The 144,179-nt window shown below is 45.1% G+C and overlaps 2 protein-coding genes across 11 annotated transcripts; both read right to left on the bottom strand.

Moving 5' to 3' along the window:
• Positions 1 to 24,268: 24,268 nt before the first annotated feature.
• LOC123993349 (proto-oncogene DBL-like) lies at positions 24,269 to 46,800 on the bottom strand. Of its 6 annotated transcripts, none has more exons than XM_046295411.1 (29): positions 46,688 to 46,800; positions 40,716 to 40,784; positions 40,448 to 40,562; positions 39,901 to 39,991; positions 38,019 to 38,138; positions 37,775 to 37,891; positions 37,333 to 37,482; positions 36,858 to 36,973; positions 36,467 to 36,581; positions 36,178 to 36,297; positions 35,422 to 35,613; positions 35,090 to 35,281; positions 34,628 to 34,799; positions 33,360 to 33,439; positions 32,938 to 33,023; positions 32,771 to 32,837; positions 32,572 to 32,687; positions 30,322 to 30,391; positions 29,207 to 29,299; positions 28,935 to 29,027; positions 28,258 to 28,386; positions 27,940 to 28,161; positions 27,528 to 27,620; positions 27,167 to 27,245; positions 26,821 to 26,884; positions 25,457 to 25,555; positions 24,975 to 25,087; positions 24,703 to 24,815; positions 24,269 to 24,351 (listed from the first exon to the last, which is right to left on the bottom strand). In XM_046295411.1, the coding sequence occupies exons 1-28, from the start codon at positions 46,743 to 46,745 to the stop codon at positions 24,799 to 24,801; spliced, it is 3,048 nt and encodes a 1,015-aa protein (XP_046151367.1). In that variant the 5' UTR covers positions 46,746 to 46,800; the 3' UTR covers positions 24,269 to 24,351; positions 24,703 to 24,798. The 6 variants fall into 6 exon arrangements, with proteins under 6 accessions (XP_046151367.1, XP_046151368.1, XP_046151372.1 ...); XM_046295412.1 differs by having other exon boundaries at positions 40,716 to 40,781; positions 46,688 to 46,796; XM_046295414.1 differs by lacking the exons at positions 24,269 to 24,351; positions 24,703 to 24,815 and adding an exon at positions 26,359 to 26,549 and having other exon boundaries at positions 25,048 to 25,087.
• Positions 46,801 to 52,260: 5,460 nt separating this feature from the next.
• LOC123993351 (phospholipid-transporting ATPase 11C-like) lies at positions 52,261 to 120,969 on the bottom strand. Of its 5 annotated transcripts, XM_046295417.1 has the most exons (30): positions 120,431 to 120,969; positions 88,533 to 88,652; positions 87,373 to 87,462; positions 81,453 to 81,533; positions 78,880 to 78,987; positions 78,383 to 78,511; positions 77,035 to 77,123; positions 76,217 to 76,267; positions 75,693 to 75,757; positions 75,526 to 75,607; positions 71,733 to 71,883; positions 71,259 to 71,456; positions 69,793 to 69,963; positions 69,177 to 69,376; positions 68,970 to 69,041; positions 68,792 to 68,865; positions 68,586 to 68,689; positions 68,137 to 68,318; positions 63,285 to 63,551; positions 62,869 to 63,040; positions 62,518 to 62,620; positions 62,250 to 62,395; positions 60,954 to 61,013; positions 58,805 to 58,932; positions 58,442 to 58,643; positions 58,254 to 58,357; positions 57,943 to 58,099; positions 55,687 to 55,789; positions 53,000 to 53,031; positions 52,261 to 52,635 (listed from the first exon to the last, which is right to left on the bottom strand). In XM_046295417.1, exons 1-28 carry the CDS (start codon positions 120,455 to 120,457, stop codon positions 55,691 to 55,693), a joined length of 3,432 nt encoding a protein of 1,143 aa, XP_046151373.1. In that variant the 5' UTR covers positions 120,458 to 120,969; the 3' UTR covers positions 52,261 to 52,635; positions 53,000 to 53,031; positions 55,687 to 55,690. The 5 variants fall into 5 exon arrangements, with proteins under 5 accessions (XP_046151373.1, XP_046151377.1, XP_046151374.1 ...); XM_046295421.1 differs by lacking the exon at positions 55,687 to 55,789; XM_046295418.1 differs by lacking the exon at positions 53,000 to 53,031.
• Positions 120,970 to 144,179: the final 23,210 nt, after the last annotated feature.

The following is a 144,179-nucleotide window of genomic DNA, read 5'->3' on the forward strand; positions in this document are numbered from 1 at the left end:
ATAAGACAGTAGTTTTGGAATTGTTAGTTAGATTACTTGTTGGTTATCACTGCATTGTCGGAACTAGAAGCACAAGCATTTCGCTACACTCGCATTAACATCTGCTAACCATGTGTATGTGACAAATAAAATTTGATTTGATTTGCAAGACGAACTCATTGCGAATTCTGTGTTGAAAGGTTGTGTTTAGGCAGGAGTGTATGAGTGTATGTGGGTGAACAGCCTGGTCACATAGACTAGATGGAACATAGTAAAAGTAAATCCGGAACACTCCAATTAGTATGATATTTTATGTTTGGTATGGTTACATAAGATTGGGTTGACTTAAGTAACAATCTACGGTTGCGAGTTTAGCAGCTAATTAGCAACTTTTCAACTACTTACTACTTTTTAGCTACTTAGCAAACTACTTAGCCTTCGCCTAATCGTAACCTTAACCCTTTTAGCTAACCCCTGACCTAACCCTAACCCTTTAACCTAACTCCTAAACTTAACCCCTAACCTCAACCCCTAGCTAACTTTAGCAACCTAGCTAGAATTCGTAACATTTACATTTAGCATATTTGTAACATATAATACGAATTATAATTTGTAGCATAATCAAACAAAATTAGTGATGGACATCAACAAATTAATGTATACCATACGAAACGTAACATACTAAATAGATTGTCTTGGATTTACATACAGAATAATATGAAATGCTCTGAGAGCAGGTTAAGGTGAAAAGGCCCATGCCTCTGTCCAGCAACATGTGCATGATATAGTCATTCTGCAGCTATCAGGCTCTACTAAAGAAAGACCCAAAGAGAGTCTATGTGCTTGCGAGTCATCCGAACGTGTTAACCCTCGCAAGGCTGCCGGCTCAGACGGTATCCCTAGTCGTGTCCTCAGAACACGTGCAGACCAGCTAGCTGTTGTGCTTTCTAACATTTTCAATCTCTCTCTAGCTCGGGCCATTATCCCCACCTGCTTCAAGATGTCCCCTATCATCCCCGTGCCCAAAATAGAGAAAGTAACCACCGACACCTAGCACACACTTCCATTATCATGAAGTGCTTCAAGAAGCTAGTCAAATACCACATCACCTCCTCCCTCGACACACTCGACTCTCTCCAATTCACCTACCGCCCTGACAGATCCTGTTCATTGACTAAACGTCTGCCTTCAATAACATAGTGCCCTCTAAGCTCACCACAAAGCTCACGGCCCTGGGACTGAACCCCCCCCTCCCCCCATGCAACTGGTCCCTGGACCTCCAGGTGGTGAAGGAAGGCAACATTACCTCCTCCACACTGATCCTCAACATCGGGGCTCCACAAGGGTGTGTCCTCAGTCCCCTCCTGTACTTCAAGTATTCCCATGACTGGGTGGTCTCACACAGTTCCAACTCCATCATCAAGTTTACTTATGACACAACAGTATTAGGCCTGATTACCAACAACGATGAGACGGCCTACAGAGAGGGGGTATGCACTCTGATGGTGTGGCGCCTGGTAAACAGCTGCTCCCTCAACATCCGCAAAACAAAAGTGCAGATTTTGGACTTCAGAAGGAATTAGGCTGAGCACGCCCCCATCCTCATCAAAAAGTTCAGAAAATCCCGCTCATCGCTCACACAAGCTCACAGAGGCTCCACTTCCTTTCCAACCGCTCTGCTAAAAACCTCTCCTAAAAAAACTCTCCTCACTCACAAAAATAAAAAACTGACACTCAAAATTTGCTTAATTCACAATTTAACTAAGACCAATCTATTTTTGTGACTACTTGGACCTATTAAAGTATTGAAACCAAACCATATAATTTGAATCAAAAGTATTTTAATAAACAACATGAAAAGGTTACTGTAAGAAATGCTTATTTCAAATAGGCTACATATTTCTAAGCCTATTATTTCAAGGCTATAGCCTACAAATAAATACATTGGGAAGAATTTGCGAGTTTGACACTAGGCTGGCAAGGACATTAAGCAATCAAAATGTAAATAGCATTTTGTTGTATTAAATCATTACAGTATATTCTATAAATTGTACATCTAGGTTGTGACTCACTTAGAATTCAATAACAATTCAATGAAAAATACCTTATTAGCTTAGTCTACAGTGCCTTTGAATTCACTTTTAAACATTTGGCCAGAGTCTATGGCTTCAGGCTCATGTGATGGGGAGCAGGTCAGCAGTGGAGAACATCCTCTCCACACTTACAGAGCCACTGGGGATGCTAAATACCCTTTGGGCCACTCTTGCCAGGCTGGGCAGGGATGTGAGGTTGATTTTTATTTTTCAATAGGTAGGGTTATTTTTCCTAAAAGCCTTTAGGCCTATCAAAACAGCAAGCTCCATGAAAGAGATCAAATGTCAGGCCTGTTGGGCCAAAATCAATGATAGCTTATTGTATAGACAATAGTACAAAAATGAATGAAACCTTTAAGAGATCAGATTGTTAGTTTATAAAGACTTCACTAAAATGACACAGCTAGCTACCCATCTCATTCCTTTTTTGTTTGCATGTGCACGTGCTAAGAACACCATCATGCTTTCGGAATTTGTGTCTTTTCATATTCCACAATGATTCTTTAGTTGTGGACACATTGTAAGGCACATTGATTTATTCGTTTCTTGATGAAGATATTTAGCATCCTCCATGACAGTAGCTAAAGCAAGGGGCTATAGCAGCATACAAGTAGCCCACAAATGCATTCTGGGCCGGGCATGCCCTGAGCTCGTGAAGTGAGCGCTCCTGGAGGGCAACTGGAGCGGGTGAGAAAGCCGAAGCACCAGCCTTTTTGAAACTGGCTCCTTGCTCCAGTCAAATTGGGCGAGCTCTGCTCCTCGCTCCTTCCAGCTCTACTCACATACTCTGGTGTGCACATCTCAGAGTAGGTGAAATGGTCAAAACACACAGACACCATGGTGAAGAAGGCACAACAGCAACTCTTCAACCTCAGAATGCTGAAGAAATTTGGCCAGTTCCTGAGGGCCCTCACAGTGTTCTACAGGAGCACCATCGAGAGCATACCTTTGGGCTGCATCACGGGCTAGCTTGGCAACTCCACCGCCGCTGACCGCAAGGCTCTTACAGTGTGTGGTACGCTCAGCCGAATGCACCCTTGGGTGCACACTGCCTGCCATCCAGGACACCTACAACCCCAGGTGTCCCAAGAAGGCCAAGAAGACCAACAAGGACCTCAAACACCGAGCCATGGCCTGTTCTCCCAGCTTTCATCACTCTGACACAGGCAGTATAGGAGCATCATGGTAAAAACTGTCCGACTGGCCAAAGGTTTCTACCCCCAGACCATCAGGCTGCTGAATAGGCACCACTAAGCAGCTACTTGCTCACACTGTCCCCCTCCAGCCCCCCCCCCCTAATGGACATGAATCATTGTTACAGTTGTACATATGTGTGTGTGTGTATGTATGTATGTGTGTATGTATGTATGTATGTATGTATGTATGTATGTATGTATGTATGTATGTATGTATGTATGTATGTATGTATGTATGTATGTATGTATGTATGTATGTATGTATGTATGTATGTATGTATGTATGTATGTATGTATGTATGTATGTATGTATGTATGTATGTATGTATGTATGTATGTATGTATGTATGTATGTATGTATGTATGTATGTATGTATGTATGTATGTATGTATGTATGTATGTATGTATGTATGTATGTATGTATGTATGTATGTATGCATGTATGTATGTATGTATGTATGTATGTATGTATGTATGTATGTATGTATGTATGTATGTATGTATGTATGTATGTATGTATGTATGTATGTATGTATGTATGTATGTATGTATGTATGTGTGTATGTATGTATGTATGTATTATATATAGAGAGAGATAGATATATAAACTCAGCAAAAAAAGAAACATCCCTTTTTCAGGACCCTGTCTTTCAAAGATAATTCGTAAAAATCCAAATAACTTCACATATCTTCATTGTAAAGGGTTTAAACACTGTTTCCCATGCTTGTTCAATGAACCATGAACAATTAATGAACATGCACCTGTGGAACGGTCGTTAAGACACTAACAGCTTACAGACGGTAGGCAATTAAGGTCACAGTTATGAAAACTTAGGACACTAAAGAGGCCTTTCTACTGACTCTGAAAAACACCAAAAGAAAGATGCCCAGGGTCCCTGCATGAACGTGCCTTAGGCATGCTGCAAGGAGGCATGAGGACTGCAGGGAAATAAATAACAATGTCCATACTGTGAGACACCTAAGACAGCGCTACAGGGAGACAGGACAGACAGCTGATTGAGCTGATCTTCCTCGCAGTGGCAGACCACATGTAACAACACCTGCACAGGATCGGTACATCTGAACATCACATCTGCGGGACAGGATGGCAACAACAACTGCCCGAGTTACACCAGGAATGCACAATCCCTCCATCAGTGCTCAGACTGTCCGCAATAGGCTGGACTGAGGGCTTATAGGCCTCTTGTAAGGCAGATCCTCACTAGACATCGCCGGCAACAACGTCGCCAATGGGCACAAACCCACCGTCGCTCTACCAGACAGGACTGGCGAAAAGTGCTCTTCACTGATGAGTCACAGTTGTGTCTCACCAGGGGTGATGGTCGGATTCACGTTTATCGTTGAAGGAATGAGCGTTACACCGAGGCCTGTACTCAGGAGCAGGATCGATTTGGAGGTGGAAGGTCCGTGTCTGGGGCAGTGTGTCACAGCATCATCAGACTGAGCTTGTTGTCATTACAGGCAATCTCAACGCTGTGCATTACAGGGAAGGCATCCATCCCCCTCTTCTTTTTTTCCTACTGTAATATTGACTGTATATTTATGTTTATGTATGTGTGTGTTTATGTATTGTTGTGTGTGTTTATGTATTGTTGTGTGTGTTTATGTATTGTTGTGTGTGTTTATGTATTGTTGTGTATGTTTATGTATTGTTGTGTATGTTTACGTATTGTTGTGTATGTTTATGTATTGTTGTGTATGTTTATGTATTGTTGTGTGTGTCGAACTGCTATGCTTCATCTTGGCCAGGTCGCAGTTGCAAATGAGAACTTGTTCTCAACTAGCCTACCTGGTTAAATGAAGGTGAAATAAAAATAAATCAATAAATATAATGTGGTACCCTTCCTGCAGGCTTATCCTCACATGACCCTCCAGCATGACAATGACACCAGCCATACTGCTCGTTCTGTGCGCGATTTCTTTCAAGACAGGAATGTCAGTGTTCTACCATGGCCAGCGATGAGCCTGGATCTCAATCCAATTGAGCATGTCTGGGACCTGTTGGATCGGAGGGTGAGGGCTAAGGCCATTCCCCCCAGAAATGTTTGGGAACTTGTAGGTGCCTTGGTGGAAGAGTGGGATAACATCTCACAGCAAGAACTGGCAAATCTGCTGCAGTCCATGAGGAGAATTACTGCTGCACTTAAATGTTGCTGGTGGCCACACCAGATACTGACTGTTACTTTTGATTTTGACCCCCCTTTCTTCAGGGACACAGTATTCCACTTCTGATAGTCACATGTCTGTGGAACTTGTTAAATTTATGTCTCAGTTCTTGAATCTTGTTATTTTCATACAAATATTTACACACAAGTTTGCTGAAAATAAACGCAGTTGACAGTGAGAGGGCGTTTCTTATGTATACATATATATACAGTGGGGCAAAAAAGTATTTAGTCAGCCACCAATTGTGCAAGTTCTCCCACTTAAAAAGATGAGAGAGGCCTGTAATTTTTCTCATAGGTACACTTCAACTATGACAGACAAAATGAGAAAAAAAATCCAGAAAATCACATTGTAGGATTTTTTATGAATTTATTTGCAAATTATGGAGAAAAATAAGTATTTGGTCACCTACAAACAAGCAAGATTTCTGGCTCTCACAGACCTGTAACTTATTTTACGAGGCTCCTCTGTCCTCCACTCGTTTCCTGTATTAATTGCATCTGTTTGAACTTGTTATCAGTATAAAAGACACCTGTCCACAACCTCAAACAGTCACACTCCAAACTCCACTATGGCTAAGACCAAAGAGCTGTCAAAGGACACCAGAAACTAAATTGTAGACCTGCACCAGGCTGGGAAGACTGAATCTGCAATAGGTAAGCAGCTTGGTTTGAAGAAATCAACTGTGGGAGCAATTATTAGGCAATGGAAGACATACAAGACCACTGATAATCTCCCTCGATCTGGGGCTCCACGCAAGATCTCACCCCGTGGGGTCAAAATGATCACAAGAACGGTGAGCAAAAATCCCAGAACCACACGGGGGGACCTAGTGAATGACCTGCAGAGAGCTGGGACCAAAGTAACAAAGCCTACCATCAGTAACACACTACGCCGCCAGGGACTCAAATCCTGCAGTGGAAGACGTATTAGCTTAAGCAGGGGGACACATGTCCAGGCCCGTCTGAAGTTTGCTAGAGAGCATTTGGATGATCCAGAAGAAGATTGGGAGAATGTCATATGATCAGATGAAACCAAAATATAACTTTTTGGTAAAAACTCAACTCGTCATCTTTGGAGGACAAAGAATGCTGAGTTGCATCCAAAGAACACCATACCTACTGTGGAGCATGGGGGTGGAAACATCATTCTTTGGTGCTGTTTTTCTGCAAAGGGACCAGGACGACTGATCCGTGTAAAGGAAAGAATGAATGGGGCCATGTATCGTGAGATTTTGAGTGAAACCTCTTTCCATCAGCAAGGGCATTGAAGATGAAACGTGGCTGGGTCTTTCAGCATGGCAATAATCCCAAACACACCGCCTGGGCAACGAAGGAGTGGCTTCGTAAGAAGCATTTCAAGGTCCTGGAGGGGCCTAGTCAGTCTCCAGATCTCAGTCCGTTTTGCCCAGCAACAGCCCCAAAACATCACTGCTCTAGAGGAGATCTGCATGGAGGAATGGGCCAAAATACCAGCAACAGTTTGTGAAAACCTTGTGAAGACTTACAGAAAACGTTTTACCTCTGTTATTGCCAACAAAGGGTATATAACAAAGTATTGAGATAAATAAGTATTTGGTCAATAACAAAAGTTTTCCACCATAATTTGCAAATAAATTCATTAAAAATCCTACAATGGGATTTTCTGGATTTTGTTTCTCATTTTGTCTGTCATAGTTGAAGTGTATCTATGATGAAAATTACAGGCCTCTCTCATTTTTTAAGTGGGAGAACTTCCACAATTGGTGGCTGACTAAATACTTTTTTTGCCCCACTGTGTATATATATATACAGTGGGGAGAACAAGTATTTGATACACTGCCGATTTTGCAGGTTTTCCTTCTTACAAAGCATAGAGAGGTCTGTAATTTTTATCATAGGTACACTTCAACTGTGAGAGACAGAATCTAAAACAAAAATCCAGAAAATCACATTGAATGATTTTTAAGTAATTAATTAGCATTTTATTGCATGACATAAGTATTTGATCACCTACCAACCAGTAAGAATTCCAGCTCTCACAGACCTGTTAGTTCTTTAAGAAGCCCTCCTGTTCTCCGCTCAACCCTGTATTAACTACACCTGTTTGAACTCATTACCTGTATAAAAGACACCTGTCCACACACTCCAACCTCTCCACAATGGCCAAGACCAAAGAGCTGTGTACGGGCATCAGGGATAAAATTGTATACCTGCACAAGGCTGGGATGGGCTACAGGACAATAGGCAAGCAGCTTGGTGAGAAGGCAACAACCGTTGGCGCAATTATTTGAAAATGGAAGAAGTTCAAGATGACGGTCAATCACCCTCGGTCTGTGGCTCCATGCAAGATCTTACCTCGTGGGGCATCAATGTTCATGAGGAAGGTGAGGGATCAGCCCAGAACTACATGGCTGGACCTGGTCAATGACCTGAAGAGAGCTGGGACCACAGTCTCAAAGAAAACCATTAGAAAACCATTAATCCTCTAGCGCACGCAAGGTCCCCCTGCTTAAGCCAGTGCATGTCCAGGCCCATCTGAAGTTTGCCAATGACCATCTGGATGATCCAGAGGAGGAATTGGAGAAGGTCACGTGGTCTGATGAGACAAAAATATAGCTTCTTGGTCTAAACTCCACTCGCCGTGTTTGGAGGAAGAAGAAGGATGAGTACAACCCCAAGAATACCATCCCAACCGTGAAGCATGATGGAGGTGGAAACATCATTCTTTGGGGATGCTCTTCTGCAAAGGGGACAGGACGACTGCACCGTATTGAGGGGAGGATGGATGGGGCCATGTATCGTGAGATCTTGGCCAACAACCACCTTCCCTCAGCAAGAGCATTGAAGATGGGTCGTGGTTGAGTTTTCCAGCATGACAACGACCCGAAAGACACAGCCAGGGAAACTAAGGAGTGGCTCCGTAAGAAGCATCTCAAGGTCCTGGAGTGGTCTAGCTAGTCTCCAGACCTGAACCAAATAGAAAATCTTTGGAGGGAGCTGAAAGTCCGTATTGCCCAGCAACAGCCCCGAATCCTGAAGGATCTGGAGAAGGTCTGTATGGAGGAGTGGGCCAAAATCCCTGCTGCAGTGTGTGCAAACCTGGTCAAGAACTACAGGAAACGCATGATCTCTGTAATTGCAAACAAAGGTTTCTGTACCAAATATTAAAGTTCTGCTTTTCTGATGTATCAAATACTTGTCACGCAATAAAATGCAAATGAATTACTTAAAAAAAAATTGTTTTAGATTCCATCTCTCACAGTTGAAGTGTACATATATATTATTATTATTACCTATGATAAAAAATTACAGACCTCTACATGCTTTGTAAGTATTTGTACTATTTTCTACGTTGTAGAATGACATCAAAACTAAGAAATAACACATATGAAATCATGTAGTAACCAAAAGAAAAGTGTTAAACAAATCAAAATATATTTTTTAAGTAGCCACCCTTTACCTTGATGACAGCTTTGGACACTCTTGGCATTGATTAGATCAGAAAAATCTGATCTAATCACTAAGAAGCACAGCACAGCAGAGTACTCTCCCCACTCAGACATGTGCTATAATGCACACTGACAGACATAACCTTGTCATCTTGACTGTCCTCCTGTGCTGATTATGTAAGGCCTGTCTGTCTTGCTGAGGAAGATGGAGGATCAGCAGTGGAAACTAACCTAAATAGGCTGTATGCTTGTGAATTACTATATTTTAAGAGCCCCAGGCAGAGCAATGTCAGGTATTATGAATCAGAGATGTCCTTAATGTTAAGTCCTGGTCATTTCCCTCCAGGGATTATCTGTCCTATTCAATTCAACCAGAAAGCCATCAAATGCCACCCTTGTCCAATGTCAACACGTTCAACTCTTTGAAATAAAAATGTTTCCTCTTGCCCTCAAGTCCATTACTTTGACACCAACACAAAGCTCTGATTCCTCCTACACCAGTCAGATGAGGACAGATAAGTCATGTTTAGAAATCATACATAATTCTATGGTATGAATGAGATTGTAAGATGGAAGCAGTACCTCAGATACAGAGCCTGCTCAGATTTATACTTGAACACAAAGAGAGATGTGGGCGCTTTGAGGACTCGGGGAGAGGATTTACAGAGAGGAGAAGTTACTCCCAGACAGACAAAGTGACAGGTTTGGCAGAGCTTTGCTGCTAAGACCTTTACACTGAACAGAGAGTCTGGAGAGGAGCCTTGAGAAGCGTAATTCAGTTTCAGAAGTCTATACTCTAATCGACACAGAGCAAACAGGGCAAACATATTGGATTGTACAGGACAGCCGAGGCACCGACACTTTACATTGAAATTTGAATCATTTAGCAGTTGCTTGGGGTGCGAGTGGGGGTGCTGTGGGATTATTTAAGATACTCTTTGAAGAGGTAGGGTTGGGGTGTAGGGTTTGAGCATAGTCTGAAGGTAGGGAGGGGCAGTTCCTCTTGCTGCTTCGCGGGCAAGTACCAATGGTCTCCAACCCATGACTCCTGGCTTCCCCAAGTCGGTTCCCCTCTCCTGGGTGATTGGGCTCGATAGAAGGGTAGACACTGCTAGGGAAGATCTCAATTGCACTCTTCTCTCTCCTCCTCGCCTTCTCAAAGCCCATAGGATGAGGACGCCAGAGGTCCCTCACCTGATGGGTTTTGAGAAGGAGGCGAGGAAAGAGTATGCGAGGAGTATGCGAGGAGTATGCAATTGAGATCACCCCCTTGACAGACTGCCGCCTCTGACAGGAACGGTCTTTAGTTCTCCCCCCTGGTGGTGGTACTCAGTTACTGATCAGATACTGATAATTGAACTAAGGAAATGCAATTAAACACAATTATTACTCATTGATGTTACTTGTAATTTAGTCCCTTGGCTTTGGTCACTATTTTAGATCTAAGAACAAGATGGCATGGATGATGGTCGCCCTGTTGCTTGCTCCCGGCCAACATTGCAGTCTTTTTTGTTTATTATTGTGTTATTTTCTACTTTATTTGCTCAGAAAGTGTCTAGTATTATTTCCTATGACCGACAAGCACTTCTGGACATCAGAATGGAGATTAATAGCCACAAATTCAATTTTCAGGAGCTGGATCCTTGGACTACCTGAAGCAGTCTGGATTATACCTGAAGCAGTTTCATTCATCATTGGAGCCAATTTTCCCAAAAGAAGCCACTGAAGAACTTGAATGCGAGCTGGCATTCCAATCTAAACAAGGAAAATGGCAAACCACCCTCTGCTTCCTAGTATATTACTTGCTAATTTACAGTGTCTGGACAATAAACTTTGCTAGCTCAGAGAAGAGATTTCAAATAAAATTGTATTTATTTGTCACGTGCGCCGAATACAACAGTGAAATGCTTGCTTACAGGCTCTAACCAATAGTGTGAAAAAAGGTGTGTGTGTGTGTGTGTGTGTGTGTGTGTGTGTGTGTGTGTGTGTGTGTGTGTGTGTGTGTGTGTGTGTGTGTGTGTGTGTGTGTGTGTGTGTGTGTGTGTGTGTGTGTGTGTGTGTGTGTGTGTGTGTGTGTAGGTAAGTAAAGAAATAAAACAGTGAAAAGACATTTGAAAATAAGAGTAGCAAGGCAATATACAGACACCTGTTAGTCAGGCTTATTGAGGTAGTATGTACATGTAGGTATGGTTAAAGTGACTATGCATATATGATGAACAGAGAGTAGCAGTAGCGTAAAAAAGAGGGGTTGACGGGTGGTGGGACACAATGCAGATAGCCCGGTCAGCCAATGTGCGGGAGCACTGGTTGGTCGGGCCAATTGAGGTAGTATGCACATGAATGTATAGTTAAAGGGACTATGCATATATGATAAACAGAGAGTAGCAGCAGCGTAAAAGAGGGGTTGAGTTGGAGGCAAAAAAGTAACAGTACAGCCTAGGGGGGTTTCCATACATTGCACGTACAGGCAAAAATTACTTACAGGAAAAACAAAGGCGGAGGAGTATGTTTCATGAACAACAAATTATGGTGTGATTGTAGGACTGTATGCCCTCTTCCTTATGGCGTGTGATTGTTGTACTGTGTGCCCTCTTCACGACTGTCTTGGTGTGTTTGGACCATTCTAGTTCATTGTTGATGTGGACACCAAGGAACTTGATGCTCTCAACCTGCTCCACGATAGCCCAGTCGATGAGAATGGGAGCGTGCTCAGTGCTCCTTTTCCTGTAGTCCACAATCATCTCCTTAGTCTTGGTTATGTTGAGGGATAGGTTTTTATTCTGGCACCACCCAGCCAGGTCTCTGACCTCCTCCCTGTAGGCTGTCTCGTCGTTGTCAGTGATCAGGCCTACCACTTGTGGTGTCAGCAAACTTAATGGTGGTGTTGGAGTCGTGCCTGGCCATACAGTCGTGGGTGAACAGGATGTACAGGAGGGGACTGAGCACGCACCCCTGTGGAGCTCCAGTGTTGAGGATCAGCATGGCAGATGTGTTGCTACCTACCCTCACCACCTGGGGGAGGCCCGTCAGGAAGTCCAGGATCCAGTTGCAGAGGGAGGTGTTTAGTCCCCGGTTCCTAGCTTAGTGATGAGCTTTCAGGGCACTATGGTGTTGAACGCTGAGCTGTAGTCAATGAATAGCATTCTCACATAGGTGTTCCTTTTGTCCAGGTGGGAAAGGTCAGTGTGGAGTGCAATAGAGATTGCATCATCTGTGGATCTGTTGGGGCAGTATGCAAATTGGAGTGGGTCTAGGGTTTCTAGGATAATGGTGTTGATGTGAGCCATAACCAGCATTTCAAAGCACTTCATGGCTACGGACGTGAGTGCTACAAGTCTGTAGTCATTTAGGCAGGTTGCCTTTGTGTTCGTGGGCACAGGGACTATGGTGGTCTGCTTGAAACATGTTGGTATTACAGACTCAGTCAGGGACATGTTGAAAATGTCAGTGAAGACACCTGCCAGTTGGTCAGCACATGCCCGGAGCACACGTCCTGGTAATCCGTCTGGCCCCGCAGCCTTGTGTATGTTGACCTGTTTAAAGGTCTTACTCACGTCTGCTGTGGAGATCGTGATCACACAGTCGTCCGGAACAGCTGATGCTCTCATGCATGCCGCAGTGTTGCTTCCCTTTTAGTGAGCATAGAAGTGATTTAGCTCATCTGGAAGGCTTGTGTCACTGGGCAGCTCGCGGCTGTGCTTCCCTTTGTAATCTGTAATGGTTTGCAAGCCTGTTAGGAATATTATGAATAAATGACTACACAATATCCTCATTTTAAATAGAACTGTAACTAATTAAACTTATACTCTGTTTTATTATATCTGCTTAACAATATGAGTTCATAAGAATGGATTATGTGGCATGAACAAGGAATAATTCAATATAACGAACACCATTCCAAATTGTCTGGAGAGGAGTGGGTTAAGTAAGCAGATAGGTTCGTTAACCTATGGTTGAACAGACGAAACTGAGCTCTGGGGTATTTTAGATAAGGCAGTGAGTGCATTCCTAGGTTTTCTGTTAATTAGAACTGTCAGCTAAGTGGTAATCGATAATGGTGAGGGATCAAGAGTTAATTCAATTATGTTGTGTGACCTGTGAGTGTGTTAGTGAGTTGGAATGAACTTTTAAACTCACTTAATTCTAGGTCGAGAGGAGGGGATTCATTCTAGAAGCAATGAAATGAAGTCATGTTATTGTATATAAACTGTTGCTCGTGGTAACGTGGCAGTGCGCTCAGAGAATAAATTATGTTACCTATTATTGATAAGACTGGTCTCCGTCTATTTTATGCAAACAAGAATCTTACAAATTCTCATAAAATAGATTAAGGGAATTCAATTAATGAAAACATATTGGAATAATTCAAATACAGTAACAAAGCCCTGCCACATCGGACGAGCATCTTTGCCTGTTTGATGATTCGTCGCAGGGCATAGCGGGATTTCTTGTAAGCTTCCGGGTTAGAGTCCCGCACCTTGAAAGCGGCAGCTCTACCCTTTAGCTCAGTGCGAATGTTGCCTGTAATCCATGGCTTCTGGTTGGGGTATGTACGTACAGTCACTGTGGGGATGACATCCTCGATGAACTTATTGATAAAGCCAGTGACTGATGTGGTGTATTCCTCAATGTCATCGGAAGAATCCTGGAACATGTTCCAGTCTGTGATAGCAAAACAGTCCTGTCGTTTAGCATCTGCTTCATCTGACCACTTTTTATAGACCAAGTCACTGGTGCTTCCTGCTTTCATTTTTTCTTGTAAGCAGGAATCAGGAGGACAGAGTTGTGGTCGGATTTACCAAATGGAGGGCGAGGGAGAGCTCTGTACGCATCTCTGTGTGTGGAGTACAGGTGATCTAGATTTTTTTCCCCCCTGGTTGCACATTTAACATGTTGATAGAGATTTGGTAGAACTGATTTAAGTCTCCCTGCATTAAAGTCTTCGGCCACTAGGAGCGCCGGGTGAATGGTTTCCTGTTTGCTTATTTCCTTATACAGCTGACTGAGTGCAGTCTTAGTGCCAGTATCTGTTTGTGGTGGTAAATAAACAGCCACAAAAAGTATAGCTGAGAACTCTAGGCAAGTAGTGTGGCCTGCAGTTTATCACAATATACTCTACTTCAGGCGAGCAAAATCTAGAGACTTCCTTAGATTTCGTGCACCAACTGTCGTTTACAAATATGCACAGACCGCGCCCAGTTTACCAGCTTACCTGCTGTTCTATCCTGCCGGTGCAGCATATGTCCCGCTAGCTGAATATCCATGTCGTCATTCAGCCAAGATTCTGTGAATCATAGGATATTACAGTTTTTGATGTCCCGTTGGTAGGATATTTGTGATCGTACCTCATCTAATTTATTGTCCAATGATTGCACGTTGGCAAGTAATATTGACGTAACGGCAGCTTTCCTACTCGCCTTCTGCGAGGCATCTGGCTCTTAGTCCTCTGTACCTGCATCGCTTCCTCTTGCGAATAATTCGGATGTCGACAATGCCGGGTGTTTGGAGAATATCATGTGAGTCTTGCTTGTTGTTGAAACAATTTTCGTCTAACCGGAGGTGAGTGATCGCTGTCCTGATATCCAGAAGCTCTTTTCTGCCATAACATACGGTTGCAGAAACATTATGTACAAAATAAGTTACAAATAACGCAAAAGAAACACATAATAGCACAATTGTTTAAGCGCCCGTAAAACTGCTGCCATTTCTTCCAGCACCATTTTAGTTGAGATTTCCCACCAGAGAGATACGAAAGACTAAGGTAATCTGCCTTACAGAGACTCTGGCTGGTGAGGGGAGGTGCTTGACCAGGCTATACAACCTAGGGGGTTTTCCATACATTGCACGTACAGGCAAAAATAAAGGCGGAGGAGTATGTTTCATGAACAACAACTTATGGTGTGATTGTAGGACTGTATAAACCCTTAATAATTTATGTTCCTCTGACCTGGAATACCTCACGATCAAATGCCGACCCCATTGTCTCCCGATAGAATTCTCAGGTGTTTGTATGACGGCTGTGTACATCCCTCCACAAGACGACACCACGCTGGCACTCAAGGAATTAAACGGGACATTGATCAAATTGGGAACAGCAGAGAGGCCACATTCATTGGCATTATCAAAAGGAAATTTAAGGAAAATTCTCCCGAAATACCACCAACAAATCTTTTGCCACACTAGCGGGAAAAATGCGTTAGACCATTTTTAGTCTCCATTCCGATATGGATACAAAGCCCTACTTGGCCCCCCTTTGGCAAATCAGATCATGCCTCCATTCTGCTCCTACCCACCTACATGCAGAAATGAAAACAGGAAGCACCCGTGGTAAGGTCTGTTCATCGCTGGTCTGACCAATCGGAATGCATGCTACAGGACTGTTTTGAACACGCGGACTGGAATATGTTCGGGGCCGCCTTTGGACGTAACATCAATGAAGACACTGACTGTCTCTGGGTTCATCAGGATGTGCATAGAGGATGTTGTTCCTACAGTGACATTTAGAACATGCCAGCATTTTCTCAAAACTGAAAGCGCAAATCACCACAAGGGAAAAGTGACTGGAAACATGGATGAGTACAAACAGAACACCTATAACCTAAGCAAGATAATCGAAGCGGCAAAAAGACAACACAGGGACAAAGTGGTGTTGTAATTCAACAGCTCAGACACGAGACGCATGTGGCAGGGATTTCAGACAATCATGGATTATAAACGGAAAACCAGACACAGATGCCTACCTCCCCCGCTTCAAGGAAAACACAGAGCACTGCAGTGCACTGCACACTGCCTTTTCCCCCTGGATAAGAGGAATACCCAGGTGAGAATGCTGCTCATCGAATAAATCTCAGCTTTCAACACCATGGTGCCCTCCAAGCTCATCACTTAGCTCAGGGCCTTAGGTCTGAACTACTCCCTGTGCAACTGGGTCCTACATTTCCTGATGGGCCGACCCCAGTTGGTGAGGGAAGGCAACAACACCTCCTCCACGCTGATCCCCAACAAGTGGGCCCCCGAGGGTTGTGTGCTCAGCCCCCTCTTCTATTTTCTGTTCACCTATGACTACGTGGCCACGCACGACACCACCTCAAATCATCAAGTTTGTTGACGACATAACAGTGGTCGGGCTGATTTGCTGACAACAAGACTGTGGTAGGCCTGATTACCAACAATGATGAGGCAATGAAGTTAGAGCCCTGGCAGAGGGGTGGTAGGAAAATAACCTCTCTCTCAATGTCAACAAAACAAAGGAGCTGGTCATGGACTACAGGAGACAGAAGAGTGAGCACGCCCATATCATTGAAGGAGCTGCAGTGGAGAGGGTCAAAAGCTTAATGTTCCTCAGTGTGCACATCACTGAGGACCTGAAATCGTCCCCACATCAAGGTGAAGAAAGCACAACAGTGCCTCTACAGCGCCTCAGGTGGCTGAAGAAATTCATCATGGCTCTTAAGACCCTCACAAACCTCTGCAGATGCACCATTGAGAGCATTCTGTGGGGCTGCATCTCCGCCTGGCACGGCAACTGCACCTCCCTCAACCGCATTGCTCTCCAGAGGGAGGTGCAGTCAGTTCAACAGGGGCCAGCTGCCTGCCCTCCAGGACATTTACAGCACTCTGTGTCAAAGGCCAAGAAGATTATTAAGGACCTCAGTCATCCGAGCCGCTGACTGTTTACACCACTACCTTCTAGCAGACGGAGACAGTACAGGTGCATCAGAGCCGGAACCGAGAGACAGCTTGATCACCAGGCCATCAGATTGTTGAACAGCCATCACTAGCCGCCTACTAGGTGATGGACACTCACTACCTGTTAGTTACACATTCAGATTACTTTTACGGGGATATTTTGGTTGTTAATTGGATTAGTGCCGGCATTTCTTGATTTCCATTTTTTTTTATGTATTATATTTATTATTTGTGTACTCGTTTGACTTTTTGACTGCATTGCGTACCCGATCAATACACTTTGATTTGATCTATTGGACTAACAGAGCTGGAGGAGAGTGTAAACATTTAAACTCCAAGCTTTATCTGATCTTATGGTTTGTACATGGTTGAATTCCCTGGAAAGCATTCTGAGTGTATTGACAGTCACCAAGAGATGAAAGGGCTGTGCGTGTGTGAAATCTATAAACACAGGACCTCAAATGTGCCACACCATCCCTCCCTCCCTCCCTCCCAACCAACCAACCTTGCCTTCCCCAAAAGCTACTGTACAATCGATGACACTGTGCAGGCATCAGTTTGTATTATCTGCTAGGCCCGGCTCTGATCCCCAATTGTAGAGAACAATCTAATTGGAGCAGGCAACCACTTCCCAACTGTGCCCTGGACGAGGAGAGAGGCACGTCAAGAAAATCAATGTCCTGGCTTTATAAATCACACTACTTCTCTGTCCTCCCCTCCTCCATTCCTGCTCTCCCATCTAACACAGTGGTTCCCAACCTTTGTCACTGTACCACCAGCTGAATTTTGCTCTGGAATACCACTGAAGTACCCATTTGTGCATTTCACCAGTAAGCCTAAGGTCTCATGAGTTTTCTCAAGTCCCCCATGTGGATAGGCCAAGTCCCCCCAGGGGTCCTAGTACCCCTTTTTGGGAACTACGGCCTTGTTTGGATGTCTCCCCAGACCATTCATACTCACCTGAGTGTGACCAACTGGGCTGTGAATCAGACGGCTAGGACAGAGGGAGTATCCACTGTTGAGAATGTACATTATGCATTTGATTTAAATGCTGTCGTTGGCCCAGAAATGCCTGTTCTCTCACAGGTCTGAGGCGATTACATGGATAAATGCAGGAGCATTTGAATAACGTTGTGAAAAGAAAAATCAGCTGCAGCAAACAGCAGCAGCTGTGTTGAGTTGTGATGTCTCTCAAAACAAAGTCGTCATGTTTCAACTACACTAACCTCCCTCATAAAGTCCGAAACACTGTATTTTGATTTTATGACATGAGATGAATCGACTGTACATCAAAAAGACACAGTGTTAATTACTTAAGTATGAATTATTTAGCATTTTAACGACTCAATGAAATATAAATGGTCTGGGTCAATACAACACTCCATCAGAGCAGCCTGGGGACTCTCATGGAGAAGGAGATGGGGCCAGGGCTTGTATTTTCCAGACCACATAATGACACTGGGGCTCCACAGACACTGACCCTCAGCAATACGCTGCATCAGCATTAAAGGTTGTAAAATTCCAGGAACTTTCAATAAGGAATAAAGGAAGAAGCAGGAAAATCCGGAATCCTCCAACCAGGATTTATTGAAAACTAGGGAATGTATTGAACGCTCATGGAATTTTACAACCCTGATCCGCACTATCCTCACAGAACCCAGGAGAGCTGCATTACCCTGTTGTGAGTCTATGGTTAACCTTAGGACCAGGAGTGTGTACTGCCCATGTGAGCTGATCAGTGAAAACTCTGGGCCTTAGCCATTTCATCGCTGTGTGTGTGTGTGTGTGTGTGTGTGTGTGTGTGTGTGTGTGTGTGTGTGTGTGTGTGTGTGTGTGTGTGTGTGTGTGTGTGTGTGTGTGTGTGTGTGTGTGTGTGTGTGTGTGTGTGTGTGTGTGTGTGTGTGTGTGTGTGTGTGAGAGAGAATTTTGTGATGTTCGATCAAAGCATTAGTAGACACAGTTTTATATACGTGTGCGCCATCTAGTGGTATATTACCGAAAATGAATGTTGGGTTTTTTGTAGACGGTGGAGCTCTCTGCTAAAGTGCGTGTTTCTGATTCCATTCCAAACCTAGAGGAAGACAGCGATTCAAGAATAACGGCCCTCAAAAGAAAAAACAATCCGTTACAAAATTATTTACACACATGGGAACTTCCACCAGAGTACCTCAAAGCTTTGCCTTTAAACTAGCAAGTAGCATACCTACTCTGTATCTCTGTCGTTGAAGAGTAAACAGACTGCTGTACTTTGGAATGTGGGCGTGTCCATGATAGAAGTGCGTTCTTTTTTCTCTCCACTGGGATATAGTGATACCAGAGAATGAGACAGGGATGGCAACAGTTTACACATTTCTTCTATGGTGTGTGATGCTGCTGGACTGCCGGCTGTTCTAGGGAGGTAAGTCCTGCTCTCTCTGCTGGTGGTTTTAGTAGGTTTCTCACTAGTAATAAGTATACAACTCTCACAGTTATACACCAGCAGCAACTGTAGCAGCCTTACCATCTCTCTCTCAGTGAGTGTGTGTGGACATGTGTGTGTGTGTGTGTGTGTGTGTGTGTGTGTGTGTGTGTGTGTGTGTGTGTGTGTGTGTGTGTGTGTGTGTGTGTGTGTGTGTGTGTGTGTGTGTGTGTGTGTGTGTGTGTGTGTGTGTGTGTGTGTGTGTGTGTGTGTGTGTGTGTGTGTGTGTGTGTGGTGGGGGAGTCCTAGAATACGGTATTGTGTTATGATTGAGTTATGATATTTTAAAGATTCTGTAGGGATTTTTCAGGTTGAGTTTCGGGTCGGTTCTGATGGCAAGCCTTTGCTTAATGATGAACTGTCGTGGTGATACAGAGCTGTGTGTCTGTGGGTGGTGGGTGCCTTCACAGTAACAGCCAGGCAGTGTAAGGTGAAAAACGGAGAATGTGTTCTGTGGCGCCTATGGGGCACAATGTAGCTGTGCAGAGGGCTACAAGCTGCCGCAGAGTGGAGTCAACTTTAAACCTGAATGTAACCAAAATATTTCACACATCTGGTGACACATTTACCAGAATCTTACTTAAGTACTGTGTAGCAACATGTTATTACAGTAGTGTGACTACAATGTTACTACATTAGTGTATAGAGGAACTTGATGTCAAGTGTTAGAAAGGATGGTTGTTGCAAACTTTGGATTTGCATGTATACATACAGTACCAGTCATCAGTTTTGACACACCTAGTCATTCCAGGGTTTTTCTTTATTTCTACATTGTAGAATAATAGTGAATACATCACAACTATGAAATAACACACATGAAATCATGTATTAACCCTCCAAAAAAGTGTTAAACAAATCTGTTCTATTTGAGATTCTTTAAAGTAGCCACCCTTTGCCTTGTTGACAGCTTTGCACTCTTTGCAGTCTCTCAACCAGCTTCATAAGGTAGTCACCTGGAATGCATTTCAATTAACAGGTGTGCCTTGTTAAAAGTTCATTTGTGGGCTTTCTTTCCTTAATGAGTTTCCTTAAACCAAGAAGCTATGATGAAAGTGGCTCTCATGAGGAGCGCCACAGGAAAGGAAGACCAAGACTTACCTCTGCTGCAGAGTTTTTGATATTTTTTTTTTAGCTCAGCTAAGTTGTCACTACTTTTAGAAAATGTTCTTTGTGTAGGACTCTTAAATTCTAGGATGATACATTTTGATTGATTACAGATGGATTACTAGATCGTTTAATTGATTGTACCCCTCCAGTGGAGCATAACATCTATGCCAAAGAGGGCACAGAGCAGGACCACAAGGTTTTGAAGCAGTACAAACACCCTCTCTGCGACTCTCAGCGGAGTCTGTACAATCATGATATCGCCCTGCTGCGCCTCCACACCCCTATCCTCTTCTCCTCCCACGCCAGACCCATCTGCCTGGGGCCCGAGGTATTCACCGAAGACTTGGTGAAGGATGAGTCCTCGGCTGGAGTCAAACACATTACAGAAGACAGAGGTGCCATTTACAGAGAGGATGCAGTGTAAGGATAGCAGTAGTGCCCGTATCACCAAGTATGTATTTCACGGCCAGCTATGCTGACGTGACCAAAGACTTGCGCCGGGGGAGAGCGGGGGTCCTCATACCAACTGTTACCATGACATCTGGTTCCTGACTGGGATTGTGAACTAAGGGGAGGAGTGTGCCATGGAGGGGAAGTATGGGGTGTATACCAGTGTACACCAGACTAGCATTACTATAGATGGATACGTCACGTTGCGGCGGTGACCAAGGACATGCTGCATGATGACCTGGACGACTAACGCCTGACCTTTGACCCCCGGGGTCCTTAGGACCCCGTCTTGTTTCAGGTCTCGTTTTCAGGGTTCAATTCATAAGACGTCCATTTTGTATTCAAAGAGAAAGTGTCTCCTTGCATCGTCTTCCTCCAATCAGCTGGTGAGAGCACGTTTTACAAGGCAGATACCTGCATGTCCTACAGGTGCCTACTGTACATCATGGTTATTCATAGAACTATAATAATAATTTACTGACAGATGAAGGGACGAAGGCAAAAGGATGTCTGCAAATAACTAGCAATTGCTTTATGGTAATTTACTCTCGAGAAGCACAGATTAAAACAAGGTGCAGAACAAATGTATTATTTTAATAAATACTTTATTTGGTCTATATACTAAAATGCAGCCAAACAATAACATGACTAAAACAATAACCTGAAACCTGCCGTGTTCAGTCAATATTCAGTTTGCCATGCAATTTCTCTATTGAGAAACATTCAGCAACAAGCTTACAGCGCTCGTCAAAGACGCACAGCATTTTCAAGCATATACTGAACAAAAATACATTCAACACGTAACAATTTCAAGGTTTTACTGAGTTACAGTTCATATAAGGAAATCTGTCAATTCTAATATATTTATTAGGGCCTAATCTATGGATTTCACATGACTGGGAATACAGATATGCATCTGTTGGTCACAGATACATAAAAAACCAAATGGACCTTAGGATCTCATTGCGGTATTTCTGGACATTCAAATTGCCATCGATACAATGCAATTGTGTTTGTGGTCCGTAGGTTATGCTGCCCATACTATAACTCCACTGACACCATGTGGCACTCTGTTCATAACATTGACATCAGCAAACTGCTCTCCCACACGTCTCAAATCAAGTGATCTGTGGTTGAGAGGCCAGTTGGACGTACTGACAAATTCTCTAACGTTGGCGGCGGCTTATGGTAGAGAAAAAAAACATTAAATTCTCTGGCAACAGTTCTGGTGGACATTCCTGCAGTCAGCATGCCAATTGCCTGCTCCCTCAAAACTTGAGACATCTGTGGAATTGTGTTGTGTGACAAAACTGCACATTTTAGAGTGGCCTTTAATTGTCCCCAGCACAAGGTGCACCTGTGTAATGACCATGCTGTTTAATCACCTTAATATGCCACACCTGATTATCTTTTCAAAGGAGAAATGCTCAATAACAGGGATGTAAACAAATTTGTGCTTATGGAACATTTCTGGGATCTTTTATTTCAGCTCATGAAACCATCAATTTACATGTTGCGTTTATATTTTTGTTCAGTGTATATATATTTTTTTACATCACAGTTCAGTGCATTTTAGACCGAAGTAGCTCAAAAGAAAAAGTTACATTTTGCCATATTAAGATGAAAGAACCCACTTGACGCAACGCATGGTAGTCGAACAAGACTCTCAGTGTATATAGACATCATTTCACGGTGATGCATAGCTGCCTCACACAGCTACGGAACTTAAATAAACAACACAAGAAACGTGCTGCTTTCCAAGCTAATTTCCACATCAAAACGCAGCACATCAAAGGCAGGCCTCCGACTTCACGTGGTAAATTCATATAAGTCCGCAATCAATATTTAATTAAGCGTTCGACACAGTGGGTGTATTTCATGTTTGCCGTATGATCCTGTTTAATGGGAAACCTAAGACTAAGTGTGAGGCGATGGAGGAGGAGAGGAACTCTCTCAAAGAGGGCTGAGGGAGACCGAGAGCATGACATCCTGGGGAGAATTACAGCAGTCTCTGTTTGCTGGATCCATGCTGGTAGCAGCTCCTCCCCATACCTCCAAAGAGACATCTGAAGACCTGATTAATACACTTATATCACCGTGATCTCAACAGCTATCTCATCCCCACTGACAAACAATGAGTTCAGGAAATAAAATGGGAAATGAAGCAGGAAAATATGAAGCAGGTATTGCGTTCACCGATAGCTCGATTTCTATAGCGCCTTTGGAAATATATTAAAGCGTCCGGTTTTCTTTCAGCATGCATTCTCTCCTGTAGACCTTCCAGTTGTGTATAGGTCTGAGGTGAGGTAGAAGAAAGACTGTTTTGTTATTGCTTGAGCAAACATTTATTGAAGAGGAGACCGATTCCAAAATAGCAGGAATAAAAAGGCATTATGGCACGGGCACGTTCTGGCATTTCAACTCTTGGAGAGCGTAAGAGAAGGGTGCCTTAAGGAACAAGACAGCATGGTTTCCTAAACAACATGAGCATGTAGAATAAATGAACATGGAACCAAACAGGTCAACATTCAAGTATACACATCAAAAATGTTTTAAAAAAGAAGTATATTTTAAATAAATGTTTCAGGCGAAACCTGGATTGTAATGATCCATAAAAACACACACACACCAACTGCATTCTCACTGAATAGCAATAATGGTTAAGAATCCCTCAGTCGAGAGGTAGAGTCCATGGATGTATAACAGTCCCAATCCAGCTACAGCAACCCAACAGAAAAGGCCATTGGCTGGTTCGAAGAGAAAGTGAGGGAATTAACTTTAAGTGCCAAATCTTTTCACATGTCCCTTGTCCTTCCTTAAAACCTTGTGCATGTGTGCTGGTGGAGCCCTGTGCTGTCCAAAGTTAAGGTAACATTCATTAAGTTTGTCCACCACTGTCCATCACGGGTGGGAAAAAGCAGGTCTTCATGTTATTGGCCCAGAAAAATGTTAATCAATAATCCAAAATGTAAGCTCCTGCGTCCTTCATCAATTGGATAGTTGTCTCTCATCATGGCCAATCAGAGCACTTTGAGAAAGCAGATTTTAAGATATTTCATCAGTCATGACCTCACAGTGTCTAACGTATAACAGTCTGTCTGGTCAGACTGTGAATCTGTGCAAAGGTCCCACAAAAGCTGTTCTATTGCTGCCTTCAAATGCTCCTCTGAAGTGGGAAATACCCGACTGGGAAATTACCACTTGAATGACCCTCCCAAGTCGGAATTCCAAGTGGGAAAGTCAGAGATAGGGTTTGATACCAGAGTTTCCAAGTTGTGACTTTTCATCACTGACCTTTCACCTTTTCAACCAAAAGATGTTAAAGCGAATCCATTTTTGACATTGTCAAATGTATCAATGTGGATAATGTAGCTAGTTTTACAATATTGTCAACTTTAATCACGGTAAGCTAACTGGATCATCTAGCTTGCCATTGGTTGAAAAATTGTTCCAGAGTTACGACTTCATACTGTAAAGTTTCCCAGTTCCCACAAGCACTTGAAGGCAGCATTTGTCCTCTAAGGGGTGCTGAGCTTTCTGGCCTTCAGATTCCCTGGATCTGGATGAGAGAGGAGACAAATTATTCAAGCAAACCCATCAAATGAGCTACATGGCAGTGGAGGAGGATCAAGAGTACAAATGGCTTTAGAAACCTCTTCCCCTGTACTGCAACCATACCTCCTCGTCTGCTGTGTCCCAGAACCACGTGCAGGTTGGGGAGTGGGATGAGGCTCTTCTGCCTGCGACTCTTCTTCACCAGCCTGGAGATGTAGTGAGGGAGAGTATAAAAGAGGTTAAGGTGAAGGACGGGACACACTAATGAACGTTGGCCATTCACGGCGGCTTTGTGCGGTAGACACCTGCTGGGTGTTGATGAACATTGGCGATTCAACATGCAGAATTGTTAAGAAATTAAATGAAAATGACAGCTGATAGGATGGCCACCTGCTTCTTTTAACCATTTGCCTGCGCGGTCAGTTTTGTCCGTAAGTCTTTACACTGGCTATATTAGGTTCCCAAATCGGCACAGAGCCCATATAAAAGCCATGTCAAATAGGGTTCTGCCATTGGCAACCAACTTCACCACCAGGCATATGAGACGACACACTCACCAGTGGCCTTCGCTGTCCTCGTGCTGCAGCTGGATGACGTCACCGCTCTCGATGGCGAGGTCATCTGGGCCGTCGCGTGGACATTCAGCCGAGGCCTTATATCTGCCTGGAGCCTGGGAGGACAGAAACACGTCTGTTAGACTGGACGAAGGATGTGTAGCGGTGTATCCTACTAGAGGACGCCTTTTAAACATTTAGGAGCCTCGAGAGGTTCCTAACGATATTCTGATAAGCATATCTAGAAGGCTGTGGGTGTGGAGAACTCATCGCACCAGCTGAGCAGTGTCCTCCTCCTCGGTGTCTGACTGGTGAGAGGGGTCCTGACCTCCACCCCACTCCTCCAGACCCAGACAGATGTCCATTGTGTGAGGCGTGCCGGGCCCGCCTGGAGATGACAAAACACACGTTTGTTTTGAGTCACATTTTTTGGCTTGTTCTCTTATAGGTGCCAGAAATAACCAAGGTAAATACTTGGTAACTGTAGCGATAAATGCCCATTCAAATCCTGATGTGCGGCACTTCCGGACTCATTAAGAAGACGGTAGAGTCAAATGATAATATCAGTAGCTGTGCCTTTTCCCCCAGAGCTCCTCCATGTGAAAGGGATCACAATATATGCCTAAATAAATCCAATATCCAGTCAAGGGAGTTTCATGTATCACCTCTCATGACCCAATCACCATTATTACAAGTAGTTACCAGGTATCTACATGATTATGTTATGGGTACATGTCTGAGGGAGTGGTGTACTCACTGTGTCGGTTGCGCTGGTGATTTGGGGAGAGGGACTGTGGGTCTGGACTGCTCCTCCCTGACTGTGTCCTCTGAGCTGAATGACGCCCTCTGCTGTTTGCTGTGGGGAGCGACACAATGAACGAACTAACTCTGTGCTCTCTAACCTCATCAGACATGCTCCAAGTAGAGCATGCCCTTAGCCACAGATCAGCTTAACGTTCCCACATTCTAACCTTTAACCATTTAAAGGGGAACTGCAAAACTGACCTTAGATCTGTGGTTAAGGACAATTTCTACCTCAAACTCATCTCGCACCACAATGATGATCTTTCAGACGCCAGCCAAAAGGCCCCACGCCAAGCAACAATGTGACCAAGTGCAAACCAAGCTGACACAAAGACAGTGTGGGCTCTGGCCTGGTACACAGCAGACACATGCCGGCGCACGGAAAAATATGGTCTCGGTTCATCTAGTTCCTGGTTCATCAATGTATCACTTTGTCTAGATTTCACAAGCCAAATAACTTAAGATCATTTGAATTTAATAACCTCTCAAAAAGCGAGCCCCATCTAAGAAGCAGTTGTCGTGCTGAAAGCATGAGGAAATCAAGATAAATTTAAAAAATTAAGTTAAAAACATCCAAACCTTTGATTGTTTTTGGGGCATTCCATGCAAAATTGCAAATCCCATACAAAGATGGGTGTAGTCATTTTGGGTAGCATGTCTGAGATGGAAGGTCTGCTGGGACATCAAAAGACATGAGGAAACGTGCGTCTGGTGAATGTATGAGCCGAATGGAGACGCCTAGTAAAGGAGAGGCAGATGATGGTCAGTATGCAAACACAGCAGCCTGGTGGGTGGTTTAGGTCAGCTGAGCCATGCCAACCCGGGCCGGGGCATGCGGAGCTGGGCTGAGTTTACCACTGAGCGTCAGGATGGGTCAGTGGCGCTGGGGGCGGGGTCTGTTAGGGGGGCGTGGCCGGGGGCGTTGCCGGGGGCTTCGAGGGCGGGGATTCCGGGAACGCAGACACACAAAGACATCGGAGGACAGCGAGACAAAGTCCAGCCCCGAAAGACAGCCCGTATGAGCCCCTCCGGACGGCCGCACACCCCTGCAGGGGGGAGGGAGGGGAGGACAGCAACCAGACAGCTAAGGAGAAAGCGGGGCCTTCACACACACACACACACACACACTCTTCTTCTCTCACACACACCTCCTTCTCCTCCTCATTTCCCAGCTTTATACCTGCTTGTTGATATGCTCCCGCAACACCATATATCATAACCATCTGAACAGCTCACTGAACTGCCTGCCACACTCACACCAAGTGGGGAGCTGCTGTGACAACTGAGGGGTGTCCTACAACACCCAACAAGACTGACCTCTCAGACATGGGCGGAGAACGTCGGATGTGGTCTGGCATCTGGATGTCGACACAATGCTCATCTGAGAAAAGAAGCGGAAGAGGAAGACAAAGAGGCAAAAGGATCGTTAGAAACAAGAGAGGGAAAGGGAGATACCGAGTCAGTTGCCCAACTGAACATACTCAACTGAAACGTGTCTCCCCGCATTTAAGAGGAAGTTCAAGTTAGGTAGGTGCATTAGGTAGGTGCATTAGGTAGGTGCATTAGGTAAGGTGCAGGCTAAGTCTATTGATCTGAGATGAGGTGAGTTAAACCAGCTCTTTGCAGAGTGCGCTTTGGAGAGCGATGTGAGAGACGTCCAAACCTTTGAGGAGTTTCTGCTGGTTGGTGAGGATCCTCCGCAGCTCCCCGAGCCAAGCTGTCTTAACCTCCACTGTGGGAGCCTGGGAGATGGAGAAGATCAGGACAGATTAGAACGCAGTCAACGTATAGTAGGAAACACACTTTTCTTTGCATCTTACAGGCATGATTTCAAAATGGCCCTACAGTAGCTTAACACATACTGTACCGTAGCAATACATGACATGAAGTTGTCACAACAAATAACAGAACAACACACAGACAATGAACAAGCCAGTGGGTGGTAGAGTTATTGTCTTTGTTCGGAGAATATAATGCTGCATGAATAGCATCAACAGTCACTTCACAGCAGGGGTGAGCCTTACCTGAACGGCGTACACCTCCTCCCTGCCACTGTACCAGATCTCAAACTTCTTCACATCTCCCTTGACGTTCTCTGTAATCCCCACCGCACTCATCTGCCGGGACACACACGCACACACACAGTCTGCACCTGGGGCCTACAAGGACATGCCACGCGTCACGTCGGGCACACTTCAGCTACATGTTACATGGCCGGCCCGCCGACACACACTCCTCCGCCGTGTGAAGGTAAGAAGCTTTAGCGTACATCAAGAGGAGAGCAGCGGGTGGTGATGCCATCCGTCACGCCCCGTAAACATACACACACCCTGACACACACCCCCACTGACGCCTTGACACGCAAACCAAAACAAACATCCTTGCGACAGGGATCCGCCTACACACACACACAGAGTGTGCCGCCTACACACACACCTTCAGACAGTGCTTGAAGCTGTAGGAGGGGGTCTTGTCTGCTCCCTCTCCATGCTCCTCCCTGCACTTGCAGAAAAGCAGGGCTCTCTCATACAGGAACAGGTGTCTCTGCGTGGGCTTGAAGCGGGCCAGCTCCTTCATACGGGTGGGGCCTTTCTTATGGCTGATCCACACACTGAAGGAGCCCTGCATCAGCACCCGGCCCAGGTCACACAACTCTCCCTGGGGGGGGGGGGGCACGGGACAGAACACAGGGTCAGAGATACAGGACAGCACACTGTCACACACAACAAACCAAACACACACAGGACAAGTCACCTGGTAGCCTGTGATGGCTATCTGATGCATGGAGTCATTGACTGACTTGAGGAGGTGGAGCATGGCTGCTAGCGCCGCCTGTAGTTCGGAGGTCCCCTCACAGCCTCCTGCACTGTACTTCAGTAGCTCCTACAGCGCGCGCACACACACACACACACACACACACACACACACACACACACACACACACACACACACACACACACACACACACACACACACACACACACACACACACACACACACACACACACACACACACACACACACACACACACACACACACACACACACACTAATGTCTGGTAGAGATCAATATCTGGTAACAAAGAAATCCTGAAATTCTCCAGCTGTACCTTAAAATAATAGTCCTTGTGTTGCATGTAAGATGTTCCTTATTTTGTCAGATAACAGAGAATCACGGGACAGAAAATGGAATCCCCATTAACCAGACAGGATTTCTCTCTAGTTTAATGTGTAATCCTTCACGTCCTGCATTCAACTCATTGAAATAAATGTCTCTGTCTAAGGCCAGGTTATGTCACAGTGCTGCTAGCACCGACAGAGTGTTGGGGACGTTGAATTATGATAACGTTTCGGCTAAGATAAAGGCCGCAATATTGGCACGGTGTGCTGCGTAGAAGCGTGTATGTTGGCCGGTTTCACTAAGGTCTGACCTTCAGTAGTAGCTGGTACTTGGTGAGGCGTTGTACTGGTTTCAGCAGGTAAGAGTCCAGACCCAGTTTGTGCTCCAGCTTCTTCTGACACTCCTGTAGAATATGGCAGGGAGATATTGGGAATCATGTGTTACGGTTATAACAACAGGGAACCTAATATAAATAATCGATCATTTTGTGCTATTAAAATAACAAATATGTCTGGTATTGTGGTGTAGTAGTAGTATCGCTGAGTACAAACATTTGGCACGAATAGAAAAAATAAGCATGACCTGGAAAAAGGCACAGTCCGAGTACTGCCTCCATAGTGACTCTGAGCGAGGCTTATTCTGACAGTAGCACTCGTACACCTTGAAATTCTCCTTCTGGAAATACACACATACATTTCCAATGACACACCGTCCGTGCCAGACTGTGACACGCATGTGCTATGCGGATTACGTCGACTCGGTGTCAGAGCGATTTCCACGTGGAGGGCGACAACACCACACAATGAATTAACTCTGGACTCCCTAACCTCATCAGACATGTTCCAGGTAGAAGTTCTCCTTAGTCACAGATCTAGGATCAGCTTCACTTTCCCCAAATCCTTTAATGCGTACCTTGTACCTATGTTTGTCCTGTGTCTTCCTTGGGTGCTAAAATTCATAGTTTAAAAAAACATAGCATTTTACGCAACCTCTGCCAAGGTAAGCGGTGTTTGTTAACGGAGAAGGAGCAGCCCTGTCATATAGCACGGCAGAGCTTTTTGTTTTGGCAGGTGATGCATAGAATGCAATTTTCTATTTAAAAAAAAACAATCGATTCCAACTCCCCCTAGCAACTAACAATCAGGACAGGTAAAGTAAAAAAACTGATCATTATAAAAGTATAGCGTGGTAGTGCATGTTGGAAGTCGTTAACTTCATGCTCCTTTGGAAAATAGTGGAATAATTACCTAGGGTCGGATTACATAGGAGAACGTTTTCGTCAGAAACTACGGGTTGCAGCACACAAAGATAATAATGCCTTTACACAGCACAAACATAGGTAAAAGTTACACCTTAAATGGACATTTTTGCTGAAGTATCACCTGACACCGACTCGGCGGAGTCGGAGGTACACGCCGCCAAAACTCACCGCCACATAACTCTTGAGTATCGTGGAGTTGAGAATTCTCAGCTGATATAGGTAAAGACATTCTTCACAGACAAACTACCAGGGGTATTTATCTCATACCCTACTTGATCCGGGTCCTGCTGGTTCTGTTCTACCTGATAATTAATTGCACCCACCTGGTTTCCCAGGTCTAAAATCAGTACCTGATTAGAGGGGAACAATTAAAAAATGCAGTGGAACTGGCTTCCCGGTCCAGAGATGAGTTTGAGGGCATATAGACGTTCCTCACCCGCTCCAGAAAACAAGCCCCTACTCCCTCTGGGGTCTCTAGGCAGCCCTCCAGGTCATGGAGGAACACCCTGTAGAACCCAAGAAGTCATGAGTCAGAGGTCAAAGACAGATGAGGTCAGTAGGTCGCACCCTAACCACACAGAGCAGCAAACACCATCACCACACAGGCCCCTATCCAGCACTCCTCCATAGATAATGACTAGCCACCCACACATCCATGCCACTGAGCCCCCAGTGTTTGCCAGTTTCCTCTCTCGTTGGCATAATCAAACGCTTGTTAGAGCAACTGGCATTTAACACTAGTTAGAGAGGCTCTAATTGGCTTAGGGCCTCATGCAGTCATCCAGTTTAGCCTTTCAGCCCAGCAGGGGAGCAATCCCAGCAGGCAGGATATATAGGAAGCAGACAGAGCCACTCAAACAGTTGTACATAAACTAACTCACACAGCTGGCTAGAGGAAACTGGCTAGTAGCTACTGTACTGGAGAGATGGTTGTTTTTTTAGATGGAGCGGTAGTTCAAAGGTTATGATGATGCAATTACTGCTTTAAACTTACAGTTCTTTGAGACTCCAAATGCCTATAGAAAACATGACCGACTTCTCACAAGTCAATGACAGTGCTGATCTTTCCTCTTAACTACAGGAGATATTTAGATATAGATACACACAGTGCCTTCGGAAAGGAGTCAGACCCCTTGACTTTTTCCACATTTTGTTACGTTACAGGTCTATTCTAAATAAATATATGATTTTTTAATCCTCAATCTACATACAACACCCCATAATGACAAAGTGAAAACAGGTTTTTACAAATGTCAGCTAATGTATTAAAAATAAAAAACAGAATTACCTTATTTACATAAGTATTCACACCCTTTACTATGAGACTTGAAATTGAGTTGAAATTGAGCTCAGGTGCATCCTGTTTCCATTCTTGATGTTTCTACAATTTGATTGGAGTCCACCTGCATAATTGAAGGTCCCCAAGAACACAGTGGCCTCAATAACTCTTAAATGGAAGAAGTGTGAAACCACCAAGACTCTTCCTAGAGCTGGCCCCCCAGGCAAACTGAGCAATCGGGGGGGGGGATTGCCTTGGTCAGGGAGGTGACCAAAAACCCAATGGTCATTCTGACAGAGCTCCAGTGTTCCTCTGTGGAGATGGGAGAACCTTCTAGAAGGACAACCAGGCCTTTATGGTAGAGTGGCCATACGAAAGCCACTCCTCAGTAAAAGGCACATGACAGCCCACTTGGAGTTTGCCAAAAGGCACCTAAAAGACTCTCAGACCATGAGAAACAAGATTCTCTGGTCTGAAGAAACCAAGATTGAACTCTTTGGACTGAATGCCAGGCATCATGTCTGGAGGAAATCTGTCACCATCCTAACAGTGAAGCATGGTATTTTACCCCTATTTCGTCCCAATTTTGTGATATTCAATTGGTAGTTACAGTCTTGTCCCATTGCTGCAACTCCCGTGCAGACTCGGGAGAGGCGAAGGTCGAGAGCCACGCGTCCTACGAAACAGCACTGCTTTTTGACACACTGCTCGATTAACACCGAAGCCAGCCTCACCAATGTGTCGGAGGAAACACCATACAGCTGGCGACCAAAGTCAGCGTGCAGGCACCCGGCCCGCCACAAGGAGTCACTAGAGCGCAATGTGACAAGGATATCCTGGCCGGCCAAACCCTCCTCTAACCCGGATGACGTTGGGCCAACTGTGTGTCGCCTCATGGGTCTCCCGGTCACGGCCAGCTGCGACACAGCCTGGGATCAAACCTGGGTCTGTAGTGATGTGTCTAGTTTTGTGATGCAGTGCCTTAGACCGCTGCACCACTCGGGAGGCCCAGTTTTTTATTTTTAATGAATTAGAAGAAAAAAAATCTAAAAACCTGTTTTTGCATTGTCATTATGGAGTATTTTGTAACTTTATGAGGAAGAAAAACAATTGAATCAATTTTAGAATAAGGCCGTAACGTAAACAAAGTGTTAAGTCAAGGGGTCTGAATACTTGTGTATGTATGTATGTATGTATGTATGTATGTATGTATGTATGTATGTATGTATGTATGTATGTATGTATGTATGTATGTATGTATGTATGTATGTATGTATGTATGTATGTATGTATGTATGTATGTATGTATGTATGTATGTATGTATGTATGTATGTATGTATGTATGTATGTATGTATATGCGTGTGTGAGCATGCATGTTAGCCCTTCCCAACTGATGTTTCCTTGCCTGCTGTGGAAGTTGTAGATCTCAGGCATGTTGCCAAACAGGACGTTCCTCTTACTGTGCAGGATGGGGGGCAAGAGCCCCGCAAGGGCCGGGTTCTCCATCTCTCCCCTGTAACCCTACACAATACGCACATAATCAGAATACAAAACACACTGTTGTAATCCAGTAATAGCTGGGGAAAACGCTGCTGTGCTCTCACCAGCAGCACTGACAGCAGCTCCTCCACATAGACCCTCTCTGTCTCAATCAGCTCCCTCATCACGTGACTGTGGAGACACAGGGCCAGAGGGCCTCGTTAGTATTCTGTCTGAACATAAGGAATCAGGAAGAGCACAGCAGGAATATGTAGAGGATGAGAAGACGGACCGTTTGAGAAGGTCTGGGCTGTCCTCTCCTTCCAGGCTGGAGAGCAGGGAGCTCCTATTCTCCTGGTAGTCATGCATCACCTCGATCTGAGACGGCCAGGACATACAGACAACCATTTTAATGAACCTTTATTTAACTAGGCAAGTCAGTTAGGAACGGTGGGTTAACTGCCTTGTTTAGGGGCAGAATGACAGAGTTTTACCTTGCCAGCTCGGGGAATCGATCTAGCAACCTTTCTGTTAATGGCCCAATGCTCTAACCACTAGGCTACCTGCCGCCCCTACATGGAGGGAATCCACCTAATGCATTTTCAGTTGCCATAACATTCCCATCATACATGTCATTATCACAGCCACAGGTGACGTGTGTGAACTGTTCTATACTTGACTTTCATCTTTCACGTCCTTCTTCGACCATCTCACCTTTCTGGAGGCGGGGCTTTTCCGGGACGTCCTCTTCCCAGGGAGTGACAGATCGAAGGAGAACTTCAAACCGTCGACCCCTGCAACAAACGACCTCTCAGCTGAACTCGATAACACTGTAGGTTTCTATGCTTTTGATGAAACACCAGACCTGTCTGGACAACATGTTAACAATGCTAAGTACAGCATAATGTCTCCACGTATGCTTTGATGAAACCATGACGTGGTGTACGGCACAGTAGTTAGGACTAACATCACTCGATAGAGCCATCATTACAATGAGTAGATGCTTGCAGCGATTTGACAATGATAGTAGGTTTGAAAGGTCCTGTGGGACCAGGTTGTCCGGCCTTTGACCCCGGGGATGACTGTTGGTCCAGGGTTTACACTTGATACTTCTCTTCTGATGGACGGCTAGTTAATCATTGGTAATAAGCAGCTTGCAGTGGAACTCCAATACTACTATATCCTCTACGAACACATCACCCACAGTACTGTCTGGTGTAAATGGCTGACTGACTGTATCCGTTTGATCACGTGCTCCTCACATACCCTAAGACCAGCATGTGTGTGCGCGTGCACATTATCACACTAAATCAGAGCCAACACATTTATCTTCATCTCCCCTCTTATGAAAGGGGTTTCCTTCTGTGTGTGAGAAACACACCCACACGTCGCACCTCATTACTAATTGGGTGCGGTATGGCTAGCTTTGTTCAGCCCTGCCTGGAGGCGAGTGGGAGATGAAAGGGTCTTTGCCGTACGTGGTTCATATACATTATTACCATACATTACACAGCTCGCATCACGGCTAACCGAGTATCCCCCAAGGACTGATTATAGTGCTGGGCTCTAACAGCTAGCTTATTGGTAAAGGTGGACCGCTAACTGAGGTCGAGCACAAAAGACCCTGGGCTTCCTCATTACTGGAGCCTGTGGTCTGCTGTTTTGATTACTGCTTTGTGGCCTGGAGGATGGTGTGTGAAGCCCTAGGCTGAGGACACGGACGACACCCAGTACCCAGGGGAGAGGGACGGCTGTCAGGCCAGAGGCCAGGGGAGGGCTGCATACACAGGGCCTGGGAAACAGCAGAGCCCTGGGTGGAGGCCTAGCGGAGCTGGATAATTAAAGTGTGCTGTAAGCCTCTCTAACCCCAAACAGTCAACTGTAGTCTGACAAATGCTAATGTACTGTATCAAGTGTGATTGAATGTGTGTGATTGAGTGTGTGTGTGTGTGGTGTGTGTATATTCCACTGCCTCCTCTTACCATGTTTGGGGGAAAAGAGTGGGGACTTGGAGCGGGGCGGGCTCTCCGCCCTGGGGGCCACTAGTTGGATGGGAGGGACGTGTTTATCAGCCAGCTTCCTCAGACAGACCTGCCTGTTGTGGATCATCTCCTGCACCACCGTGTGCTTCTCAAATGTTTCCCCTATCTGGACCTGGGGAGGATGGAAGAGGAGCTTAGGACATTCATATCGACGCAAAACCTGTATTGAGTGTTAGTTAAACAGCCGTTTATAGCCTTTATGCAGTCTTGAAGGTTGCCTGAAGGTACCATGACCAGAAATGAATGCTTGTATAAGTCCTGTAATATTAGATATATTACGGGTTGATAGAAAACATTGAGAATGGATTATACACAGATGGGTCAGGGGAAACATTACAGACGGGGTTACTCTTTAAACCATAAGGCTGTTTGTCAATGAGAGACACTGGCTTGGTGTTGGACCTGTATCTCTGGGGTGAGGACAGACTCAAACTCCACGGCCAGGAGGTCGGGTCCTGAGCTGAGGAGAGACGGAGCCCGCTCCAGGAATCTATCCATGTCCTTCAATGCAGCCTGGGCCCCGTCCTTAGAATGGAACTTATCCACCAGCTGCTGAGCCAACAGGTAGGCCCCATCGTCACACCAACTCTGGGCCTATGGAGGGGATAAGACAACGATGTCACACCGACCAGTCATATTCGCACTTGGCCGAGTATCAGCGTGGTTGTTTGTGTATGATGTTAGATTTGTACTCATCTGTGTGCAATAGTGTAAACAGTGTGTGTGTCCTCTACCTGGCCGAGGCGTAGCAGCAGCCGGTGGGCCTGGGAGAGGTGTGTGCGTTTCACCCTCAGAGCATTATTGAGCATGTCACAGCGGTGACGCAGCTCGTTGCTGCGCTGCAAGATCAGGGCCATGGCATAGTGGTGACTGGCTGCCAGCTGGTGCCCATGGAGGATGATTATCTGGGCACTGACCATCTCCTCCTAGCAACACAACCAGGACACCACAGTCAGTTACATACAACAAGACATGGCATACAGGAGGCCTACATACACACAGCATCACAATGACAAATACACTTCAATCTGAGCTACACAACCAATTGTCACAGCCCCTCCTCTGCAGTGCAGGGGCGGCTCCTCCTGCAGGTAGAGGAGGGTCATTAGTGATTGGAGTCACCTGGGCTCAAAGTATCCTCCTCCCCCTCCTCCGTTTTGCATAGTTTTCACTCAGTCATTCACACACACAGATTCATGCATCCCTACACTTTACATACACCTTACATTATGATACTTTCACACCTCATTCCTTTTTCTTTGTTTAAAGTTAATAGTTTTGGTTTACAATAAAGAACCTTTTTGATTGGCCTATACCTGTTGTTCGCGTCCCCTCATTTTTGCCACAGGCTAATGAGCCGGTCTGTGACACAATGCTATTACCAAAAGCCAGAGTCCATGAGAAGACAATCTCTGCCAACCACAGTATACAGTATGTGTAACCCTGGTCCATTGATCTGATCAGGGAAGTGTCCCCTAGTAAACACTGACCTGTGCGTGAGCCTCCAGGATGTCCAGGTCTCTGAGTGTCTGCTCTGTCTGAGTCAACTTCTCCCCTGACGACGACATCTCTCTCTCCTGGGACGCCAGATGCTCCAGAGACAACTCCATCTGACAACGAGAGAGAGAAAGACATTAGTTCGAGACATATACCCCTCCCAACTTCAAAACGTCCCATCCGATCTCAAATTGAACTGTACACCACGTGTCCTCCCTGTTCTAAGAGTTGCCTCTCGACAATGAATCAACCATCATCAATTATGCAATTGATCAGTCTCACCTCCTGAAAGCGATGTTCGTATCTGAGCAGCTGTAAGTACTGTTGCAGTTTTAGATGATGCTTCTCAAAGAAGCCGTCAAAGGCTGACTCCATGCCCCTCAGCTGAGCTAGTAGCCTGAAGATCAGAGACAGAGGTTATAATCTAAAAATGACCTTTATTTAACTAGGCACGCCTCCCCTATCCCGGACGATGCTGTGCCAATTGTGCGCCGCCCTATGGGACTCCCAATCATAGCCAGTTGTGATACAGCCCGGGTTTGAACCAGGGTCCGTAGTGACACCTCTAGCACTGAGATGCAGTGCCTCAGACCAGTCTGCCACTCAGGAGCCCCATGGCCACTCTTTAGGCAGACCGTAGCATGATTATCTCTGAGGTCATATAAACACACACCTCTGCACAGTCTCCCAGTCCAGCCTGACATCCCAAAGTGAATCCTCCTCTCTCCCCGAGGCCTCCAGGCTAGCCAGCAGGTGACGACCCTCCTTTGATACTGACCGTATCGCTTCCTGTACAAGACAGACAATGATCAAGACAGACAAAATGGTTATAAAATATCAGGGTGACCATGTAGACTAGTCAGTTAGTCTGCCACTGATATAGAATTGTAACATATTATGATAGAGTCTAGTGTAAAACATAGTGACAGAGGACTCATCATAGATATAACCCATTTTAGCATGGACATTGCCATTGAGGGCTTCCTCCATTTTAAGGTAGTCAACTGGGTGGGGATTTCTATGAGCAAATCAGCCAATGAAGAAAGGGAAAATCTATTACTTCAATGGCACTGCCCACAGACGGTATAACGGCACAGATACAAAGATGAGTCCTCTACCTCTATGGTATAAAAAGGGTTGCAGTATACCTTGAGTTTCCTGTACTTGTCAGTGTGGGTTGAGAGGAGGCGCATGATGGCGGTGCCCTCAGCTGGCAGTTTGGTCTCAGCCAGCTCTGTGCCAAACGCCTGCAGCATCTGAGCTATGTCCTTAACTGTCACCGCAAAGCTCTCTATGGCCTGGAGGGGAGCCAGAGAGCACACACACACACACACACACACACACACACACACACACACACACACACACACACACACACACACACACACACACACACACACACACACACACACACACACACACACACACACACAGTGTTTCTAAATGTATACTCTGATGTCATCACTCAGAACTGTGCAAACATACAGGCCAAGTTTGAATGTGTCTCTCTGCATCAGATATGTTGTAACAGAAGTGTTGGGGGTTCAGAGTGGCTGCGTGGCGGATGCTATGTAAGTGTAAAGTATGTACTGTTCTTAGAACGATCCAGTCACTGTGGCAGTAGTCCAGGGTTCCACCAAACTCAGAGGTCAGTTGGTTCTCATCAACGTATCTCAGTAGGTCTGTCACAGAGCTCAGCATCACCACCTAATAAAGGAGAGCTACAATAAGCTGCACATGATCGACTGTGTGTAGTACTACGCACGCTTCTTCAAACATGAGATGCCGAATGCCGTGTGGTGAAGTGTTGGATTTGGCCTCTGATCTGCCTTACTGGCATCTTGAGCATGAAGTCCTCCTGGCTGAAGCGGAAGCCCAGGTCTGTGACGGTGCGCTGGAAGAAGCTGGTGGGTCTCAGCACCAGCACCAGGTGGAGGTTCCCAGGGAAGGAGGCCTGGAGACGGAGAGGGACACAATCACACCCCCGGGGTTGGACAGTGATCTCTGACCTTTGACAATTCCTGGACCATGTCTTTACCCAACACTACGCCAGAGTCCGTTCACACTTCTGGATGCATAGAGGGATAGGCATTTGGCAGCATATGCCACTGACAGGACATATTGACTGCACTAACAAGCAATCATCCGCAGTCAGACAAAGCAGACTCACCCACTGTCCATCAGATAAGGAAAGCCAGACATATCCTGCTAGCTAGTGCCTATCACAGGTGTATTACAGTTGCAGTCGATATCACATGGATTCACTAAACAAGAGCAGATAGTAGGTAGTCTGTATTTTTTTAGGGATGAGGCGATTTTCATAGTGATTTCCAGCGTCAGATCACAAGTAAAGCAGTAGGCTAAGGGTGACAATCTGATGAGCTCAATTTGAAAAATAATGCTCACAACCATTTCTCACGCGACTGCGGTGGTGAAGGTCTGCTAACTAACAAATGGGTTTGGTTCAATTGAAGTTGCCAGCTGTTAACGCGTGAACATGTGCAGCACAGAACATCGACATTAAACAGTGGGAAATGGATTATTCCCCCAAAAGACCGATGCATTCCTTTATAGAGCTCTTTGACATTCATTCGTCCTATCTAAATCTAGCTTCAGGCTACCGCAAACATAAACTCTGCCCTTCAAGCTCAACATGCTAAAATAAAATATCACTGCTCGGTTTGTATTTATATCAGCAAGTTATCTTTCTCGGTCTCACTGGATCAACCGTATGACTAAACTCAAATCAGGCTCTGCACCGCAGTGCTACGCTTAGCATGCTGATGTCAGTGACCGATGCCGCATTCACTCTGCCCACCCAAACTCAAGCACAACTATTTTAGCACGTAATCAAACTATGTAATAAGCGCGTTACCGGGCTCTTCCGTGTCCTGTGCAATCCTCGGCGCTGGCAACTCTCAGCCATCGTGTTAACAGCCATTTATGCGATAACGCTAAAACCTCGCCCGTTCCGTCGCTAACAAATTGGTGCCAAGTTACTTGGCCCCTCTACCCGGCTGCATCAACGTTGCTGCCATGAGGAGGGTGGCAGCGCTGTCTGCAAGCTCTCCCTTCCTCTAACCTTCTCGACTTCCCGCTCTCCCTCATTTTCCGCCGAAATATAGCGTCATCATGTAAATATCCAAGTAGCGGAGTGCTGGCTCTGCATTTTGATTCCCTCACGACGGGACTTTATTTTCATACAGTGAATACAGAACAATTGATTAAGAAAATGATGTATGCGCAATAATAAACGGTGACAAAACAACTGCAGTATTTTAATGAAAATCGCACAAGAGACCATCCCGAAACAGCAGGAACTGAGTGGGGGTTAATTCAGCACCATGGACAACTCCCCAATCTGACGTCGTCTGATTGTATTGATATTCGGAAGTTTTTGTTTTCCACAGCAGCAAATCATCCGTTCTTTAGTAGGATAGAGCCAGGCCTAAACTAGTATCGTTACCATACTTCCACAGTAGATTTGATTTGGTTTCCGACCATTCTTGATTTCTTTAAAAAAGTATTATTATTTAGTGTACTTGTTTGACGTGTTACTGCATTATTAAGAGCTAGTAACATAGGAATTTCGCAGCCCCCTAAAATAAGATCTGCTAAACTGTGTTTGCGACCAATAACGTTTGATTTCATTTCCACATGCACGAGAGTGCATGTATGCACGCGGAAAAAAAATGCCATGACTTTAACTTGCTCACCGCAATTCGGGCAAGTGCTGTTTTGATAGAGGTCCATGTATCCAGTCTTCTGTCTAAAATGATGATGAATTTTACACCTGGCTGTCTTGCTCTGCAAACACAAGAACCAAAAATATTTGAACACATGTACCTTTCACCGAACAAATGTATACTTTTACCGATAAAATGTACAGGTATAGGACCTAAAAACTCTGATAATATGCTAAATTAATTTGACAACAAATTATATTTTTTGGTACAGAAGGAAGGACCACAGAGTGAATACATTAGACAGGGACATTCATCGACTCTTGTGACCTGCACTCATCCAATGATATGATCCCTCCTCCCCAGGGTATACCTGCTCTGAGCTGGCACAGAGGACATCACTAGGGCATCGAAATAGATGAGGGATAGGGAGTATCTAGTGCCATCTGTGCAAAGAATTCTAACTCTGGACTAAAGCAGGCACACACTGCACTGCAGAGAAAGAGAGAGTTGTGAGAAGAGAGAGGGGGGGCTATAGAGATGAATATTAGGAGGGAGTGTAATATGGTGGTTCACCCACCGAGGTATGAGGGTGAGGTATGTTAAGACTTTGGCTAAAGATTCCTCTGGAATGTCGCTGAAAGCCGAGTATTCTGGGAGGGTCACGATCACGCTAGAGTCCTCACCACGCCCCCCTGTGAAGAAAAATGATTTTCATAGGAACAATCATACTCAACAATGTGTTAAACAAGGATATTACGTTCTTTGCGGACGCCTCACTCAAATAGTCGCCGGTCAGAGGTTATGAACCCTCAGTAGTGGGACAAGACTAAGTAAAGTGCCCCCACCTGACAGGTAGGCCACCTGCTTCTCAATGTAGCCGTCCACCTCCTTCATACTCATAGAGACTGACACTTCTGTGGGAAGAGGGGTGGGGGGAGGGAAGAGAGAGATTAGAATAACAGGTCCCAATGAGGCCTCTTTCAACCTGTCACACAGTGGTTATCATTCATAACTTGTCCCATAAGAATGATGAAATAGCAGAGAGAAATACTGCCACCCAGTGGTCATATGTAAAACAACATTACAGTAGTAAGAAAGGTATCAGACTCTCAGCTGTTTGGTTCAAGTCAGTCAATCGTTCTGAGGTGGGTCTGGACCCCTTCTATCCACTGTGTCATCCAGGCTAGAACAGCAGGAGGCAGTCACTATACCTCTCCATACCCTTCTCTCGTCACCAGGTGAGGCAGCAGGAGGTCATATACTGTTTACACTACAGGAGGCTGGTGGCACCTAAATTGGGGAGGATGGGCTCTTGGTATAGGCTGGTGTGAAATGGCATAGAATACGTCAAACACATGGTATGAGCTGTCCTCTCCTCACCAGCCTCCTGTGGTGTACACCAAGCTGTGGTGGCAGGCAGCACTGACTCGCTCCTCATTCCACAATGTTGAAAGGACTCTACACTGCATGTAACATGAATATACAATGATATAGTGGGATGATTGAAGCAACACTGAAGACTGAGTTTAAACTCCACTATCAGGCATTATATAACTCTAAAGTAAAAGTCGTATATAGTCATATATAATGCTCTGTGGTAAACTAGTTTATGCAACCGATCACTTGATTCACATACGCTCAGTCTCCTTGTGAATAATACACAGTATTAGTAAATATGAATAGGATTTCATACACACAGAGAGATGCAGTATAAGGAGAGAGAGAGAGGAGTTGTGTAGGGAGAGTGAGAAAGAGAGATATGCAGGGTAGAGAGAGAGAAAGAGGGGGGAGACCGTGTCGAGAGAGGGAGAGTGTGTCCTTTTCCACATCGATGTCGTCGGGGGTAACAGTGTCTGGCGGGGGAGTCAGCGGGTGGAGGGGTAATGAGCTCTGCAGATCTCTGGCTTGAGTGTATCAGAGAGCTTGGAAAGGCAACATGTGGTGCTCATAGGCCGTTTCTAAATAGTTCATGGGGGGTAGATAGTGGATGTACTCCTGGACACACTGCATCTCTTGTACAGCGGACGCCAACAATGTCTACTATGCAGCTTCACAACCAATGATTGTGTCATCCCTTAATGAGGCACAGCATATGACAGACGATGCCATTTGTGACTGTAATTTAGAGGCAATCTAATGAGAAAAGGTGAAATATCCTTTTCAGGCTACCATTCCATATCGCTCCGGCAAAACGCCAACGCCCACTCTTCTCCACGTTGGGTCTGGATTTGCCCCCCTCCCCAACGTCTTTTGGAACGCAAACACATTCTGAACGTTCTGATTGGTCCCTGAAAACGATAGGTTGGGCCAGAGCCAGCCTGCATGATGACGTTATCCACTTTGATTGGTTCGATTCGTTAGAGACGATCCAATCGCGGATTAATTTGTTTTGTACAATGCCCCTCATTTTGACGTCACACAAATGAGTTCCAGGATGGCAGATTTAGACAATGTATGTCGTAATCGATAGAGCAGCGGAATTAAATTCAGGATGAGTCCTCAGGCAAGTAATATCCGGAAACCAGATACAGTGAATTCGGAAAGTATTCAGACCCCATGACTTTTTCTACCTTTTGTTACGTTACAGCCTTATTCTAAAAATGATTAAAACATTATCATAATAATCCTCACACTACACACAATACCCCATAATGACAAAGCGAAAACAGGTTTTAGAAATGTTTGAAAATGTATTAAATATTTAAAAAACAGAAACACCTTATTTAGAGACCCTTTGATATGAGACTCATAATTACGCTCAGGTGCATCCTGTTTCCATGATCATCCTTGAGATGTTTCTACAACTTGATTGAACATGATTTGGAAAGATACACACACCTGTCTATACAGGTTCCTACAGTTGACAGTGCATGTCAGAGCAGAAACCAAGCCATGAGGTCGAAGGAATTGTCCGTCGAGCTCAGAGACAGGATTGTGTCGAGGCACAGATCTGGGGAAGAGTACCAAAACATTTCTACAGCATTGAAGATCCCCAAGAACACAGTGGCCTCCATCATTCCTAAATGGAACAAGTTTGGAACCACCAAGACTCGTTCTAGAGCTGCCCGTCCGGCCAAACTGAGTAATCGGGGGAGAAGGGTCTTAGTCAGGGAGGTTACCAAGAACCCGTTGGTCACTCTGACAGAGCTCTAGAGTTCCTCTGTGGAAATGGGAGAACCTTCCAGAAGGACAACCATCTCTGCAGCACTCCACCAATCAGGCCTTTATGGTAGAGTGGCCAGACGGGAAGCCACACCTCAGTAAAAGGCACATGACAGCCCACTTGGATTTGCCAAAAGCCACCTAAAGACCCTCAGACAATGAGAAACAAGATTCTCTGGTCTGATGAAACCAATATTGAACTCTATGGCCTGAATGCCAAGTGTCACATCTGGAGGAAACCTGGTACCATCCCTATGGGGAAGCATGGTGGTGGCAGCATCATGCTGTGGGGATGTTTTTCAGTGGCAGGGACTAGGAGACTAGGCAGGATTGGGGGAAAGATGAATGGAGCAAAGTACAGAGAGGTCCTTGATGAAAACCTGCTCCAGAGCACTCAGGACCTCAGACTGGGGTGAAGGTTTACCATCCAACAGGACAACGACCCTAAGCACACAGCCAACAACACGGGAGTGGCTTCAGGACAATGCTCTAAATGTGCTGGAGTGGCCCAGCCAGAGCCCGGACTTTAACCCAATCGAACATCTCTGGAGAGACCTGAAAATAGCTGTGGAGCAACACTCCCCATCCATCCTGACAGAGCTAGAGAATCTGCAGAGAAGAATGGGAGAAACTCCCCAAATACAGGTGTTCCAAGTTTGTAGCATCATTCACAAGAAGACTTGAGGTTGAAATCGTAAAGTAAAGGGTCTGAATACTTATGCAAATGTGATATTTCCGTTTTTTCTTTTTAACTGGTTTTGCTTTGTCATTATGGGGATTGTTTGCAGATTGATGAGGGAAAAAACAATTCCATCAATTTTAGAATAAGGCTGTAACCTAGCAAAATGTGGAAAATGTCTTGGGGTCGGAATACTTTCTGAATGCACTGTATGATAATAGGCAACCAAAACCATTCTGAGAGACTTAACAGCACACACACTGCAGCCGCCTTGCCTGCTCCTTACTGTAGGCATTATACTACACAGATGAACCGCGGGAGAAAGCTTGTGCTGCAGGCAGGCTGGCTGCAGTGTTTTTAATATGCGTGCTAGTCTGTGATCCCAGGATGAGACTCCGCCACGGCCCCTCTCCAATCAGCACTCTGCACCACTCATCACATGGTGTAAACCACTCGGTCTCTGCCTGGCATGCTAAACAAGATGTCTGCACAACACACCCAGCCTCCAAATTACGCCTTCTATTTTGCAGCTAGTAAATAAATATTCCCGCTGACTTGATTCATCAAAGCACCAAAGCCTAGTCAGGTGACTTCACTGAGTAGTGTTTGCTGCTTCAAAACGCAAATAACCTGTGTTTGTTCTGCACTGGCCCAGAAAATGATATTCCCCATTAAGCATAAGTGGGTCCTGAGACAGACTCCCAGACAGCTGGACAGATTAAAGGCTCAGGGTAAAGCAGGGCTGGCCAGGCTGTGGCCAGGCATCCTGTCCCTCCTGATGACATACTGTAGTGGTTGATCTGTGACAGTCCTGTGTCATTTGCTGAGAATTAGCCAACCTGCAGTAGCTGGCACAACTTTCTTGTAGTAGTCCAACAAGATTCTGGTTATTTTCCTCCCTCTATTCCCGTGCTCATTTACTCAAGAACCCCTCCCCAAATAGATGATCATCAACATAATTTAAATAGTTGTTCTCTGCAAAGAGATTGAGTCATTTAGACGTGAATGGGACACATTTTGCCTAGGTAAGACCCTGACAAGAAGGGTGCCACACAGCCACTCAATTTCAGTGCCATCACACGACTGGCACTGCCCGTGCCATGAGGCCAGTATGTGGGCACACTGGGCGGGCTGATGAGGGCAGAGACTTATTCCTTCAGCCAACAGTCACTGATGTCTCAGAGGCTACATTGTGTGGAGAGAGAGTAATATACTGCATACGCTGTCCACAGCCCTTGAGACATAGGGAGACAGGCACACACATGCAGTTATTCAGGTTTACACAAGCCGCACACACACACACACACATGCAGTCATTCAGGTTTACACAAGCCACACACACACACACACACACACACACACACACACATGCAGTCATTCAGGTTTACACAAGCCACACACACACACACATGCAGTCATTCAAGTTTACACAAGCCGCACACACACACACATGCAGTCATTCAGGTTTACACAAGCCGCACACACACACACATGCAGTCATTCAGGTTTACACAAGCCGCACACACACACACATTTTTTTACAAGGGCCATGACTGTTTTGAAGTCAGCAGATATTTCTTTAACCATCCAGGGCTTTCAGCGTTAAGGGGATTATAGTGGAGGGCTATTGAGGGAAAATGTTGTCGGAAATGACTCACACGACCATCTGGACTCATGTGAACGTGATGTGTCTGATTTATCATCTAGGTTTCAAGCTGCTCTTTTTTGCCCTAGTATCAATATGCAGCAAAGCTAATGTGGGTGGAAATGACAGACAGGTTCAAATACAACCAGGTGGAGGGAAGTGAAGATTTAAACTTACAGGTAACTGATCAGTTGTGTCTGTGTGTGAGAGTGAGACTGTGTCTGTCTGCAGGTTTTTCCTTCGTCAGATATAAACGTACTGCAGTGCCTCCAGCAAACTCCACCTGGTTAAAATAGAACCTACGGAGGATGGCCTTTCCCCCCCAATGTCCCCATTACCTTCACACACAGCCAACACTCCCACGAGGGACAACACCTTCACACAGGGACAGGGACACCTCCGACACTACACAGGGAAAGTACAGGGACAGGGACAGGGACAACCCCCCTTCCCAGGGGATGTACAGGGAAACCGGTCAGTAAACAAGCTAGCAGGGCTCCACAACAAAGCAGTGCCAAAGAGGGTTTACCAACACAATGCTACTAGTCCTCTACAGAGTAGAGAATCAGGTTTACTACAGCTACAAATCACCACCATCCAGGAGCAGTACCCAGACTGAGTCCAACAAACTGTCACTACATCTCCAAAGAAAATAGCCCTTTCCTCCTCATGTACTTGATTCCAATAGAAACTAAAGGATAGAGGAGAATGGTGTAAAAGACATGGGCACTGTTTATCACCTTGTCTGTCTTCTGTAGCGTCTGGGCCATGACAGGGATGCAGTGGCACTCGTTTTCATTATTTCATTGTCCAATCTGTCCATCTGGCTGCCCTTACAGGATTCATCCCCCAATAGAGGAATGTATCGTTTACGACTAGACTTCAAAAAGCTGCGAGCAACCATACAGAACTCTACCTTGATAGTTTCCCTAATCAACTCAGTCACACAATACATCTATTTTGTATTACATTTCACTGACGGAACGGTTTGTTTGGCATTTCTCCAAACACACCAAGATGTCTAGTGTACTTAAAAATATCTCCTCTACGTATGATCGCTATGGATGCAAACTATCCCCCCAGGGTTTAAAAATAGCACATTAATCCCTGCATGGATACATAGGGTCCCACTGCTGGATGCATCAGAAACCATCCAAACAATAACACACAATATACACCTTAAACTGCCACTATGCTTTAAATAGTTTCTATTGCGACACCGTTATGTTTCCATATACCACCCTTAACATTGCATTATATGTCTCCATATACCACGATATGTATGCCAGTGAGAAGGGGGAGGGTAAGGGCAATACAGGAGAGGTACTCACGCTGCAGTGTGTTCTCCAGCTGAGAGCCAGCCTGCAGAAGACTATGGTAGCAATCCATTTCGCTCTCTGGCTTCTGCTCCTGTTCAGTCTCCACCTGCAGTGAAACTGGGCCCATTCCCTTGCCCCCCCCCCCCCACAGGGCTGGACTGGCCTAGTAGGCCTGGTGGTGGATAACAGCTGCTGTCAAGGCCTCACATCCTCCCGACTATCCTACGGTCCTCTCCGCAGTCCAACTCCACTTCCAGATGGAGGTAGAGAGGAAGCTTCAGCCCACTTGTCTCTGGAGGTCTAGGGATCCAGTTTGGATGCTCCCTGGGGCTGGCTCGGGAATCCTGAGTCACCTTGAGCCGCATCGAGCGCATCCACACAGAGGAAGAAGTGGGGAAGTCCACACAGAAAAAATATATGGTAGGTTTTCTGGCTACTGTGTACAAGGCAGAGTCCTGCTGCAATGAAGCACTTCTCCCTTATATATATACACACACACACACACACACACACACACACACACACACACACACACACACACACACACACACACACACACACACACACACACACACACACACACACACACACACACACACACACACAGAGAGAGAGAGACAGAGAGAGAATACACACTCACATGCAGAGTCCAGAGGGGGAGTGCCTTGTTCTAAACTGCAGCCGCTAACCCGTAGTGAAATCCAGTCTGCCTCGTCAAAATAAACACTGCCCCATCCGTATGGCCACTGGGGTTTCTCGCCCGCTCTCTCTCTCTCTCTCTCTCTCTCTCTCCCCTCTCTCTCTCTCTCTGTGTGCCCTCCCCTTATCCCTCTCCGTCTGGGTTTTAGTGCGTCAGCTCTGCCGCTGCTGAGGCACAGTGGCTCCAGTCCTGACACACTGCCAACTCCCTCCCAACTTTCTCGCTCGCTTAAGACTCCTCCGTTTTCCTCATCTTAGTGGCCATTAGATTCCTGTAGCAGATTGTGGGCTGATGCCGCACAGCACTGAATAGCTGACCTAATGCATACAGTATCATGCTGGGCTATCGGACACTAGAGTCATTCCATGTCATTTCAGCAAGCCATGACACCCACCATCCCAGATTATTCTGAAATGGTCTTCTATGGTTAGAAACATTAGCATTTCTGCAACAGTACCTCCAGGCTCTGATCAGGCCCTACACCCAAACAAGGGCACTGCGTTCATCCACCTCTGGCCTGCTCGCCTCCCTACCACTGAGGAAGTACAGCTCCCGCTCAGCCCAGTCAAAACTGTTCGCTGCTCTGGCCCCCCAATGGTGGAACAAACTCCCTCACAACGCCAGGACAGCGGAGTCAATCACCACCTTCCGGAGACACCTGAAACCCCTCCTCTTTAAGGAATACCTAGGATAGGTTAAGTAATCCCTCTCACCCCCCCCCCTTAAAAGATTTAGATGCACTATTGTAAAGTGGCTGTTCCAATGGATGTCATAAGGTGAATGCACCAATTTGTAAGTCGCTCTGGATAAGAGCGTCTGCTAAATGACTTAAATGTAATGAAATGTTAAATGTAATCCCTCTCACCCCCCCCTTTAAGATTTAGATGCACTATTGTAAAGTGACTGTTCCACTGGATGTCATAAGGTGAATGTACCAATTTGTAAGTCGCTCTGGATAAGAGCGTCTGCTAAATGACTTAAATGTAAATGTAAACATTATTTTGTTCAAATATAATTTGATCTCTGAAACATCAAGGTAATTGATTGTAACCAAATTGGCCATTTTAAATGTAATGGACTAATTTATTTAATAAATATAGTACCTTAGAAAAAAGTTCAGTCCAAATCGGATCTAACAATGAGTAAGACATGAGGAATCCAAAACAAAATGGTTAAACACCACCCACGGAACCCGCACACCAAACCCAACAACGAGTATACAGTATCTGTTCTCTATGGCTGACCAGTAGTATGGAGCTGCGGTTCAGAGCAGTGTTTCTTCTTCCCATGTAATGTATTCTCCGTGACGTTTTTTTCTCCCCACTGTTCAGAGAAATTAGTCATTGCTTTTAGGTTAATGACCCATCCTACATCCTGATCATACCAGGTTGACCACTAGGTGGTGCTGTTCTTGCTATTAAGTGATACATTTTAAGAATCTCCCTCAATGTTACAGTGAGGGGGGAAAAGTATTTGATCCCCTGTTGATTTTGTACGTTTACCCAATGACAAAGAAATTATCCGTCTATAATTTTAATGGTAGAATAACAAACAAACAAAAAATACAGAAAAACGCATGTCAAAAATGTTATAAATTGATTTGCATTTTAATGAGGGAAATAAGTATTTGACCCCTCTACAAAACATGATTTAGTACTTTGTGATTGCCAACAAGTGTTCTGCACAGAGGTCAGACGTTTCTTGTAGTTGGCCAGCAAGTTTGCACACATTTTGCACGCGCATGTATAAATGCTTTCTTGAGCAGGGGGGACCTTGCGGGCATTGCAGGATTTCAGATGCAATAGATTAGCTTAATTTATCATAGATCAAATAATGCTGTATTTCAACAAAATAAATGTTGCAGGATGCTAATCTTATCATGCGCTACACGTTAACGCGTCAATCGAGGCATAGTAAACAGCTAACATGAACAGGGGTCATTGTGCACATAATGCCAGCACTTCACTCATCCCTACATCTCCCCTCAACCGACCAGGACTCAGGCACACATTGTACACAGATCCACAGAGGGAGTACAGTACACGCGATTATACAAAAAAAACTCAAGAGTAGGTTTCTCACAGAGGATGTGCTGTGGTGGCAGGTTGAGTGGCGGGGTGCAGTTGGCGGTGGTATGAACTCTACCTTGGGGCTCTAGCCTTCAGCCGCAGCACGGTTGTTCCAGTTAAGCCTCATCTACCTCATTACCACAGAGTATCTGCTTAGTCAGGTCTGTGAGGGGGGGGGCATGGTCAATTTTCGTATGCTTGCTGATACACAGGATGACTAACTTACCACAAATTCATTAATAAAAACAGAACAAGTTTTCAAAACAGTGTTTTATTGCAGAAAAACTGTTGAACATACATACTGGTCTTAAAGTGGTACATTCAGATCGGAGGTTCAGAGTGCCAAGGCTGGAGACTGAGGGGCCAGATGTGAAGTGCCCATTTTGTGCCCGTCTGAACCTAAGGCACCCCACCACAGCAGTCACTCGCGGACAGGGTACACATTCACCCAGCCTCTCGTGCTTTTTTTGGACGTTTTGATTATTCTTACAAAAAAAGTGGCTGGAAAAAGGTTGCATTTAAAATACAATCAATTTTTTAAACGTATTTTGTCAGGCAAAACATGAGTATCCAATACTTTTTAAAAAGTATTTTAAAATAGCATCTCTGATGTAATGTTAAAGGTTTGTTTTTGTTTTTTAAAACATACAGAAAGTCCTCCACCTACCCGTTGACCTAGGACACAGAGCCCAGGTAGGTGAAAGTTCAACGGAATCTTCACGTTAGTTTGAGCACAGTCCATACTCCTCATAGCTTTAGTGTTTCAAAAGGAAACGTTACAAAGAGTTCCCCGTATTACAACCCTCTGGAAACTCTAGACCCTTGAAGTCAAGGTAAATATATCATTTTCTCCTCCACAAGATGGCACAGTATGTGATGCAGGTAACCCACTGTTCCTAAGCTGTCATTGAAAATAAGAATTTGTTCTTAACCGACTTGCCTAGTTAAATAAAAGGTCAAAATAAAAAAAGATGAGGTTGATGGAAGTACGGTAAATCGCATTTGGCATGGGAGCCATGTCTTGAATTCTGCCACATGCTCAGTATGTTACAGGTCATGTACAGCCCTCATGTAGCTATTACAGTATCTCCAACCACTAAGGAGCTGGAATGGAGCCCATCTGGACTAAGGATACTCAGCTTAGGAACTACAACCATCAGTGATGCTAATCATCATATGAGGAGATATTGCAATAGCTACATGAGGGCTGTACATGACCTATTATGGCATTTTGTAAGAGACTAAAAAGGTGCCAACAGGGCACCTACTCCCAGGCATATCACTCTGTGGCAGACATAGAAGAAGCTCCATTCCTAGCCTGGCTATGACTGAACTGATCTAACCGGTGCTCTGTGATCTGACCTGCGACCAGACCGGTGGAGGGAGAGGATATAGTAGAGGTGTAAAGTAGGATATACCTGCAGGGTGTGTGTGTGTGTGTGTGTGAGAGAGACAGATGATATGGGTTAGCACTGGGCACACATCTGGTCTGAAATAACAAAGGCATACTGAAGAAGCACAAAGCTGATCATTCGCTATAACAACAAAAAAGATTCACGTAATAAAAATATACCATTTGTGAGTCAAAATTGCACGGAACAATAAATATTTCACATGTTCCAAAACATCTTCCCATATAGTGTCTAAAAGTGATAAATCATGGCATGTAGAAATGGAATGTCTGAAGCACTAACGCTAGAAGTCAGAACCATCTTTCTGTAAGAAACCCATCTAAGACATCATCAATGGAGATCCAGGAACATCTATGGTAGCAGGTGGGTAGAAAGCCTCAGTGGCATTACCTATGGTGACAAGAAAGAGGAAGTCTGAAGTTGGGATCTTTACCCACCAACATCAGCCCACCTTTGACAAACAACACTAACTGGTAATGGGACATTTATCAATAATTTTAGGCTTTTAGTGCATGTGTGTGTGTGTGTGTGTGTGTGCGCGCTCCACAGAACTCCTGAAGTCCTTTAGAGGACAGGTCATGACAACCACATGCTAAACGTACAAGGTAGATCCAGGTATTCTGGTTAAACGTCTCTCAATGTAACACACATAAGTTGCTTTGAGGCCATGATTCCCATCCAGTACAATTGTGCTGCTGGGCACACACGCACACAAAACAATCTCAGCAACATAATTTGCAATCATTTGGATGGCGCTGGGCATGACACTTGCATCTCCCCAGCTCAGACACATTTTTGGCATCAAGCTTTAGATATTCAAACAGGTTAAGCGATATACAGCACATATATTAATTTTCAATACATTTGGGGTTTTCTTAAACGATCACCGGCCTTAAGGTGGGAAGATTCAAGTCATGCTACAAACACCGAACCAGGTAGAAATGTTGGCAAGCACAACTCATTACCAGTCATTTCGATTCACCACACTCTTTGGGGAGATGGGAAAATAGAGACTTAACCCAGCAGGGGGTTGTGCTCTAAAACACAGTATTCAAGGACATTTTGAAGATCTCCAGTAACCTGTGTTCAGTGCAGTCTGCACTGAGTGAATATGCGCTCTTTGCGTTGGACATGGACTGGATTGGAATCATGCAACTTATAAACTATGATTTGGATCTGGAGCAGTGGAATTTTTGTTTCAGAAAGTGAGTGAGATTTGCTTAAAAAAATAAAATACAAACCTTGCAGAAAAATATAAATAACAAGTGGAATGTGGCATTCATGAGGCCTACTTAGTTTCATGCAGATGAATCATTCTGGGACAGTGGTGTGGCTGCATGTTAGAGCACAGCCGACCGTAGAAGTACTTCTGACAAGGCAGCCATGTACGCATTCCCCCCCGCCCACAATCGTAGTATTCATAGGAAAGAAAAATCAACTCCAGAAACTCAGTCCAGTTAAAACGTGGTAAAAATGGCCTGTGCTGCACGGGCCAGTGGTGCAGCAATCTGCACTGCAGCCATGCAGTGGGAAACAGGAAGAGGAAGCAGGGGAGCAGAGGTACTCAAAACACTGCTGGAGTCATCCCTGGGTCTTTTATCATTTCTATTATGTTGTTGAGTCGTTTTCCCATTTTCTTTTTAGATCAGGCAAACGTTCAGGCAGCCAGAGTGCCATGGCCTCCTGAAAGACGCTGGCCGCAGGGCAGTTGATCCTCCTTTGTGCCCTTTACTCCCGCTCCTTCAGGTGCTTGTAGGACAAGGGCGTGACGGCAGCGATCTGGAGAGGACATACAAAACACACACACAGAAGTCAGTCCACCTCTATAAACAGAAACCTGCTCCTGCCAATTGCCAACCACTGGATGGTGGCAAGACCCAGCCACACCATGACACCGACAGCATTAAAAGAAAAGGATAGGATGCCCCCCCCGGGTAGAATTGTTGACAACATACCCCCAGACAACATTGATTGGACACACCTCCCCTGAAAACAGATCAGCTGGAATCTATCATTAAATGTTGTTTGCTCCGATTGAACGTGATCATCAACCAGGATTCTGGTGAAGTGTGAGGGGAACCCAAGACACCCATGACCATAATAACCGAGGGGTTAGACATGCGAGATTAGCCCCTTGTTTTACCTGGATGTCTGTAGGAGTCCGTCCTCTGATGGCTGGGAAGAATAGATAAACAGGTTAAATGAAGATGAGGGATGGGAGCGTAAAGCCTGGTGTTAACACTTCACTGCCATTCCAATAAATGGAACCCAACCCCTCAGATGACGGTCAGTTCGTTGAGGTAGTAAGCTCAACATTTAATATATCTGGCAAAGCAATGGCATAAAACATGCAGTCAGCTAAGCTCGATAGTCGCCACTTAAAATGAAGTACTTGCAAATGAAAAAACACGAGGCGCCAGTGACACACAAGCATATTATTGCATGTAAAAAAATATACAATACAACCACCACATAAATGACAAGGCCATGAGGGGAGAAATAAAAATGGCAGATGACGATGTCTGCAATGTTTAATTACATATATGGAGCCGAAACAAAAAACAGACTTACTCACATTCACCCTTTTAACATGCACACAAACTGATGACAGACGAATCCCCATCCACGGGAGACGTAATACTTTATTTCAAAAAGGTAACATGAAATCATTAAAAAGAGCACATGCAAGGACACAATGAGCAGTTCATCTACTTGGAGGCTGAAAGGAGCATTCATCATTGTCCTGGCGACACCTTTAACATTCAGTCAGTCGAATGTTAATCTAAATCTTTTGAGTTAACTTTGTCCATAAGGACGTACAGCATGTACAGGTAACTGCAACAATTAAAAGGACACACCATAGTGTCTTCATAGGGCACTGGGCCACTACGAGCCATCAGAACAGCTTCAATGTGCCTTGACACAGATCAGGGATGGGCAACTTTCATGGGGCGGGACACAAACATATCAACTCATCATGAGGGGTCGCGGTTGCTCGTGAGTCTGTGACCCCAAATCCATACACCCCCACTGTGAGCAACACATTTTAGTGAGAAATGTTAGCAGTTTTTAATCTTATTTCATAGTGAGACTGACGAACAAAATCAACGGGGGCCCACCCCGCCAGGTAATTCGACCATGATAACAAGTTTAGTTAGCTGGCCACAAAACCCATTTAGCAATCCCCCCAAAAAAATTGCTGACATGGGCTAACTGACTGACTAATCAGGGACTTACTGCTGATGCACAACCAATTTTGAAATTTCACCTTGTGTATTCTAACTTGTTGAGACCCAGACACAGTTCCATCCCTGGCATAGAGTTCCAGACACTTTCAAATCTATTGGAGGAATGGGACACCACTCTTCATGAGAAATTCTATAATTTGAGGTTCTGTTGATGTTGGAAAACACTGGTCTCAGACGCCGTTCCTGAATCTTCCATAAGTGTTCAATTGGGTAGAGATATGGTGACAGACATGCTGAGAGATTATCTGAAATGTTGGTTCTTTTTTGGTTTTCAAACGAATTGACTAATGTCAGTTAAATGTTTTTCCTGTGAGCTTAATGTCAAGATTTTTTAGTTTCTCTAGAGATTAATCCGATCACGCCCAAACTGTGCGACGTAGTAGGGAGTTGTAGTTTCCAACAAGCCAATATTCTAAATAGTTTAGAGCAGAAAATGTGATGATTAACTACAATGACCACAATCCATTGTGCTTACGTGTCCGGTCTGTGTTTATTTTATGCCTGCTACATCAGGTTAGGGGCGGCAGGTAGCCTAGTGGTTAGAGCGTTGGACTAGTAACTAAAAGGTTGCAAGATCAAATCCACGAGTTGACAAGGTAAAAATATGTGGTTCTGCCCCTGAATAAGGCAGTTAACCTACTGTTCCTAGGCCGTCATTGAAAATAACAATTTGTTCTTAACTGACTTGCCTAGTTAAATAAAGGTAAAATAAAAAAATAGTGAGAGGCAGACATGGAGAGAAGAGAGAAGAATGCTAGATTGAGGGGGACAGAGAGCAGTTGCTTTGCGAGGCATCTCTACCTGAAAATATATGATCCAGGTGTGATAGTTGGTATTCAGCAGTCATAAAAGTTTGCCTTATTTACTTTGAAGACCTACTAAAACAGTGATTTTGTCAGACAGCATAGGCAGTAGCTCTTCAGAGATAAGATGACTTGGATAAAATATGTGTTGTAGTAGTTGTGGCAGTTACCTAAAGGCATGTGAATAAATGGTTGAAACTGTAAATGGCAGTCACTTTTTTAAAAAGGTAATCGCTCAGCACACACAGTGTCTGTGTAAACCCCCTACGCTCCTTTGAGACCCATCTTTACAAGTCACAGATCTTTTCTGGCCATGGTAGCAAAAATAATGGATAACTGAATTTTTATACATGACCCTAAGATTGATGGGATGTTAATTGCTTAATTAACTCAGGAACCACACCTGCGCGGAAGCGCCTGCTTTCATTATACTTTGTATCCCTCGTTTAGTGAAGTGATTCCTTTATTTTGGCAGTTACCTGTATGTACACATATCACAAGCAAAATATGAAGCAGACATTATGACAAACACACTTTTCAGCCAACCAATAAGAGTTCACCACACAGGAAGTATGGGTTATGGTAAGTGATAGAGGGCTGAACCGAGTTCTTAGAAAGGATCCTCCTTCTTGAAGGCACAGCAAGCAGGATTTGGAGTAGAATACTGGATTGTGGTTACTGTTAAGGGGTAATGGGCCCCGGCAGATATAGGCTGCTAAAGGGTTTGTTTTGGGGGTTATCTGATTGGTTTATCTAGGCCGCAGTGTTGGGGCTGGTACCTGTTCATAGGATAGTATTGGACTCGTCTGAAAAGGTTCGCATTAGCAGGGGCCTGGCTGAAGACTGGGTTTCCCCCTCGCCCGACTGAACCAACGGCATCTTCTGGAAGGGTCAGGCAAGAGACACCAATGACACCTCGGTGCTGACAGAGACTTACAAGACAGCAAGTGGACAATGTAATGTAGTTTAACACACACATACTCTCCCTGGCGAATACGCTCTCCTCAACCCAAGGTTTAAGGTTTGTCAGGAGGGACAAGTCAATGTTTAGGAAGATCTCGTTGTTTAAGTGTTGTTAATATTGATTCTATTAAGGCCAAACTAAGCTATTATTGGTACAGCCTTCCAAATATTTCTGACTCCAGACACGCATTTAGAGCAACACACACACATCTCTGTAGTGGATGTGGTTGTGGCGGGGGGGGGGTCCAGGGTATGGGGTTGTCTGGTATGGGGTTGTCTGGGGCACACTGGCATGCAGGTTAACCTCATGTGTTGGCGTGCCGCATTCACCTGGACAGGCATGCAGAGACAGCAGGCACAACACAGGCAGCTAAGACACAATGACCAATGCACCAGGACATACCGAAGTAGACATAGCACCAACATGCCATGGTTTCAGCACCAAACCAAACACAACACTGGGTAAGTGACAGAAGGCAGGGCATTGGGCAATGTCGTTAGAACCTTTAAAAAAGCAGCATCCCTTCAACATCACTATGTTCTAAAGTGGGAACCTCTAGAATGGGCAACAGTGTGAGGATCAGGCCTAACCTGTCAAGGGAGGGTGGATGCTGGATGTTATAGGACACCACCTGAGTCGTGTTAAAGGCAGGAAGAGGGATGGGGGAGAAATCTGGCAAGCAGGACAGGATAGATAGGAGGAGAGGAGAGAGGCAAAGAGCATAGAGAGAGAGACCTCAGTCACTCCAGGAGAAGCTGTGAGTGCTGGCGGTCTGCGACAGCATGAAGACAGTGGACGTTCCCGACGAAGGAAGTCGTTGCTTGATCTGCGGCAAAGCAGGCAGGATAGAAAGAGACAAACAGAAGAGGCGATAAAAAGGGAGTGAGACAGAGGGAGAAAAAGAGTAGAACAAAAGTATTAAAACAGCACATTGAAGATAAGTGGGGCAAGAGGTTTGGCCTTTGCTGCCGAGGCCCTGGAAGGTTCAACGATGTTCCTCATTGGTATCAGGTTAGACTCTTGCCTTTAGAAGTGTATTGGTATTGTGGGCTAAATGTAACTTTCATTGGTCTGAATTAAATTAAATGTTAACTTATTTTACTTGCTAGCAGAAACAACCTACAAATAAGTGACATTTTATTACATGACTTTGAACCAATAAAAGATCACAGAAATTTCTGTCTGTTAATAAAGCCCTTTTGTGGAGAAAAATGTATTCTGATTAACTGGGCCTGGCTCTCAAGTGGGTGGGCCTGGCTCTCAAGTGGGTGGGCCTGGCTCTCAAGTGGGTGGGCCTGGCTCTCAAGTGGGTGGGCCTGGCTTTCAAGTGGGTGGGCCTAAACCCTTCCATGCACACCCATGGCTGCACACCTGGCCAGTTATGGGATATCTATAGATTAGGGCATAATTAATTCATTTACATTTATTTCCTTATATGAACTGTAACTCAGCAAAAATCTTGAAATTGTCGCATGTAAAGTTGATTTTTGCTCAGTATCGTTCATTGGTAAATGTAAATGTCAAACATTTGCATATGAAATCGGCCATACAAAAAAAGGATTTGTATGGGGATATGTCGGTTAAAATCTATTGAGTGATAATATCACATAACTTGTGAAATGAATAACCAAATTATGAGTCATCACACCATTACTAATACTTTGAAGGAAAACTAATTTGCCTCTTGGTGAGTTAAGGGACACACTATACCAGGGGAGAAGGGGGAGAAATTAGATTATTCCTCTGATCTCCATCCATGACCACAACACAAATCAGACCGCTATGGAGGAGCTCTTTAATGTATGTTTAGAGCGATGGGCTCCGGTCAAGCATCCCCGAATCTTCAAGAAGACACAAATGGCTACTTGCAAGGACAAAATGTCAATTATGAGACTGTTCTAATGCATAAACAGAAATATCTAAGCATCTGACACAAATGACAAGTCATAGCCTGTAGAAATGATGAAGGATATGAACAGGAAAACTACTATGAAGTGTTTTGAAGAGTTGTTTTTCCCTTGAACATCAAAAACGATACACAGATCGAGAACTAGATGTGCGTGTACCGTACCTGTCGAGAGTGGGGCCAGCGCGGCTTGCGGAGGACCAGCAGCAGGATCTCAGGCAGCAGGCTGAGCAGGATGAGGAGGATGATGACCAGCCAGGCCGACACAGAGCGCAGCATATTAGCAAACACAAAGTAGAGACGCTGCTGCCGAAGGAAGGGCCTGACGGGAGGGAGAGCGTTAAACAACATTCAGACAGGTCAATCCAAATTGAGCGGTCACCATCCACGGTTCAGGAGCACTACACGGCGAGCAGGCTTTTGCTCCAGCCCACCACTAACACTGATTGACGTATGTCAGATGGTCCCGTCCTCACCATATGATCCCACCCCAGAAGAAGCTGAAGAACATGTAGAAGGCCAGCGAGCCCCAGATGACAAAGTGATTGATCCATGTCCAATGGCGCGTGTCCATAGCCAGCTAGAACCACAAACAGAAGAAAAGGTGGTATCACTGGTGTGAAAATGTATTTCAATAACACTATTAAGTTCAAGTGTGCTTTACCTTTAGCGTGACGGTGAAGACGAGGACAGTAAAAACAATTGTTCCGTACGACCAATTCCCAAACACCTGGCCATTGTCCTGCAGGGCGGGGTTACTAAAGAGAAAGCGGACCCCAAAGAAGAACAGGAGGCCCTGGTAGACCCCAAGTAGGGTCCAGTACAGGAAGGGGCTCCAACGCAACATGGCATTCTTTGCTACGTCCCTAAGGAGAGAGAGAGAGAAAAGAGGGTAAGAAGGGAGGACCACAAAGAACACAAAGACGGAGGGTTGAAACCACTTGCTTGTGTCGTCATTATCACACTAGCAGCATAGTTAGTGCATTTTCTATGTAGGTGCAGAATGAAGTGTAGTTCCCGGACCTACCTGTAGAGGGTAGCATTGCTCATCAGGACCTCCATACAGATGTGCTGCTCCAACAGGCTGTAGGCCAGGATAGGCATGGAGGTGAAACAGATGTTGTACATCGTCAGATAGGCTGCGTCGTAGAGGGGCTGGGGAGGACGGGGGAAGGACGGGGACGGGAGGGATTGGGAACCCAGGGGTTAATTACACGGAGAGGTGAGCACACACTCTCGCATACACGCGTTGACAAACACACAACCACCACCTAACACAGGAAGAGGGCTCTACAGCGTCGAGCCTGTTGCTGTGTGGCTACATGGCAAAGCCATCCTTTGATATATGTACACAGATGGTTCTGAGAGAGCAGGTCTAAGCTGGGGGGCATCTTTTAAACAGCGATACTTAGACCGAGTTTATATATCAGAAGTTAGCTGTGTATACTAAGAGATGTTTAGCTCTCGCAGGAGAGGGTGCACATGTGCCAAAGGAATGAATACATTGCATAAAATGGCAAAGACTTACTCGATGTAACCAAGGGATGTACTATGTAATGTACTAGTCATATTGTATACATAACGTGCATGTAATATGAACGCCATACACCTCATTCAAGGGTTTCATGTAGTAACCAAAAGTGTTAAAATTAAACAAATTTAAATATAATTTTAGATTCTTCAAAGTAGCCAGCCTTTTGCCTTCTCTCAACCAGCTTCACCTGGAATGCTTTTCCAACAGTCTTAAAAAGTGTTCCTACATAATTGTTGGCTGCTTTTCCTTCACTCTGCGGTCCAACTCATCCCAAACCATCTCAATTGGATTGAAATCGGGTGATTGTGGAGCCCAGGTCATCTGATGCAGCACTCCATCCCTCTTCTTCTTGGTCAAATAGCACTTACACAGCCAGGAGGTGTGTTGGAGCATTGTCATTTTGAAAAACAAATTATAGTCCTGCAACCCAGATGGGAATGGAGTATAGCTGCATAATGCTGTGGTAGCCATGCTGGTTAAGTGTGATTTGAATTCTAAATAAATCACAGAGAGTGTCACCAGCAAAGCACCATCACAACTCCTCCTCCATGCTTCACGGCAGAAACCACACATACAGAGATCATCCGTTCACCTACTCTGCATCTCACAAAGACACGGCGGTTTGAATCCAAAATCTCAAATTTGGACTCATCAGACCAAAGGACCGATTTCCACCGGTCTAATGTCCATTGCTCGTGTTTCTTGGCCCAAGCAAGTCTCTTCTTATTATTGGTGTCCTTCAGTAGTGGCTTCTTTGCAGCAATTCTACCATGAAGGCCTGATTCACGCAGTCGCCTCTAAACAGTTTATGTTGAGCTGTGTCTTGCATTTATTTGGGCTGCAATTTGAGGCTGGTAACTAATGAACTTATCCTCTGCAGCAGAGGTAACTCTGGGTCTTCCTTTCCTGTGGTGGTCCTCATGAGAGCCAGTTTCATCATAGCACTTGATGGTTTTTGTGACTGCACTCGAAGAAACTTTCAAAGTTCTTGAAATGTTCCATATTGACTGACCTTCATGTCTTAGAGTAATGATGGACTGTCGTTTCTCTTTGCTTATTTGAGCTGTTCTTGCCATAACATGGACTTGGTCTTTTACCAAATAGGGCTATCTTCTGTATACCACCCATACCTTGTCACAACACAACTGATTGGCTCAAACACATTAAAGAAAGAAATTCCACAACCTAACAAGGCACACCTGTTAATTGAAATGCAATCCATGTGACTACCTCATGAAGCTGGTTGAGAGAATGCCAAGATTGTTCAAAGCTGTCAAGGCAAAGGGTGGCTACATTGAAGAATATCATGTTTAAAACTTTGGTTACTACAGTATTCCATATGTGTTATTTAATAGTTTTGATGTCTTCACTATTATTCTACAATGTAGAAAATAGTACAAAATAAAGAAAAACCCTGGAGTAGGTATTTCCAAGCTTTTGACTGGTACCACACACACACACACACACACACACACACTGCAGCCATTCCAGGAGAGAGGGAATGTCAGGTCAACCAGAGGGAAAGAATATGGTTGTAGACTGGAGAAGGTGCTGGGATTCAATGGGATCCTCTGCTATTTCATGTTTAGAGCATCTTTGAATCTCAGAGAGGGGCCTCAGCAGGACGCGTTGCAGTACTCACTTGCTGGGAAGATCCACAGAAAAACTGGTACAAGAACTGAGGTAAGATGAAGCAGAGGTTCTGTAAGCAAGTGAGAGGGGGAAAGGAGCCTGAGGTTAGACATCAAAAAGTAACGGACGAGAAATTTGGTGTCTGCGTCTCATCTAAATCACATGGGCTTGAGCAGTGTCCATCAACATCAGAAAGATTTACTCTGTACATCTCTGGCTCAGTTGACATAACATTTTACAGTTGATAGACAACTTTAGCACAGTTACAAACTTACTCTTTATTTTTTTTGCAATAGCCTATATAAAGATCTAAACATGTCTGATGCTGGGCTCATTTCGTTGTCTTGCTATCAAATTACACCGGCTGTGTGATCTCTTTCTCGGTCGACTCATATCGACATCTCTGCACATTAGCGATGGGGTAGGATAAATAAATACAACAGAATAGACCTAATTAAAAAGAACCGTGGTGAAGGAAATGGAAGAAGCTGGGCAGAACATGCCCAGAGTTCGTGGTGGAGTAGTACCATGGTGAAAATCGAAACAAGAAAGAAGACTGACACGCCAACATTTTTTAAAATCCGCTCCACGCTCCAGTCAAATTACGCACACTCCACTCTGCTCCCTATTCAGCTGAATTCAAGATAACATTTTAGAAGCTCCCCATCATGGTGGTGTAAAAAAATATTAGCATGTTTACGCCAATGTCCTGCAATTCTACACAGTTCTCCATGGAGCCGAGAGAAAATGTTGCCGTTTTAAAGCTACTATCCTGCAATTCGCCATGGCTAATTCTCTGTTATTTTGCTCAGAGATAATAACAAAATTATTATAGCTAAATTCATTGTTTATGGAATTTTCAATTCACCCCAACTGTCGAGCTTTTATTTTGGTGATTTTTAGTTCTCAAAGATTATATTATTTAAAAAATATATATAGTTCCAATAGTTTTCTACATACTTTATATCTTTTAGTTGTTTCGCTTTGACACAAATCGTTTTTCCATCCAGAGAATGAACACACTTTATTTTACTCTTTGGATTTAGGCTTACCGAAAATAATTTTTTTTTTTTTTTTTTTAAGTGGCCCACCCAAGGATTTAAATGGCAGACAAAACCCTGCATATTTTACTCCCACAAAATCCTCATATCGAATGCTTTTTATTTTGGCAGCAACACAGAATTAGGTTTTATAGCTCCAAACAATGACCGAACCATGACCTCATCTGATGTGCCCGATACTCATGATCCTCAGTTAACATAAGCACAGTAAGTTACAGCGCCTACATTTCGGTGCTGCCCCCTACCTTGTAGAAGAAGTATTGCACCAAGTGGGCGATCCGAACGTAGTAGAGGTGCCCGTGTCCCAGTAACAGTTTCTTCAGGTGCTTGAGTTTAGGGATGGCATAGTCACTGTTCCTCACTGCCTGGCGACCCTCTTTACCTTTTATACCTGAGACACGGAAGACCAGGGAAATTACACACTTTTACATCACACTCAATTTCAATTTCAAACAAATTCAATATTAAAACAAATTCATCATTTGAATCTATAGCGATATGACAGCGTCTTACCGATGCCTATGTGTGCCTCCAGAATCATACTGACATCGTTGGCTCCATCTCCGATGGAGAGGGTGATGGGGCTGCCTTTGGAGTTCTTCACCATGTTCACGATCTATATAGGAACGAGAGTGTGGAAAGAGAGTGAGGGGGAATAAAAGTTCATTAAATCCCACTTGGTTCTGCATTCGAAACAAGATGCCTAGATGCAAAACGTATTCAGACATTTGTAATATCATTACCAGGTGTAATGTGGGTAAATACAGATTTTTTTTTGTCGTGAGGCCTGAACCTGGTTTACCTTTAACTACTGTAGCCATCTACAGTTAAATCTACCAGCAAGCGCCCATGACGTCGCCTCACCTGGGCCTTCTGTAGGGGAGCCATACGGCAGCACAGAACAGTGGTACAGTTCTGACAGATCTGGAGGAAGAGACTCTTGTAGTGGCTGGAGTCAGGAGAGGAGTTGAACACTAAGGACAGAGTGGCTCCGTCTATGATGAAGCCGTAGTCCTGCTTAGCTGAAGTGCAGCTCCTGTGAGAAAAAGAGAACGCAGAGCTATCTTGTGACAAATCGAAACGAGAGCAAAACTATTTAATAGTTCCAAGACATAAAATTATAACAATTGAGAGCAAATGATGACAAATTATCATCAATTTACTACCAATGATTATCAATTTACTACTACTCATTTTATTGAACAATAGTAGTAACATTGTACTGTAAGTAACTCCAATGACCCTCCTTCAAAACCTCCAACCCGAGACTTAGCACTGACCTGGTGACCCTAGACTTAACCGGTGGTGGTTCCTGCACTGCCCTCTTGTGGTAGTCTAACAGCACCTCATGCAGGCGCTCTTCTCTCCTCCTTCCGCCGTCCTCCAGGGTTCGCACCGTCAGTTCCAGCAGCTCTGTGCCCCTCTGGAATAGCCGACAGGCATAGCACGTGGACTTGGCAGTCTCCATCTTGTCCCCCGTAAGAACCCACACCTTCATGCCAGCCCGCTGCAGGGCCTCCATGGTCTCCGCTGCCTCCTCCTGCAACCTGGCGACAGAGGAGGAAGAGAAAGAGAGTGTGAATGATGAGTGGCAGTTTGCAGTGAAAAGATAAGAAAAGGGGTGTGTCAGAGAGAATGATCGATGAGGCAGAGTGAGAGCCGGTGTGTGAGGCAGAGTGAGAGCCGGTGTGTGAGGCAGAGTGAGAGCCGGTGTGTGAGGCAGAGTGAGAGCCGGTGTGTGAGGCAGAGTGAGAGCCGGTGTGAGGCAGAGTGAGAGCCGGTGTGTGAGGCAGAGTGAGAGCCGGTGTGTGAGGCAGAGTGAGAGCCGGTGTGTGAGGCAGAGTGAGAGCCGGTGTGTGAGGCAGAGTGAGAGCCGGTGTGTGAGGCAGAGTGAGAGCCGGTGTGTGAGGCAGAGTGAGAGCCGGTGTGTGAGGCAGAGTGAGAGCCGGTGTGTGAGGCAGAGTGAGAGCCGGTGTGTGAGGCAGAGTGAGAGCCGGTGTGTGAGGCAGAGTGAGAGCCGGTGTGTGAGGCAGAGTGAGAGCCGGTGTGTGAGGCAGAGTGAGAGCCGGTGTGTGAGGCAGAGTGAGAGCCGGTGTGTGAGGCAGAGTGAGAGCCGGTGTGTGAGGCAGAGTGAGAGCCGGTGTGTGAGGCAGAGTGAGAGCCGGTGTGAGGCAGAGTGAGAGCCGGTGTGTGAGGCAGAGTGAGAGCCGGTGTGTGAGGCAGAGTGAGAGCCGGTGTGTGAGGCAGAGTGAGAGCCGGTGTGAGGCAGAGTGAGAGCCGGTGTGTGAGGCAGAGTGAGAGCCGGTGTGTGAGGCAGAGTGAGAGCCGGTGTGTGAGGCAGAGTGAGAGCCGGTGTGTGAGGCAGAGTGAGAGCCGGTGTGTGAGGCAGAGTGAGAGCCGGTGTGTGAGGCAGAGTGAGAGCCGGTGTGTGAGGCAGAGTGAGAGAGCCGGTGTGTGAGGCAGAGTGAGAGCCGGTGTGTGAGGCAGAGTGAGAGCCGGTGTGTGAGGCAGAGTGAGAGCCGGTGTGTGAGGCAGAGTGAGAGAGAGTGAGAGCCGGTGTGTGAGGCAGAGTGAGAGCCAGAGTGAGAGCCGGTGTGTGAGGCAGAGTGAGAGGTGAGGCAGAGTGAGAGCCGGTGTGTGAGGCAGAGTGAGAGCCGGTGAGGCAGAGTGAGAGCCGGTGTGTGAGGCAGAGTGAGAGCCGGTGTGTGAGGCAGAGTGAGAGCCGGTGTGTGAGGCAGAGTGAGAGCCGGTGTGTGAGGCAGAGTGAGAGCCGGTGTGTGAGGCAGAGTGAGAGCCGGTGTGAGGCAGAGTGAGAGCCGGTGTGTGAGGCAGAGTGAGAGCCGGTGTGTGAGGCAGAGTGAGAGCCGGTGTGTGAGGCAGAGTGAGAGCCGGTGTGTGAGGCAGAGTGAGAGCCGGTGTGTGAGGCAGAGTGAGAGCCGGTGTGTGAGGCAGAGTGAGAGCCGGTGTGTGAGGCAGAGTGAGAGCCGGTGTGTGAGGCAGAGTGAGAGCCGGTGTGTGAGGCAGAGTGAGAGCCGGTGTGTGAGGCAGAGTGAGAGCCGGTGTGTGAGGCAGAGTGAGAGCCGGTGTGTGAGGCAGAGTGAGAGCCGGTGTGTGAGGCAGAGTGAGAGCCGGTGTGTGAGGCAGAGTGAGAGCCGGTGTGTGAGGCAGAGTGAGAGCCGGTGTGAGGCAGAGTGAGAGCCGGTGTGTGAGGCAGAGTGAGAGCCGGTGTGTGAGGCAGAGTGAGAGCCGGTGTGTGAGGCAGAGTGAGAGCCGGTGTGTGAGGCAGAGTGAGAGCCGGTGTGTGAGGCAGAGTGAGAGCCGGTGTGAGAGGGTGTGTGAGGCAGAGTGAGAGCCGGTGTGTGAGGCAGAGTGAGAGCCGGTGTGTGAGGCAGAGTGAGAGCCGGTGTGTGAGGCAGAGTGAGAGCCGGTGTGTGAGGCAGAGTGAGAGTGAGAGCCGGTGTGTGAGGCAGAGTGAGAGCCGGTGTGTGAGGCAGAGTGAGAGCCGGTGTGTGAGGCAGAGTGAGAGCCGGTGTGTGAGGCAGAGTGAGAGCCGGTGTGTGAGGCAGAGTGAGAGCCGGTGTGTGAGGCAGAGTGAGAGCCGGTGTGTGAGGCAGAGTGAGAGCGGTGTGTGAGGCAGAGTGAGAGCCGGTGTGTGAGGCAGAGTGAGAGCCGGTGTGTGAGGCAGAGTGAGAGCCGGTGTGTGAGGCAGAGTGAGAGCCGGTGTGTGAGGCAGAGTGAGAGCCGGTGTGTGAGGCAGAGTGAGAGCCGGTGTGAGGCAGAGTGAGAGCCGGTGTGTGAGGCAGAGTGAGAGCCGGTGTGTGAGGCAGAGTGAGAGCCGGTGTGTGAGGCAGAGTGAGAGCCGGTGTGTGAGGCAGAGTGAGAGCCGGTGTGTGAGGCAGAGTGAGAGCCGGTGTGTGAGGCAGAGTGAGAGCCGGTGTGTGAGGCAGAGTGAGAGCCGGTGTGTGAGGCAGAGTGAGAGCCGGTGTGTGAGGCAGAGTGAGAGCCGGTGTGAGAGGCAGAGTGAGAGCCGGTGTGTGAGGCAGAGTGAGAGCCGGTGTGTGAGGCAGAGTGAGAGCCGGTGTGTGAGGCAGAGTGAGAGCCGGTGTGTGAGGCAGAGTGAGAGCCGGTGTGTGAGGCAGAGTGAGAGCCGGTGTGTGAGGCAGAGTGAGAGCCGGTGTGTGAGGCAGAGTGAGAGCCGGTGTGTGAGGCAGAGTGAGAGCCGGTGTGTGAGGCAGAGTGAGAGCCGGTGTGTGAGGCAGAGTGAGAGCCGGTGTGTGAGGCAGAGTGAGAGCCGGTGTGAGGCAGAGTGAGAGCCGGTGAGGCAGAGTGAGAGCCGGTGTGAGGCAGAGTGAGAGCCGGTGTGAGGCAGAGTGAGAGCCGGTGTGTGAGGCAGAGTGAGAGCCGGTGTGTGAGGCAGAGTGAGAGCCGGTGTGTGAGGCAGAGTGAGCCGGTGTGTGAGGCAGAGTGAGAGCCGGTGTGTGAGGCAGAGTGAGAGCCGGTGTGAGGCAGAGTGAGCCGGTGTGTGAGGCAGAGTGAGAGCCGGTGTGTGAGGCAGAGTGAGAGCCGGTGTGTGAGGCAGAGTGAGAGCCGGTGTGAGGCAGAGTGAGAGCCGGTGAGGCAGAGTGAGAGCCGGTGTGTGAGGCAGAGTGAGAGCCGGTGTGTGAGGCAGAGTGAGAGCCGGTGTGTGAGGCAGAGTGAGAGCCGGTGTGTGAGGCAGAGTGAGAGCCGGTGTGTGAGGCAGAGTGAGAGCCGGTGAGGCAGAGTGAGAGCCGGTGAGGCAGAGTGAGAGCCGGTGTGTGAGGCAGAGTGAGAGCCGGTGTGTGAGGCAGAGTGAGAGCCGGTGTGTGAGGCAGAGTGAGAGCCGGTGTGTGAGGCAGAGTGAGAGCCGGTGTGTGAGGCAGAGTGAGAGCCGGTGTGTGAGGCAGAGTGAGAGCCGGTGTGAGGCAGAGTGAGAGCCGGTGTGTGAGGCAGAGTGAGAGCCGGTGTGTGAGGCAGAGTGAGAGCCGGTGTGTGAGGCAGAGTGAGAGCCGGTGTGTGAGGCAGAGTGAGAGCCGGTGTGTGAGGCAGAGTGAGAGCCGGTGTGTGAGGCAGAGTGAGAGCCGGTGTGTGAGGCAGAGTGAGAGCCGGGCAGTGTGAGGCAGAGTGAGAGCCGGTGTGTGAGGCAGAGTGAGAGCCGGTGTGTGAGGCAGAGTGAGAGCCGGTGTGTGAGGCAGAGTGAGAGCCGGTGTGTGAGGCAGAGTGAGAGCCGGTGGCAGAGTGAGAGGCAGAGCCGGTGTGTGAGGCAGAGTGAGAGCCGGTGTGTGAGGCAGAGTGAGAGCCGGTGTGTGAGGCAGAGTGAGAGCCGGTGTGTGAGGAGTGAGAGCAGGCAGAGTGAGAGCCGGTGTGTGAGGCAGAGTGAGAGCCGGTGTGTGAGGCAGAGTGAGAGCCGGTGTGTGAGGCAGAGTGAGAGCCGGTGTGTGAGGCAGAGTGAGAGCCGGTGTGTGAGGCAGAGTGAGAGCCGGTGTGTGAGGCAGAGTGAGAGCCGGTGTGTGAGGCAGAGTGAGAGCCGGTGTGTGAGGCAGAGTGAGAGCCGGTGTGTGAGGCAGAGTGAGAGCCGGTGTGTGAGGCAGAGTGAGAGCCGGTGTGTGAGGCAGAGTGAGAGCCGGTGTGTGAGGCAGAGTGAGAGCCGGTGTGTGAGGCAGAGTGAGAGCCGGTGTGTGAGGCAGAGTGAGAGCCGGTGTGTGAGGCAGAGTGAGAGCCGGTGTGTGAGGCAGAGTGAGAGCCGGTGTGTGAGGCAGAGTGAGAGCCGGTGTGTGAGGCAGAGTGAGAGCCGGTGTGTGAGGCAGAGTGAGAGCCGGTGTGTGAGGCAGAGTGAGAGCCGGTGTGTGAGGCAGAGTGAGAGCCGGTGTGTGAGGCAGTCAGTGGATGCGTGTGTCTGACAAAATGACAGAATACATATTGAACAGAAAACAAATGCACATAACTCCCACCGCACCCACACTTTTAACTCTGCACATTAATGATCTGTTCGCCTCGAAAGAATGGCTGTGTCCAAAACAGCTCCTATTCAGTGCACTTCTTGTGACCAGGGCCCATAGGGTGCCACCGGGACACAGCCTGAGAGTTAACCCTGAGCTGATTGTGTCCACCCACCTGTCCTCCACAGCGGTAGCTCCGATCAGGCTCATCCCAGTCTCCACCTGGTTGTAGACAGCCATGAGTTTCTCCTCTCGGTCATCCAGGGCCAGCCTGGCTTCCCTCAGCCCTGCGTCTGCCTGGGCGTACTCTTCAGAACTCAGCAGCTTGTAGGCCACACACAGCGTCCGGTAGCCTTCCTGAGATATGGCACAAACGCACACGTCGTAACTTACCAGTCAACATGAGCAAACACTCCCTGTGCATTTCATAAATGTGCGAAATCTAGACTTTCAATGTACCCGTTGCATCTGGAAAATAAACTAGGACGGTAAAACATTCATTTTAAAGCAATGTACACACAAACAAAAATGGTAGCCTTCCTGGGAGACTTTAGACAAATGCACAGACGTACAAAGTCATTGTATAAACATGAAGTTAGTGAAGCGGATGGGGCAGAGACCCACCGTAGCGTTGCGCTCCACGTGCATGCGTATCCTGTCCACCTCCTCCTGCCTGACACGGGGGAAGATGGAGGAGTCGGCCCCCTTACAGAACAGCATGATGTCCCCTGAGCAACCAACACAGCCAGAACACGTCAGGACTGGGGTTACAAACAAAACTAGAAGCTAATAGACGAAAAGCTGCCGGTTCATTTCAAGCTCTGTCTCACCGCATTTGGATCGGACTATTACGCTCATACGCCTTCTCACGGGGTCAAAGTTCAACACATGAAGCAGCTCGTACCTGCAAGGGGTAATCAGATGGCCATGTCAATCAAAAGGAGAATGTTTAATGTTAATAACGGATTTGATTTATCATTCATCAAAACTCATCACTTGTTGACTTACGTTTCAACATCTTTGTCTCTGTTCATCACTCTCATGTTCTTGCTCTCCATACCTAGGAATGTGAAACCATACCTATAGATGGCGACAAAGACAAGAAAGTGAGCCGCACTGATTACACAACACACTAATCAAACCAAATCCACATAGAAGTTCATTTGTGTGATGGATTGATTGATGAATAACAGTTGCACAGGCCCTGTCCCTTACTTCATGGCTCCCTTGACCAGTGCCACCTCGTCGGGTGAGGAGGCGATGAAGCCCCTGAGCTCTGCAGGGTGGACCATCTCTCCGTCCAGCCCCAGGACACCGTCCACCTGGTCCCCAACCCCGTCCTCCTGACCCGTAGACTCCTTGACCTGCACCGTGTGGCACAGACACAGAGCCCGCAGGAACAGCTCCTCCTCCTCCTGAAAACACACAGACGCATGTTACTTATTGAACTGTGTGCCATTTACCAGAGGTGCATTCATTAAGAACCAAATGCAAAACTGGAGGAACTTCTCCAATAAGAAACTATTGTTTTTGTTGCAAAAAAAAATTCTACAGTGTGCAATGAATGTTAGAATGAATACACCATTTGGTATGTACATTTATATGGCACAGTAACAGTTTACATTATTACACTACCTAACAACCTCTGTCTATGGGATGCAGAGTACAAACTAATGGCCATTAATCACACTGCATCTGTACAGGTTATGTTAGGTCACATGTGATGCTTGTTCTTCTGTCAGGTGACCTCTGTGATTTGATGCCCATATGTTGGCATGCCTGACTGGCACAGTGATGAGGGGTGAGGGCAGATAACTAGTCATTTACCCACCCTGCCAGCCTTCTGCTGCAGCATGCTCACGGGTCCATCTGTGACACAGAAGCCGTCCAGCTCGGTGCTCGAGTCACGGTTCTTGTACTGGAAGCCGTCGATGCAGCACTCGATGAACTCCATGCTGTTCTGGGTCAGAGTGCCCGTCTTGTCCGTGAACACATACTCCACCTAGAGGACACAATGGGAAACTGCAGGGTCAGACAAATACCCTTTTCACACAATCAAATGTATTTATAAAGTCCTCTCCACATCAGCAGATGTCACAAAGTGCTTACACAGAAACCCAAACCCAAAATCCCAAACAGCAAGCAATGAAGGTTAGGAAATACTCTAGAAAGTCAGGAACCTAGGAAGAAACCAGGCGCTGAGGGATGGCCAGTCATCTTCTGGCTGTGCCGGGTAGAGATTATAAGAGTACGTGGCCATTAAGGCCAGATGGCTCTTCTAGATATTCATAGATGACCAGCAGGGTCAAATAATATTCACAGTGGTTGTAGAGGGTGCAATAGGTCAGCGTCTCAGGAGTAAATGTCAGCTGACCTTTCATAGAGCCAGACTACAGAGTCAAACCAAGGCATATACCATAGTTCCTGGAACCATGCTGGAGAGGACAATGTGAATAGAAAATATCTGCGCCAGCACAGTACATTTCAGGTTTACACCTACAGTGAGAATCAGGGGTGTACTCATTAATCCAAATAGTTACAAAACAGAAAGTTTTATGTAACTAAAAATTGGGTTTCTACTGGGGAAAAAATCATTTTGCAACAGAATTGGCGTAATGGACAGGCATGCGAGACTCTTCCAGGGTCGTAAAAAAAATATTTAAAAAAACACTTGGCGCAATTAACTGTGAACAATAAGAATGGGCAATTAATCCCTGAGAGTTACACCGCATAAATCTAGTTTACCAAGCGTCATCTTTAATTGAAGTAATCATCGGGCAAACCAACCATGACTGATCTGCAACGCCCCTGTTTGAGACAGAGGTTGGAGTTGGGAAGGCACAGACAATCAAGGCATATTACGACCAGTTAGACCATTTCATATTCTGACATTTGAGGAATGTTGTTCATGTGGGTTTAAGGTCATCACTCCACCAAAGACTGGGGCCGAGAGCAGAGAGGCCCTAGACCTCGAATAAACCTACAGCATCGTTTGAATACTGAAATGTATCTCCCCTTACCCTCTTCCCTTTGAGGTAATCACTGGTCTAACATGACTGGGTAACAGAGTTCCATTGCAGTATATAGCTAGCTTTTCACAAAGCCAGTCATTTAAGATAAGTGAATACTTCAAGAAAAGGAGAAAGGAATGATGCATCAAAGTATTCAAACAGGGTGGATATCTGGCCAATTAGCTACAGCAATTTAGTGGGAATCTGCAATGAAAAGTAGCTCCTTTGGGAGAGTGCTTTTGGGTCTTATCAACGCTAAATTGGTTCCATATCTTTAAAGCCTGACCTGTCCTAGCTCCTCGTTGAGGTCAGAGGTGTTGACCAGAGCCCCTTCCTGGATCTCGGGGTCGAAGAAGTCCTTGTCCCAGGAGATGAAGAAGGAGCCCAGGAACTTCTGCATCTCCACAGTCACGTACATGGACACGGGGATGATGAAGTTGAACAGCACCATGAACGACAGGAAGTCAGTAAACATATTCAGGTACTGGGGGAGAGAGGGAACAAAAGTGAAACGTGGTTAAAATACACAGATAAAACAGGAAGTCAGTAAACATATTCAGGTACTGGGGGAGAGAGGGGTGAACACAGGGAACAGTGTTAAAACATACTTCCACAAACTGAAGTGCCCTTGGAGAAAAACACACTCGTATAATGCAGTGCAAGAAGCCATCGGTGTAATGTGACTCTGGGTCAATGAAATGTGCCTAAAAGGCACACCATAAGGCATTAAGTTGCATTTGATACGGAGTGAAGGCCTCACCAGGTTGGCATCTTTCTCCTTCTGCGTCTTCTGGTTGTACCAGGGCTCTTCCTGGCCTGGTTGGCTCTGCCACACGTACTTGAGCGTGGTGCACACCAGGGCCTTGCTCACCAGGATACCCAGGTACACCAGCAGGAAGGCATTGATAGATCTGAAACATGAGTATTAACAACCCAACTCCAATTAGCAACACTGAAAATACACATCCACTTTGTGAAACATCTACTCCCTATATATATATATATATATATTCCTCTGATAACCGTGAGATTGGACACCGAATCAACCTTCTAACTGCCCCAGCTTCCTTCAATTGATCTTGTTCCAGTGTTGTGTTCAAGACCACCTAAAGCGAGACCAATTCAAGACCAAGGCCGGAGCAAATCAAGTCTGAGTCAAAACCAAGACTGGAAGGGGGGGGGGGAGAACGAGCGTGAGACAAAGGGTCCGAGACTGAGTCAAGACCAGAAAAATATAAGTCAAATTCAAGACCACGAGTAAACTTTGTCAAATCACCACCATAAGAGTTGAAAATGTCCAGTATTTCTGTGTCAATCTTTCAGAACATACCGATTCTTTAGACATTCAAAATAGTTCAGAAATGCATGCTGGGGGAAAACGGTCACATATGATTACTAACCTAAACACAGTGGGGAACAAGCTCTCCTACACCTTCAGAGAAGGCCTAAGGATTTATACAATTATTTTTCATATGACAATTATATTATTATTTTCAATGATGTTCTGATTTAATCTTGTGAGTTTGTTGTAAAGGAAAGAGTTAACACTGAAGAGAAAAACGATTGAATCAGTATTTTTATTCGCTGGTCTCCAGGGAGATAAATCTAGCTAAGTCAGCCATTGGCTATCAGAAGCTAGATAAAAGGCATCTGCCATTCAACTGTATTAGGACAACATTTTGGAGTGACAGAGAAATCAACCAATCACATTTTGACTTAATGAGCGGAACGGTTTTTACAAAAACATCTTCACTGCGCAATAGCGAGCAGTAGTTTTCCCAGTCTAGCTAGCTAGATTTTGTTGTCAGGTAGTGTGCAGCGGCTGCAGCAGGTGTTATCAAAGAGGATGTTGTTTTTAATTTATTAGGTTCTCCCTTTTCAAGAATAACTTTCAACAAGAAGTTAAGTTTCAAACGATCATCTAGTGAGAGGAACTTTTTTATTGCAGCCTGCTGTTGTCAGCCATCTCTTTGAAAATAACTTGTGTGAAATTGCATTTACAGTGGAGCTAACAGCATTTTAGCAACATGACATCTTATTAAAATATGTTCAAATACACCCCCAGGAAGAATGACTTTAAAAAAAAATGACATTTTCTGACAAGCGACCAAATCACTGTAGATATGGTAATTGTCATAAATTCTTAGAACGTTTGGAAATTACGTATACTAAAGGCATTTGTGAAAACTATCGCAATATAGAGTGGGAAAGTGGCCGTGCGTTTGGACAATGAATAGACACTGCAGTCTTCATAGACCAGTGCGCTATAGCCAATCAGAACTACAGTAGGCCTTTATACAAACAAGCCACACGGGCTTCCATCATTCACTTGGAACAGGACTGTGTATTTACAGGCAGTTACAACACCTCTACTTCAATCATTAGAACGCATTCGCCAAAAGCAGATTTATGCAAATATGTAAACACCTCAGTCCCGTTGATCAAACAACCATGTAAAGGTAGGCTCTCTCCCACTCAGTTATGCACATTAACAGCAAGATCAACTAATGCTAATGATGAATTATATGAATCATGCATTGAACTGCATCCATCTACTCTGCCAACAATGCCTTAGTGTACGTTATGGAACGCCGAGTCAAATAGAGCCAACTTTCAAAAACCTCTTATAACGTAGGTTGTAGCATAAACTGGGAATTTTATATTTTTGACTGATATGATTGTCTGTTTCATATCTGCAAAGTAGTTAAAACGTTTAAACTTTAGGTCACCGGTTACTTTGTGTGCTTAACGTGAAATGTTTTTTGTAAAGGGAAGTAATAGTTGTAAAATTCAATGGTTGTGTTTTTGTATTCTGATTGGGACCTACTATGTCAGAGTTTATGGACTGCTTATCCTTTAAAATCATGCTGTATGTGACTGCTCTCTTTCCATCGGCCCTATGCAGTGGTATAGTGGTGCCAGGTATACTCGGATACTTGCCAAAAACGTTCCCAAACGGCCCCCCTAAGGAAGGAAAGGCACCTTGTGTGAAAACTGTGTATTCCTGTTTTTATTTTATTTATTAGTTTTCCTATACATTTCAGATTTTCACTCTCAAAACCACCTTTTTTTATAGAAAAATACAAAACTTTAATCGTCTTAGTCCACAACAATGCTTGAACCACATCAATCTGATTGGGTGGGCTTGTCAGGGCCTGGCTCCCAAATGGATGGGCCTCTGTCCACCCAGGCCCATCCATGTCTATGCCCCTGATGCAAATGGCGCATGACAAATGCACATTACTAAGTCTACTAATCAACACTTCGGACTAAACTTTTTAAATACCTGGTTTGCATACCCATTGTTGCCTTAATTAGCATATACTGGTAGATTTACAGAACTGAAATGAAGTGAAATGTCTTCCCTACCCTACCTGCATCATTCTTCTGTGAGCTGCTCCATGCCAAAACCAGTTGAGAGCTGCACACTTGCTGCCTGCAGATGATATGTGGCGTGTGTGTGAATATATGTCACGTGCTTTGCGATTGTGTAGGCTACTTTGTGCATGATTTCTCCATTGTACTACATAAGCTGTATACCTCCACTACTTTGATACGCATCAGCAGGGATTAAGGAGTAAGGTTACGCAATACCCACTGGAGAAAAAAGGGGAGTAATAGTTGCATTGAACTGTGGGTTGACAGCTTATACCTGAGAATACCCTCCACTACACCACTGGCCTTGTGTTTAAAAAACGTGCAACTCTCCTACATGAGTGACCTGGTATTACGCTTGATGTCCTTTCAGAATCACCAACCTGTCAAGCACTGAAGGCCTATAGGTTCTCCACTGCACTAACCTGTTACACACTGAAGGCCTATAGGTTCTCCACTGTACTAACCTGTTACACACTGAAGACATATAGGTTCACCACTGTACTAACCTGTCACACACAGAAGACCTATAGGTTCACCACTGTACTAACCTGTCACACACAGAAGACCTATAGGTTCTCCACTGTACTAACCTGTTACACACTGAAGACATATAGGTTCACCACTGTACTAACCTGTCACACACTGAAGACCTATAGGTTCTCCACTGCACTAACCTGTCACACACAGAAGACCTATAGGTTCACCATTGTACTAACCTGTCACACACACACAGAAGACTTATAGGTTCACCATTGTACTAACCTGTCACACACACAGAAGACCTATAGGTTCACCATTGTACTAACCTGTCACACACACAGAAGACCTATAGGTTCACCATTGTACTAACCTGTCACACACACTGAAGACTTATAGGTTCACCACTGTACTAACCTGTCACACACACACTGAAGACCTATAGATCCTCCACTGCTATAACATATCTATAATAGATATAAAAGCTGTTAAGACACTGCTGATAGTTTATTTTTTACTCGGCTGGTCTCAGGAAGAAATTACAAGTCCTCACTGTCCGAGATCGAGTTAAGACCAAGAGCAAATGTATCCGACACAAGACCGAGACACTCAACATGTGGTCTTGAGACCGGTCAATTATAGCCCCTCATTTACACATCTGATTGTCCTTTTCTCTAACGATCTTTGCCCGCCCTTACTTCTCCACCACAGATCGCTTCTGGGACTTCCCCTGGTAGTTCAGAGCCATTTTGGTTTCCATGCCAGAGTACACTGCCACTCCTAGAAGAAGAAGGAGAGTTGGTCAGGACAGGCTCACACGCTGACCATCATTCAGACCCTCATTTGCATTAAACAATTGATTCACCATAAATCTTCTGAGTATTCTTCAAGGTAGCGCCTTTCAGGAGGAGATTCTCTGGACCCAAAGACCTGAGGGACACCACACAAAGAGAAAAGAAAGTCACAAACCTTCTCCAAAAACACCAAGACCCCTGCCTTCTCTTATAGCGGCACACTAGCGTTTGCTCTTGCCTAATACCATCAATGGATAACTGCAGTCTTGAGTTGACGTCTACTCTGCCCCAACTGTTTTTGTGAAGGACACAGAACGTCATCTATTTTAAGATCATTACAAAGCGGCCCGGTGACAAACGCTTCAGAGAGCACTTTGAAAGCGCTGCCCTGAGTCTGGGCCAAGTCCAGTATTACTTTCATGCTCGTTTGGAGTTATGGATCAATGAAATAATGATTTGATGGTTATACAAAAAGCAAAAAGACAAGAGTGCTTAAACGACTGCTTTCATTTCTTTTTTTTTTAGACTGATGTACGGGAGAAGGGGGTAACAAGGGCTAAGGGGGAACCGATAGGGGAGTGGCCAGAACGCTTACCTCACAGCAGGCTCCTGGTCATTCTTGTAGATGTGCATACGCCCCACAAACCTGTAGAAACACAGACCCTCATGAATGCCCTACCCAATGGCAGATGGGCTTTTTGATGGAGCTGAATTGAATCAACTGAGCAATGGGCTAGAAATGGTCAATCTGAATATTTTCTGATATCAGAAAAAAAACCACACTGATGAATAATACTATCTGCAGCACAGGGACTAGTCAGATGTAAAACTATCACAATGCCATATGCTGATCACCAGGACTTTGCATAGACTGCACCAATTAAGAGCGAGCTAATATGATGGGTGGTTTGTCCGACAGCACGCTGGCACGGCAACTCTGTTCTATTGATTGCGAAAAGGAGCAGCATCTGGCGTCTTCAGTTCCTTAGGCTGTCTGAAACATCACGGATGCATTTATGGCGCCAAATTGTACTGTAACGGCCGCTCCTTGGCCATAGGTGGCGCCAAACCAATAAGTCTCTGGAGAGCCTCCAGCTGTTCAAACGACTGGGTCTGTTCCTCTATGCAGCACGGGCCAAATCTAACTCAACCTTCCCTTCAATTCCTGGCCAGTCTCTTCCACCAATCAGGTTTACTAACAGTCCAACGTCACTAATAATAACCTGTCAGAGAACTAGAAAGCTTATAGCCTGCCAACACTACCGAATGACACTGATGTTATCAAAATGTCATCGGGACATTCCCGATTGACAGTGGATTAAACTGAGGGGGGGGGTGGGGGGACTGATCCGAGATCAGCACTGCTACTCTCAGAGCTCTGTGTGAGGAACACACGAGGACGACAGAGCCTACTTGTAGAGGTCAGGCTGCGGCTGCTCGCACTCCACGGTGGCACTGAGAGACTCCAGGCCCTTCTCTGTGTCTGGCACTGTGTAGTGTGTCTGAGAGAGAGAGAGAGAGAGAGAGAAGTAAGTGAGTGCTGACTATTTCAGGTCATCACTGCAACACACACACACGTAGTCGCGCACACTAACACACGTCGACGGGGCTGTAGTGGAGTGGGTCGAGAGCTTCAAGTTCCTCGGTGTCCACATCCCTAAGGAATTATCATGGCCCACACACACCCACACAGTTGTGACGAGGGCACAACGATGCCTCTTCCCCCTCAGGAGGCTGCAAAGATTTGGCATGGGCCCTCAGATCCTCAAAACATTCTACAGCTGCACCATCTTGCCTGGCCGTGTCACCACTTGGTACGGCAACTGCCATCCGACCGCAAGGTCCTATACAGAGGGTAGTGTGTACGGCCCAGCACATCACTGGGGCCGAGCTCCCTGCCATTCAGGACGTCTATACCAGGCGGTGACAGAGGAAGGCCCTCAAACTGTTAAAGACTCCAGCCACAGACCATTCGTTCTGCTACCGCACGGCAAGCGGTACCAGTGCACCAAGTCTGGAAGTAACAGGACCCTGATCAGTTTCTACCCCCAAGCCATAAGACTGATTAGCAGAGGTCTACCTGCATTGACCCTGTTCTGCACTGACTGAGTACACGCACTGGACTCTACCCACAGTGACTGCCGCACTCTCTCTCTCTCTCTCTCTCTCGCTGCTCTTGTTTTGCTTAATAGGATGTGGGTGGGCGGAACTGGGAGGGTCATCAGTAAAATGGGACACTCCTGGGACTCTCCACGCAGACAAGACTTTTTGGTTGTGGCATTTTGGGGCTTTTGTGTTCATTTGTTTTGGTACCTCTCAACACCCCTTATTATCACCATCTATGCACATCCACTCACTTACACTACTGACTACACACACACACACACATTTTTACTTGGATATAGTAGACGTCATTTCATAAATATATGTTTGTTACTTCTTTATCTCCGTGTCGTCTCCCTCTGTTACGGGCTACGAGCCGTTTCGTAACACCACACATACTGACACCGAGGCTCCAACATACACTTTCACATACGCTGAGACATAGTCTATAATCCATTTCCTTTTTTTACTCTGCATTGTTGGAAATGTACCCATAAGTAAAAATGTCAGTGTTCGTCTACACCTGTTGGTTACAAAGCATGTGACAAATGTCTGGATTGAGAAAAGGAGTGGGAGTGATGGCAGATTGAAAGCAATGTCATGCCCCCACAGACCTCAATGGCACTGTGACACTGGTGTTACTGTAGCAGCACTCCACCTTATGGTTGGACTCCCCGTCCAGACTGGCCGTGGTGACAAAGCAGGTCTCGTCCTCCCGGCTGGACTGCAGCAGGATGAGGTCACAGGGGAAGGTCTCATCCTCCACCACCTCCACCACATCCCCGACCTAGTGGAACATAGAACAGGAACGTAGGAGGTGAGGCCCATCCCAAATCCACCAATAGTCCCCTGTGAAGGTCTGAAGATTATACCTGTCAAATCCACGCAGATCTACACAGTTCCAATGTGCATAGGGAGGTCTAGAGGTCAATTTGGGGTTGTAAATCTATACGTGACTGAAATACCATCCACCTTCCTTCATTCAGCATTACCTACTTGGGATTACCATACGGTACATTAGAGCAACAATCAAAAACACTGGAACATGCGCCAAGATGCCAACTACCTCTCCTTCCCCTCCACCCCGCCCCGCATCCCCAAGGGGATATTTATTTCCAGGGGACTTGGCCGAGGCGCAGCTTGCTGAAAAGCTACCTTGATTTTCTCGCTCTCCTTGCGTGCTCTCCGGCCGTCCTCCAGCACAGTCACCAGGTACTTATTCACCTCATTGTCTGCCTTGTGCCGCAGCCAGTCCTCATAGCCCTGAGAGAGATATGGGAGGGAGAGGGAGCAAGGGGGAGAAGGAGCACGAGAGAGAGAGGGGAAGGAAGGGGGAGAAGGAGCACGAGAGAGAGAGGGGAAGGAAGGGGGAGAAGGAGCACGAGAGAGAGAGGGGAAGGAAGGGGGAGAAGGAGAGAGGGGAAGGAAGGGGAGAAGGAGCACGAGAGAGAGGGGAGGAAGGGGGAGAAGGAGCACGGGAGAGAGGGGAAGGAAGGGGGAGAAGGAGCACGAGAGAGAGAGGGGAAGGAAGGGGGAAGGAGGGAGAGAGGGGAAGGAAGGGGGAGAAGGAGCACGAGAGAGAGGGAAGGAAGGGGGAGAAGGAGCACGAGAGAGAGAGGAAGGGGGAGAAGGAGCACGAGAGAGAGAAAGGAAGGGGGAGAAGGAGCACGAGAGAGAGAAAGAGAGAAGGAGGAGAGAGAAAGGAAGGGGGAGAAGGAGCACGAGAGAGAGAGGAAGGGGGAGAAGGAGAGAGAGAGAAAGGAAGGGGAGAAGGAGCACGAGAGAGAGAGAGAAGGAAGGGGGAGAAGGAGCACGAGAGAGAGAGAGAAAGGAAGGGGGAGAAGGAAGGAGGAGAGAGAGAGGAAGGGGAGAAGGAGCACGAGAGAGAGAGAGAAGAGAAGGAAGGGGGAGAAGGAGGAGAGAGGAGCACGAGAGAGGAAGGGGGAGAAGGAGCACGAGAGAGAGAGAGAGGGAAGGGGAGAAGGAGCACGAGAGAGAGAGAGAGAGGAAGGGGGAGAAGGAGAAGAGAGAGAGAGAGAAAGGGGGAGAAGGAGCACGAGAGAGAGAGAGAGGAAGGGGAGAAGGAGCACGAGAGAGAGAGAGGAAGGGGAGAAGGAGACGAGAGAGAGAGAGGGGGGAAGGGGAGAGAAGGAGCACGAGAGAGAGAGAGAGAGAGAGGGGGAGAAGGAGCACGAGAGAGAGAGAGAGGAAGGGGGAGGGAGAGAGAGAGGAAGGGGGAGAAGGAAGAGAGAGAGAGGAAGGGGGAGAAGGAGCACGAGAGAGAGAGAGAGAGAAGGGGGAGGGAGCAGAGGGAGAGCACAGAGAGAGAGAGAGAGGAAGGGGGAGAAGGAGCACGAGAGAGAGAGAGAGGAAGGGGGAGAAGGAGCACGAGAGAGAGAGAGAGAGAAGGGGAGAAGGAGCACGAGAGAGAGAGAGAGGGAAGGGGGAGAAGGAGCACGAGAGAGAGAGAGAGGAAGGGGGAGAAGGAGCACGAGAGAGAGAGAGAAGGGAAGGGGGAGAAGGAGCACACGAGAGAGAGAGAGAGAGGGGGGAGAAGGAGCACGAGAAGAGAGCAGAGGAAGGGGGAGAAGAGAGAGAGAGAGAAGGGAAGGGGGAGAAGGAGCACGAGAGAGAGAGAGGAAGGGGGAAGGAGCACGAGAGAGAGAGAGGAAGGGGGAGAAGGAGCACGAGAGAGAGAGAGGAAGGGGGAGAAGGAGCACGAGAGAGAGAGAGGAAGGGGGAGAAGGAGCACGAGAGAGAGAGAGGAAGGGGGAGAAGGAGCACGAGAGAGAGAGAGAAGGGGGAGAAGGAGCACGAGAGAGAGAGGAAGGGGGAGAAGGAGCACGAGAGAGAGAGAAGGGGGAGAAGGAGCACGAGAGAGAGAGGGGGAGAAGGAGCACGAGAGAGAGAGGAAGGGGGAGAAGGAGCACGGGAGAGAGGAAGGGGGAGAAGGAGCACGAGAGAGAGAGGAAGGGGGAGAAGGAGCACGAGAGAGAGAGGAAGGGGGAGAAGGAGCACGAGAGAGAGAGGAAGGGGGAGAAGGAGCACGAGAGAGAGAGGAAGGGGGAGAAGGAGCACGAGAGAGAGAGGAAGGGGGAGAAGGAGCGAGAGAGCAACACACACACACACACACACACCTTTTTACTACGGAACTGACTACAGGTCTGTGTTCACCTCACCCAGTCTACAGAGAACCTCCCCTGGTGTCCCACTTCAAAGCCTGGATAAAGGCAGCAGCGTCGCTAGCTGCTATCAATGTGTCCCATATAGGAAGTACACCCTCCATTGTGCATTTCAAAAAGCCCTAGCAGCAGGCCACCAGAAAAGCCAATCCCTAAAACAATGCATCTAAAAGGCTGGAACACAGCTGCAGCAGTCAAAGAGACAATATACTAGAGACTGTCACACCATTTGGTCTCCAGACAACCGGCATTGACCCGCATGGCCAGTATTACTTCGGCTGTGACAAAAATAACAAAGCATTTGAAATGATTCACTATTTCAACCGTCAAAATACACGCATTTAAAGGGAAAGGTATGTAATTAAAAACGTGGAAGAGAGGCGGTGGAGAGATGCATAGAGGGGCTATAAAGGGGACCATAGAAATGTAATTTGTAGAATGTGAAAACCCCTTTAGAATGGGTATGTCCATTCTAGTAATTGTTATATTTCAAAGGGGGTGAGGGGGGGGCAATGAATTCAAAATGGGGACAGTGTCATGTCTTACCTGTTTAATGGCTGTTACTGTGATGACGAAGAACAATGGCAGGCCACTAGTGACTGGGCTGGTGGGAGTGTCTACAATGACCTGTAGAACAGAATACCAGATACTTTATGTACTATACCATTCAGATAATAAAGCCTCATAAGACAAGATACTTTTCTATTAATGGGTCTAACGCTTTATTCTTTCAAATCAAAACAAACCAATTACAAAAATCCCATCCTCCATCCTCCCCGCTGATTGGAGGACCTCAAGCAGGTATACTGTGAATGTGTGTATTCCAACCTTCAGATAACCACAGATCAACCCGTCTTTCCCAGTAAATCATCATTCTACCACTATTGACTAATCGCAAATGGTAGCCAATCTACTCCGATTATTAGTGATTATCTCGCCTACAACGTAGCTCGGACACTGTCTCAGGAGTGGTGCAGTGAAAGAGTCATTTCCAAGGCCATTTCTTAGACGAGAATACATTGTATGGAAGAAAAAAAATAACATTGGACAGGTTACAACAGATTCTTCGAGCACATGGGCGGGGGCACTCCCACATAAATACAGGTTGTAGTGCATGTCTGCCTGAGTATGCGCGTGCACATGTGTGCGTCAGTCTCGGCTCCACAGCACCTAATCTCTCCTCTCTCCGTCCAACAGAGAGACATGGAGACATTTTGTACTGAGACAGAATAGGAGAAGAACCCAAGCAGCTTGGACCTGCAGGACACCTAATTAAGTGGGCCAGGGACACAGTGGTATTTAATCTAAAACCACACGGGGGCTGGTTCCTGCTGCCTGCATGGTGCTGATGCCAACAGAACACGGAGCAGGCCCTCTCCTGCTGGGCTACTGAGAGCAGTGCTGGACAGCAAGCCAGGGGCAGTACAGAAATGGTGTGCGTGAGCGCGTACAGGAATCTGTGTGTGTGTGCGTGAGCGCGTACAGGAATCTGTGTGTGTGTGCGTGAGCGCGTACAGGAATCTGTGTGTGTGTGCGTGAGCGCGTACAGGAATCTGTGTGTGTGTGCGTGAGCGCGTACAGGAATCTGTGTGTGTGTGCGTGAGCGCGTACAGGAATCTGTGCGTGTGCGTGAGCGCGTACAGGAATCTGTGCGTGTGCGTGAGCGCGTACAGGAATCTGTGCGTGTGCGTGCGTACAAGAATCTGTGCATGTGCGCGTACAAGAATCTGTGCATGTGCGCGTACAAGAATCTGTGCATGTGCGCGTACAAGAATCTGTGCATGTGCACGTACAGGAATCTGGCCACTAATGAGCCTAGAGACCGAGAGCGAGAGGGAGCCTGCACAGGGCCAGTCAGGTAATCCCAAGCAACGAGCAGCTCAGGAGCACAGAGACAAAAGCTTGACCTGAAAAAACAGCCCCCAACAACACACAGCCTTTGTGTAATTGTGTGTGTACCCTCTTAATGCTGTCACAAGGTGGATTTACCCCCGCTCTCCTGATCCTGCAGCACGCCAGAGGCTCCCACTGAGCAAGTGGCGCTTGTTACGGAACACACACAGAGTTGTGCACACACGCGTATTAGGCATTCAGAGCATGAGCTGTACAAGATGTCCGATAGGTATCAGCTGAGGCAGGAGACGTGTTGTGAGCCCTCTCGGGTGTTTCCCTGCTCACCTGTGAGAGGACTGACAATGAGGACATGAAAGAGAACTAGCTGCTCCCTCAGCAGCACATCCTTCCGCGAACACACACGCAGCCAGCGTACTGAGCACTAAAGCATTTCAGCGCCGACTGCTGTGTTTACAGTTAATAATTCAATTAAAAGGCCTAAATGGACTGGTGCACATTGAACCTTCAGCCAGAATGCAGAATCAGGGAAAACAGAGAACAGACTCTCCATTGTTTCTCTCCCTGGGAGTCAGTCAAAGAAAGGAGGGCGAATGTGAGAGTGAAACCGTCCTCTCCTCTTCTGTAGCTCCAGGTGTTCCCGGGCAGAAAGAGGCAGCGAGAAGACTTTACTATAATGTGTGGAGCTGGGTTGACCCAGGTGGCAGGTCTCAGTGTTCGAGACTCCTCAGTGGACCAGCCAGTTCCCTCGGGTGGAGCACGAGTTTTATTGAATACATCTCCCCTCTCCTGGCCCAGCAAGGACCCTCTCCACCCTCAGCAAGTCTATGCAGCTGTAACTAATGCTGCCCCCCAGGCAGGTGATAGATGTTGGTGGGGGCAGACGAAAGCGCATGTCGTTTTTCGATTTAATAAATTGATAAAAGCCCATCCGGAGGTAGGGAGTGGGGCTAGACGTGGCCAGTCCAGGCCGATTAAAGATATTAAAAGAGTGACTGGCTGTATTGCGGCTGAAAGTGCAGGGGACAGTATGTCCCCGACACGGTCAGTCCCACCCGACCACAAGGCATGATTTGGTTCGCGCCACAATACTGAAGAGAGTGGCCACTACAGAGTGCACTATATCACACAAACACTCCACACCCATAGCCCCCCACCACCTGCTAACTTTTCCACAACTGCTAGTAAAATAAACACTGGACACGCACCCCAATGTTCCCCTAGTATTACCTGGGCGGGGGGGGCTACTTCTCCTGAGTGTTGTTCACTTCCCCTCCCTCGTACATTTTCCACACTCCACCAAACTTGAATGTCACACATTAATCACACAACTACAGACCATACCCCTGCAAATAACCACAAAATAACAGGCCCATTCCTCAACTTTTGATACACCCTTACCTCCATACACACACACACACAAAAAAACCCAAACCTAGTCATTTGATAGGAACGAGCATTCTGCTATAAGAGGACTCCTCCACCGAACTGACGGGTGGGTTAGATCTCTGACACTGATAAAGAGCCCTACATCTGAACAGGGAAGAAGTGTGTCAGAGTGAGTGACAGTCCCTCAGGTCCCAGGGCAGGGGAGGCAGGGGCCCTCTCTCCATCTCTCTCTCCAACCCCGCTCCCATTCCATCAGGAGGCAGGCAGCAAAGGCATGCAGAGCTATTTAGAGGACAGAGGTGCTTTTTTCTATAGAGTCTATTTGAGGCTCTCATAAGTACAGGAGGGCTTCCTGGCTGCTTTGCTTAAGTCAGCAGCGTAGAGAGATAGTAACTCTTTCCCCCCCCGTTACTGATTGTCAAACAAAGCGAGAGAGACACGCGCGCCGAGAACGCGCCAGAGACGCGCGCGCCGAGAACGCGCCAGAGACGCGCGCGCCGAGAACGCGCCAGAGACGCGCGCGCCGAGAACGCGCGCGCCGAGAACGAGCCAGAGACGCGCGCGCCGAGAACGAGCCAGAGACACTCTGGGACAGGGGCAGGTTTCTCCCTTGTCCACTTGCAGTCTGAGCTGGGAGCAACGCGACGCTCGCCGAGAGGGCGCGGGGACGCTCGCCGCGAGGACGCTCGCCGAGAGGGCGCGGGGACGCTCGCCGAGAGGGCGAGAGAGCGCGGGGACGCTCGCAGAGGGCGAGAGACAGAGAAATAGACTTGCGACAGAGAGAAGTGTGACTCACTAACATGCTGATTAACTGTTAGTAGAGGACCTTGTGCATTTCAGTTCAAATAAAAATCTGTTTATATCCCAGGATAAATTAGCTAGCAACAGCAAGCTAGCTAGCTAAATTGACATACATTTATGCATTTCAACCTGTCCCCAAATGTCCTGCCTGTCTGGTGTTGATGGACTAAATCAACACGCACATGTAGGCACGTGAGCGGTCTGGTCAGCATGTTAGAGGTAAAAGGAAAAAGAGGGGGGGGGTGTGTTTGGATTCTGTTGGGCCATTTCCATGAAGCCTCTGGGGAATTGAAAGGTGCAGGTGACAAGACGTGAAAGTGTGTGTGTACGCGCATGTACCGTATGTGTGAGTCTCCCTTCCCCCCCCACGTCACATAATGGTAGGCTGTGTGGGGAGGAACTGGGCAGTAAGGATAAGGCTGGATTAGTAGCGGACAACCACATACCAGGCTGGGAAAACAATGCGAGTGCGCGCACACACACCACACACAAATAACTTCTTACAAAATCATGACTCACACGTTTACACATTTACATTGCAAATGCTCCTTCAAATCTATCTTGAACACACTATGCTGATTTACCACACACTCCAGTACATCCACTGTACACCGAGATGAACCCACTGATACACTACTCAAACAGGTAAAGGTCACAGTGAATAAAAGAACAGGAGGCAGCTGAGGAGATGATTGGACTACAGGAAAAGGAGGTTTAAGCACGCCCCCATTCTCATCGACGGGGCTGCAGTGGAGCAGGTTGAGAGCTTCAAGTTCATTGGGGTCCACATCACCAACAAACTAACATGGTCCAAACACACCAAGACAGTTGTGAAGAGGGCACGACAACACCTATTCCCCCTCAGGAGACTGAAAAGATTTGGCATGGGTCCTAAGATCCTCAAAAGGTTCTTCCGCTGCACCATCGAGAGCATCCTGACTGGTTGCATCACTGCCTGGTATGGCAACTGCTTGGCCTCCCGACTGCAAGGTACTACAGAGGGTGGTGCGAACAGCACTTCACTGGGGCCAAGCTTCCTGCCATCCAGGACCTCTATACCAGGCGGTGTCAGAGGAAGGCACTAAAAATTGTCAAAGACTCCAGCCACCCTAGTCATAGACTGTTCTCTCTGCTACCGCATGGCAAGCAGCACAGGAGCACCAAGTTCTAGGTCCAAGAGGCTTTAAACCCTGAAGCCATAAGAATCCTGAACATCTATCAAATGGCTACCCAGACTCTATATTGAGCCCGCCCCCACCTCTTTTACACCGCAGCTACTCTGTTACCATCTATGCATAGTCACTTTAATAACTCTACCTACATGTAAATATTACCTCAACAAACCGGTGCCCCTACACATTGACTCTGTACCGGTACCCCCTGTATATAGTCTGTTTGTATTGTTTTTTTACTGCTGCTCTTTAATTACTTCTTTCTTACCTGTATTTCTTTTTAACTGCATTGATGGTTAGAGGCTCGTAAGTAAGAATTTCACTGTAAGGTCTACTACACCGGTTGTATATACATCAGCAAATTTGATTATGCCGCTGAAGACAGCAGAGGAGATGAACTGTTGCCAATTGACTAACAAGTTCAGAGTTCAGGACTACAGCATCTCGCCCACACTTTGCCTGCTGCTTCCCAGATCCCATTAGTCCTAGTTCCTTCTGGTTCTTCCAGTGGAACTGAGCCAAAACAGTCCCCATGGGGGTTCCAGTGGAACTGAGTCAAAACAGTCCCCACGGGGGGTTCCAGTGGAATTGCCATGCCAGTTGTCTGACAGGATCAGTGACTACTGGTAGGCCACTGTACTTATACCAGCTAGCCCTCCGTATGCTGAGCCTGTTTACACTGGGGATGGGCTGTTTAGACTTTTAGTTTAAGTTACGGTTGCTAGAGAGAGAGGTGGTTAGTTTCCATCTCAGGTCAGGAGGGGGAAGAGAAAGAGAGAAAGAAAAAGGGGGGGGGGGCAGATTGATGGAGGGGGAGCAACATCGCTGTGCAGATCTCTGGGCCTGATAAAGGAGAGGTAGAGGAACAGAGTGGTATGGCCGTGAGCACCAAGCCGAGGGATAAACATGTCACCCAGTGCTTTGGCTCAGCCCACTCTCACTTTCCACTCAACAGTGGAGGAGAGGGCTAGATACACAGAAACCATGTACAACTCTGGCCACACAAACACACAGTCCCCGTTTCACAACTGCCACAAATAGGTTACACTCACAAACCGAGGCTCACTCTCAAAGCACACACAGGCCTGACCACAGGCTGACTGTTTCCCACATGCCATAAACAGTCAGTTACACCCAGGCCTGATAGCACACACACATTGTAACCATTTCACACTTGCCACACAGACACTTCCAGTCAATTCACACTAACACATATTGAACATACTCACGAGTCCCAGACACGCACAACTCACCTGCACCAAGAAGATTATGAGGAAGTAGAAATTGGCGATTCTTCTGAACTGTTCAAACAGATTCTTTGGCAGGAAGTTCCACACCGTGTACTGGAAAGACAAGGGAGGGAGAGAGTGCACCAATGAAATGACATGAGAATGAAAAGCACAAGTTCAAAACACAACATAGGCCTACCCAGTGGATCCTCGCTCTCTGCAAACCACTACGTTTCTGTTCTTTGTCAACCTCTTGTCGGGGTAGAGGACTAGTAGACTATAGGAAGAAAGGCTAAGCTAGGAAAAGGATTAGCGGCATTCAATATTCATCAGTTCCTTCCACTCCGGCTCGGTCTCTGTACTTAGTGAGACGGCCGCTAGTGCTGCCTTTCTAAACTGCCTGTGAACCAGGGAGCCAGTCCTCCTCTCAGCCCTCGGGGGGCCTGCAGGTATTCTGTTGATTCGGATTAGAGTTTTATCTCCTTAATTCACCCAGCGCTGAATAGAGAGCAGATTACCTTATCAAGTTGGTGGCAGATTGTGTTTTTTTTTTTAAAGTGGGCATAACAGTTGATATTCCACACAGAAGCTGACGCGACACTTATCTTGCCAAATCCATAAGACGGCCCAACAATGCCCCGGTAGTAACTAACACGCCGGACTAAAACGTGTGCGCGCACACAGACACAGTGTTGAGAGGGAATGTAGAGCAATGTCTTTGCATGGAGACAGTGCTGAAATGCAGCAGTAGCAGAAAGAGACCATCTCATTTTGCCAGAGAGAAAAGAGTGAGGGGAAAGTAATCAGAGGGGGAGCATGAGTGAGGAGGGCAGTGAGGGAGAGAGAATATAAAGTGAGAGAGAGATGGCGCAGAGTGAGTAGAGAGGAAAGGAGAAAGAGAAGGGGCCTGAAGGGAGTAGTAAGGAACAGAATGATGAAAGACAGGTGCATGGTAGAAGTGTAAACACTACAGCCAGGGTAATACTGGACGACGAGACATTGATTGGCCCATTCCCAGTGGGACCCTCTGCGCTACTATAAATCCCACTCTCCCAGTCCTTCCTCCCCCTCCTATACATGACTCTAAATCCCCATGTGTCGAAACGCAGACAAGTTTCCACTTGCCTGTTTTACGGTGTTGTGCAGACCGCAGGTCGATGTAAAAGCATGGCAGTGTATCTTACCTTGGAAGAGACAATCCTGTTGTCACAGAACTTGGGGGGGATGAAAGCGTCGGTGGCGGGACAGGGCCGGTGGCCTACGTAGATGGTCCTGCTGTCTACCCTCCTCTCGTCCCTACCGAACTGTACAGAGATGGAGAGACAGAATCAGAAGCCACACAGTGTAAATATATTGCTTCAGCAGATATTAAGACTCAACACTGGAACACAAGAGGCTAGAAATGTATCTAGTATACAGCCTCCTAAAACAACAACAAGTAGACTAGACACTGGGGGAAATGTGCATCAAGTTCAACACAAAGAGGTCTTGTGCATAACTTCCAAGATTCGTAAATGAAGACTTAGTCCTCATTAACACATGGGGAGGAAAACAAACCAATGAAAACAGTGATACTGCCCTCACCTTCACGATACCACAAAAAAAAAAAATAATAAGCAAGAATTTTCATTCTAGGTTGTTGAAAACCATTTCGTTCCGTAACTTGCCAATCTTGATTAGTCTTTCTAGTCTTTAATATAAATTCAAATCAAGGCCATGAACCAAAATATAATGTTATCCAGACAGAGGTGCAGAAATAATTACAAAGGCTCTTCCCAAACTTCAAAAGCAGTGGAGCACCAAAAAGCTGTTTAACACAATTCAAGGTTTCACAGGGGACAACTGCGCATATGACATGGGTCAAATTGGCCAAAATGGAGCGTGCACTAGTCCTGTAATGAGTTTCATTTCTTCCCTCTAAGGTGGAGAGTTATTGATAATTAGCCCGTTATAAAGCGCTGCCCCTGGGGAGAAGCGACTGCTCACACCAGATTTATGAGCGCAGTTATCTCCAGTGCAGATAGACTGAGGAGGAGGAGGCGGTGGTGGTGCCACATTTCAAATCAAAACTACTGGTCATGTACACATTTCAGCAGATGTTATAGCGGGTGCAGCGAAATGCTTATGTTACTAGCTCCTGACAATGCAGTAAAACTGTATACAAATAATCAAACATTTCATTAACCAAAAAAATAAGATCAGCCTCCCGAGTGGTGCAGCAGTCTAAAGGCACTGCATCGCAGTGTTGCAGCATCACTCCAGCCGGGGGTTCAGGCCAGTTGTCAGTCGAACGGGGTTTCCTCCAACACGTTGGTGCAGCAGGCTTTTCGGGTTAAGCGAGCGGGTGTTTAAAAGCGTGGTTTGGTGGGTCATGTTTCAGAAGACCCACGACTCGACCGTTGCCTCTCCCGAGCCCGTTGGGGAGCTGCAGCTGAGACAAGATAGTTATCACGAAATTGTGGAGAAAGGGGGTAAAAAATATTTTTTTTAATTAAGTGAAATTAATTTGAAAATGAATAAATGTCGGGAAACAATGTGATTTTCTGGATTTTTTTCTTCTCATTGTCTGTCATAGTTGAAGTGTACCTATGATGAAAATTACAGGTCTCATCTTCAAGTGGGAGAACTTGCACAATTGGTGGCTGACTAAATACTTTTTTGCCCCACTGTAAATAAAATACAGGATGAATTTACACAAGATATACTAAGAACAATACAGCAGTAGATATTACACCTACTCGATCAAACTTCTCATTCCAAAATCATGGGCATTAATATGGAGTTGGTCTCCGCTTTGCTGCTATAACAGCCTCCACTCTTCTGGGAAGGCTTTCCACTAGATTTTGGAACATTGCTCCGGGGACTTGCTTCCATTCAGCCACAAGCATTAGTGATGGGCACTGATGTTGGGTGATTAGGCCTGGCTCACAATTGGTGTTCAAATGAATCCCAAAGGTGTTGAACGGAGTTGAGGTCATGGCTCTGTGCAAGCCAGTCAGGTTCTTCCACTTATCTCACCAAACCATTTCTGTATGGACCTAGCTTTTTGCACGAGGGCATTGTCATACTAAAACAAACTTGGAAGCACAGAATCGTCTAGCATATGCTGTAGCATCAATATCTCTTCAATGGAGATAGGGGGCCTAGCCCGAATCATGACTATACAGTTGGCACTACGCAGTCGGGCAGGCAGTGTTCTTCTGGCACCCGCCAAACTCAGATTCATCCGTTGGACTGCCAGATGGTGAAGAGGGATTCATCACTCCTGAGAAAGCATTTCCACTGCGCCGGAGTCCAATGGCGGCAAGCTTTACACCACTCCTGCCGACACTTGGCATTGCGCATGGTGATGTTAGACTTGTCTGCTGCTGCTCGGCCATGAAAACCCATTTCATGAAGCGCCCGACAAACACTTGTGCTGATGTTCCAAACTGTCTCTGGAAGCAACTTGGTAGCGAGTGTGTAACCAAGCTTCAACTTCCTGGCTGATATCTTCAATATATCCACATAATTTTCCTCCCTCATGATGTCATCTATTTTGTGAAGTGCACCAGTCCCTCCTGCAGCAAAGAACCACCACAACATGATGCTGCCACCCCCATGCTTCAAGGTTGGGATGGTGTTTGGCTTGCAAGCCTCCCCCTTTTTCCTCCAAACATAACGATGGTCATTACGGCCAAACAGTTCTATTTTTGCTTCATCAGACCAGAGGACATTTCTCCAAAAAGTATGATCTTGGTCCCCATGTGCAGTTGCAAACCGTAGTCTGGCATTTTTATGGTGGTTTTGGAGCGGTGGCTTCTTCCTTGCTGAGCGGCCTTTCAGGTTATGTCGATATAGGACATTTTACTGTGGATATAGATACTTTTGTACCCGTTTCCTCCAGCATCTTCAAGGTCCTTTGCTGTTCTGAGATTGATTTGCACAAAGTACGTTCATCTCTAGGAGACAGAATGCATCTCCTTCCTGAGCGGTATGACTGCTGCATGGTCCCATGGTGTTTATACTTGCATACTATTGTTTGCACAGATGAACGTGGTACCTTCAGGCATTTGGAAATTGCTCCCAAGGATGAACCAGACTTGTGAAGGTCTACAATATTTTTTCTGAGGTCTTGGCTGATTTCTTTTGATTTTCCCATGATGTCAAGTAAAGAGGCACGGAGTTTGAAGGTAGGCCTTGAAGGTATCCCATATGTACACCTCCAATTGACTCAAATGATGTCAATTGACCTACCAGAAGCTTCTAAAGCCATGACATCCTTTTCTGGAGTTTTCCAAGCTGTTTTAAGGCAGTCAACTTAGTGTTTGTAAACTTCTGACCCACTGGAATTGTGACAATTAATTATTAGTGACATAATCTGTCTAAACAATTGTTGGAAAAATGACTTGTCATGCACAAAGTAGATGTCCTAACAGACTTGCCAAAACTATAGTTTGTTAACAAGAAATTTGTGGAGTGGTTGAAAAACAAGTTAAATGACTCCAACCTAAGTGCATGTAAACTTCTGACTTCAACTGTATACCGTATGTGGTGTGTATAAACAGTAACTGAAATGTGATGTACAGTAGTATAAATATTAGAATGATATTAAGAGAATACAGTATTTAACACAGTACAAAACACCATGGCAAAATGGTAAGACTTTTGTCATATTAGCTTATACACACACACGGTACTGTAGACATAGACAATATGTGAATAGAAAAGGTGTACAGCAGTAGTTACGTAGGATGAGCCATGACACCAACACGCTGTGCTCGGTTGACCAAGACCCCATGACTGCTCACATGTCAGAAAGAAGACAAGAGTCCGGTTGGGAGACCTTGGTACACAGGGTCAGCAGGCAGAACCAGCCTTCCCATTTCCCTCAGCACAAGGTCACGTGTACACCAGGCATTCATCTTCCTTAAAATGACAATCTGTGTGAAACAAGCCAAGAGCTCAAGACTAAGGAAGACTGTTCTCCCCCCCCCAGCCAACCGGACTATGCAGGCAGGCCACGTGGGAGAACCAACTTATCAAGGGCATTCGTTAGCCCTCTTTCCAGTGGGCTTGGGCTGAGCAGCTCCTCAGGAGAACAGATGAGACTGGGTGTGAAGGTGGGCTAATACGACACCCTGGAGACAACACCCTGTTTTTACCTCTGGCCAATGATTTCCCAACCACTGACTCTTATAGCACACGTCCACTCAACAGCCCCCTCCCCCAAAGCCCCAGACCATACATTGTAGTGTTCCTGCCTGGCTAAAAGTACTAGCTCCACAGCTATTCCAGATGGAGGGAATTAAGGCTATCCAGCTCCAGGATCTAATGCACCGTGGATCAGTGCCACGGTACCTTGGAAGTGTGAACAAAGGGCATCTGGACACAGCGCTGTCCACCGACTATACTGGGGGCAGGTTAGATCAAAGCACAGTCTTGAGTCTGGGGAGCCTCATTAGCTATGCATATGAGGAAAAACCTAGCCTACCTCAGACAGACGCTTATGCAATCACTTGCTTCTCATTAAAAGGTTGAGTGAAATCCAAAGCAAATGTCTCCCTGTGGAGAAATTCTGATGCAGACATCACTTCTGCTTCCCAGTCCGGGAAGAGCCAAGAGACTGCATAATGCTCCATCAGGCATGAGAGAGAGGCAGTGTTGTTCGCACCCCGGTGTGTCCGTCAAACCTGTAATCCACTGCACAACAGGAATAGCATATCGCTCCTCCAACAGCCACCAGGACAGACCCGCGTGGCAGGGAAATGAGGGGAGAGAGGAAGCACAACTGGAACCAAGGACAAAAACACATCCAGGTTTTTTAGCAAACAGGAAATAGGCCTAGTAACTCAACCTTATGTAGACCACACTACAGATTAGGGAGCTAAAGCTTATCTTATTCTTAACAGTTCCTCCTCAGAGGGACCCTGCAGTTACTCAGTGAAGTACACTTCAAAATGACTTCTTCCATCCTAATAACGCCATTAAAGACTGATGACACAAGTGAAGACAACGTATCCCTGAAGACAGAACATTGGGGTGAAGGGCAGCACAGAAACTAAAAATCACACACACACTACCCTCCCTGGACAATGCAAATGTCTCGAGGCAAATAAAAAGTAACAATTTACAAAACAAAATTAGCCTTGAAGCGAAGAATCCCAGTGAGCTCAGCTTCGATTGTAGAGCCAGAGACCTCTGTGTTAGTTACCAATATCCCATTTTAGTTTTAATCTGCATCCGTCTCTCTGGGAGTAATTAACCACGAGAGCAATGTTGTTGCAAACGTTGCCCCAATGTTACGACCACAGTATGTAAACACAGACTTAAGATTTAAAGTTCAAATCAAGAAGTGACTAAAAACAGCCACAAAGTGGATTTCCTGGACGCAGACAGACATTTTGACCGACACATAAAGACACTTCAGAGAATACAAATCATGTCTTAAAATGAAATGGATTATTATTAAAAAGGACAGGTCCAATGAGAAACCCCAGGGGTCTGCTAGATAAGGACAGCTGCTTTGAATGGTCATTGATTTCATTTCAGTTAAAACATAGAGGGTCAGACCGTAGGGCCAAATATATTTTTGCATTATGTGATCGCAATACTCATCTCCAAAAACAGTGCACCTGAGGCCACGCTATTTATTCCTTCTGCTACATACACACAGTTGAAGTCGGAAGTTTACATACACTTCGGTTGGAGTCATTAAAACACATTTTTCAAACACTCCACAAATTTCTTGTTAACAAACTGTAGTTTTGTCAAGTCGGTTAGGACATCTACTTTATGCATGACACAGGTCATTTTTCCAACAATTGTTAACAGACACATTATTTCACTTATAATTAAACCAGCTCTGTCGAGAGTAATGGGCCAAAATTCACCCAACTTATTGTGGGAAGCTTGAAGGCTCCCGAAGCATTTGACCCAAGTTAAAAAATTTAAAGGCAATGCTACCAAGTACTAATTGAGTGTATGTAAACTTCTGACCCACTGGGAATGTGATGAAAGAAATAGAATCTGAAATAAATTATTCTCTACTATTATTCTGATATTTCTCATTCATAAAATAAAGTGGTGATTCTATCTGACCAAAGACTGGGAATTTTCTACTTGGTTTAAAATGGTCAGGAATTGTTAAAATGTCAGAAATGTTTTTGGCTAACGTGTATGTAAACTTCCGACTTCAACTGTAAGGAAAAAGACAAATTGATTAAATTATAGGCAGACAAGGCAGTTCAAAGCAAATAATGCAAGGCTGCAAAAACAAGCATATATTAAAATTTGCCAGTACGTCAATGTTCGACAGTAGATGAAAACACATTAGTTACAATATGGAGACGAGATCAATAAAACAAACATGGAACGCTCAATTGAGCCGAGACCCAACTGCTGGGAAATAAACAGTGCATTAGAGGATTGGGTAAAGCTCCCAACTTAACATGATTAGATTATGCTTGAAAAAGGAAAATTAGGGACACATTGTAAAACGGGCACGGGCTGGTACGGGAAGAGAAACACACGCTATTCAAAACCGAGGCAACAGAACGCCGTATTCAGCTGTTGCCAAACCCCGGATGATGACTTCACAGTCTGATGACACCGTGCCCTGTCACAACATCTCACCAGTAACTAACCAGTGAAATCACAACCACAATGTTCCTGTTACAGACAAAAATATATACATATAGGCTTATCCCCCCCATACCTAGAATAGGTTCAATGTCTGAACAGTCTAGTATTGAATTTTGGTTCATTAATTTCTCAATACATGAACTGGCGAGATAGTACCAAACAACTCATGGTGCCCTTGGACACTAACATACCAATGCGTCTAGTCACCCGTGAAACACTTAAATATTTATTACATGCGAGATTTGGTTCTGGCCTGGGTTCCGAGACTAACTTGTTTCTGACTCTGCCGTCATTAAATGCAGTGTGGTTATGGTGCTGCAACAAAATCAAATTCAAGAATAGCCTAATGGCTTGCATCACACATTTAGTCTGAATTTCCTTGACCTTCATATTGCTGCTTAGCCCATAGGTGTATAATATAGTACATTGTCTGCACTCAAGATAAGCCTCTACTGATTATGCTACTGCCTGTGTAGTGTGCATGGTTTAACTTTGAGCAGAGCTCTCCTCCCCTTCCTGACAACCCATGTCTGCTTGGCAGTCGGCCACCACGATGCGAAACACACAGCAGCTAGCTTCTCCTGGAGACCAGCAGATGACAAACAGCACGGTGCTTTTATCACAGCCACACTGCAATCCACACTGCCAAAACTAACCTGGGCCCGCTCAGTGAAGAAGACAAGCATAGATGGGCTTGCTGCTTCCGAGGCCTGAATTTCCAAGTGAAATTGACAGAAGGCTAGCTGGGGGGTGCAGGGTTGCTCAGGTCAAGTAGGGGAAGAGAGGCAGCAGCAGCTATGAGCTCCTGAACACAATCCTAAAGTGGATACTGGCTGTTGTCACTTGGTCTCTGAGTGAGTGAACATGACAAGTGGCTTGTGGAGACCTGGGAAGAGTGGGCCCTGATATCATGATGTACTCTAACAGTCTAAAAAGCCTGTGACTGCAGGTGCTATCGAGGTCAGAAAAATCATATTCTGTAGAACAGAGGGGCATCTCTGGATTTGTTTTGCATGTTATTTGCCTGGATATGGTGAATATGATTGTGGTCAAACGAGCTGTTGGTTGCTACATAAAACAGGTCTGTTGCAGCAATTTAAACAATTAAAAAACAAGAATTCTAAGACAAAAATAAGTACATTTTAAAAAGTTAGCAATGACAATGTTTAAGGTAAAAACAAAAACAAATCAGGAATTAAATGTAGTCTAGGATGTATTCTTTGTTGGTTGTGTAAACTAAATCCAGGAAACAGGAGAACAAAAACATGGCCAGTCCCCTCAAAGCCCTCTATTGTAAAATGCAATCATAAGCTTGTTGCTGACACTGTATAAGCCTCATAAGGAATGTCACAACCGCTTATTTGCATGTTTAATGACGTGTGAAGTGCAGGACATGGAGGGAACACTGGAGACCAACTAGTGTACTTCATGTCCTGCACGTGCCCCAACGACACCCACGTTTGAACACTCGGAGAGCAAAGGTAGCAGCGCTGGGCAAAAGCGGTGTTAATATTTAAAATCAGCGCATCCATTTCAAATAGTTCCAGACAGAAAAAAATCAGTAGATTAAAAGGAAACAACTTCCTCATACAGAGGAAATGGAGGACCGCCAATGTAAACACCAGTACAGCAGCTTCATTGTTAGGGAAACAGGAAACAACAAACATGTAGGGCTGTGTGTGTGTGTGTGTGTGTGTGTGTGTGGGGCGTCACCAGGTCTCGATTTATGATTAACTTGTTTATTCCTGGTCTGACTAAACAGCCACTTATCTAGACAAGGTTTACTACTCTATATTAGAGCAGTTACTTCCAAGGGAGCAGGATACTGGGTCACTACCAAGCTAGCTCACCTGCCATTTAGGCTAGTACACAACTTGTCCTCAGTCACAGGGAAATGGGAGGAAACCCCGGAACAAGAAAGCAGATTGCACCATTTTCAATGAGTACACATGGATAACATGAAGGAAAAAAACATAACCAAGAATATACAAACTGACTGAACTGTGTTTTGCTTAACTGTTTTTAGTGAAAAATATAGTCAAAACACAAGTAGCCCATTTCAAATGTGGTGCCTGTAATGCAAAACAGAATTCATCAAGAGATGAGGGATGACTAAGTGCAAAAACTGCTCAATTATAAAGCAAATCTGCTAGGTAACAGTGAGTGCATAATGTTTGAAAACAGCCACCAACGCTGTTATTCACTGCAGTAGTTGTGCTGGCACTCCTCTCACGCACTCTACCACTTTCACTGTCTTACTCCATCTGACTACCTCTTGCACTTGCTTTCTCTTATTCACTGTTTCAAATCAAACATTCACCTGGTCCTTAGTTATTTTTTATTTCCTTTATAGTATTTACTAAACTAAAGTTTTTTTTAAAGTAACACTTATTTTTTCTTAACTGCATTGTTGGTTAAGAGCTTGTATGTAAGCATTTCACTGTAAGGTTGTATTCGGCGCATGTGACAAATAACATTTTGATTGGATTCATTTACAGGCTCCAGCCAATGGTTTCCTACAGACTTCAAACCTTGCGTCGATGACGAGCCTACAGTTTAGACTATGTGGCTTAGAGACATCGTACCATCATGACACTATGGTGTCACCGGCATCACTGGCTCACCCACAAAAGGGCCATTGTCGTTCCTATGCCTCTCCTGACTGCCATTTGCAGACAGTGCTGAGTGGCACCATAGTTTATTATTAGGACAATTGAGGACCGGTTCGTCCTAAGGAGCTGCTGTTGAATGGAAAAGGCCCATTGTTCCAGTAGCGTCACAGCAAGCTGCAGCAAGTGGACAGTGCACTGTACTGTGGACTGGCCTGCATTACACCGGGGGGGTGAAACTATGCTAGACATCACTTTGGGATCCACCTAGAGCAGTCTAGTAAGCTATTGACAGATGTTGTGCTGCCGACTATTGGGGGAAAAGTTGTTCCAAGACTTTAGACAGCCATTTTGTGAGACGATAGGCCTAACAGCTGGCCATAACAAAAAAATGATTTTTCTTGAAAAGTGAGATTGACAAGTGAATCATACAGGATGTGTGTACTAGGGACAGGATGTGCATACTAGGGACGTAAAGATTCACAGATAAACATTTTAACTGGGGACCTACAGTTGAAGTCAGAAGTTTACATACACTTAGGTTGGAGTCATTAAAACTCATTTTCAACCACTCCATTTCTTGTTAACAAACTATATTTTTTGCAAGTCGGTGAAGACATCTACTTTGTGTATGACAAGTAATTTGACAGATTATTTCACTGTATCACATTGAACAAAGTTTACATACTAAGTTGACTGTCAATTGGAGGTGTACCTGTGGATGTATTTCAAGGCATACCTTCAAACTCAGTGCCTCTTTGCTTGACATCATGGGAAAATCAAAATAAAATCAGTCAAGACCTCAGAAAAACAATTGTAGACCTCCACAAGTCTGGTTCATCCTTGGGAGCAATTTCCAAACGCCTGAAGGAATCACGTTCATCTGTGCAAACAATAGTACGCAAGTATAAACACCATGGGACCACACAGCAGTCATACCGCTCAGGAAGGAGACACGTTCTGTCTCCTAAAGATGAACGTGCTTTGGTGCAAAAAGTGCAAATCAATCCCAGAACAACAGCAAAGGACCTTGTGAAGATGCTGAAGGAAGCAGGTACAAAAGTATCAATTTCCACAGTAAAACGAGTCCAATATCGACATAACCTGAAAGGCCGCTCAGTAAGGAAGAAGCCACTGCTCCAAAACCACCATAAAGCCAGACTGTGGTTTGCAACTGCACATGGGGACAAAGATGGTACTTTTTGGAGAAAAGTCCTCTGGTCTGATGAAACAAAAATAGAACTGTTTGGCCATAATGACCATCGCTCTGGATAAGAGCGTCTGCTAAATGACTTAAATGTAATGTAATGTTATGTTATGTTTGGAGGAAAAAGGGAGAGGCTTGCAACCCGAAAAACATCATCCCAAATGTGAAGCACGGGGGTGGCAGCATCATGTTGTAGGGGTGCTTTGCTGTAGGAGGGACTGGTGCACTTCACAAAATAGATGGCATCATGAGGCAGTACAATTATGTGGATATATTGAAGCAACATCTCAAGACATCAGTCAGGAAGTTAAAGCTTGGTAGTAAATGGGTCTTCCAAATGGACAATGACCCCAAGTTTGATTCCAAAGTTGTGGCAAAATTGCTTAAGGGCAACAAAGTCAAGGTATTGGAGTGGCCATCACAAAGCCCTGTGACCTCAAATCCTATAGAAAATGTGTAGGCAGAACTGAAAAGGCATCTGCGCGCAAAGAGGCCTACACACCTGACTCAGTTACACCAGCTCTGTCAGGAGGAATTGGCCAAAATTCCCCCAACTTATTGTGGGAAGCTTGTGGAAGGCTACCCGAAACATTTGACCCAAGTTAAACCATTTAAAAGCAATGCTACCAAATACTAATTGAGTGTATGTACACTTCTGACCCACTGGGATTGTGATGAATGAAGTAAAAGCTGAATAAATAACTATTATTTTGACATTTCACATTCTTAAAATAAAAGTAGTGATCCTAATGGACTTAAGACAGGGAATTTTTACTAGGATTTACTAGGAAAAACTGAGTTTAAATGTACTTGGCCAAGGTGTATGTAAATCTCTGACTTCAACTGTATGCATTAGGTGCGTCTGTCTGAGGGACCCAAAACCGATCCAAATGTAGCATGCATATTCAGGAAATTGATTTAAAAACGTGATGAATCGCCATTTCCATTTTTTTGGTTGCTGAAATTCATTTATTTTTACATTCTGAAAATATTTGTGACAAGTGCATCCTCTCCTTTAGTGTTTAACTAAGCATGTAATTGATCTACAAGTAATTTTGCATGCCGAACAATCCAAGGCAATCAATAGCCTAGTCAAACTGCACTGACCAATGATAAGTAGGCCTATTCCTGATCTGGCACATCTGCACGTCAGCATTCACATGTTCATAAAATGGCTTGGGCAATATAAGCTTTATTACCGGAATAAAAAGGTAGCCTAAGCTACTGCCAGACAACTCATCAGGCTATACATGCTGATCAGGTTCACCATCAGCAATCGTTGTGCTTGAAACAAATCAGTGGCTATAAAAAAAAATTGATACACAGAGTAAAGTTGACATCCAAAGTAAATATTGATACATTACTAGCTGTAATACTTCTAAATCTGTACAAACGTATTAGTGGGTGATGCTCAGATCACCCCCCCCTAACCGATAGTAGAGTGGTAGATGCCCAGTTTCCTTTATGGCTCAGTTCAGGTGCCTACATACACCAGACATAATTTACACACACACACACACACATCATCTCAGACACATCCAGCGTAGCCATGAGCCCCATCAGCAACAGATATGGATTATGAATGTGCTCATGCAACAAAAATGTTAGTGCATGAACTGGCATCGCATCGAACCCGAATTGATCCTCTAATCAAACTGAAGCGTTTCACACTAAAACGTATCATTCCAGTATCATACCGGCACCCATGTATCTACATACGTATCGAATAGTCTTGAAAAAGGGAGAGACGCACATCCCTAGTGAATACTAATGAGTTGCTGAGGAATTCAAGTGCCACTGTATAAAAGCAATGCAGTCTCCTGCCTCGAGCACTACTCCTAATGAAACTTAATAAAGGAGGGATGTGAAAAAGTTTAGGGAAAAACTAGGGACAAGTGTGTAAAAAAAAAAAAAACAGGAAACACATAAGCACTTTTGTACAATGCTGACCTAAGTCTGGTAGTCCAGTCTGCACTGGGACATATTGTTCCTCAAAAATGTGTCTAGGAGCATGCTGAAGGGCTAAGAGCATGCAGATGACCCAGAAGGAGATTAATTGTGTATTTTATAACCAAGAAGCTTGAGCTTGCCATCTAGCCAGCATGTTAGCAAACCAAATGCTGGATATAATTTATTTGGCACATCTTAGTTCTAAGCAGTGGCGTTGCACATACACCTCCGCAAGGTGGGGTGGCCCCCAACTCAAAACCATTGGTATGTTTAAGTACCCCTGTATATGTTATATTGCCCAATCCTAGTATGCAGCACAGACTACATATAGCCAACACTCAGACACTTAGCGGACTGGCTACGCTTAAAAATATCACTTTTTCAAGGATAACCACGGTTCCACAGCATAGGCTACCAACTACACATCAGTAATAGAAAACTGAAAATATGCTATTGTTCTTTTGAAAAAATTCTTAGGTTCATAATGTTTAAGATCTGCCAAAATGAAACAGGAGATTTCTTTTATCATTTAACACTTGAATTGTGGCTTTTCCTTTTTTTTACATCTAGCATAGAACAACATTGGCTCAGAATAGCTTCAAGTTCACCTTTTCCTAGTAAAAATAAATAAATAAAAAGGGGTAGTTAAAGGTTGTGTCACTTTGATCCAGAGTGGCACACCGGTCTAAGGCACTGCATCTCAGTGCTAGAGGCGTCACTATAGACCCTGTTTCGGTTCCAGGCTGTATCACAACCGGCCGCGATTGGGAGTCCAATAGGGTGGCACACAATTGGCCCAGCTTCATTAGGATTTGGCCGGGGTAGGCCATCATTGTAAAGAAGAATTTATTAAATAAAAAAGTTATATAAAAATGTTATTTAAAAAAAGCAGGTGTGTTCGTTCAGCTGTACAGTTAAATTTTGAGCGTCATGTTATTCTGTAACTAGGCCTAGTTTACAGATCTCCACTGTTATTAACCAGACAGTCCTGTTTAGAGGAAAATGAGTCAACCTTAATTCAGCTTGAACCAGAGTCCACAGCCTTCTGGTCTCCCAGCCCTGTTGTAGTCTGACTCAGTCAGTACTGGAAGCGGTGACTAATGGATTATTCTCCAGGGTCTTGGATGAAATTCTCTGCACTTCATATTTAAAAGACCGGGAAAAGTGAAGCATATTTCAAGCAGCACCAGAGTCACACTAATCTATAATTAAAAAGCGTGAATTTAGAGTAGCACAGCCATTACTGGAATATGATTTTCCCTCAACCAAGTGCGTACATGGAGAGTGGTGGGTGGGGGAGGGGTGCTAGGAGCAGCAGACATTACAATGCCTGGTTAAGGTGTCTGATGCTGCTGCCATAAGCGTGTTGTATAGGCTGACTCAAATGAGTGCACTGCGCGCGGTGGCTTTCATCCCGTTGCCGTGTCAGGCGCAGGGAGCCATCTGATACGGCGGGAGATATTTGCATCTTAATGCTGATGAGCTTTTAAAAAAAAAAGTCTCAGCTACAGCACTTCAGAGGGCATTATCTTTTATAATGCACCTAGCGCAAGTTGCATTTGGGGGAAGGGGGGGTCATACTGTATATCATGGGTAGAAAGTGTAAACATTCTTATTTTCACCCTTTTTTAGCCCCAATTTCGTGGTATACAATTGGTAGTTACAGTCTTGTCCCATTGCTGAAACTCCCCTAGGGTCTCGGGAGAGGAAGGTCAAGAGCCATGCATCCTCCAAAACACAACCCTGCCAAGCCGCGCTGCTCACTTAACTCGGAAGCCAATGTGTCGGAAGAAAACGCTATCCAGCTGGCGACAGAGGTCAGTTTGCAGGCGCCCTGGCCGCCACAAGGAGTCTTGCGGACATGGCCAGCTGTAACACAGCCTGGGATCGAACCAGGGTCTGTAGAGAAGCCTCAAGCACTGCCTTGGACAGCTGTGCCACTCGGGAGAACCATAAGTATTACAGTTTTCACATACTCTGGACAGAATGAAGGAGACAACTCTCCAAAAATGAAAGCATAGAAGTCTCCATAATAAAAAGCACTTCATTACATCATTGCTAGAAATGCTTGTTTAATGAATAGAAACTGAAACCAGACAGCGAGCGCACAAAAGGATATTGACTACGGAATGGACCATTGTAAAAAATATATATCTTTTCCTGAATTCACTTCTGCTGTGCTGTCCTTTGAAACGCTTGTACAACAGCAAAACAAATGTCCTTATGTAGATCTATGGACTTGAACAAAGTGGGGTCAGCTTGCTCTATCATGCAGCCAAAAAACAGCAAACATCTACAGGACCAGTCAAAAGTTTGGACACACCTACAGTTGAAGTCGGAAGTTTACATAAACTTGTGACAAAAGCCTGCACATTATCCTAAACACACTTCTGCTGTGCTCTCCTTTGAAGTCCTTGTACAAATAAACAGCAAGACAGATGTCCTTATGTAAGCTACTGTTGAAGTTGGAAGTTTACAAAGAGTCGTGGCCAAAAGTTGAGAATGACATTTAATTTCCAAAGTTCGCTGCTTCAGTGTCTTCAGATATGTTTGTCAGATGTTACTAAGTGTTTCATAAGTGTAAAAGTATTTTATTGACAATTAAATGAAGTTGATGCAAAGAGTCAATATTTGCAGCGTTGACCCTTCTTATTCAAGACTTCTGCAATCTACCCTGGCATGCTGTCAATTAACTTCTGGGATACATCCTGACTGATGGCAGCCCATCCTTCCATAATGTTCCCTTACATAATCAATGCTTGGAGGTGGTCAGAATTTGTGGGATTTTGTTTGTCCACCCGCCTCTTGAGGATTGACCACAAGTTCTCAATGGGATTCAGGTCTGGGGAGTTTCCTGACCACGTACCCAAAATATCAATGTTTTGTTACCCAAGCCACTTGGTTATCACAATTGCCTTATGGCAAGGTGCTCCATCATGCTGGAAAAGGCATTGTTCGTCACCAAACTGTTCCTGGATGGTTGGGAGAAGTTGCTCTTGGAGAATGTGTTGGTACCATTCTTTCTTTACTCATGGCTGTGTTGTTAAGCACAATTGTGAGGGAGGCCACTCACTTGGCTGAGAAGCAACCCCATACATGAATGGTCTCAGGATGCTTTACTGTTGGCATTACACAGGACTGATGGTATAGCTCACCTTGTCTTCTCTGGACGAGCTTTTTTCCAGATGCCCCAAACAATCTGAAAGGGGAAATCAGAGAAAATGACTTTACCCCAGACCAATCCCTGTACCTTTTGCAGAATATCAGTCTGTCCCTGATGTTTTTCCTGTGGAGAAGTGGCTTCTTTGCTGCCCTTCTTGACACCAGGTCATCCTCCAAAAGTCTTCGCCTCACTTTGCATGCAGATGCACTCACACCTGCCTGCTGCCATTCCTGAGCAAGCTCTGTACTGGTGGTGCCCCGATCGCGCAGCTGAATCAACTTTAGGAGACGGTCCTGGCGCTTGCTGGACTTTCTTGGGTGCCCTGAAACCTTCACAACAATTGAACAGCTCTCCTTGAAGTTCTTGATGAGCCGATAAATGGTCGACTTAGGTGCAATCTTACTGGCAGCAATATCCTTGCCTGTGAAGCCCTTTTTCCAACAATTGTTTACAGACAGATTATTTCAAATATTGTAGACCTCCATACGTCTGGTTCATCCTTGGGAGCAATTTCCAAACACCTGAAGGTACCATGTAAACAATAGTAAGCAAGTATAAACACCATGGGACCACGCAGCCGTCATACCGCTCAGGAAGGAGACACGTTCTGTCTCCTAAAGATGAACGTACTTTGGTGCGAAAAGTGCAAATCAATCCCAGAACAACAGCAAAGGACCTTGTGAAGATGCTGAAGGAAGCAGGTACAAAAGTATCAATTTCCACAGTAAAACAAGTCCAATATCGACATAACCTGAAAGGCCGCTCAGTAAGGAAGAAGCCACTGCTCCAAAACCACCATAAAGCCAGACTGTGGTTTGCAACTGCACATGGGGACAAAGACCGTACTTTTTGGAGAAATGTCCTCTGGTCTGATGAAACAAAAATAGAACTGTTTGGCCATAATGACCAACTGTGAAGCACGGGGGTGGCAGCATCTTGTTGTGGGGGTGCTTTGCTGCAAGAGGGACTGGTGCACTTCACAAAATAGATGGCACCATGAGGGAGGAAAATAGTGGATATATTGAAGCAACATTTCAAGACATTAGTCAGTGTCTGTAAACTTGACCCACTGGGAATGTGATAAAAGCTTAAATAAATCACTAGTTATATCCTAACTGACCGAAGGGAATTTTTACTATGATTAAATGTCAGGAATTGTGAAAACTTTTCAAAGTATTTGGCTAAGGTGTATGTAAACTTCCGACTTCAACTGTACTTATTCAAGGGTTCTCTATTTTTTCATTGTAGAATAATGAAAACTATGAAACAACAACTATGGAATCATTATAACCAAAAGGAGAGAAACAAACTCATCCCAAACCATCTCAATTGGATTGAAATCAGGTGATTGTGGAGCCAAGGTCATCTGACGCAGCACTCCATCCCTCTCCTTCATCAAATAGCACTTACACAGCCTGGAGGTGTGTTGGAGCATTGTCATTTTGAAAAGCAAATGATAGTCTTGCAACCCAGACGGGAATGGAGTATCGCTGCAGAATGCTGTGGTAGCCATGCTGGTTAAGTGTGCCTTGAATTCTAAATAAATCACAGACAGTGTCACCAGCAAAGCACCCCCACATCTCCTCCTCCATGCTGCATGTGTGGTTCCCACCGTGAAGAGGTCATCCGTTCACCTACTCTGCGTCTTACAAAGACAGAGGTTGGAACCAAAAGGCTCAAGGTTGGAATCAGACCAAAGAACAGATTTCCACCGGTCTAATGTCCATTGCTCATGTTTGTTGGCCAAAGCAAGTCCCTTCTTATTATTGGTATACTTTAGTAGTGGTTTCTTTGCAGCAACCTGACCATATAGGCCTGATTCACACAGTCTCCCCTTTTATTTTTGTTATTTTTTTATTTAACTAGGCAAGTCAGTTAAAAACAAATCGTTATTTTCAATGACGGCCTAGGAACAGTGGGTTAACTGCCTGTTCAGGGGCAGAACGACAGATTTGTACCTAGTCAGCTCGGGGATTTCAACTTGCAACCTTTCGGTTACTAGTCCAACGCTCTAACCACTAGGCTACCCTGCCGTCCTATGAACAGTTGATGTTGAGATGTGTGTTACTTGAACTCTATGAAGCATTTATTTTGGCTGCAATTTCTGAGGCTGGTAACGCCAATGAACTTGGCTCTTTCCTGTGGGGGTCCTCATGAGAGCCAGTTTCATCATAGAGCTTGATGGATTTTGCGACTGCAGAAGTTCGTCAAATGTTCCGCATCGACTGACACCTTAACTTAAAGTAATTAATTGTTGTTTGTCTTTACTTATTTGTGCAGTTCTTGCCATAATATGGACTTGGTCTTTTACCAAATAGGGCCATCTTTTATATACCACCCATACCTTGTCACAACACAACTGATTGGCTGAAACCCATTGAGGTGGAAAGAATTTCCACAAATTAACAAGGCACACGTTAATTGAAATGCATTCCAGGTGAAGCTGGTTGAGAGAATGCCAAGAGCCGGCAAATCTGTCGCCAAGGCAAAGGGTGGGTACGTCGAAGAATCTCATATATAAAATATATTTTGAATTGTTCAATACTTTTTTGGTAACTACATGATTCCATGTGTTATTTCATAGTTAATGTCTTCACTTTAAAAGTCTACAATGTAGAAAATAGTCAAAAGAAAAACCTTGGAATGAGTTTCTGTCCAAACTTCTGACAGGTACTGTATATGGGTCCTTCCTTTCTCTGTGCTACAGGCCATGCTTTATTTGAGTGGGGCCACTCCTTCCACTCCATGACCAGAGACTCATTGTTCTCCCTGTGGCTGAGTGATGCTGGCTGTGTCAGCATGAGAGTTTGCGCTGAAAGCAAATCATTGTGCGGTTAAAGAACTGGGCTCAGCCGTGAAGTGGTAGACCACACAAGCTCACCAAACGAGACCGCGGAGTGCTGAAATGCATCGTCTGTCCTCGGCAGATGCCACGAGAACACTACTTGCCCGAATGCATAGTGTCAACTGTAAAGTTTGGTGGAGGAGGAATAATAGTCTGAGCCTATTTTTCATGGTTCGTGCTAGGCCCCTTAGTTCCATTGAAGAGAAATCTTACTACAGCATACAATGACATTCTAGACGATTCTTTGTTTCCAACTTTGTGCCAACAGTTTGGGGAAGGCCCTTTCCTGTTTCAGCATGACAACGTCCCCGTACACAAAGCGACATCCATACAGAAATGGTTTGTCAAGATCAGTGTGGAAGAACTTGACTGGCCTTGCATAGATCACCGTTTCAGCCCCATCAAACACCTTTGGGATGAAATGGAATGCAGACTGCGAGCCATGCCTAATCGCCCAACATCACTAATGCTCGTGGCTGAATGGAAGAGAGTCCCTGCAGCAATGTTCCAACATCTATTGGAAATCCTTCCCAGAAGAGTAGAGGCTGTTATATCAGCAATGGGGGGGGGGGACCAACTCCAAATTAATGCCCATGATTTGGGGAATGAGATGTTGGAGGAGCAGATGTCCACACACTACCTGGACACCACGGTTCCCATTTTTGGGCCATACATTTTCAAAGCCAATAAATAAGAAATTGGCGCCACCTGAAAAAAATCCCATTGTAAAATCATGCATTTTAGCCTGTTCATGGATTGATTAAAAATACCAGTGGATGTAGCGAGAGCTGTTGACGCAGTTCAAACAGATATTCGTTGCTGCTGGAGTGAAACATGTGCTTTAATAAGACTAATCATTGCGCCACAATTCTAAAGGCAATCGTGAAAAGGAAAAACTAATGGCCACAATTAAAAAGAGCTACTATTTTTAGTTCTCAACTGGCTGGTCATTGAAGCACGCTTCCCATTCAAGTGTATAGGCAACTAGGCAGGCTTCAGCACATCACACCACTTTGCAATGAGCTGGAGGCATGATGCATTTTGAAAACATAGTTAATTGGTTGAAACCTGGACGTTTTACTACATATTATGGAAGCATGTCTTACCTTGTTTCAAAGCTGCCTAGTCAACGTACAGGCAATTATTTTATAGAGACTTCCATATGCCATTGAAACCAGTAGCCTTTTAAATCTCATGTTCTATTGGTTTTCAAATCAACTTTCTTTCTTTGTCCAGTAGCCAAAGGCACAATCCTAGTCATATTAGTAAGCCATGTTAGTTGGTGCACATTCACATCTCCCAACAGGCAGCCTACTGCCCGTTGCATATTGCTGCTCTTATAATGTCAAGAAATAGTTGGGCAACATTTTACGCTAAATGTTCTGATCTTTGTCATGAGCCTCATAGCTTGAAAATAAAAGAAATACGTAGCCTAGGCCAACTGGTTGTAAAAATTTGGGGTCTATCCCAACTGTCCCAGAGTGTTTGGAATAGGCCATTTATTTCTCACAAAGAATGACAAACTGACCAATAGAACAGGTCAACGTATCTACTATGGGGGAATACTAGATTGACATAGGCTAGGGATTTGGCTGTTCGTCACTCGTATTGTTGGCTGAGGAAAATAAATGTTGGCCGTTATTCTAACATAGGCTAAATGTGGGTTTTACGTTTGGGGGAAGCTAATTTTCACCATAGAAATTCAACTTTGTAATTCATCATTCCATGCATCCTTGCATTTGCAGACTTGTGTAAAAGATCACATTTGGAATAGTAGGCATAGATTGGAAGGTTATAGTTTATGCTAATATAAACGCAATGACTCTTCGCAAAAACAAAAAAAAACACTTCAATGCAGCGTGTAGGCTTTCTTTGTACAGGAAAACGTTGGCATTTTATAAGCACATTTCATGCAATTATACTACACTTAGACATTAGCAGAATATTTTTTTGACATATTATACAGTAGCCTACTCTGCTGACAGAGATTAATAAAAACTATCGCCTTATCCATATAGTAGACCTACGAGAAGGGGAGACAAAATATGACGTCCATCTAACCTGGAGGAGAAAATTGTAGTCCAAAAATAAAAAATAAATAAGGGTACTGACCCAATGATAAAGGCAGGGAATATGCACACTCAACTGAGACGTTCCCCACTGGTGCCAATAAGATGGTCTACTTTTAGCTCAATTGAGTTGAGCATTTTTCATTGTCTTTTCTTTACAGCAATAGCCATTTGTTTTCCTAACTTTTCCCACGATTGTGTGTTTAAATATTGCGCTATTTCTGGCTGGGTGTTTCTGCTTTTCACTGAGTCGGAACTCAAATCCTAAAAATAAAATAAAATGTTGAGGTGAATAATCCTCTGTAGGCAAATTATTCTTTCTGGTGTAGTAGCCTATTTATAATGATTTTATGTATAGACATGAGTAAGCCAATTAGCCTGTATCATTTTTGGCAATTTAATAGAATTGACTTTAGGGAAAGCTTCCCCTAGACTTATGGACGTGCCGCCTATGCATTTTAATATCTTCAAAATTCTATAAGAATGATGCACGCCGTTGTATCCGAGGTGGATGTTGTTACGATTAACCATATACAATGCGATGGCGCAGCAGCATGACAGAGGGATTCTCTGGATGAGCCTTCATAAATATATGGATGACGAGAATGCATTTTAAGTGTCGCTACCCCGACGGCGATACGCAGGCCAGGAGAGGAGCGTTGAGGATCATTTAAAATAAATGAAGTGGAGTGAATTATTTAAAGGTACAAACTGAGAATTGAAACGTGCTTTTAGACTGCAGATGGAAAATCGCCACAAAAAGCAACGGTGCACCCGTAGCTCCCTTATCGACCCCCGAGCACCTCTCCCCCTGTCGCCCTCAGCCCCCTGAAAGCCTGTCCATTAGGTGCAGTGAGACAGGGAGTGCAGGGGTTACAACAGGGAAAACCCACTGTATTCCTCTTCATCTCCTCAGGTTCAGTCACGCAGGGCCAGGCTCTCTGTGCTCCATCAGCCTAAATATACTTTTTTATTCTGCTGTGTGGTGCAGATGAGCTCCAGTGGCTGGGTTTTCATTATAGGGTGGAGAGCGGAGCAGGGAGAACAGAACAATACATCTGGCGTAAGCACTTCTGTCCATCAGCCAGTATGGAGCCCAAGACTGACGGAGGCAAAACAAAGCGCAGCTCTAATCAATAAGCTCTCCTGATGAACAGGCCAGAATTGGGTTTATTGTTTTTTTTGTTTTTTTAAATCACACACACCACAGCTGCCCAGGCCTTTGGCCTCTCTGTGCACTCTTCCCCTCCTAGAGCACTCCTTCCATTAACCCCCAAAACTGGCCCAGTCTCGACAGCCAGTTCTCACTCATCACTTGACAAACTATCCCCCTCTATCCCAACAAGTGATGTGGTCTAGAGGATAGTAGATTCGATTCCTGAACCATCCATACCAAAACCGTATGACTGCAAGTCTGGATAAAAGCTTATGCTATATGGCCTATAGTGTGTCTGTGTGGACCATAAGTAATGTCTAAATGCCACAACACATAGTCCAATGAAAGACTTGGAATAGAGACTGCTAAATAGTGTAGTGAACAGTAAACATCGAGTTGGCTGGCTGCGCAAGAAAGTGAGCATCTGGAATCATCCAGTCAGGCTCCTCCTCAGTCGAAACTATGCATCAGTGAGGAACATGTGCAGCTTCTAACTGGCTGTGTAAAATGTATCCCGGTAGCCCCAGGGCCTCTATGGTTACATCAAGACAACCAATGAACACTCTGCCTGGGACCAAACACCATTGCTCTCAGAAGAATCATAACTGAGAAGGTCTAACACAGACTGGCTGTCCGGTCACAGCAGTGAACAATGTTTGTGTAGGAGGGGACTTTGATCACGGGACAATCCTTGTGTGTGGTCGCTGTAGACTGCTGCAGAGAGAGGCTCTTCTCCCTGAGTTGACCCAGGAAGCAGGTTCATAGAGCCTAGAGGCTCCCGCATTCTGTTTGACATCCACGCCTGGAAAGCCCTGATACAAGACAACATCCCCTGCCAGGCAAGGGCCTTCTTATTAGCGCTTGGGTCCAGGCAGCGTGGAGGCAGCAGGGCCGAGATGGGCTAGGCCCAAGAACAGTCAGTGTGTCCACCTTCAGCAGGATGGGCAGCCAAGCCTGCTGAAAAAAACATGAGACTGCAGCAGCCCAGCCAGGTAGATGGACCTCACACCACAACAGAGAGTGAGATGCGCGGCAGAGGGAACAAAACTGCCAAAATGCTCCGGCCCTCGCACTTCAGACATGGTCTTTTTCAGTCAAAGCCACTGCTGGTTAACACAAACACTCAGTGAGCCCCACCATCTCCACTACTAGATCTCAGAGGTCGGCGTCACCTGACATTTTCTAAGGAAGCATGAGCACATGCTTACGTTCATGTACTATTTTGAACTATTTGTGGGGAGTTACTGTATCTAGGGTAGAAAGTATTAACGTTTTTACATCTGGAAGAAATGAAGGACATAAATAAATAAAAATAAATAAATGATTTAAGTCCAGAATGAAGGCATAGAAATCTCCAGAACAACAAGAACTCATTACATAATTGCTAGAAATATGTGTTGTAGAAACAGAAAACAGACGAGGGCACGAAGGAAAAAAACCTTTTGAACGCACCATTGTGACAAAAGCCTGCACAATATCCTGAACGCCCTTCTGCTGTGCTGTCCTTTGAAGTCCTTGTACAAATAAACACCAAGACAGATGTCCTTATGTAAGCTACAGTTAAAGTCTACATACACTTAGGTTAGAATCATTAAAACTCATTTTTCAACCACTCCACAAATTTCTTGTTAACCAACTATAGCTTTGGCAAGTCGGTTAGGACATCTACTTTGTGCATGACACAAGTAAGTTTTCCAACAATTGTTTACAGACACATTATTTCACTGTATCACAACTCCAGTGGGTCAGAAGTTTACATACACTAAGTTGACTGTGCCTTTAAACAGCTTATAAAGTTCCAGAAAATGTTGCCATGGCTTTAGAAATGTCTGATAGCCTAATTGACATCATTTGAGTCAAATTGGAGGTGTACCTGTGGATGTATTTCAAAGCCTACCTTCAAACTCAGTGCCTCTTGGCTTGACATCATGGGAAAATCAAAAGAAAATCAGCCAAGACCTCAGAAAGTCTGGTGCATCCTTGGGAGAAATTTCCAAACGCCTGAATGTACCACGGTCATCTGTACAAACAATAGTACGCAAGTATAAACACCATGGGCCCATGTAGCAGTCATACGCTCAAGGAGACACGTTCTGTACCTTGACGTCAGTGGCGATTGTAGCATGTAAATTTTTAGGGTAAACTAAAAATATATATATTTTAGATGCATGCCAGCAAAGCCACTACACAACACTAAACAATACATAAATTGCACTATTAAAAAGGTGACCACAAACTGTTAGAGGCCTACATAAAGCTGTTCCAACAGCAGTTTATTTTTTTTTGCACCATGGAGTTTACCCTCACCACTGCTACATCTGGCTATCAGTAGAGCCTTGTCTATCAGCAAAACAGTTCATTCAGCCTTATTTACTGCCTTGTTTTTTTACAAACATAGCTGATATGGCTGACTTGCTTAAACAAATGTGGTTTCTACTGAAAAATGAATGTACAAACTATGGCATAAGGGGATGACGAGCGGATAAAAGGCCATGCGTAATTTATATTAAGACATTAATGAGCGAGCTAGGATGGACGTAGTCAATATAACTATTTGTTCAGCATTTATTAAAGGTACAGCGACAAAATTCAGAACATGGGCCGTTCTTACAGTATTCCCCCTGTGCACCAAGTCAGAACAGTAGGATAAATAAAGGAGTCATAAGCAGACAATGAAAGCTCTTACAATTAGAGGTTGACCGATTATGATTTTTCAACAGCGATAACAATACCCATTAATGGAGGACCATAAAAAAAGCAGATACAGAAATCTGCAATTTATATTCATATATATATATACACATACATACACACAGCTCAAAAAAATAAAGGGAACACTAAAATAATACATCCTAGATCTTGAATGAATGAAATATTGTTATTAAATACTTTTTTCTTTACATAGTTGAATGTGCTGACAACAAAATCGCAAATTATCAATGGAAATCAAATGTATCAACCAATGGAGGTCTGGATTTGGAGACACACTCAAAATTAAAGTGAAAAACCACACTACAGGCTGATCCAACTTTGATGCAATGTCCTTAAAACAAGTCAAAATGAGGCTCAGTAGTGTGTGTGTGGCCTCCACGTGCCTGTGACCTCCCTACAACGCCTGGGCATGCTGCTGAGGTGGAGGATGGTCTCCTGAGGGATCTCCTCCCAGACCTGGACTAAAGCATCCGCCAACTCCTGGACAGCCTGTGGTGCAACGTGGCGTTGGTGGATGGAGCGAGACACGATGTCCCAGATGTGCTCAATTGGATTCAGGTCTGGGGAACGGACGGGCCAGTCCATAGCATCAATGCCTTCCCCTTGCAGGAACTGCTGACACACACTCCAGCCACATGAGGTCTAGCATTAGGAGGAACCCAGGGCCAACCGCACCAGCATATGGTCTCACAAGGGGTCTGAGGATCTCATCTTGGTACCTAATGGGAGTCAGGCTACCTCTGGCGAACACATGGAGGGCTGTGCGCCCCCCCCCCCCAAAGAAATGCCACCCCACACCATGACTGACCCACCGCCAAACCAGTCATGCTGGAGGATGTTGCAGGCAGCAGAATGATCTCCACAGCGTCTCCAGACTGTCACGTCTGTCACGTGTTCAGTGTAAACCTGCTTTCATCTGTGAAGAGCACAGGGCGCCAGTGGCGAATTTGCCAATCTTGGTGTTCTCTGGCAAATGCAAACATCCTGCACGGTGTTGGGCTGTAAGCACAACCCCCACCTGTGGACGTCGGGCCCTCATACCACCCTCATGGAGTCTATTTCTGACTGTTTGAGCAGACACATGCACATTTGTGGCCTGCTGGAGGTCATTTTACAGGGCTCTGGAAGTGCTCCTCCTGCTCCTCCTTGCACAAAGGAGGAAGTAGCGGTCCTGCTGCTGGGTTGTTGCCTTCCTACGGCCTCCTCCACGTCTCCTGATGTACTGGCCTGTCTCCTGGTAGCGCCTCCATGCTCTGGACACTACGCTGACAGACACAGCAAACATTCTTGCCACATCTCGCATTGATGTGCCATCCTGGATGAGCTGCACTACCTGAGCCACTTGTGTGGGTTGTAGACTCCATCTCATGCTACCACTAGAGTGAAAGCACCGCCAGCATTCAAAAGTGACCAAAAACGTCAGCCAGGAAGCATAGGAACTGAGAAGTGGTCTGTGGTCCCCACCTGCAGAACCACTCCTTTATTGGGGGGTGTCTTGCTAATTTCCTATAATTTCCACCTGTTGTCTATTCCATTTACACAACAGCATGTGATTTATTGTCAATCAGTGTTGCTTCCTAAGTGGACAGTTTTATTTCACAGAAGTGTGATTGACTTAGAGTTATGGTGTTGTTTTTAAGTGTTCCCTTTTATTTTTTTGAGCAGTATATATAGATATATATACATATTCATTTGTTTAAATAATGGAAAACATGTTGGAAAAGAAAGGAAAAGTACAATATGTGCCATGTTTAAGTTCCTTTCTCAGAACATATGAAAGCTGGTGGTTCCTTTTAACATGAGTATTCAATATTCCCAGTTACGAAGTTTTAGGGTATCTCTATACCATTTGTATTTCATATACCTTTGACTATTGGATGTTCTTATAGGCACTTTAGTATTGCCAGCATAATCTCTGGAGTTGATAGGCTTGAAGTCATCAACAGCGCTGTGCTTCAAGCATTGTAAGAGCTGCTGTTTGAATGAATGCTTACGAGCCTGCTGCTGCCTTCCACCACTCAGACAGCTCTAGAGGTCGACCGATTAATCAGAATGGCCGATTAATTAGGTCCGATTTAAAGTTTTCATAACAATCGGAAAGCGGTATTTTTGGATGCCGATTTTTTTACAACTTTATTTAAAGAGGCAAGTCAGTTAAGAACACATTCTTATTTTCAATGACGGCCTAGGAATGGTGGGTTATCTGCCTTGTTCAGGGGCAGAACGACAGATTTGTACCTTGTCAGCTCAGGGATTCAATCGTGCAACCTTACGGTTAACTAGTCTCACGCTCTAACCACCTGCCTCACGACAAGCCTGCCCGTTACGTGAATGCAGTAAAAAGCCAAGGTATGTTGCTAGCTAGCATTAAACTTAAATCAATCATAATAACTAATTATAACTACACATGGTTCTTGATATTACTAGTTTATCTAGCGTGTCCTGCGTTGCATATAATCAATGCGGTGCGCTTTCGCGAAAAAGGACTGTCATACATCAATGCCTTTCTTAAAATCAATACACAGAAGTATATATCTTTAAACCTGCATATTTAGCTAAAAGAAAGGTTAGCAGGCAATATTGACCAGGTGAAATTGTGTCACTTCTCTTGCGTTCATTGCACGCAGAGTCACGGTATATGCAACAGTTTGGGCAGCCTGGCTCGTTGCAAACTAACTTGCCAGAATTTTACGCATGACATAACATTGAAGGTTGTGCAATGTAACAGCAATATGTAGACTTATGGATGCCACCCATTCGATAAAATACAGAACGGTTCCGTATTTCACTGAAAGAATAAGAGTTTTGTTTTCTAAATGATAGTTTCCGGATTCGACCATATTAATGACCTAAGGCTCGTATTTCTGTGTGTTATTATGTTATAATTAAGTCTATGATTTGATAGAGCAGTCTGACTGAGCAATGGTAGGCACCAGCAGGCTCATAAGCATTCATTCAAACAGCACTTTCGTGCGTTTTGCCAGCAGCTCTGCTGTTTATGACTTCAAGCTTATCAACTCCTGAAATTAGGCTGGTGTAACCGATGTGAAATGGCTAGCTAGTTAGCAGGGTGCGCGCTAATAGCGTTTCAAATGTCACTCACTCTGAGACTTGGCTCTGCATGGGTAACGCTGCTGAGGGTAGCGGTTGTCGATGTGTTCCTGGTTCGAGCCCAGGTAGCGGCGAGGAGAGGGATGGAAGCTATACTGTTACACTGGCAATACTAAAGTGCCTATAACAACATTCAATAGTCGAAGGTATATGAAATACAAATGGTAGAGAGATAGTCCTATAATTCCTGTAACTACAACCTAAAACTTCCTACCTGGGAATATTAATAATAATTGCCATTTAGCAGACGCTTTTATCCAAAGCGACTTACAGTTATGTGTGCATACATTCTACGTATGGGTGGTCCCGGGGATCGAACCCACTACCCTGGCATTACAAGCGCCATGCTCTACCAACTGAGCTACAGAAGGATATTGAAGACTCATGTTAAAAGGAACCACCAGCTTTCATATGTTCTCATGTTCTGAGCAAGGAACTTAAACATTAGCTTTCTTACATGGCACATATTGCATTTTTACTTTCTTCTCCAACACTTTTTGCATTTGTTTTTGCATTATTTAACTTCTTATGTCTGGGGGGCAGTATTGAGTAGCTTGGATGAATAAGTTGCCCAAACTAAACAGCCTGATCCTCAGTCTCAGTTGCTAATATATGCATATTATTACTAGTATTGGATAGAAAACTCTTAAGTTTCCAAAACTGTCAAAATATTGTCTGTGAGTATAACAGAACTGAAAATCAAACCAGGAAGTGGCTTCTATTTTGAAAACTCCATGTTCCATAGCCTGCCTTTGCTCCATTTAAAGGGATATCAACCAGATTCCTTTTCCTATTGCTTACTCAAGATGTCAACAGTCTTTAGACATAGTTTCAGGCTTTTATTTTGAAAAAATGAGCGAGAAAGATAACATTGCGTCATTGTATGGCCGGGTGCCAGAGGCGTTTTGTATGCGTAACAGAGTTTGGGCAGCCATTGCCTTTCCCTCTGACTGAAAAAGACTGTAGCGGTTGATATATTATCGATTATATATTTTAAAAACAACCTGAGGATTGATTATAAAAAAACGTTTGACATGTTTCTGTGGACATTACGGATACTATTTGGAATTTGTCTGAGTTGTCGTGACTGCTCTTTCCTGTGGATTTCTGAACATAACGTGCCAAACAAACGGAGGTATTTTGGATATAAAAATAATCTTTATGGAACAAAACTTACATTTGTGTAACTGGGAGTCTCGTGAGTGAAAACATCAGAAGATCAAAGGTAAACGATTAATTTGATTGCTTTTCTGATTTGTGACCAAGCTACTTGATGCTAGGTGTACATAGTGTTTTGTCGAGCGAACGATAAACTTAAACGCTTGGATTGCTTTCACTGTAAATGCCCTTTTGTTAAATCATCTGCCGTTTGGCGAGGTTAAAGTAGGCTGTGATTCAATGATAATCAATGCGGTGCCTGTTAATTTATATGCAACGCAGGACAAGTAATATCAACCATGTGTAGTTAACTATGATTATGTGAAGATTGATTTTTTTTAAAGATAAGTTTAATGCTATCAAGCAACTTACCTTGGCTCTTTGCAGCCACAAGGTCCTTTTGATGCTGCACTCGTGCAACAGGTGGTCAGCCTGCCACGCAGTCTCCTCATGGATTGCAATGTAATCGGCATCCAAAAAGGCTGATTAAACGGTCGACCTCTGACAATATTAGATTACTACATTTCTCTAAAAACAGGCTATAGGCTACATGAGCACCACCAAGTCAGAACAGTAGGCTAAGTTATGAGGGAAAGGGACCAAATGATTAGTGTGAGGCACATGGGCTACTAACAGCGTATTACACAACCTACACTTAGCATTACTCTCTTAGCTACAGAATACATATCTCCCTGGCATATTACATAATTTATGCAGCAGACAGTGGGATTTACCTTGTGCTGTGCTCACATAAACAGGAAGGTGGCGCGGCAGTCCTTGTGGGCACATTTTTGTCAAACTTTGTCAAAGTCTGGCATTCTCTAGATTTATGGTGCTTTCAAGTCAACTGGGAACTCGGAAAAACAAGGTCGAATCACAATGTCAGTGATCTTCAGGTCAGAGCTCTAGAAAAAGGCCCAAGTTCCCATCTTGGAATTCCACCTTGGACAACGGTTCAAAACATATTCCCCCCCCCCCCCCAAGAGTTCCCAGCTGAAGTGATGCTGGATAGACAGCATGGCCAATGTATTCAATCTTTTCTGGCCCATGGCATGCAATTCCGGCAGTTAGCCACTGACTCCTTCCAAACCACTCAATGCTGAATTTGCTGAATTTCTTGTGAGTACAGACACGTCATATGAAGAAAAATTATAGATAAAACTTGATTGAAAAGGATTTGCTAGTAGATTGTCAACGTGACTCATGATGACTGCTTGTCTAGCTAAGATTTTGTAATTATGATGTCGATATGATCAGTCCAATCAAAGCTACGGTAGATATAACGTGATTTGACGTCATTTTATCTGTGGCCAATGACCTTGAGCCTTCTTGGATGGGCACTTCTAATGTAACTATGGCAGCACACGAGGGGCTTGAATTTTTGAGGACTCCCCTTAGATTTTGCAGTGACGTAGTGCCCCCATCAGTGACAACACTGAGCCAATCACACCACAACTAGAGTACATTACCAACCCCTAAGCTCCATATTTTCCTCTGGCTGACCCACTACCACAGAAAGCACTGAACTAGGCTTAAAAACCTGCATTTGAGCTGCCTTACTCAAGAAAGAAAAAAAAGAGACCATGTTTGTTTGCGGCTTTATTTACGAAGTCTGATTTTTTTTAATGGGGATTTATTATTATTTTTTGCTTGCAACATATTAATGCCAAAATAATATGCAAAACAAGCTCTGCACCACCTGCCCTGAATGACGGGTTGCCACTGCTTGATGCGTCTGCTCTTCCCTCAGAGTCAAGGAGGGGGTTTCCTAATGGAATACTATCGCATTTCCACCAGTCTCCTCCTCTTCACAGATCTGGCTACTGCCTTCAAGGGGCTTGAGAGAACATGAAAAGCAGCTCCGTGAATCTGAATTCCTGTCAGAGCATTACAACCTCTGGAGCTTCCCCCTGACGTAAAGCCCAGCACCACTCGTTCTGTTTCCACAGCCATCTTTCATGACTTTGTGAAGACACTCTGGGCTTTAGCGGCACAGCGCATCTTAGGGGGGAGACAAGTTGTGCCCATGATTCCTCTTCAGAACTCCCTTGGATTGAGAGAATCTCTCCCTCCCTCCCTCCCTCCCCCTGAGCGAATGGGAGTGCGGCATGAATTAGGAGGCAGAAAACCAGAGCTTGAAATAACGGGAACAATGCGCATCAATGACAGCGTGGCTGGCAGCTCCACACGAAACATTATTTACAGCTCACACAAAAATGAAATTAGAGGAGCACACAGCTCTCGAGGCAGAAAAAAATAAGCTGAACTGGCAACACTTAACGAGGGTCAGGCTGCATAATTATAATATTGCTTTTCTTCCTTCACCACCAGTATCTATACTGCTCACATTGACTCTGGTGGATAAAACCTAAATGTGACAACAGGTTATTTGAGGGTAGGACTATAAAAAGGCAGTAAAAATGTGTTCATTGACTGAAACTTGTGACTGTGCCTGTAGATAAGGACTTGATCCATGCTTCATCTTTGATGAGGACCATCAACAACCGATAATTGAAGGACTATAAAACCCGTAATGTGCAGAATGAAACGTATGGTTGAAATTCACTGACAACTGAAATTCACCCAAAACAGATGCACAGCTTTTAGTTAAACAGAAACCAATGACGAATTGGCTACTTTAAATACAGGACTAAAATAAACAGAGTAACAGTAATTGAATTACCATAAATTAACATTTAATATCACATTCAAGTGAAAAGGCAATGACAACCTGTTCTCCAAGATCAGTTGTTTTTAACTGACCATCTGAGAAGACTGATTTACCAGAATGTTGATAGCTTGAACTACTGTTCACTCTGGGTGAGAAAGGTCCATGTAAAGAGGGAAACTTTGCAGATCCAGCTTCAATACAAGGCTATGGAAACTTAAGCTGTCAATTTCCACTAAAGGCAAATTGCTCAAATCAGGCAAGGTTTTACTTCAATTGACAACAGTAACTCATAACGACAAGTGCTGTAGGCTACAAATAATGTTTGTGTTGTTCAGCTAAAAACAGGTTAATTTTGTTACAATTATATATGTAAAATATGATGATTGTGTAAATGCCATGATAGTAATAGTGTAGCCAATAAACTACTGTACCTTTAACGGTCTAGTGGCACAAATGATAGTTAGCACGTTGGTAATACTGCCAGCAAGCATGGTTTCATTGGTAGCAAGTGGCATCCCTCATAGCACATTAGCTATCGTGATAATTGCTTGACAGATGAGCAAAATGAGACTTATCTATATACTCAACTAGCGATAATCCGCCAACGTTGGAAGGGGTGTAATCATTAGTCCAAAACGTTTTGCAACGGTAACCGTTTACTCCTAACGAAAAACGTTTTTACCGGACAAATTCAGGTAGGACCCTCCCCGTTTCGTTCCAAATGAATACACCCCTGGCTATAGATATCAAAATGATGCTTAAATTTGAGTGCCGGGTGACAGTCTAGCCATGTGTGTTGCATACATACCAAACGGTTCAGTCTTCTCCGTAGCATATTTGAGTTCTCTCTTCTTTGGTAGCTGGGGACACCAACGAACTATTTTTTGTTTCAACCAGTTTACTACAGACTCTGTTTGAGCTTTTCTGATAAATAATAAGTAACGTTACATTTATATTTGTTAACTAGCTCTCTATTTTCTACTCTAGTAGTGCTTATAGCTATATGGAATGCCGCAGCGATGCTACATTGTTTCCATTTTGTTTGAATTCTATCTCTTCTAACCATTCGCATTCTCCCTTTTAAATATTTTCCGCGTTGCGTTTTACTGTTCGAGTCGTGCTTCCCCATCCAAAAAAAACTGAAACTGTCCGCGACATCCTGTAGTTCTATGCCCTGTTGCTGTGTCTTTCCGAATTAATCATCACATACGATTCAACTCGCGGCACCAGTCACAAAAAAAATGTGACCGACATACAAAAAGTAACTTCAATTTCGATTCATACGCAGGTCTTTCTCGCCTACTACTGCCCCCTTATTTCCCGTCAGTCAAACCCCTGTCAAATATATATTTTCTACCCCCCCCCCCCCCAATTAGCGTCATCAGCGTCTCGTCCATTGACGATATAATATGAACGACTCGTCAGCAACACTAAAAAAAGAACTTCCGGGTCATGTAATTTCGGAAACGTTTTAAATAAAAGTTCCCTACGTAATAGAAGAAAAGTGTCAACAACCTGTATTCATTCATGATAATCTAAAAATAAATCTAAACATGAACAATGAATAATATTTGTTCATATGTAAGTGACATTTGCATTAAATTTGGGTATTAAAACATGTTCCAATTTCAAATAAATTACCTCAATGCAAATCACTGTATATTAAATACCTATTGGCTATTCTAGGTGCTGCAGTAAAAGTATTGTAGGGAATAGTCAGCAGGGTCTGTAGAATATATATATATATAATATATATGTCATTTCATGTGGCTCTGAATAATATAGAGTGTTGCTGGGGTTTTACTCCGCCCATTCCATTGGCCACAATGTAAATCATTGTGTATGGGAATACATAGTGGTTTATAGAGCAAAACATATTCTAGGTGCCTCGGTAAAATGGTTGTAGAGAATACTCAGTAGGGTCTGTAGAATGTATGTATGGTGTCAATTCATGGATCTCTGAATAATACGGAGTGTTGCTTGACAATCATTTAAGCTCCAATCATTTCTCAATGTGCTCCGTTTAATAATATTCTTTATATTTATTTATAATATTTATTTATAATATTCTTAGATTTACATAATTTAAACATTATGCACTTGCAAAGATGCAAAAAATATTGATTTCGTATCAGTGTTTTACCACAGACTTGTAATTTGAAGGCAAAATCCGAAAACCGGATGTCTTAATGTGGATATGATCCAGCTAATGCTGCTGCCGTGAAACTAATCTCAATCCCCACAACACTCCCACGTTTATAAACTCCGCCCGTTGAAGATGCAGCGACCATTGCCGGGTTCCAAACAACTTGGAACTCGGAACTGGGAACTCAGAAATCTCCGAAGTCCGAGTGATCAAGATAACTGGGAACTCTGACAAAAACGAGCTCCGACATGGGGAAAAAAACTTTTTGAATAGTCATCCAACTAGGAATTCTGGAACTCGAGCCTCTTTCTAGAGCTCCAACTTTCCGACCTGAAGATCGTTGATGTCATGATTTGACTTCGTATTTTTCCGAGATGACAGTTGTCTTGAACGTGGCATATGAGGTGTTGCACTGGGATTTGTTGCCATCATAGGCCTATTGGGGAACTACATTAGCTACTTTCTTTTTTTTACAGTCTGGTCTATCCTATACCAGTGTCAACAATAAAGATGGGGCACTTTTTATATATACAAATTTACATTATTACATACAGTGCATTTGTAAAGTATTCAGACCCCTTCCCCTTTTCCACATTTTGTTACATTACAGCTTTATTTTAAAATGGATATAATAACAACAATCTTCGTCAATCTACACACAATACACCATAATGACAAAGTGAAAACTGGTTTTTAGAAATGTTAAGAAATTTATTCAAAAACAAAAACAAAACAGAAATACCTTATTTACATAAGTATTCCGACCCTTTGATATGAGACTCGAAATTGAGCTCAGGTGCATCCTGTTTCCATTGATCATCCTTGAGATGTTTCTACAACTTGATTTGAGTCAACTTCTGTAGCTCAGTTGGTAGAGCATGGCGCTTGTAACGCCAGGGTAGTGGGTTCGATTCCCGAGACCACCCATACGTAGAATGTATGCACACATGAATGTAAGTCGCTTTGGATAAAAGCGTCTGCTAAATGGCATATATTATTATAATATATTAACCTGTGGTAAATTCAATTGATTGGACATGATTTGGAAAGACACACACCTGTCTCTATTTGATCCTACAGTTGACAGTGCATGTCAGATCAAAAAACAAGCCATGAGCTCAGAGACAGGATTGTGTCGAGGCACAAATCTAGGGAAGGGTACCAAAACAATTATGCAGCACTGAAGGTCCCCAAGAACACAGTGGCATCCATAATTCTGAAATGGAAAAAGTTTGGAACCACCAAGACTCTTCCTGGAAATGGCCGCCCGGCCAAACTGAGCAATCGGGGAAGAGCCTTTGTCAGGGAGGTGACCAAGAACACAATGGTTACTCTGTGGAGATGGGAGAACCTTCCAGAAGGACAACCATCTCTGCAACACTCCACCAGACGGAAGCCACTCCTCAGAAAAAAGGCACATGACAGCCATTTGCCAAAAGTCACCTAAAGGACTCTCAGATCATGGGAAACAAGATTCTCTGGTCTGATGAAACCAAGATTGAACTCTTTGGCCTGAATGCCAAACGTCACGTCTGGAGGAAACCTGGCATGGTGGTGGGAGCATCTTGCTGTGGGGATGTTTTTCAGCGGCAGGGACTAGGAGACTAGTCAGGTTTGAGGGAAAGATTAACAGAGCAAAGTACAGAGAGATTCTTGATGAAAACCTGCTCCAGGGTGCTCAGGACCTCAGACTGGGGCAAAGGTCCAGTCTCTGAATATCCTGAAGTGGCCAAGCCAGAGCCCGGACTTGAACCCAATCTAACATCTCTGGAGAGACCTCAAAATAGCTGTGCAGCAATGCTCCCCACCAAACCTGAAAGAGCTTGAGAGGATCTGTAGAGAAGAATGGGAGAAACTCCCCAAATACAGGTGTGCCAAGCTTGTAGTGTCATACCCAAGACAACTCAATGTTGTAATCGCTACCAAAGATTCCTTAACAAAGTATTGAGTAAAGGGTCTAAATACTTATGTAAATTTGATATTTCCGTATTTATTTTTATTGTTTATCCTAAAACAATATAAATTTAGATCATACAAGGGATAAACCATGCCTTAAATTGAGGAGATCTTTACATTTTTCACTTAAGTACCTGCACCTGCTGTCCTTTCAAATTCAAATCCAAACATTTCAGTTGGGCAGTTTGGTTCCTGTAAGAACTTCCACCAACTAAGGAGGTTCCTCAATGAACCCCACCTCCCATGGGGTTCTTGGAAGAACCTTTTGGGGGCAATTGTCTGTGCCAAGAACCCTAAGGTTCTTCGAAGAATCTTTGAGGATCTTTGAAGAGCCCTTGTTCAAAATGAGCAATGTCAGAAACTGAAATATAAATGGAGTGTACAAAACATTATGGGGACTCCCGAGTGGTGCTGCGGTCTAATGTACTGCATCACTGTGTTAGAGGCTTCACTACAGATCCGATTCCAGTCTGTATCACAACCGGCTGCGATTGGGAGTCCCATTGGGTGGTGCACCATTGGCCCAGCGTCGTTCGGGTTAGGGCTTGGCAAGGGTAGGCTGTCATTGTAAATAAATTTGTTCTTACCTGACTTGCCTAGTTAAAAAAAGGTTAAATAAAAATTAACATTGCTCCATTCATTACATAGACTGAAGGCTATGATCCCTTATTGATGTCACTTGTTAAATCCACTTCAATAAGAGTAGATTAAAAAAACAATCATATTTAAGCCTTGAGACAATTGAAACATGAATTGTGTGCCATTCAGAGCATTCCACAGGGATGCTGGCCCATGTTGACTCCAATGCTTCCCACAGTTGTATCAAATTGGCTGGATGATCAGTGGATCATTCTTGATACACACGAGAAACTGCTAATTGTGGAAAAACCAAGCAGTGTTGCAGTTCTTGACACTTTCAAACTGGTAGGCATCTACCATACCCCGTTCTTGCCCATTCACCCTCTGAATGGCACACGAACAGTACTGTACACAATCCATGTCTCAAGGCTGGAAAATGATTCTTTAACCTGTCTCATCCCCTTCTTCTACACTGATTGAAGTGGATTTATCAGATGACATCCATAAGGGATCATAGCTTTCACCTGTATTCACCAGTCTATGTAATGAAAAGAGCGAGTTTTCATAATGTTTTGTACATTCAGTGTATATTTCATATTCAATCAAAGTGATCATGATGAAAATAATAACTGAAAGAGGCTTGGAGATTGTACTCAATTCTAGATCCTATTACCTTCCGCACTGAAATGCTTAGAGGACACACCCGCAGCCCTCATTGTACTAATCCAAGATGGCGTAGCAGTCAGACGTCTTTGTCCTTCGTCTTGTCGTGTCCCATGTATATATATTTTTTATATCTTTTTCTTCGCATATCTTTTCTATATTTTTCTAAACCTCAACCTCAACTTCAAAAAAATACTCTCCTGCAACCCGCCTCACCCAATGTAGTGTAGATCTGTTTTTTCTCAAGTATTTTTATTTACCTCGGAACCTGAATTCGCCAACAGAAGCTAGCCAGCTCACTTTCTACTAGTAGTCAGCTAACCACTGCTAGCGGTCATCAGCTAACCTTTAGCTCGGAAAGCTCTCGCCGGTTTGTACAATGCGATTCAAACCATAGCATACCAGACCTATTTTCTCTCCATATCCCCAGATTTCTACCGCAAGCTCTGAACCTTTTCACCTGGATCATCGCAGCTAGCTAGCTGCAATCCGAGTGACTAGTCCTGGCTAACGTCTGTCCCAAAGCAAGCACCAATTAGCCTGGAGCTAGCCCATGCTAGGCCCATTCTCCCGGCTAGCTGAGGAGGCCCATCAGCCACTCCTGGGCTACAATACCTGGACCCCTTCTACTGTCGGTACTGGGAACAGAACTCCGATCCTTCACGACTGGATTACCGACGTAATCTGCTCAAGGGGGTACTCAACTGGCCCCTGAATGTGACTTCCCTGAATGCCCATCTGCTAGTCTGTTAGCTGTCTAGAGCATTTCGGACTGTTAGCTAATGGGCCCATCAGCCAATTTCTCAGGCACAATACCTATTTTGCCAATTGGCCCGGGCCCCTTTTACTCATGCTTTTACTCACCCAGTCTTGATGCTTATCCATCAAGACTGGACTATCGACGTAATCTGCCCGAGGGTTTTTTTCCAACAGGCCCCTCCATCGCGATGTCCGCTGAATGCCCATCTGCTAGCCTGCTAGCCGCAGCCCGCTAGCTGTCTAGAGAATATTGGACTGTTCACTGATTAATCCATTGGCCAATTTCTTGGGCCACCATACCTATTTTGCCAATTGGACTTGAACCCTTATGATACTCGGAACCCTACTAATCCATCACGACTGGTCTATCGACGTCATCGCACGCGAGGCTAAAACAGACTTTCCTCCGCTGTGACGTCCCTCTAAGGCCCTTCTGCTAGCTTGCTAGCGCCGGCCTGCTAGCTGTCTGAATCGCCGTGTCTCTAGCCAGCCCAACCACTCACTAGACCCCTATGATCACTCGGCTTCGCATGCCTCTCCCTAATATCAATATGCCTTGTCCATTACTGTCCTGGTTAGTGATTATTGTCTTATTTCACTGTAGAGCCTCTAGCCCTGCTCAATATGCCTTAATCAACCATTTAGTTCCACCTCCCACATATGCGGTGACATCACCTGGTTTAAACGTCTCTAGAGACAATATCTTTCTCATCATTACTCAATGCCTAGGTTTACCTCCAATGTACTCACATCCTACCATACCTTTGTCTGTACATTATGCCTTGAATCTATTCTATCGCGCCCAGAAACCTGCTCCTTTTACTCTCTATTCCGAACGTACTAGACGACCAGTTCTGATAGCCTTTAGCCGTACCCTTATCCTACTCCTCCTCTGTTCCTCTGGTGATGTAGAGATTAAACCAGGCCCTGCAGTGCCTAGCTCCACTCCTACTTCCCAGGTGCTCTCATTTGTTGACTTCTGTAACCGTAAAAGCTTTGGTTTCGTGCATGTTAACATTAGAAGCCTCCTCCCTTAGTTTGTTTTATTCACTGCTTTAGCACACTCTGCCAACCCGGATGTCCTAACCGTGTCTGAATCATGGCTTAAGAAGACCCCCAAAAACCCTGACATTTCCATCCCTAACTATAACATTTTCCGATGAGACAGAACTGCCAAAGGGGGCGGTGTTGCAGTCTACTGCAGAGATAGCCTGCAGAGTTCTGTCTTACTATCCAGGTCTGTACCCAAACAATTCGAGCTTCTACTTTTAAAAATCCACCTTTCCAGAAACAAGTCTCTCACCGTTGCCGCTTGTTATAGACCACCCTCAGCCCCCAGCTGTGCCCTGGACACCATATGTGAATTGATTGCCCCCCATGTATCTTCAGAGCTCGTGCTGCTAGGTGACTTAAACTGGGACATGCTTAACACCCCGGCCATCCTACAATCTAAGCTTGATGCCCTCAATCTCCCAGTGTGCTCACTAACTTGTTAGCTTACAAAATAATTAGTGAGTGTGCAGTGTGCACAAAACAGCTAACAGCTAGCTAGCCAAACATTTATTTTTTGGGCGGGGTGGATTTTTTTATAATTTGAGGCTTTAAAACTCTGCTGTGATTTCAACACACTGTTTAGCTAGTGAGTTAGCTATGCTTTTATCCCAAAACAGCCTCCCTCCGTTTGTGTAACTAGCCGTAGACTGACGTTCTTGTGGGCTGCTGTCGTTGAGCTGATCATATGCTTGACCCTTCTTTTTCTTCTTCCTTGGTATCATGGCGTTCGCACATTTTGTTTGAGCTTTCCGCCAACTACTTTGCAGTAGTGTGTGGTCGATCACGTTACATTTTGTGATACAACAAATAGAAAGGAAGGGGGAAAGGAACCATTGCACCACCAACTAACCCTACGCCAATATACTACTATTTAATCAAAATAAAAACACCACCCTAAAAGGCAGTGATCCACTTTCTATAAAAACGTCACTTCCACTGGGACAGAATCATCATTTGCATCACCATCAGGGCAAGTGTTGGACTCTGAGGTCTTCTCCACACCTGCCAGGTAATTCATCCTCCCTCTTGTCAGGTTACATTTCTGAGCCATCAGAGACAGCAGAGTACGATTAGTACTTGGCGCCATTCTTCCTCCACACACATCTTCCCTCTGCTCTCTGCTCTGTTTTTTTTCTTCCTCTCTGTCCATAACCACTTGGATCCATTCACCATGCTCATGCCACGCCTTCATCTGTTGTATTGTTTGCAGAAAACCCACTGATGGCCTTTCCCCAATACCCAATATCTGTTCCTGAGCCCAGTTTACAGATTCTGGCTGTCTCTGACCTCTCCATGCTCGCAAAACCTGTGCTTGATTCTATATCCCCTTGTGGCTTTATAGTGGACTGCAATCGAACATACTTCCTTTAATTCTCGCTTCTGATCGTGTTGCAGTTTTTCTCAATAGCTTGAAAGTGTTTCTTATAACATTTCTGTTGATTTCCTAAACAGCTGATTCATGACACTGAACACTGTTGCATTCTGCAAAACCGATTTTCAAAATGTAACTGCCTTTTGCAGTCTGATCCAACTACCAGTGTCAATATAGTAATGACACTGTAAACGTATGTAAATATCAGCAAATATGATTATTTCATACATTGATACAATGGAATTCTACATATACAATGAAAGAGAATTGTATTCCAATTAAATGTTAATCCCATAGAAAATGTTTAGAAGGAGCTGAGGGTTCGAGTTGCCCAATGCCAGCCTCGAAACCTTAATGACTTGGAGAAGATCTGCAAAGAGGAGTGGGACAAAATCCCTCCTGAGATGTGTGCAAACCTGGGGGCCAACAACAAGAAACGTCTGACCTCTGTGATTGCCAACAAGGGTTTTGCCACCAAGTACTAAGTCATGTTTTGCAGAGGGGTCAAATAGTTATTTCCCTAATTTTTCTGGATTTTTTTTGTAGTCATTCTGTTTCTCACTGTTCAAATAAACCTACCATTAAAATTATAGACTGATAATTTCTTTGTCAGTGGGAAAATGTACCAAATCAGCAGGTGATCAAATTATTTTTCCCCTCACTGTATGCATAGATAATCAACAGAGAGTAGCAGCAGCGTAAAAGAGAGGTCTGGGTAGCCCTTTGATTAGCTGTTCAGGAGTCTTATGGCTTTGGGGTAGAAGCTGTTATCAAACCTTTTGGACCTAAACTTGGCACTCTGGTACCACTTGCTGTGCAGTAGCAGAGAGAACAGTCCATGACTAAGGTGGCTGAGGAGTCTTTGACTATTTTTAGGGCCTTCCTCTGACACCTCCTGATATAGAGGTCCTGGATGGCAGGAAGCTTGGCTCCAGTGATGTACTGGGCCGTACACACTACCCTCTGTTGTGCCTTTCGGTCGGAAGCTGTCCCATGCCAAATCTTTTCAGTCTCCTGATGGGGAACAGGCTTTCTCGTGCCCTCTTCACAACTGTCTTAGTGTGTTTGGACCATGATCATTTGTTGATGATGTGGACACCAAGGAACTTGAAGCTCTCAACCTGCTCCACCGCAGCCCGTCGATGAGAATGAGGGTGTGCTCGGTCCTCCTTTTCCTGTAGTCCACAATCATCTCCTTGATCATGTTGAGGGAGAGGTTGTTGTCCTGGCACCTCATGGCCAGGTCTCTGACATCCTCCCTATAGGCTGTCTTGTCATTGTTGGTGATCGGGCATACCACTGTTGTGTCATTGGAAAACTTGACAAGGGTGTTGGAGACGTGCCTGGCCATGCAGTCATGAGTGAGCATGGAGTACAGGAGGGGACTGAGCAATCACTCCTGAGGGGCCCCCGTGTTGAGGATCAGCTTGGCGGATGTGTTGTTACCTACACTTACCACCTGGGTGCGGCCCATCAGGAAGTCTAGGATCCAGTTGCAGAGGGAGGTGTTTAGTCCCTGGGTCCTTAGCTTATTGATGAGCTTTGAGGGCACTATGGTGTTGAACGCTTAGCTGTAGTCAATGAATAGCATTCTCAGATAGGTGTTCCTTTTGTCCAGGTGGGAAAGAACAGTGTGCAGTGCAATAGAGATTGCATCATCTGTGGAACTGTTGGGGCAGTATGCAAATTGGAGTGGGTCTAGGGTTTCTGGGATAATGGTGTTGATGTGAGCCATAACCAGCCTTTCAAAGCCCTTCATGGCTACAGATGTGAGTGCTACGGGTCGGTAGTCATTTAGGCAGGTTACCTTAGTGCTCTTGGGGACAGGGACTATGGTGGTCTGCTTGAAACATGTTGGTATTACAGACTCAGTCAGGGACAGGTTGAAAATGTCAGTGAAGACACTTGCCAGTTGGTCAGTGCATGCTCGGAGTATACATCCTGGTAATCCATCTGGCCCTGCGGCCTTGTGAACATTGACCCGTTTAAAGGCCTTATTCACATCGGCTATGGAGAGCGTGATCACACAGTCATCCCGAACAGCTGATGCTCTCATGCATGCTTCAGTGTTACTTTCCTTGAAGCGAGCATAGAGGTAATTTAGCATGTCTGGTAGGCTCATGTCACTGGGCAGCTCGCTGCTTCCCTTTGTAGTCTGTAATGGTTTGCAAGCCCTGCCACATCCGACGAGCATCAGAGCCGTTATAGTGCGATTCAATCTTAGTCCTACATTGATGCTTTGACTGTTTGATGGTTCATCGGAGGGCACAGTGGGATTTCTTATACGCTTCCGGGTTAGCAGTCCCGCTCCTTGAAAGTGGCAGCTCTACCCTTTAGCTCCGTGTGGATGTTGCCTGTAATCCATGGCTTCTGGTTGGGGTATGTACTGTGGCAAACCTCTTCAAGGTTAGGAGTGTTTGTCACAAATTAAGTGGGTGTCACAAATCACCCCAGAATGAGAGTTCTTTCGAACAGGACAGTACCTGTGTGTTTGTTTCTCCGTCCTGGTCCACCCAGGGTGTAGGCAAGGTCAAGGATAGCAGGGTTCGGTACACAAATCGGGTTCTCGGTAGGTCCAGGTCTAAACACCAACAGGTAAGTCCAAAACAGTCCAGCTCATACACTGTAAATCCAGCCAATCTCTATTGTCGCTTTCTCTATTGTTCATAGATCCTTCCAGCCCTCTCTCTCTCCCTTCCTGGTTTTTCTTGACCCTTTATCTGTGGGTCGGCTCCAGCTTCTGAGGGTTCCCCTTGCTCCTGGGACTTGTAGTTTTGGCAGTTGGCCATTTTGTGATCTGTAGTTCTGATCGGGGTGGCCATTTTAGTGATCGGGCAGAGCCCGCTTATTAGTTCTGCTCTCACATATCTGCCATTTATCACTCAACCCCCTTCTTTGCCACAGTAAGTACAGTCACTGTGGGAAGATGTCATCGATGCACTTATTGATGAAGCCAGTGACTGATGTGGTGTACTCCTTATTCTGCCCTTGAGTTGCGTTCCCATGCAAAACTAGACAGATAGCTATAAGGTGAATGCACCAATTTGTAAGTCGCTCTGGATAAGAGCGTCTGCTAAATGACTTAAATGTAAATGTAACTAAGGGAGTGACTTTTCTTGAATGAATATATTGAAAACGTTTGTTGTGAAACTGCAAAATACAGAAAAGAATATACTTTAGTGTTCAATTCACACCGACATACTGTAGCTGTACATTAAACATTTGAAGTTGCATAAATACAAAGCACGAGCTAAGGTACCATGCATCTGGCATGATGCCAAACCATATAGCTAATTGTTAAACATATGGTAATTGCTCCTTTCATTACTCTAATAATGTATAACCATCTATGTAGAATAACAAAGCATATTACACTAGAAACAGTAACAAAACTACAGTATTGTATATTTTACAATTCGTTTGCATGACGCATGAGCAAAGTAATAGAGTAGAGTAAATAGAGTAAATGCAACCAACATTGATATGTAAGAAACTCTATCAATAACAAGATTATCATCATTAGCTAAATGCTTGAATCGAACTTACAAACAAATATTTTTCCAAGGCTGAAGCGTGACAAGAAATAACTACATTGAAAGACCTGCACCGTAGCGTTGTTTGTAGCTGCTTCTATGCGTGCAAAACAAATTCTGAACTTCCCGTTTGCGTTGTCTTTCTAAGTACCAGAAAGCGCCACTAGGGGGCAAATAACACCATTGAACACAATGAAAATCCAATTTAACCATTGTAATAAAATAATATGTTACCTTCTAACAGGATGGCAGCACACTCCTCAATGTCACCGGAAGAATCGCGGAACATTTTCCAGACTGTGCTAGCAAAACAGTCCGGTAGCTTAGCATCTGCTTAATCTGACCACTTTCTTATTGACCGAGTCACTGGTGCTTCCTGCTTTAGTTTTTGCTTGTAAGCAGGAAACAGGAGGATAGAATTATGGTCAGATTTGGCAAATGGAGGGCGAGGGAGAGCTTTGTACATGTCTCCATGTGTAGAGTAAAGGTGGTCTAGAGTTTATTTTCCTCTGGTTGCACATTTAACACGCTGGTAGAAATCAAGTGATTATAATGAAACAAGGATAATTCAGTACGTAGCTTCAATACATTTTATGTTTATTTTACATCTAAACATATAGGCCTAAATGTATGAGCTGGGCCTAGACAAGAGGTTCTCTCTGAAAGTGAGCTATCCTGGCATCTCACAGATCTGGAATCCCTAGTCCTCTTCCTGGACACCTTTGGCCCATGAGGGGTGAGCCAGAGGTTCAGGTACTATGGGCCATCCAGGAAAAGCATTTACAGGCCTCAGGTAATACTCACACTGCTCTGGGTCCAAATCCCAGAGCAGTGTGCCAGCACAGCGACAGTTGTATTATTTCCTCTCATCTCTTTCCAATTGCATCCGACTTCTGCTTTAGCTATGCCCCTTCTATGCTTACTTCTGTCTCTCAGCCGGTGTCCGTCTCTCCCAGTGTTTCATATACTACGCCAAAGTCTGTAGATATATCTCTTCTACTTTCTTCATCTTAGCCTTTGTTATCAGTCCGTTTAGAACTGCAACATTCGGTACCCATTTCTGACACTCATCCTTAGCCTGCGCCAGTTCATTTACCAGTGCATGTACCACTTTCTCCCAGTCAGCCAGTTCCTGTGGCTTATTTGATGTGCTATGTCCTCTTCTTGAGCTTCGGCTAGTTGCTTAACCTGTAGCTTATTTATTTAAAATTATATTTAACCTTCATTTAACCAGATAGGCCAGTTGAGAACAAGTTCTCATTTACAACTGCGTCCTGGCGACGATAAAGCAAAGCAGTGCGACACAAACAACACAGAGTTACACATGGGATAAAGAAATGTACAGTCAATAACACAATAGAAATATATATATACACAGTGTGTGTAAAGGAGGTAAGGCAATAAATAGGCCATAGTGGCGAAGTAATTACAATTTAGCAATTAACACTGGCGTGATAGATGTGCAGATGAGGATGTGCAAGTAGAAATGCTGGTGTGCAAAAGAGCAGAAAAACCAGAACAAATATGGGGATGAGGAAGGTAGTTGGTTGGATGGGCTATTTACACATGGGCTGTGTACAGCTGCAGCGATCGGTAAGCTGCTCTGACAGCTAATGCTTAAAGTTAGTGAGGAAGATATAAGTCTCCAACTTCAGTGATTTTTGCAATTTGTTCCAGTCATTGGCAGCAGAGAACTGTAAGGAAAGGCGGCCAAAGGAGGTGTTGCCTTTGGGGATGACCAGTGAAATATACCGGCGGGAGTGTGTGCTATGGGTGGGTGTTGCTATGGTGACCAGTGAGCTAAGATAAGGCAGAGCTTTACCTAGCAAAGACTTATAGATGACCTGGAGCCAGTAGGTTTGGTAACGAATTAGCAGCGAGGGCCAGCCAATGAGAGCATACAGGTCGCAGTGGTGGGTAGTGTATGAGGCTTTGGCGACAAAACAGATGGCACTGTGATAGACTGCATCCAATTTGCTGAGTAGAGTGTTGGAGGCTATTTTGTAAATCCTCTCCAAAGTCAAGGATCGGTAGGATAGTCAGTTTTACGAGGGTATGTTTGGCAGCATGAGTGAAGGAGGCTTTGCGAAATAGGAAACCGATTCTAGATTTAATTTTGGATTGGAGATGCTTAATAACATTTACATTTACATTTAAGTCATTTAGCAGACGCTCTTATCCAGAGCAGAACCGTACAAATTGGATGCTATTCACCTTATGACATCCAGTGGGACAGTCACTTAACAATAGTGCATCTAAAACTTAGGGGGTGGGGTGAGAGGGATTACTTAACCTATCCTAGGTATTCCTTAAAGAGGTGGGGTTTCAGGTGTCTCCGGAAGGTGGTGATTGACTCCGCTGTCCTGGCGTCGTGAGGGAGTTTGTTCCACCATTGGGGGCCAGAGCAGCGAACAGTTTTGACTGGGCTGAGCGGGAACTGTACTTCCTCAGTGGTAGGGAGGACAAGCAGGCCAGAGGTGGATGAACGCAGTGCCCTTGTTTGGGTGTAGGGCCTGATCAGAGCCTGGAGTTTGCAGGATTGACCGTGTCCCCTCACAGCACCATGGTCTTTTAATCGGATGCGAGCTTCAACTGGAAGCCAGTGGAGAGAACGGAGGAGCTGGGATGTGAGAGAACTTGGGAAGGTTGAACACCAGACGGGCTGCTGTTTGTTCTGGATTTTGAAGGGGTTTAATGGCACAGGCAGGATAGAGCCCAGCCAACAGCGAGTTGCAGTAATCCAGATGGGAGATGACAAGTGCCTGGATTAGGACCTGCGCCGAATCTCCTGTGTGAGGCAGGGTTGAACAATGCGGATGTTGTAGAGCATGAACCTACAGGAACGGGCCACCGCCTTGATGTTAGTTGAGAACGACAGGGTGTTGTCTCAGGATCACGCTGTCTGGTTCTTGGCGCTCTGGGAGGAGGACACAATGGAGTTGTCTGCAGGGATGGCGAGATGTTGGAACGGGCAGTCCTTCCCCAGGAGGAAGAGCAGCTCCAGCTTGCCGAGAAAGCTTGAGGTGGTGATCCATCATCCACACTGATATGTTGCCAGACATGCAGAGATCAGTCTGCCACCTGGTCATCAGAAGGGGGAAAGGAGAAGATTAATTGTGTTAGTCTGATAGCAATGATAAGAGAGACCATGTGAGGTTATGACAGAGCCAAGTGACTTGGTGTATAGCGAGAATAGAAGAGGGCCAAGAACAGAGCCCTGGGGGACACCAGTGGTGAGAGAATCCTGGTGAGGAGACAGATTCCACTGCCACGCCACCTGGTACAAGCGACCTGTCAGGTAGGACGCTAATCCAATAATTTTAGACAATGGGCCGAGAGGGAGATGCCCAACTCGGAGAGGGTGGAGAGGAGGATCTGATGGTTCACAGTATCGAAGGCAGCCGATAGATCTAGAAGGATGAGAGCAGAGGAGAGTGCCTTATTACTTTATAAACTGGCTGCCAAAGAGACGCCATCCGTGATACAGAGGAGAGTCAGTCTCAGTTGAATGACTAGTCTTGAAACCTGACTGATTTGGATCAAGAAGGTCATTCAGAGAGAGATAGCGGGAGATCTGGCCAAGGAATGTTCAAGAGTTTTGGAGACCTGAAGGGATACTGGTCTGTAATTGTTACATCGGAGGGATCGAGTGTAGGTTTTTTACAGAAGGGGTGCAACTCATTCCTTGAAGACGGAAGGGATGTAGCCAACGGTCAGGGATGAGTTGATGAGCGAGGTGAGGTAAGGGAGAAGGTCTCCGGAAATGGTCTGGAGAAGAGAGGAGGGGATAGGGTCAAGCGGGCAGGTTGTTGGGCGGCCGGCCGTCACAAGACGATTTCGAGGTTTCATCTGGAGAGAGGATCGGATCCCATTGGGTGAAAGAGGTCAGAGCACAGGAGATAGGGCAGAGAAGCAAAGAACAGGGTTCCATTTTATTAGCAAGACAGAATGAACAGAGATGGTCCGCCATCACCTCATTTTCAAAATGGTTGACAGCAGCCCCTGCAGAGAGGGGAGGAGGGGGGAGGGGGGTTGAGAGGATTCAGGAGGGAGGAGAAGGTGGCAAAGAGCTTCCAGGGTTAGAGGCAGATGCACCCATTTAGCGTGGTTGAGGCTTTGGAGCAGAGACAGAGGAGGAAAGCCTGCTAGAGTTCCCGGAGGAAAGGATGCCAGGCCAGGGAAGAGTCAAATATCTGTATTTCCCAATCATGAATTGGAGCTCTAATGAGTCATCAATTGAGCTGGATTTCCTTAGCCGAACTGGAATAGGGGACATAGAGAGTCAAGGGATGCAGAGAGGGAGGAGAAGGGTTGAGGATCAACTGCAGAATTGGAGATAGGTGGGAGAAGGTTTGAGCGGGGGAAGAGATTTAACAGGATGGAAGAATTCATGAGAGATATTCTGGGAGAGAACCGAGGAGTTTATTACAGAACACTGATACCATCCTGTTAAGCTGCTTATGTTGTCACCAAAGCGAGGATACAAGACAGTGGTCGGAGACTTGGAGGCACAGTTGCAGTGAGGTTGTGGTTTGAACACCGCATTAGTAAAATATATATGACATTGTCACACCATGTGGTAGGGTGGGGAAGCGTATAAGGATTCTGGTCAAAAGAGGCAAAGTGGGCTGGAAATAATGGTGACTCTAAATGATCAAAGGTACTGGGACTCTATCGCCCCCGTGAGCGAACCTAGAAAATCGCTCTAGACTCATCGCAAGAATCTCGGTCTATAACCTTGAATCAAGGCATCAAATGTTAATTCATGTGTTTGCAGGGAACATTTCTGTAAAATTAGCTGGCGCTAAACTCAAATGATAAGTGTATTGCTCAAACTAATCAATTGAAAGTAATATGTGCAGCTAATCAGTACGTTAGCTAGCTGGCAGCATGATAATTACGCAATTAAAAAGCATAGAAGAAATTGCTGGTAGAAGAAATTGCTAAGATAAGACATGAAATATCAATGAAAAAGTTATACTACCCCGCTGAATCAACGCTTGTGCGAGAAACACGTGAGGAGTATAATCCATGTTTCCGTCAGTGCCAAAAGTCGAGGGACTGAGATGAGAAACCTGGAACTCTAATATTGTGTCATTATGTGGAAGCGAGTCAGTTAATTCAAAGACACCTAGGTATTTATAGATAAATGTCCACATATTCATAAGTCAGAACCTTATTGACTAAAATCAGTCAGAGTAGTGATGCTAGTCTGGCGGGCAGGTGCTGGCAGCGATTGGTTGAAGAGCATGCATTTAATTTGACTAGCATTTAAGAGCAGTTGGAGGCCACGGAAGGAGTGTTGTATGGCATTGAAGCTCGTTTGGAGGTTTGTTAACACGGTGTCTAAAGAAGGGCCAGATGTATACATAATTGTGTCGACAGCGTAGAGGTGAATCAAAGAATCACCAGCAGCAAGAGCGACATCATTGATATATACAGAGAAAAGAGTCGGCCCGAGATTTGAACCATGTGGCACCCCCATAGACTGCCAGAGGTCCGGACAACAGGCCCTCCGATTTGACACACTGAACTCTTTCTGAGAAGTAGTTAGTGAACCAGGCGAGGCAGTCGTTTGAGAAACCAAGGCTGTTGAGTTTGCAGTGATTGACCGTGTCGAAAGCCTTGGCCAGGTCGATGAAGACGGCTGCACAGTACTGTCTTTTAATCGATGGCGGTTATGATATCGTTTAGGACCTTGAGCGTGGTTGAGGTGCAGGAAACTGGATTGCATAGTGGAGAAGGTACGGTGGGATTCGAAATGGTCGGTGATCTGTTTGTTCACTTGATTTTCGAAAGACTTTAGAAAGGCAGGGCAGCATGGATAGAGGTCTGTGACAGTTTGGGTATAGAGTGTCTCCCCCTTTGAAGATGGGGATGACCGCGGCCTCTTTCCAACCTTTGGGAATCTCAGATGATACGTAAGAGAGGTTGAACAATGGCGGATCATTTTAGGAAGAGAGGGTCCAGATTGTTTGGCCCAGCTGATTTGTAGGGATCCAGATTTTGCAGCTCTATGAGAACATCAGCTGTCTGGATTTGGGTGAAGGAGAAGCGGCGGGGGGGCTTGGGCCAGTTGCTGCAGGGGGTGCAGAGATGTTGGCCGGGGTTGGGGTAGCCAGGTGGAAAGCATGGCCAGCTGTAGAGAAATGCTTAACCGGTCTCTTAGCCAGTCTCCAATTTCTTATCTTTGCAAGCTTCTTAGCCTCAGTCTGAATCTGTGCCTAGTTATGGGCTATTGATCTTGAATTTCAAAGTCACCAACAGTTAGTCTAGAAGTTCATATCTGAAGTAGTTTCTTCAAGGTGTAGAAGATTTTGACAGGGTCTGTCTGCATTTAGAGGGTTAAGGGTTGATTATAATGTTGATGCCATAATGTTAATTTATGACACCACAATCAGTGATACATAGAATCCTCTTACTGATACAAATTCCACTGTTACCCTGCCAAAAAGGTCACAATATGACAGAGCCATATAGTTAGACAATAGTATTCTAATTAAGCAATAAGGCCCGAGAGGGTATGGTATATGGCCAATATACCACTGCTAAGGGCTGTTCTTATGCACGACGCAATGCCGAGTGCCTGGATACAGCCCTTAGCTGTGGTATTTTGGTCATATACCACAAACCCCTGAGGTGCCTTATTACTATTATAAACTGGCTGCCAAAGTAATTAGACCCATGGTATACAGGTATGTCAGCCAATCAGCATTCAGGGCTTGAACCACCCAGTTTATAATTCTAGACATAGGCTACATTTACAAGGCAATATTTAAATATCCCCCATGTAATGTTAAATGGCTGCTAACATGGCTACCATAGAATGTTGTAGTGTCATGTACTGTAAATGCATCATAATCCGGAAACCGAATCGACGCAACTATCTAAATACACTGAACAGAAATTTCAACACATTCCTGTGAACTGCAGGAATGTCCACCAGAACTGTTGGCAAAGAATTGAATGTTAATGTCTTTACCGTAAGCTGCCTCCAACGCTGTTTTAGAGAATTCCTCCAACTGGCCTCACAACCACAGACCACGTACACGGTGTTGTGTGGGCGAGCGGTTTGCTGATGTTAACGTTGTGAAGACAGTTTCCCATTGTGGTGGTGGGGTTATGGTTTGGGCGGGCATGAGATACAGAGAACAAAGAACATAATTCCATTTTATTGAGGCAATTTGAATGAACAGAGATCCCGCCGCCATCACCTCATGTTTCAGCGTGATAATGCACAGCCCCATGTCGCAAGGATCTGTACACAATTCCTGGAAGCTGAAAATTGCCCAGTTCTTCCATGGCCTGTGCACTCACCAGACATGTCACCCATTAAGCTTGGTTGGGATGTTTTGGATCGACGTGTACGACAGCCTGCTCCAGTTCCCGCCAATATCCAGCAACTTCACACAGCCATTGAAGAGGAAATATCTGTATTCCCAATCATGTGAAATCCATAGATTAGGGCCTAATGAATTTATTTCAATTGACTGATTTCCTTATATGAACTGTAACAGTAAACATTTTGATATTGGTGTATGTGGCGTTTATAATTTTGTTCAGTATCAACTGCAGCAATTGTGGATAAGTCTGAATATTATTTTTTTACAGGAACACTTCATTTAACAATGGCTGTAATGAATTCATGAGTATATTCTGTCATCTAACCCAGGAGTTCATTATTACAGAACACTGAGAGCAGGCCTACTGCTGCCCCTGCTGCTGCTTATGTGTCACCAAATCGAATTATGTCAGATCTGACATCTTCTCTTCTTCTGAGGCACAGATGTCAATTTGTGGTTTGCACATTATATAAATATATATGACATTGTCACACCATTGGAAATATAATTACAATTCTGGTCACAAAACCGTGGGCTGTTCATAATGGTGACTCTATATCTATCTGCTTGACTCTATCGCCCCCGTGTGGATCTACACTCATCGTCTAATCTCGGTCTATAACCTTGGTTGTCGAGTAGGCTAAAATGTTAATTCATGTGTTTGCAAAGGAACATTTCTGTAAAATTACCGAAACTCATCAATAAAGTGTATTGTCAATTAATCAATTGAATAATATGTATGTATTTGCAAAAACATAATGGACTAATTCAATTAACCGTTGTGCCAAATATGTCATTATGTGTCAAATTAATTCAAAAATGTCTATATTTTTCTTTAGATAAATGTGTCCAATATTGGTCATATTAATCCAAAGGGTCTTGCAATCTCATATTTCCTGCATCTTTGGAGGAGGAAAAATTGGAGAAAAAATACATATATATATTTATTTGTGGTATCGATGAAGGTATTTGATTGGGGAATGGGGATACATGTTTATGATGGGAAATTATTTTTAAAATATTTTATTTATTTATTTCACCTTTATTTAACCAGGTAGGCAAGTTGAGAACAAGTTCTCATTTACAATTGCGACCTGGCCAAGATAAAGCAAAGCAGTTCGACACAAACAACGATACAGTTACACAGTCCAAGAATTGAACCCTGTGGCACCCCCATATAGACTGCCAGAGGTCCGGACAGCAGGCCCTCCGATTTGACACACTGAACTCTATCAGAGAAGTAGTTGGTGAACCAGGCGAGGCAATCGTTTGAGAAACCAAAGCTGTCGAGTCTGCCGATGAGGATGTGGTGATTGACAGAGTCGAAAGCCTTGGCCAGATCAATGAATACGGCTGCATAGTAATGTTTCTTATCGATGGCGGATAAAGATATTGTTTAGGACTTTGAGCGTGGCTGAGGTGCACCCATGACCAGCTCTGAAACCAGATTGCATAGCAGAGAAGGTATGGTGCGATTCGAAATGGTCGGTAATCTGTTTGTTGACTTGGCTTTCGAAGTCCTTAGAAAGGCATGGTAGGATAGATATAGGTCTGTAACAGTTTGGCTCAAGCGTGTCCCCCCCTTTGAAGAGGGGGATGACCGCAGCTGCTTTCCAATCTTTGGGAATCTCAGACGACACGAAAGAGAGGTTGAACAGGCTAGTAATAGGGGTGGCAACAATTTTGGCAGATAATTTTAGAAAGAAAGGGTCCAGATTGTCTAGCCCGGCTGATTTGTAGGGGTCCAGATTTTGCAGCTCTTTCAGAACATCAGCTGAACGGATTTGGGAAAAGGAGAAATGGGGAAGGCTTGGGCGAGTTGCTGTGGGGGGTGCAGTGCTGTTGACCGGGGTAGGAGTAGCCAGGTAGAAAGCATGGCTAGCCATAGAAAAATGCTTATTGAAATTCTCCATTATGGTGGATTTATCATTGGTGACAGTGTTTCCTATCTTCAGTGCAGTGGGCAGCTGGGAGGAGGTGTTGGACTTTACAGTGATCACTCGATGGAGACATGGACTTTACAGTGTCTCAGAACTTTTTTGAGTTAGTGTTTCAGGAAGCAAATTTCTGCTTGAAAAAGCTAGCCTTGGCTCTTCTAACTGCCTGTGTATAATGGTTTCTAGCTTCCCTGAACAGCTGCATATCACAGGGGCTTTTCGATGCTAATGCAGAACGCCATAGGATGTTTTTGGGTTGGTTAAGGGCAGTCAGGTCTGGGGAGAACCAAGGGCTATATCTGTTCCTGGTTCTAAATTTCTTGAATGGGGCATGCTTATTTAAGATGGTTAGGAAGGCATTTAAAAAAAATATCCAGGCATCCTCTACTGACAGGATGAGATCAATATCCTTCCAGGATACCCCGGCCAGGTCGATTAGAAAGGCCTGCTCGCTGAAGTGTTTCAGGGAGTGCTTGACAGTGATAAGTGGAGGTCGTTTGACCGCTGACCCATTACGGATACAGGCAATGAGGCAGTGATCGCTGAGATCTTGGTTGAAGACAGCAGAGGTGTATTTAGAGGGCAAGTTGGTTAGGATGATATCTATGAGGGTGCCCGTTTTTAAGGCTTTGGGGAGGTACCTGGTAGGTTCATTGATCATTTGTGTGAGATTGAGGGCATCAAGCTTAGACTGTAGGATGGCTGGGGTGTTAAGCATGTTCCAGTTTAGGTCGCCTAGCAGCACGAGCTCTGAAGATAGATGGGGGGCAATCAGTTCACATATGGTGTCCAGAGCACAGCTGGGGGAAGAGGGTAGTCTATAGCAGGCGGCAACGGTGAGAGACTTGTTTTTAGAGAGGTGGATTTTTAAAAGTAGAAGTTCAAATTGTTTGGGTACAGACCTGGATAGTAGGACAGAACTCTGCAGGCTATCTTTGCAGTAGATTGCAAAACCGCCCCCTTTGGCAGTTCTATCTTGTCTGAAAATGTTGTAGTTTGGGATTAAAATTTCAGAATTTTTGGTGGTCTTCCTAAACCAGGATTCAGACACAGCTGGAACATCTGTGTTGGCAGAGTGTGCTAAAGCAGTGAATAGAACAAACGTAGGAAGGAGGCTTCTAATGTTAACATGCATGAAACCAAGGCTATTACGGTTACAGAAGTCATCAAAAGAGAGCGCCTGGGGAATAGGAGTGGAGCTAGGTACTGCAGGGCCTGGATTCACCTCTACATCGCCAGAGGAACAGAGGAGGAGTAGGATAAGGGTACGGCTAAAGGCAATAAGAATTGGTCGTCTAGAACGTCTGGAACAGAGAGTAAAAGGAGGTTTCTGGGGGCGATAAAATAGCTTCAAGGTATAATGTACAGACAAAGGTATGGTAGGATGTGAATACAGTGGAGGTAAACCTAGGTATTGAGTGATGAAGAGAGAGATATTGTCTCTAGAAACATCATTGAAACCAGGAGATGTCATTGCATGTGTGAGCAGGACTAGAGGCTCTACAGTGAAATACGCCAATAAACATTAACCAGAACAGCAATGGACAAGGCATATTGACATTAAGGAGAGGCATGCTTAGTCGAGTGATCAAAAGGGTCCAGTGAGTAGAGAGGTTGGTTGGGGTCACGGCGGTAGCAAGCTAGCATAGGATGGAGGTCTGTTATTAGCCACCTCGTGCGTTTCCGTCGGTAGGATTAGTGGGGTTCCGTGTGGTAGGGGGGATGAATCCAAATCACACACAAAACAACAAACAATAGATATAGTTATAGAGGCCCAAGAAAAAAACAATTACAAAATAATACATAATAAAATAATACAAATAATACACACTCCCACACAAACACTTACAATACAATATACACACACTCACTTTGTTTCTACTGTAGCCAACTCGACTTGACATTGTATGATATTTTTGTTTGTTTAAATATTTGTGTCTAGTTGTCATGTATTCATTATCTTTAACTAGTTAAGTGTTTGTTGTTTGTATGTTTCAGTAAGGATTAACATGGTTAAATCTCTGCTTGAATCTCTGCTTGATTTAGCTTTTGGTATATTTGCCATTTTCATACATATTCTGTATTTCCACTGAAGAAAGCAATAATTAATCAACACACTATTTTAAATAAATGGACAGTACCTGTTCTAAAATGGAAATTGCACTAGGTAAATAAATGGTGAGAAATGCTCAGTCTGAAGCAATTCGGGTATGGGTTTCACAACCCTATAATAATGATACAAGTTATAGAACCTTAAAAATGTGTTTATTTACAACATCTGGGGTATAATATGCTAGGCAAAGTGGTATAGGAGAGTCCGACATATAACCCCTAACTTGAGTTCATTCTTTGCCAATGAAAACCAACAGGGGCCTCAATTCTAGCCCGTAGAAAATTCTACATCCATGTCATTAGATCAAAACAGGATGGATAAACAGATATTCATGTTACTGGTTTGCATCCTAAAAAAATGATAGTTGTGTTCTGCTGCATAACACACTTAAATGATTTGTCTACCCATATGATCTGGATCATTGTCAGGTTATTTGACACATGAGCTTCAGTAACAAAAGAACAGCATGGCTGTAATAAAACTTAAACAGGTAGTTTATAAATGTGTCGAATATGTTTGTTTTGGTTCCACGCTGGTAAATTAGACAGCCACAGGGGATTTTCTTCTGAATAACTGGTCAGGGCATGGCACTTTCCATTCAGCTTTAGGCAACTTTGATGGAAGGCTTGATCACACCTGTAGTGACGACTTCTATCTGTCACACCCATTGTTGCGTAACCATTGTTCAATAGATATATCAATGTATTTATACCCAACACAATGTTGAAAAACAGAATGCTTCCCACCACTAGATTACGTGAGCTGGATGTGATCCCAATGCTGCCACCAACGTAGCGGAAGAAAGTGAAAGCTGCAACAGGGACTCTAACTAGGGCTTATATAACCTGTTTAACTGCATTGATATTACTTAATTGGTCATTGTCCAAATACCATGCATTTGCACCAGGGGAATTTACACCTCTTCTGTTTCCCGCATTATTAATTAATTTCCCATCATGAAAATGTAGCATCAGTATCCCAAACTATTAAGCAAAAGCAAGCATAGAAAACAGCATTTGGCATTAATACAAATAAATGTATAAAAACAACAACATCGTAAGGCTAGTATTATATATTTCGTTGACAACCTGGTTGATTGTTAA

This window comes from Oncorhynchus gorbuscha, linkage group LG13 (assembly GCF_021184085.1).
Source record: "Oncorhynchus gorbuscha isolate QuinsamMale2020 ecotype Even-year linkage group LG13, OgorEven_v1.0, whole genome shotgun sequence".
In the NCBI taxonomy this organism is placed as follows: Eukaryota; Metazoa; Chordata; class Actinopteri; order Salmoniformes; family Salmonidae; genus Oncorhynchus; species Oncorhynchus gorbuscha.

Bases quoted from the DNA above. Each gene is read 5' to 3' on its own strand.
- LOC123993349 (XM_046295411.1), bottom strand. From the start codon at position 46,745: ATGGATTGCTACCATAGTCTTCTGCAGGCTGGCTCTCAGCTGGAGAAC. The intron at 28,387-28,934 runs GTCAGACCTTAG...CGCGCGCTGTAG, and splicing joins AGTACCAGCTACTACTGAAG to GAGCTACTGAAGTACAGTGC. The intron at 25,556-26,820 runs GTCAGTCTTGTT...CGCTCCCCACAG, and splicing joins TCTCCGCCCATGTCTGAGAG to CAAACAGCAGAGGGCGTCAT.
- LOC123993351 (XM_046295418.1), bottom strand. From the start codon at position 120,457: ATGCTACGGAGAAGACTGAACCGTTTG. The intron at 81,534-87,372 runs GTGAGTTGTGCG...TCTGTTCTACAG, and splicing joins TCATAATCTTCTTGGTGCAG to GTCATTGTAGACACTCCCAC. The intron at 55,790-57,942 runs GTACGGTACACG...TGACCCTTCCAG, and splicing joins GCTGGCCCCACTCTCGACAG to AAGATGCCGTTGGTTCAGTC.